We start from the raw sequence: 144,179 nt of genomic DNA, 5'->3' as shown, positions 1-144,179 counted from the left end.
TAGAAAGACGTTTATTAGACCATTCAAAAGATATATAAACAGGCCTTAGGTCAGAAGTTTATATATTTATTTTTAAAGTATGTAAGTGCACTAAAATATAAACCTATACTTGTCTAAATTACAAAATAAGATTGCTTATTGAATCCTCGAGAATTAGATTTTTTTTGTAACTTACTACATAAATAATATATGACCTAACTATACTATATTTATTGATGTAATGTACGTACAAAGAGTTAAAAAAATTGTACCATTATACTCGTAAATTATTAAAGGCCAGTGTATGCACTTGCACCAACGAAAATGGAAGGTTAACCCTCCATTTTATATGGAATTTGACAGTTGACAGCCCACTAACCCGAGTAAGTGATTGGTGCAAGCGGGCCTAAAGTGCATACATACATACATCACATCATATGTGCATCATACATGTGCACAGTCAACCAATTGGAACCCTAAGCCACTGTAGAACTATGTCATAGTGACGTTATAAATAAAATTGTAAGAAATCTCTTACTGCTTGTCATTTCGACATGGTTCTAGAGTGGCCTAGGGTTCCAATTGGTTGACTATACAAATGTAGGTGACGATGCATGCGCTTATTAAGCTAAGGGTTAGGGCCCATTTAGATGGTACGAGAACTCGCATACGAGTTTTATTACATTGCGGTATTTGATGGCTGTGCAAAATTGTTTGTAACCTGAACATCCCGCAATGTAACCAAAATCGCATGCGAGTTTGCACGCCGTCTAAATCAGGCCTTACTCTGTCACTTCTGGAGTATTTGGTATAACAGTATAATAGTATGTGGCGAATCGCCACGCATCCAGATATGCCTCGAAGAGAGTTAGTTATGTTGCCAAGATGGCGAGAGGTTCTGAGAGAGAGAACTTTGATTTCGCTAGATTACTTAATATTTTGTCTTAAGTTGTGGAAAATGTAATAATTACCGAACATTTATGTAAACGTATTTGTGTAATGCAAGAAATGCAAAGTGTTGTTGAACTTCATCGTGTTTCATTTATGACATGGAAGTGAAACCCTAAACTGGTGACAGTAGGAGGATGCATCTATGTATCTTGTTATTTGTTTTATACCAAATAAATATTTTTTCTTTCTTTCTTTTCTTTCTTTCTTTCTAGAACAATTATGTAAAGTAGAAAAAATATAAGATAAAACCAATCTGCTTAGAGTGCTTAGCCTATAAGCCGATATTCTAAGCAAGTTTTTTCTAATAGGTCTAAGCCCAAGAAAGCATAAACAAACCGAAACGAGTGTTTAAGGCAATAATGAAAAGCCGGGGTCTAAACAAAAATATTTGTGTTTTCTGGCCCCGAAATTCTTAAATACAAACGGTTCTGTATCTGTACCAGTATAATCAGACCTTTGTTACTTATGTGATAACAAAACATGAAATTTTGAATGATTCACGGTTTTTTTCATTAGACTTATATTGACCGATATTTTATAGACCGTGATTACCATTTTGATTTTTGTCTAGCTCCCGATATTTCGACGCAGTTGCATGCATCATGATCACGGAAAACTGACGAAGGCGGGTGGATGTCTAAGGTGCGTAGACAGCGCTGCGCGCGATCTACCCTCCTTCGCGCGAATCACGGTCTACATCCCGGTCAATATAAGTCTAATGAAAATATGAATACAAAATACACACATTTATTCAGCAAGCAGACCACAAGAGCTCTGTTACTCGTCAATAGGTACAATAAATGAAATTTATATACGTTTAAACATTCATATAAACCTAAATACTTACAACATCACATGTTTTTAATTTTGCCCGGCGGTAGATAATTGTATCTGTCAGTTCAGTAGTCAGAGCTGACATAATATACCCGATTATCGTCTCCAGTGTGCATAGCCGAATACACAAACGATCACGAAACGCTCACGATAATATCTCTTTCGTACCTATCTATCTCTATCGGTCTTGCGTATTGGCGCGACAGAGCCAGATTACCTTTCTGCGGCGTTTCGATTTCGTTTCGCGTCGCAGAAATGCCATTCGGCTATGGGGCCTGACATATTATAAAAGATCCAATCGAGCCGTCGCAGTCCGAACTCTTCAAGCGTTTGGAATGAGTCCCTGAATGTTTTCCTTTCATTATCTTTGTTTCTCGCAAACATCTTATTCTTGTGTCGACAATTTTTTGTCACACCCGAATTTCCCCGATCCTTAGCGAAATGAGTTGGTTCGAATTATAATTTAAAATAAGGAATTTTCAAAGGAAAATAATGAGCATGGTATTAAAGAGCGGTGAGAATGGGCTTTAATATTACATCAGAAATAAATAATATTGACATTAAAAGACGCCGTCGTACGTATTGGTACGTCAATCCATTTTGTATACCAAATATACAGCAATACATATGTATAATTATCATCCAGGACCACCAAGTTGAATTCCTAAAATGTTGGATTTGCAAAAAGTTGAATTTGCAGGATGTTGAATGTTAAAATGTTGAATTCGCATTCTGTTGAGTTCTTTTTATGTCCAAATTGCATAAAGTTGAATTTGCAGCTTGTTGAATCCTAAAATGTTGAATTTGCAGAAAGTTGATTTTGCGGTATGGTGAACCCTAAAATGTTGAATTTCCATGAGATTGAATTTGCGGTAGGTACCTACAGGGTTTAGCAAAGGTCCCGAGTGATACTTTAACAGCTGATAGGGTTACTAATGACCCTAAGTGCGATACAAGTGAAAAAATTTCGTAGTTCGAAAAAAAATGAGTTTCGATTTTTTTCGCTTAAATAGCAATCAGGGTATTGACCTTGTCGGCTGTTGAAGTAGGGTGCATTGGGGTAATTCCGAACGTCGTCTAATTTCGAAAGTCACATAAAAATCACCATTATTTCCATCATATTAAAATTCCCCTTTCGAAATTACCCGAGCATTTCTGTATGTCGAAATTATCTCAATGCACCCTATTGACTTTTGTTACATGCTATATAGTTTCAGGGCATATTTAAACCTTTTTATTTATTTATTTAAACTTTATTGCACAATACAGAAGTATAAATGGCGACCTTAATGCTTTGAGACATTCTCTACCAGTCAACCAATGGGCTATACCAGAAAAATTAAGTAGGTCTTTAGTGTTAAACGGTAAGTATTTGGTTTATTTGGTAATTTTTATATGATTTCTTCAAAGAATCGCGGACTCTTTTAATCCTAATAGCCTGATTAGGAGAAAGGAACTGTCCCAAGATTTGTTTTCCATTCCGTTTACCATTTTTTCATAGCTAATGTAATGGGATGGACAATCCCAAAAATGTCTGGAAATCTTGGGACAATTTTTTTCTCCTATTAGGACCAAAAAAAAAGTACCCATGTTAAAAAAAGATTCCAGGAATATAAACTTGACTTCCTAAAATGTTGAAATCCCGAAATGTTGAAAGTATACATTTTGAGAATTCAACTTTTTAATATTTCAACGTTATAAGAATTCAACTTGGTGGTCCTGGAGGACTGTTCGACTGACAGCTTTCAGTTGTTTAATTTATAGATTGAAGTGAAAACATAATATGAAATAAAATACCTACTAAAACTATAAATTCCAAAGTGTTTTTTTTATTACCTATTATAAATGGGCATGGGACTTAATTTATGGCCACAGACTAGCCGAGGCGAAGACGTGGCCTACGATGGAGCGAGTTCGCTCATTGTTGGTGCCTGTCCATCCTTTGGTCAAATTAACTATTATTGCCTGTAATTTTTTATCAGGCACTATCAAGTTATTCGGAAAGTCGCGGTGTAAAACTGAGTAAAACAATAAACCACGATGACTTAAGACGCTACAGGAGCGAAAATGATAAAATGAAAAGGAGACCCCTTTCAATTTGGGCATTCTAGTTTAATACACTATTGTTATTAACTAGATTTATCGAAAAAAAAAAACCATTAAGAACAACTCAGTTAAAAGATATTGCGAAAAAATCTTTCAAATCGAGGTTCCGCTCTCGACTGTTTCCTCCTTCAAAACTTAATCAATAGGAACGAAATTTGAGAATCTGAATAATAATGAAATAATCTGTGTCGGACCGTTTATTTCTTTGGGTAATTGTTACCAATCTTGAGTATCACACCTTTGTATCACACCATAATGAAAAAGACCGTTTTTGGAAATTTTTGATTGACTCTAGCGTCTTTAAAAACAAAAATATCAAAAAAAAATCATTGTTCTATCTTCAAAAACCAGGAAGGAAACAGTCTAGAGCGTTTGTATGGAGAATTTACCCCTCCTGTATCGTCTTAACTTACGTTAATCGCTCTCCACACGAAGGCGCTTTAGCGACCGAAGGTTTTTGAATTTCGAATGTCGTTTTCAAATGGCGAGATGCTTTTCTTGAAAAAGTACGGCTAGTAATTATTTTTTCTACTCCCGTACTGTTATTCGTGAGTTACAAGGTCGTGCATAGAACTTAAAAACCCTACATAAAAGATGTCAGGACAAGTGTATCTAGTCTATACCCTGAAAACATTTAGTAGCAGTAGCACGATATAGCTGTTACAGTTCAGTAAATACATTGCTACCAACTTAACAAACCAATTCGCAGAGTCGAGACTCCTTCGTTTTCTGCTGCGTTCATTGGCGACGCGTCGAATCGCATTCAAATGTATGAGAACTCGATTCAACTCGGCTCGATTCGTCTTAGTGGCCAAGCTTCAAAGAACCATACCATAGACAGTTTTATTTTCATGTTTGCACTCAAACTGCATATTCAAAATGGTAGGCGGTCCACTAGATAACTAAAGATGACTGAAAGTAGGTATTTGTTGATTTATAATTTTCTTCCAAAATAAGTGCTTGGTCGTAGAAAAAGTATTGTATGCAACGGTGTTTAACTGAGTCAAAAAATGCTCGTGGCGTCTTTATTAACAATTTTCGGCTTCGCCTCAAATTGTTACCCACGCCACTCACCTTTTTTGACCTCTTTTAACCACCAGTTGCATAAAATACTATTAAATCTACTCAACCACTTGTTTTCGATTTTGTTAGTAGAATTTAAATCGTTAGTAGTGGAGATATTATTGAGCGAAATTCATAAATTGAATGGTCGACATTCAAACATCGGCTCCCTGAGCTCAAAATTTCCCATTAAACATAAAGCTGTCTAAACACTGATTGGTCGAGGCGATTTACCTATCCGCGATAACGGCCGCTGCGCCGTAAATACGCTTATCTATTGACATACAAACGACAGCGGGCCTAGCCAAGATGACAATCATTACAAGAACGAAACGCTCTGGATTTGTATCACTCTTCCATAATTATTTTGTGGGACAGTGACTATGCGATATAACAATATTGTTTCGTACACATTTTTAAAGTCACTGCGACGTATTTTATTGCGTTCGATCTGTGGTCTGTTACACCACAGTGACAAATTGTCGCCCGACAGTGGCACTTCGTCGTTCATTGCCTGTTCACAAAGGAAATATTGGACTTCCGGTTCGAACGCGTTCTTAGCGGTATCGTGTCTTGAATAATTTCTCCTTCTTTTGCTCATTACATACATACATATACATATAATCACGGATGTGTCCCATGAAGGGGTAGGCAGAGCACATGAAACTACTCATTTCAGTGCCACTCTTGGCAAATAAGGGGTTGAAAGAAACTGTGACATTGCAGTGACAGGTTGCCAGCCTCTCGCCTACGCCACAATTTAACCCATATCCCACAGTCGCCTTCTACGACACCCATGGGAAGAAAGGGGGTGGTGAAATTCTTAACCCGTCACCACACAGGCAGGCAGGCTTTGCTCATTAATGTTGTTTAAAGTGTAATATCGATAACTTATTATGCAGTAAACTAATGTTATAGTGAGAAGCTGATGAAGAATTAATCTCGAAACGCGTTTACCCACTTCTTTCTGTTTCTTCTTTTGTCGTCAACGGCCGATAGTCCACGTGCCCTTGTAAAATCTAGCTATCAATTTACAAGTGCCAACTACCGAACAATGTCGTACGTACCGTACCAAAATCAATAACAATTTGCTTATATTACCTTGACACTGGCAAAATAGTCCCACCAATGGACTGAGGCCATTTAATTTTAAAAATTCAATTCAAAGTAAATATTGACAATGAATAACAATCGACCCAGAGAAGCACATAATTGTCAGTGTCACTGTGTGAAATAGGTATGAGTGATTTTTAAAAGGTGACGTGAGAGTTTCATTTGCTATGAAGCGTTTAAAGATTGACATATTGGCTACGCGGCTTGCATCCGTAAATACGTTTATCTATCGACGTTTCGGACGAATGACAGGAATGTATGGCGTTCTGCTGAAATGATGGCTCGGTTTATGTTTGGTGTTCGATTAACTTTGCAAAGTTATTGGTTTTGTGTTTTAAGAGTTGTGGGAATTGGGCAGTGGATTTGAATTGACGGCCTCCCCAAACCTTTTGATGCAGAATCGGCTTTCGCCAAAAATCGCTCGTTGGTATGAACATGCGTACGGATGCGTTCAGCGACGTCAACGCGTAAGCGTCTTCCTTCTAACAAGCGATTTTTGGTCGGCTAGCGGATTCCGCGTCGATAGTTTTAGGGAAACCCTAACCCCCTTATTCATAAACGTACTCTAAAGTTGTCAAGCCGATAAAGTTCGTTTGTCCCTTTCCGACGTATTGGTGTGATAGAAAGGGACAAACGAACTTTATCGCCTTGATAACTTTAGTGTACGTTTATGAATAAGGGATTTGAGCTTAGGTCCATTGGCTTAACAGGCAGGATACTAGGCCAATCCTAACCAATAATAATCAATTATAAATATGAGTTTGTCAGTAACATAATAAAAAGATAGAAAAGTCTTGGCAAAGAGTACCTTTCGGCGTAGAAACTCTTGGTGGGCCATTTTTTTCAAAGTTGTACACCCCACTTTTTTTATAACATGGGTATTTTTTACGCGATTCATACTCGGAATCGAGAGATCCTTCGATCCTGATAGGAGAAAAAAATGACCCAAGATTTCCATTCGTTTTTCAGACCTTCCATTCCGTTACCGCCATACAAAATGTATGAAAAAATGGTAACGGAATGGGAAAAAAACCTAGGGACACTTTTTTTCTCCTGTGAGGATTGAAAGAGCTCGCGATTCTGAGTGTAAATCACATAAAAATTTCCAAACCCAAAAAAAAGTGGGGTGAGCAACTTTGAAAAAAATGGCCCCTGGCCCAGCGCGAACAAGTTTTTCACTTTTTTTTTAAATGACATACATCTATTACCAATAGCTACGCTAACTTTATTTACATAATTATATAAGAAACTAAGACTAAACTTAAAAGCTAGCTAATGTCTTGTTTTTGTATAACAACTTGTTCACTGAAATCGAGAAGCGTTTGTTTGAGGTAACTGGTGACCGAAGAGCTGGCGATTTCTTCGCACAACGTACATGCGTTGCGATACAGCGAGGAAATATCGCCAGTATCCTTGATACAATGCCTCAAGGGCCTATTTTAGACATTAGCTAGCTTTTAAGTTTAGTCTTAGTTTATTATATAATTATGTAAATATATTCATGTAAATAAAAAATGATGGTTTGTCAGCCATTACGTTTACTTTTTTAGGTACCTACCTTTTGAATCAATCACTGATTGCTTACGCAATAAGACTAGCAAAGTCGTTTTAAAACACTAGATGGCGTTGTCATGAGGCCGAAGAAACCAGCCAATAACTCGTTTCCTCGGAACTGAAACACTAAGTTGGGTACACTAAATCAAAGACTTAGTTTGTTTAGCGCTCCACCTAAGCCTTCAATATATTGCCTATACAAACTTTGCGGCCCTAAAGTTAGCAACATTGAGAGGTTAAGTGTTAGTTACCTTTAAACGACCGAAAAATTGACGATGTTTAAATAAGGGTACGTACCTAAGTAGGTAGGTAGGTAGGTGGTTAAGTAACCACTACTTATCCCTTAAGCCTCCGACACACATATCTGTTTTGCTTTTTCTTCCAAATGTGGGAATATTTGTTCTTTTTCTAATCAGAATCATGAGCTCTTTCGATTCCGCAGGAGAAAAAAAAATGTTTCAATTTTTTTTTTCCCACTGAGTAACAATTTCTCATACAACTTGTTTGATCGTAACTCAGAAGAAGGCAAAAAATGTATGGAAATTAATTTTAGCACATTTTTCTCCTAGTAGAATCTAAAGAGCTCATGGTTTTAAGTAGACAAAAGTGCGAAATTTCCAGAAACAAAAAAAGTGAAATATATAACAAAATAAAAATATGCCCATCTACATAGGCACGCGTTTTGAGACCGCGGCGTGAGCGGGGCCACGCACTGTAACCCTTTAGTAAGCTGAATTTACACGTGCAGGTTATTGCTGCAAGTTTGGAAACAAAGGTATATTCAAGAAAGAGATGCAGGTATTTGCCACTCACTCTTACCCATAGTTGCGTCTTAAAACTTTCAGGTAGGTTATAAATATTCAATTTAATAGTGGAGTGTTCCGATATTTGCTCCTTAATAATATCTGTTTCGTAGCTATCTATCTCTATCGCTCTTGGGTATTAGCGCGACAGAGCCAGACTGCATTTCTGTCGGCGTCTGGCGCTATTGCCATTCGGCTACACCGGCTACAGTCAACGAATTGAAACCCTAGGCCACTATGCAACCAGTTCAAAATGACAAGCAGTAAGAGATTTCTTACAACATGATTTATAACGTCACTATGACATAGTTCTACAGTGACCTAGGGTTCCAATTGGTTGACTGTACATGATAGCGACTGGTACAGTTTGTCTCATCACCCTAACAGATATCTAGGTATCGATAAACCTGCTCTAGTTATAGCCTATCCAATTATTTCAACATCAGCTTCAATTCAAAACGAAACTTAATTGGAATCCACTAAAGTATTCCAAATTAATGCTTTTGAAGTACCGATCCAAAAGATAATCTCTATTGACTTTTAGAATAGTGACGGGCATTAAAATTTTAAGATCTCTTATTGGAAAGCTTTTGCATAATGATGAATGTTTTATGGTTAAGAGCAATTTAAAGTTGGAATTTAATTGGTTATGAATTATAAGTGTAACAGTCGGATTTGGATCAGAGCGGCAATATTATAGCGCGATATTTTACTGATGACTGCATTTACTTATTCTTTACTAGCGTTTGCCCGCGGCTTCGAAAATTGCGGAGTGCTACATACAAACCACCTCCTATTTTAGGGAATTTGGGGGTCAGAAAGGGACAAAAAGTAGCCTATGTCACTCTCCATCCCTTCAACTATCACCACTTAAAAAATCACGTCAATTCCTCGCTCCGTTTTTCCGTAAAAGGCGGACAAACAAACCGACACACACACCTTCCCATTTATAATAATTATTAAGTATGGATTTATTATTGCTTAATACGTTCACTGCGGGGTCTTTAGATCTGTTACGAAGTATGGTTCATTACGAGTTACGTTAATTGCCGCAGCGAAGGTGTTAAATTAACATTAACAACCGAGCTAAACATGCCAATCGTACAGGAGGGTATGAACATGATAAACACACTTATATAAAAGTGGTGGAAACATTTTAAAGTAATAATCACAAATGGCTCGAACTTGGAGTCGTGAGTTGGAGTCGCGACAGAGCATGGCTGCGTGCCACAGGGATGGTGAATAGAGCCTGTCGGCGAGAACGGAGTTCTAAACCGGGTAATTTGCTTGTGTCCAAATGTTCTCAGCCGATTCTGGTCAAATTTTTGGGTCATGATAAAAAAAAATGTTTTTTTTTTTCGCAAATTGTCACAAAGGACTGTGATAATCTCTAGGAGATGTTCTTCGCTTTTACACTTTCTAATCATATCGAGGTTTACCTATATCTAAGTCATTAGAATTTACAAATAAATAGTGATCAGAACTACGAGTATTCACCACAATCTCATAATATGAGTCCATGATCATCATATTATGACCACAGAAATGGACAGATATGTAGTTCCGACGAAATTATACAGCATGCTGCATGTATCTGAACGAAAAGCCATCACTTAAACCCGTTAACATTTAGATCATACTAGAGTAATTTCTGCTATGGGACTAAGACTGAAATCGCGAATATAAATTGGCTATTTCTTAAATAGCCAATTTATTTTTTGAGCATTCAGGGTTGGTTCCTTTAGTAAAAGTCGCTCAGTACGAGTATGATCTAAACGTTAACGGTTTTAAGTGTTGGCTTTTCGTTCAGATACATTCTGTATAGATTCCGATCTTTTTAATGTGCCTATGAAACCCTAATAAACAGTCAAACTATGATACCTCGATAATGAAAGACTTAAATCACAAATGTTCTTAATACCAAATGTTACAAAAATAATGTAATTACCGAAATAAAGCCCACATGCGAAAACATTGGTCAGTTATTAAATCATGTTATAATGTTGCGATAAATGGGACAGTACGCAATACGGCTAAATCGGCCGTGTGCCCCAGAAATAGGGATGTACCCGCAAAATCCGCATACTCAACATTTCACCATTCTTTTACTTCTTTATGAGTATTTCACCATTCTTTTACTTCAATAGACGGAAAGGAATTTGACTAATATCAATTTTTAGAGTTTCGTACCTCAAAATGAAAAACAGAGTCCTTATAAATAGTATCACTTAGTAGCCAATTATCTCCGAAACTGTTGAACCGATTAACTTGAAAAGTACACATAGGTAATTAAATGTGAACTTGTCACCCAAAGACTGACATGTAACTTGAATTAATATTTTTTTATTTATCATAGGGGTCACTTTTGAAAAAGAGTAAAATATTGTTTATTTTTATAGTTTAAGGAATATTTCACTTTTTTAAGTTCTCGCGTTGTACCTACACATTTTTAAAGACACGCGAAATCAGATAGAATAACATTTTTACCTTTTATCCAACGTTTCGGCGGTAGCACTAGCTATGGTTGCGGAAGACTGACGTCCCAGCGAAGGAGTTTGTTTAGGGTTGGAGTGAGTTTTTAACCCCCGACGCAAAAACGACGGGGTGCTATAAGTTTGACGTGTCTGTCTGTGTGTATGTCTGTCTGTCTGTCTGTCTGTTTGTCTGTCTGTCTGTATGTGTGTCTGTCTGTGGCATCGTAGCTCCCGAACGGATGAACCGAGTTGGATTTAGTTTTTTTTGTCTGAAAGCTGAATAAGTCGTGAGTGTTCTTAGCCATGTTTCATGAAAATCGGTCTACTATGTCGCGGTCGGGGGTTTTTTTGGATTGTTTAATTAGTACCTACTTATTTAATAATATATGGGTCTCTATTGGTTCCCATAATTTTTTTAGTCCGATTTTTACAATCCATAACGTTGTTAGTCATAATTTTTAATAGTCATATTATCATTAGTCATAAAGTTGAATGTCAGAAATTGGAGGTCAGATTTTTGCAAGTCATCATTATTGTTAGTCATAAACATTGTTTGGCATAATAATCAAATTGCATTTTGTATTATGGACATAATGTTGAAAGCAATAAACATGTTTGTCATAATTGTCGTAAAGTATATTTTCGCAAGTAATAATGATTACTGTCCACATTAACTTTAATCATAACATTCAATGGGATCTATATTATTTTTCATTATAAGGAACACAAGGTAACTAACGAACCTACCCGAGAAATGAAAATTTTCTCGTTGGGCTCACTGATTTTCCCGCCATTTCGTCTTTTACATGTTATGTGTTTAATTTTTTCATGTCGCTTTTAAGAATATTAGGCCCCGCCAGCGATTCGACGGAGCCCCGCTATGCTATGCTATGCTATGCGGGGCTCCTATTTCTGCTCTGAATGACACAAGGTAACTAACGAACCTACCCGAGAAATGAAAATTTTCTCGTTGGGCTCACTGATTTTCCCGCCATTTCGTCTTTTACATGTTATGTGTTTTATTTTTTCATGTTGCTTTTAAAAGTATTAGGCCCCGCCAGCGATTCGACGGAGCCTCGCTATGCGGGACTCCTATTTTTGCTCTGAATGACACAAGGTAACTAGCGAACCTAGCTGAGAAATGAGGATTAAAATACTCAATGAGCTCACTGATTTTCCCGCCATTTCTTCCTTTGCATGCTGATTTTTGTAGTATTCGGCTTCGTCAACGAGTAGAAGGGGGGCAGGGGTCCTATTTCCGTTCTAATGGACGCGAGGTAAATGCGGACTACCAATAAAGTCATAAGGTATAATGTATCGATTGTCCACATTTTCGTTAGTCATAATTTGGTTTTTCTCAAAAACGCGTAACTTTTCAGGATTGCCATAAAACAAACCTAATCTAACCTATCTATAGGTGACCCTAATGAAACCGTTTCAGAATTATGACTAATAATAATCTGGCTAACAAAGGGATCCGTTTTAAATGTTATATTCATCAACTTTCTTGATTCTAAGATTATAGTATTCTATAATATGGGTTGTTAACGTTAGAACTATTAAACGTTATTCGTAACAAAGATTATGACTTATGAGGTTTATGCCTTAAAACTGTATGCAGAACAATCAGTAGGGCTTCAAAAAATATGCCTAGTAATATTTCTGGATAATTATTGTTATGCCTTTCAATTTTATACTCATCAACTTTATGACTTTTAAGGTTATGGCATCCAATATTATGGGTTGTTAATGTTAGTACCATTAAGCATTATTCGTAACAAAAATTATGACTAGTGATGTTTATGACCACAAAATATATGAATAACAACTTATGACTAACGAAATTCTGACCAAAAAGTTTATGGGAAAGAAAGGGGTCCCATAATATATATATCTATCTATCTATTCAAGTATTTTTACTGGCCTAACGTAGCTGTGTTATCCGGTTTTTTTTCGTATGACTATGGTTCATATGACCTATATTCATTCATAACATTTTCCCATCCCTATCCGCGATATTGTGACGATATTGGCGCGATAAAACAATTTTATTGCCCCGCAAGCAATAACATGTAACAACCGTAGGGAAGGGAATTAAGGGCATGATTGTTGTGTTATTTAAGGGGGTTTTTATATCGATGATTAAAGTGCGTCCACGATATTGTGCGAGACCCATACCATTAAAAAAGGAAAAAAACACAAATACATCAAATTCAATTGGCAGCAATTTTGATGGCAAAGGGTAAGAAAATTCTAAAAAATTTAGAAAATAAAAATAAATGGGCCATTTTTTTTTTTTTTCAAAGTTGTCCACCCCACTTTTTTGGTAACATGGGTATTTTTTACGCGATTCATACTCAGAATCGCGAGGTCTTCTGAGATTAGGAATAAAAAATGTCCCAAGATTTCCATTCATTTTTCAAACCTTCCATTCCGTTACCGCCATACAAAATGTATGAAAAATGGTTACGGAATGGGAAAAAAACCTTGGGACACTTTTTTTCCTATTAGCATTGAAAAAGCTCGCGATTCTGAGTGGAAACCACATAAACATTTCCAAATCCAAAAAAAAGTGGGGTTGAACTTTGAAAAAAGAAAACAGGCCTAAATTCGCGCATTAACAAAGTAAGTTTTAGAATTTGACTATGATCACATACGACGGAAATAATGGTGATTTTTACCTGACTTGAAATTTTAAAAATTCATTATTTACATGAACATATTTATATAATGATATAAGAAACTAAGACTGAACTTAAAAGCTAGCTAATGTCTAAAATAGGCCCTTGAGGCATTGTACTTCGAAATTAGACTACGTTCGAAATTATCCCAATGTATCCTACGTAATACCACGTAATACTTTTGAGTATAAAGTATCTACATAGTCACATTATAAGCTATATAACATAAAGAATTTTAAACTCAGAGGCAAGGAATATAATAATAAAGGAAGAAATATCTCACTTAATATTTGATACAACTCTGTAAACATCTTCGCGAATTTATTAAATATTTAATACAGTTTCAGCTACGGATACTGAAATGTGTGTATAATTAAAAAAGTAGTAAAATTCAGATTTTATGTAATTCTTTGCCTCTGATTCTATAATGTGTACCTATTAAGACTTGAAATACAAAAGGAAATCCTAAACATAATTATAAATTCAAGTGACTGTATATACTTGTTTATCATATACTTATAACTAAGTAGGTAGTCATTTATTTGTTAATTTAACTTAAAGAACATAAAATAATAAAACTAAAACTATAGGTAGGTAGTTAAGAAAAAATATAACAAAAAATAGTACATTACGGCACAAGTGCAGAAAAAAAAATCGAAACGAGTGGCGATAAATTAAAGCACGACCGAATGGAGTGTTTTGAATCGTCACAAGTGTATCGTACGACATTTTACAGTATCATTTCAATTTTGGACATAGTTGCGTAATAATAATGTGGTCATTACCTAACGAGTGCGATCATATTATAGTGCCATAATATGTGAGTACTGTAAAATAGAATTATCCCATAGTGAACAATGATAAAAACCTGAGGAAAATCTCCAAAACTGATAAAACAAAAGAAACCTTTTTTCGCAAAATCATAACACTCTTTAGACCGGAATTTACGTAATTTTTAACTGCCGCCTCAAATCTCTCAAAAGAAGGTGGTTCTCTATTCGTTTGTATTTTTTTTTAATGTTTGTTCCTCGATATCTCCGTCGTTACTAGACCGATTTTGAATTTTTTTTTTTGATTGAATGTATAATGCATAAAGATTGGTCCCATTTTTCTCAGAACCCAGTTCTGATGATGGGATCCTGGAGAAATCGAGGGAACTCCTCAAATCTGAAAGGCATACATATGGAGATTTTTATGTTTTTAAAGGAACAGCATGCATTTACGTACGGAACAGTGACATTTAGTGCAGTGGAACTGCTGATGATGGTCAGAACGGAACTCCTCAAATCTGAACGGCACGCTTATAGTGACTTTGGTATTTTTATAAGAACAGCATGCACTTACGTCCAGAACAGTGACATTTGGTGCAGTGGAACTCCCGATGATGGTCAGAACGGAACTCCTCAAATCTGAACGGCACGCTTATAGTGACTTTGGTATTTTTATAAGAACAGCATGCACTGACGTCCAGAATAGTGACATTTGGTGCAGTGGAACTGCAGATGATGGTCAGAACCGAACTCCACAAATCTGAACGGCACACTTATAGTGACTTTGGTATTTTTATAAGAACAGCGTGCATTTAAGTTCAGAACAGTAACATTTATTTAGTTATATTTGTTAAGCATATTGACTTTTCATGTCAAATTTTGTCAAGCTTCGATTTCTTATAATCGGATTCATGAGGAATTGAGGAAACTCCTCAAACCTTAACGGTACCTATACGTATATTGATTTTTGTTGCCATCAAATAATTAAAGCATTAAAAGCAGTTTAAAAAAATACCTTCACATTTCTACATAATCCAACATTCGCAAAAAGCTTTCACCAAAACCCCAAAGGCTACGGTTTTTTTTTTTCTTAAAAATTATACACGTGCGAAAAGGAAATTCGTAACTCGTGTCGATTTAAAACACTCCCTTCGGTCGTGTTTTAATTTATCGCCACTCGTTTCGAACTTCCTTTTTTACGCACTTGTATCGTAATGTACTATTATGTAGAAACATCTCAAAAAGCTTGCTTTTGTACGTAAAAAATATCGTTCGATTCACCCATTTCAGAACTACGATACCGCAGATAGACGCACAGTAGACACAGTAGATAGAGATAGTGTCACAGAGTACTCAACTGTGTATCACAGTACCTACTGTGTAGCATAGTATTTAGGGCCCCCTGTCACTAAGCGTCTCGCGATCATTGTCAGAATGAAGCCATATTTTATATCGCGAAATTGGAAAACGGTTTAAACGTATGCGGTTGATATACATTCCGGTTGGTTATTACGTTCCTTCTTCTAATAATACATTTAAAAGAAAAAAAAATACGGACTGCATTAAGTTATTTTTGATTCGTATAATAATTCTTGGCAGAAGTCACGTTTGGCACTTTAGGCAGAATATGCTTTGGCATAAACTATTTCGCAGATTTTTATAATACCGAATGGTATATTGCCATAATGTTTATTAGCATAATATAATCTTCTAGTCGAATAGTACTTTCGCAGATAATGTTTGTGCCGAATATATTGGCGACATAGTTGTCCTTCTCCTTTTAATTTGGTTTTTGATAGCCAGTCCGACTTATTAGGGAAGCAAGATAGCTAACACTCCTCCTCGTTTCGCTCGTCGTCGTACCTAACGGTGGCTCTGGGATAGTATTTCCTTTTTGATAGCGTGTCAGATTCTTGCTCTTGTAATAGTATGCTATTATGATTGTTATGGTACCTACATAAAATTATGCTTAATCAAATTCGACCAATGTAATGTTCTGCTGAACAATATCCTGCCAAGTGTGTCGTATGCGTGGTAGTAATAATACCAACTATTTTTTCTGCAAAATTAACATTCGACCAAAAGTGTTTCTGCGAAACACGTTATGCGAAGTTCTGACTTAAATTATTCTGCCAGATAAGGGTAACCCAGATGATATTTATTAACATTTTGTTTCTGTATTTATCCTTGTATTATGTAGCAGGATTGTATTTCACCACCCTTTGGATTGTATTTTTCTCCCGTAGGTGTCGTAGAAGTCGACGGTGGGTTATGGGTTCGATTGTGGTGCTGGGTGCTTTTAATCCCTTAAAGTAAGAGTGGCACTGAAATCTGAAATTGAACAGTTTCAGGTGCTCTGCCTACCCTTTTCGGGATTATAGGTGTTTTTACTGGCATACAGACTCGAAAAAAAGTAAATTGGGAGTAAATTTTAATTAAAACACAAGATAGAAGGCAAATCGCACTAACAATTCTCCCCATGCACCGTTAAATTCCTTTTACTAACGTTATTAGCAATAACAAAAAGGGACCCGCAATAACAGTTTTAATTGCGTTAAAAATAACCTAGAAACTCGTATCTTTTCACTCCATTACGTTTACTGTTATGATTATAACACTACAAACTTATCTTTGCCGGTGGCGAAATATAGAAACTAACTCCTTGTATTGAGTTTTTAGCTGGGGAGTTTATTGAAAAACCTTAAATTTTTTGACCAAAGCATGAAACTTGGCACAGTTGTTCCTTATATCAAAATAAGCCGATTAAGATCGGGAGCCTTCGGGAGCCTCCCCCCTGGGGCCCGGGAGGGGGGGTCAAAGTTCCGCTTCACCCGGCTTGGTTTGAAAAATTCTAACTTACCCCGTTTAGTTAATAGGTCATGTTTGGTATCGTTTTCGAGTAAATCAATAACGTAGAATTCGTTTTCAGTACTAAAATTATCATTTAATGGTAAATAAAATAAAAAAAATTAAAAAATTTGAAATTTTCATCCATGATTTACAAATTCAAGTCATCATAAATGACAAACTGTTTGCTTTTTCTATAAATAAAAAATATGACATGATAGCCTATTTAATATAGATTATAAAAAATATAACTTTTATCCACCTTTACTAACGTTAAGTTCCACAAAAAAATTACTTTAAGACGCGCGGCGTCGGTACGCCGCGAGCGTAATTTTAAAATGCCTTTATTTTAGAAACTCTATTAGACCCCGTTTAGCTATTAGGTCATGTTTGATATCGTTTTCGAGTAAACCAATAACGTAGAATTCATTTTTGGTACTAAAATTATAATTTAATGGTAAGTAAAATTAAAAAAAATTAAAAAATTTGAAATTTTCATCCATGATTTACAAATTCAAGTCATCATAAATGACAAACTGTTTGCTTTTTCAATAAATAAAAAATATGATAAGAAAGCCTATTTAATATAGATTATAAAAAATATAACTTTTATTCACCTTCACAAACGTTAAGTTCCACTAAAAAATTACTTTAAGACGCGCGGCGTCGGGACGCCGCGAGCGTAATTTTAAAATACCTCTATTTTAAAAACTCTATTAGACCCGGTTTAGCTATTAGGTCATGTTTGATATAGTTTTCGAGTAAATTAATAACAAAGAATTTATTTTTGGTACTACAATTATAATTTAATTGTAAATAAATTAAAAAAAAATCATCTATAATTTGCAAATTCAAGTCAACAAAAATGTCAACCGTTTGCTTTTTCTCTTATGTCACCAAACACCCAGACAAGTTTGGTGGAAACTTCCTTCACGAACTGCTTGGTGTCTGATGACCATGGTCCAAATGTTTCAAATGCAATTGCCGCAAATATGTAGTTGTTTTTTAAAAATGCATATTTGCGCGTTTAAACTGGGCGTTTTGCAGCAGCAGTATCTGGTTTCTGGGCCGAGCGTTAGACGTTGGACGGAGCCAAGGTATCCACACAGGTCACGCCCCACGCCAAGGGTCGTCCCAGAAACCAAGGCAAAAGCAAGCAACCATCAGGCCGCTTTCCGTCTGCTGCTGACAAGCCGACAGGTTCGAGGGTTGTCGGCATGTTCGCTGTGCCGAGAGCCTTGCGGATTAAATCGTTAAGTGCAGTGTGTCACAAAATTCGGCCAGCAATAGACTGGCAGTGGAGTCCGTGGTGTCCTAATGCGTCGGCAGCAAGGGTGTGGTTGGCATGTCTTTAGCCCCAGTCTTAGACAAATGGCAGTATATGATGAAGTAAGGCAGCCTCGGAAGGAGGTATGTTCTCCAAGTGTCGATCTTTTCTAGTAAAGAGGTTCTTCCGGCACTCATTCACTGTTGCGTAAGGACCCTTGATCTGAAACAATATGTGCATTGTCATTTTATTTAAACAGATTCTGCAACTATCAAATTACAACATTTTGGTGGATCACCTTCACTATTACACACTTACCTATCATACAAGATAATTACAAACTTTAGTAGAATCTGATTAGCCTATCTATGATATTGCTCCATCTCGTAATAGTTTGAAGCCTTGGGTGGCCATGTTTCTCCCTTGTTGATCGTTTCAAGCTGCGTTTATCGTACCTGTCCCATACTATGTCTAATCTAGAAACGTTTTCTTTTGGCTTTGAAGCTTAGCCAGGCCACTCAAGGTGTCAAACTATTACAAGATGGAGCAATATCAGAGGCAAATCAGATTCTACTAAAGTTTGTAATAATTTTCTATGATACGTAACGTAAGTGGGTAATACTGAAGGTTACGTGATCCACCAAAAAGTTGTAATTTGATAGTTGTAGACTCTAAAATGATAATGCACATATTGTTTCAGACCAAGTCGTTGCGCAACGGTGAATGAGTGGTCGAAGTACCTACCTCTTTAGGTACCAGAAAAGATCGACAATTGGAGAACATACCTCCTTCAGAGGCTGCCTTGGATCAGCATATACTGCGCACAGTGTACCAGGGGCCCATTTCTCGAAGCTACAAGTTACAATTTACAAGTGGTTGTTAATGTCTAATATGACAAGACAAGGAAAGAGACTTCCGCTTGTAACTTGTAACTTTCAGTTTTGAGAAACGGGACTCAGGGCGTTCTTGTTTGGAGTCAGGCGTTGGCGTTGGTGCCACACCAAAATTTGCCAAGTCCGTCTTCTTGGGGATGGAAGGAAGAAGGAGACGAATGGGTACCACACTGGTCAGACAACACTGAAGTGGCCAGTATATGCTTAGAAGTTACAAGATGTAAATGTAAATCAGGTTGCAAAAACCGATGCAACTGCATAAAGAGGGTAGAGCCTTTTTTATGCAGTTCCATATGTACCCAGCTATGTTTTTGTGAAGGGAATGTATAGTATGAGTATGAGTATGAGTAATCTGTCAATTAGGACACCACAGACTAAACTATAAGTGCTAACTTTTCAGTGTTGGATACTCTATGGCAGTTCCGACTCAATTATAATAAGCTCATTATAATTGACTTTAGTTAACTATAATAATTTCAAAAATAGAACTTGATACAATTTCTATACTAATTTGCGATACCTGGCAAATTTTCCTGCATCTGAAACACATTTTTTTTTATCTGTCGCGTTATCGGCCAATCAGAGACGGTTATTACAAACAATTGGTTGCTAGAGTTTTGAGTTTTGTTCTATATCCCGGTCAATATAAGTCTAATTGGTTGCTAGGTAATTCGATGTTGATACAACGGTGAACGACTCTATTGACATTAATTTTAACTTGCATGAATGGTGATATTTCCGTCCATTGATGATGAAGATGATGACTCGTAGAAAAAGTATTGTATACAATAGTGATATAATTAAGCTTTTCACTCTCGTACCGTACTACACATGGTACTCGACTGAAAAGTTTTGTATTATATCACGATTGTATAAAATACTGTTATATAAATTTCTTTCAGGATTCACTACAATGAATAAATAACAGGTACAGTCGGTCTTTAGATCGTGTGGTCCGACCCGAGTGTTGCCGTTGTCGACACGTCAATAATAATGAATCTTTTTCTATTTATGCATTAACACACCTCTGACACTGGCGATCAAATATATGAAAGAGGCGCGTTCCCCGCAGACAGTCTAAGCTCGCGTAGGTGAACGCGTACTATCCTTTGTGAATAGGCTTTAATATCATATTTTTATATTTATAGAAAAAGCAAACCGTTTGACATTTATCGTGACTTGAATTTGCAACTCACAGAAAATTTTTATTTTTTATTTTTATTTCATTTAACATTAAATGGTCATTTTAGTACCAAAACAAAATTCTACGTTATTAATTTACTCGAAAACGATACTAAATATGACCTAATAGCTAAACGGGTTCTAATAGAGTTTTTTTAAAATAAAGGTATGTTAAAATTACGCTCGCGGCGTCCCGACGCCGCGCGGCTTAAAGTTTTTTTTATGAAACTTAACGTTAGTAAAGGTGGGTAAAAGTTATATTATTCATAATCTATATTAAATAGGCTTTCATATCATATTTTTTATTTGTAGAAAAAGCAAACAGTTTGACATTTATAATGACTTGAATTTGTAAATCGTAGATGAAAATTTCAAACTTTTAATTTTTTTTTATTTTATTTACCATTAAATTATAATTTTCGTACCAAAAATGAATTCTACGTTATTGATTTACTCGAAAACGATACCAAACATGACCTATGAACTAAACGGGCTATGTTAGAATTTTTCAAAGCAAGCCGGGTGAAGCGGTACTTTGACCCCCCCTCCCGAGCCCCAGGGGGGAGGCTCCCGAAGGCTCCCGATCTTAATCGGCTTATTTTGATATAAGGAACAACTGTGCCAAGTTTCATGCTTTGGTCAAGAAAAAGAAGGTTTGGCCTCTTTTTGTCGATAAACATCCCCACTATTTTCGAACATCTAGAATGGAGAGGGCGATATTTGACCGCATTGGTAAGTTGGTAATAATATATTCCTTTAGGACTGTCCGCCATTTTTCCCGATGATCTTTTATTTTTTTGCGTTTTGTTATTAGTAGTTAATTAGTGTTGGATTTAGTAGGTATTATTGTGGTGCAATTTTTAGGATTATTTGTAGCATTTGGAAAAATACAGATGTAATGTGATTAAGGTATAGAAATAAATATTTTGGGTGGTAAGTATTTAGTTACACATCAGTATCACCATGACAATTTGTTATAATATGATGTATTAAAAAAATAATAATTATAGAAATTTGAGTAGTTTCATGTGCTCTGCCTACCCCTTCATGGGATACAGGCGTGATTGTATGTATGTATGTATGTATGTAATAATTATAAAACATATAAGGTTTTATATTAGGTTATTTATTATATTAGGTTTTTTTTAATAATATGTTTATATGTTTTTATATTGTTTTGTAAATGTTTTTATATTTTCTTTTTATATACATATTGTAAAATACCTAGCCTAAGAATGAAAATAAATACTGAGAATAAAACATATTAGATAACTAATTGCCTAGAGTCAAGAAGGGCTTAATTTAAATGTTAGCAAGCTATAAAGTTGTATCTTAGTTTCAATCCCACTTACAGGATAGTAATGGGATGACCTATGAATAATTATTTTACAAATAATTGATTGTAATTATTGATTTATTAAAAACAACTTGTATTTTCATATCCCATGGGCATTGTATTTCCGTATACTGCGTATCCGAACGTGCTAGCCAGTTGTCTATGGTTTGTAAAATTGTTTCTTATTTGCGTCGAAGTGTTTACGTTACACAAACTTTTTAAGAAAAAACTGTTCCAAAGTGAGTTTTATTTTGTGAAAAGTGCTGTGTATTGATGTTTTCGCAAAGTTGTGAGTGTTTAATTGGTCGATAGTGCGTGTTAAAGGTGATGAGTGAATAAAGTGCGGACGAAGCAAACACACGTAAGTAGTTTTTATTATCTTATTTGCGACAGTTTTCCTACGCAAATCAATGTGCTACGTTTAAATCTCACAAACAACTTAATCCGCATGTCTTCCTTCCAAATAATTCAAGGTTTCGAGCTGCTAGAACATTAAATTATGAGGTTATCTTTTCATGTCAAAACACTCGCAGCCAACTTCACTCTAAACCTGTTCATGAATGAACTTTTACGCTCGGTCATTGAACCTAACGCAATTATTACTTTTTTAACCGTTCCAAAAGTTGGAGCAACAAAAAAAAACCACCCAGGGGGCCTATTCTGATCCCCAAAAACTCACTGGCGACGGGAATGCACTTTATTTCTGGCCACCCTGTATAAACGACCGGTCTGGCTCAGTCTGTAGTGACTCTGCCTGCTGAGCCGCGGTCTTGGGTTCAAATTAAGGGCATTTATTTGTGTGATGAGCACAGATATTTGTTCCTGAGTCATGGATGTTTTCTATGTATATAAGTATGTATTTATCTATTTAAGCGTTTCTACCAATTGTTGCTTATCACCCATAGTCCAAGCTTTGCTTAGTTTGGGGCTAAGTTGATCGGTGTAAGGTGTCCCCGATATTTATTTATTAAATAAACATTACAATTGTAAACAACCTGTATTATATACAACACCTATACAAAACTAAAATATAACTAATTAAAATTACTTAAAAATAAACTTACAATAAATAAAAATAATAACAGTCAAATAATAAGTAATATACATACTAAAAAGAGGAAAAAAAAGTCATAGAAAGAAAACCCCGTCCAGCGACTCCTCGTGCGGCATCGACCCCAGGATGCTGGCCGCATTACCTCTCTCTGAATTGCCAGCGATATATACGCTGGGAGAGGTAAGCGCCAGCCCTTGGGTCGCTGGATGCGTCTATCAGCATCGCACCCATGAAAGATCTATATCTCTGATATTGAGGCTTATAATTATATTTAAACAATTTTGAAGTTAAAATAGTAGTTTAGACCACTGTCTACATAATTAGGCGAAACGCTATTACCTATAAACTATCGTCAAGTAAAATAAAATGTTCATGTTTAAACAATGCGACCATATCTTGTCTGGTTGGTCCCATGCCAACGTCGCTATCTCCCCGATCGGTCCTGAACTAATGAAGACAGGGGAAGCATTTCCTTCCACATTTGTAGCCTTTTTTAGTAAAGTCCATTTTACATGCAGTTTGCTTCAATAAAACTGGATAAAGATATTAAAGATAACGTTTTAAAATTTTTGATAGTGATATGATAAATCACTAAATTACTGCACACCTTGAGTTGACGAAACCCCGCAACGCGGGGCTTCTGCTTCTCATCAGTTTGTCCTTCGAGCTTCTGAATTATCCTAAGGTCGACAATTACCAAGACGCTCAACGCATTATACCCAAACCAAAACTATAACAACTGGACCGCCCGGCGAGTAAACCCTTAATTTGGCAGAAAATGATCACGGTCGTGAGTTCAAGCCTTCCGCTCCCAATTACCTTTAGTTCAAATTTACCTTCGTCACCCCCGTCCGAGCTGTGAACTACGTTCCTATCGATCCCTTGTTCTTGCAGTACTTCTTCACCACAGTGGCTACCTCTCAAGTTCTTTCACTATACAAGCTATTCGTCTCTGGAATGCACTTTCCCTGATTGTAAGAGAAGCCCCAAGTACGTCAATTTTCAAACGCATGCTGCACCAGCATCTGATTGATCTGATCTGTTGAGTGCGGCACAAGTTAATTAGTTCTCCTTCGCCCATATGCATAATGTCTATAGTATATTATTTGTATTTTATATCAACACTTTTTCACCAACATAGCCACTGATACTACACGGAATTTAAACTCCTCTGTAGTTAAGGCAGGTCTCTACTTGGACAATTACAATGTTAAGAAATGCAGCATGGAATTATATTTCCAATTTACTGACCCCGAAGAGATTATTAAAACTTTCAAGTCCTTAAAAGTTAAAAACAGTGAGGACATTTGGGGGATATCTGTGAAAGTCGTGTATTCAATTATTGACGTCGTGGCACCTTATCTAGCCGATGTGTTTAACGCTTGTGTTAGGGAATGTGTGTTTCCCAATCTGATGAAGTATAGTAAGGTTATTCCTCTGTTTAAATCAGGCAGCAAGGATGACCTTGGAAATTTTAGACCAATTTCCATACTTCCCGTTCTCAGCAAAGTGTTTGAGAAAATTATATTGAACCAGTTGCTTCGACATTTTAACACGAATGGATTACTTCAGCATCAGCAATTTGGTTTTACACGAGGTCGTTCGACGACAGATGCTGCCTCTGTGCTAATCAAGCACATATACGATGCCTGGGAACTCTCGTTAGATGCTATCGGTATTTTCTGCGATCTCTCCAAAGCTTTCGATTGTGTGGAGCACGACACACTACTACACAAGCTGAAGCACTACGGTCTATCCTCTAAAGCTTTACAGCTTGTTGAATCTTACTTAAACGAAAGAACCCAGAAAGTGGTTGTAAATGGTACTGAATCTAACGGTACAACTGTAAAGCTTGGAGTACCACAGGGTTCTATTCTGGGACCTTTTCTTTTCCTTGTGTATATAAATGATTTGCCATGTCTTGTAAAGAACAAATGTGAGATAGTCTTATTTGCTGATGATACTTCACTAATTTTCAAAGTTGATAGGCAACTGAGTGACTATAGCCATGTGAATGAAACTTTGAAGGAGGTACTAGAATGGTTTACAGCAAATAACTTGCTCCTTAATGCCAAGAAGACGAAATGTGTTAAATTCTCTTTACCCAATGTAAGGAAGACAGATACTACCATCACGCTGAATGGCGAAAACCTGGACTTTGTCGAGAATACGCTCTTTCTTGGTCTTACTTTAGATTGCAATCTGCAATGGGGTCCTCATATATCTGCCCTAGCAAAAAGGTTGAGCTCTGCCGCGTATGCCGTAAGGAGAATTAGGCAATTAACTGATGTGGAGACAGCTCGCCTAGTTTATTTCAGTTACTTTCATAGTGTTATGTCTTACGGCATATTGGCCTGGGGAAAAGCAGCAGATATTCAAACCATCTTCGTTCTCCAGAAACGGGCAATACGATCTATCTACAACATGGCGTCACGTGACTCACTGAAGGAACGCTTTAAGGAGATAGACATCCTTACAGTAGCTTCACAATACATACTAGATGTGATAATGTATACTCATAAGAATATAGAGTCCTTTAAGAAACTGTCAGATATTCATAGTTATAATACACGGAACAAACATAAGCTAGCGGTTTCCAAGTTTCGTCTACAGAAAGTGAAGAAATCGTTCCTGGGAAACTGTGTAACATTTTATAATAAGGTACCCTTAGAGGCATGGGATCTGCCCTTTACTTCATTCAAGAAGTACATAAAAAGTGCACTTCTCAAAAAGGGGTACTACAAAATTGATGATTACCTGGGAGATACTACACCATGGCCGACTATCCAGGCTCAAAATCTGTCATAGTTTTGCTAGCAGTGTCCCGGGGAGACATTGTGTCATGCTTAAGGCGCTGTTGCTACTGGCTGTTTAAATTATTGATCCTTATTATTGTATAATTATAATTTGGTATATATATATATTGACTTGTTGAGTACATACTAGTTATGTATTCTGTAGAATTAGTTGGAGATTGCTAGCTTAACAGTCTCTTGACGTGAAATTTGTATTTCATACGCATTTTTTTTTTCTATTTCTAGTTCTTTTGACACTTGGAGAACCTTTACACCTCCAAATTTTTATTTTTTATTATATCCCATTAATTGTAATTGACTGTGGGGACCTTTTACATCTCCCAAGATCTTGTTTTCAATTAAGTCAATTTAAACTATGTAACATACAAGCACGGAATGTTGTGTCTTACATCTAGGTATACCGTATTCACTTATTATTGGAATATTTAATACAGCCCGGACAGCTTGAACATGTCATGCTCGCTAAAAAGTCTTTGCTTACGGTGACGTCGTTGATCGGGTCGCCACCTTCCCGAATGAAGGTTGAGGGAGGCGATGGCTGAGATGCGCGCCATATTCGTGAACGGGTGCTGTTTGTGAAGACCGGTCTGTTTCAGCTAATAGGGGCTATGCTATTCTATGTAACATTAATTTTGAATGAGATTACGTTGAGGCACTCTGTTCGGTCCTTGTTTGTTTATTTTTCTTTCTGACTCTTGGAGACCATATACATCTCCAAGGAAAAAAGTAGATTAAGTATACATATATTTTTTTTTCCTTTGCTTAAGACAACAAGAGTCTTTTACAACTCTAAAGTTATTTTAGTTATTCGGTTTTTTTCTTCATGTATAATTTTTTTAGATGTACTTTGACACTTAGAGACTCTATACATCTCTAAAATCTCTTATTAATAATCATAATAGCTTTGTACTTTGTATAATTTCTTGTGTTAATATTTTTTTTTTATGAATACTTTTGCTTATTAAATTGTATCTTGTTTTTTTTTTTAATGCATGTTAAATATAAGATGTAATGTTTTGAAAAGAAGTGGCCCGCCGAGTTTCTTGCCGGTCCCATAGTGGATACCCTCCTCCAACTGAGGGGGGACTGAAATCTTCTCGAGGCTGAGGCGTAGGGTTAGAGCCGGCGTAGTTTTGTTTGACGTTCATAAGCGCATTGTAATATGCCTACTTGGAAAATAAATATTTCATTTCATTTCATTTCATTTCATTGTGTATAAGTATAAATGTTAACTATAAAACTCCCGTGAGACTCATACATATTTAAAAATATTTTAAGCGGGTTACTCACGTATTAAGTCGATATAGCGTTCGACATGTTTCGGTTCAATTTCGAGAACCTTTCTCAAGAGTAGCGACCCCGCCTTTATATGTCGAGAGCGCGACGCATACCGAATTGAACCGAAACATGTCGAACGCTATATCGACTTAATACGTGAGTAACCCGCTTAAAATATTTTTAAATAAGTATAAATGTGTAATGAAATTAACGTATTATATTGACTGTAGAGGTAAATAATATTGTTAATAGTTGTGGCCAGTAAATTGCTTAAAGTTGTAATGCTTTCTAAATTATTTTTCTCACTGCAGGTACCCACATTCGCGAAATTCTGTTTTGCCCTACGGTTGTCTGGTAGAGAATTCATTAAGGCATTAAAGTCCGCAATTTGTACTCTTTTCAATTGTGCAATAAACTTTAAATAAAATAAATAAGTATCTTCGGCGCTCGATAGTTCCCATATGATTCTGATTCGGAAAAAACATCAAATATTTTATATTTTATGTTGTGTAGGTAAATTACATATTTAATGATATTGAGATTCATATTATCTTTTTCTTCTGTGACAATTTGATATGTTTTCTCTGAAGAAGAACGACGTATTATTAAGCAATAATATAATTTATTGAAATTATTTTCCATAGAGTACCTAGTCTGTTCATATTCTTTGATGAATACTTTTGCATGTTAAATTGTATCTTGTTATTTAATGCATGTTAGTTATAAGATGTAATGTTTTGAAAAGAAGTTGCCCGCCGAGTTTCTTGCCGGTCCCATAGTGGATACCCCCCTCCCAACTGAGGGGGGACTGAAATCTTCTCGAGGCTGAGGCGTAGGGTTAGAGCCGGCGTAGCTTTATTTGACGTTCATATGCGCATTGTAATATGCCTACTTGAAAAATAAATATTTCATTTTCATATAAAAAGAGGGTTTTGAGGGTTTTGATGAATTTTGATTCATGTTGAACATTGTCCAATTAAGGGTTAAAAGAACGCGATATAATTTCCCTGGCACTATAAACCAAGCAGACAGGTCATTAGACTGATACCATCTGGTATCTGGTGGCACGTAGCCATGTTTTTAACTCAATTTCCGAACCGCAATGATCTTGGCAAGGTCTTGCACGGTGTAGTTTTAGTCTAATTTAATAAGACGCAAATGGTTTGAGGGTGTAACTGAAAATGTATAAGGGTATTATCAAATATATTTTTTGGATACTATGCGTAGTGAAAGCTGTTAACATGCAAAATTAACTCAATATCAGTATTTTGACGACAATTTAGCACACAATTTCAATAAATATTACTTTTTAACCCCCGACGCAAAAACGAAGGGGTGTTATAAGTTTGACGTGTCTGTCTGTGTGTATGTGTATGTCTGTCTGTCTGTCTGTTTGTCTGTCTGTTTGTGTGTGTGTCTGTCTGTGGCATCGTAGCGCTCGAACGGATGAACCGATTTTGATTTAGTTTTTTTTATCTGCAAGCTGAGTTAGTCGGGAGTGTTCTTAGCCATGTTTCATGAAAATCGGTCCACTAGGTCGCGGTCGGGGGTTTTTTCAAAATTTTAATTTTGTGGTTAGGTTATATGCTAATTGCATAAACTATAAGCAATAAGCTACATTTAGAACATGAAAAAATTAGTTTTCAGACAATATTTATTCTTAATTATCGTTACAAAACTGACATTGAGTTATTTTTTGTTAACAACTGTCACTAATTTTGGGTTCCAATTTCTGAAAATGCCCTTCGGCAAAGATGTCAGTGTGACAGATGTCTTATCCACGTGGTTAAGTGATAAAATTGGAAGCATACTAGACCTGCATATAATTATGTAGAGGTATTTTGTACTTTCCATTTCGGATTTTACATTGTTGAGTTAACATTCTGAGTATACCTGGACCAGGATATAGCAAAACGCAATAACGGATATTGTCCAGTTAACGTGTTATGGACTTTGAGAGCAGAATGTTATTCCAAACGAGAGCGCAGGTGACAATACTGAAAATACATTTAGCCTTTTTAACCCCCGGCGCAAAAACGACGGGGTGTTATAAGTTTGACGTGTCTGTCTGTCTGTCTGTTGTCTGTCTGTCTGTCTGTCTGTATGTCTGTCTGTCTGTGTGTGTTAACGCCCTGACTGGCAACACTCCGGTCACCCCGCTGATCCAATGAGCAGCGGCCAGAGCCTCGACCTGCCGGACCAATAGGAATGAAGACTGAAGCGCCGCGGTTTCCCCCGTCGCGACACTATAAAAGCACGGTGCGCGGTACCAGCTTCCCTTTTTTACTAATATCAAAACTTTCTCTGTCACGTGTCCGAGATAAAAATCTGTACTTAAAGATCCATTAAAAGAAATGGTAATATTTTATACCTGTTTTATTTAAAGCAATTGAGTTCCGGCTCAAACAGTGTGTGTGTCTGTCTGTGTCATCGTAGCTCCCGAACGGATGAACCGATTTAGATTTAGTTTTTTTGTCTGAAAGCTGAGTTAGTAGGGAGTGTTCTTAGCCATGTTTCATGAAAATCGGTCTACTATGTCGCGGTCGGAGGTTTTTCAAAATTTTAATTTTGTGGTTAGGTTATTATTATGTACTATGAGAATTATATTGTACCTAACATTAACAAAATAGCACCAGAAAATCCAACTATCATGTTCCTTGCTTTATCATGGCTTTTTGCCACGGCTGATGGGAGACTGAGTTCCACTATCTTGCCATCTCGGCACTAGTATTGACGAAAGTGTCAGTCATCTAACCTTCCTGCGCACACTTTTCTGGCTAAGCCTCCATCATTTTTATCCAGCGGGCTGATTTTTGAGTCTCACGCGTTAGAATTCAGAAAATTGTCACCGTGAGCGAGATTCAAAAATCACCCTCCAGCCCCTCTAGCACAACTTGCACTGTCGCGCGCGAGTCCATACTTGAAGTCGCGTTTGATGTATGGACTCGCGCGCGACAAGGCAAGTTGTGCAGGCGCCGTAGCCGAGTGGCATTTTTACAATGCGAAACGAAAACGAAACGCCGCGAAAGGTAGTCTGGCTCTGTCGCGCCAATACGCAAGAGCGATAGAGATAGATATCTACGAGCGTTTCGTCAGCGTTTCATGAGCGTTTGTGCATTCGGCTAAGTACTCTGTACCAGTGTACCTATCCAAGCAAACGCAAGAGGCTTCAAAAACGAAGCGCTTCAAGAAAAGAGTTGTCTCATTCACTTCTGATATGCAAAAAGGCTTCAAAACCTTTTTATGGAGCTGTGATTTGGGCTCATCAGAATCCTGGTTAGCCTCAAAACTGGATTCGTCAACACGCGAGAGCTTGCAAGTAGACTCGGAGTTGTTGATCGAGTTCGCCGGCAAACAACCCGCAACAAATTACGGCGCCATATTTGTACAATGTACAACTTTGACTAAGGTGCGCTCAGCGGTTGCTTTTCAACTGATGAACTTTCTCATATTACACGTCACATTTAAATAAGTCCGAAATTCGTTTTGGATAACTGGATCAAATTTACACCGAATTTTACAAACGAAACTAGATCACATTAAACTCGAGTATTCTGCCAATATTTTAATTTGTTCGTCCAATATTCCGCCAGCCATCCTATAAGACAGAGAAAATAAGCATTTCAGGAAAAAACACCCTTGTGGGTAATGGCAAAAAAAGGGCTGTTTCATAGATTTCGACTGTCTGCCCTTGATATTTTGTACGGGGTAGTATTTTTTGCGATCATTAAATAATGGCCACAGCATCTGTAGTAGATGATTGTTGCAGCACTTTTAGGTTTATGGGAAGTAATATTCTGTGGTTTATGGGTTCCCACAACGTTTTCGATGGCTATACAGCCCTATATTAGCTATATAAATATGATTACCTTTTTAATTTTTGTCGAGCTCTCGATATTTCAACGCAGTTGCATGCATCATGGTCACGGAAAACTGAAGAAGGCGGGTGGATGTCAAAGTTGCGTAGACAGCGCGTCATCTACCCTCCTTCGCGCGCGTCGGCTGTATTCTCTTTCAGCGTTACCACTGGTCGCATTCACACTCGATGGTCTGTCCAAACACACTACACTCACAGTGTCACTACGATTACGTGTACGTTGTAAGTTTGTTCAAAAATCAAAAAGGTCATCATCAGGCCTTGTACCGTCTCAGATCTAGGGACAGCGGCGCTTGTGGCTATATAACCCGATTCGTGATCGGCATAACCTACCACATCTGTCACAAATAAAACTAGAATTAGTCTCTATCTCTACACGAGCGCGATCCTCGTTATGCCTTATTGCGCGTTTTCAGGCTAAGCTTTGACACCAGGACCTGTCATGGGTTTCACGACCTCTTAAAAGGCTGGCCCTCCACTTGACGCGGTTTACTGCTAGGTCTTCCCACGAGTTAAATTCTATGTTAAAAGCTACCATATTGCGCTTTACACAGTCCTTAAAGCGGAGGAATGGGCGTCCTACATTGCGCTTGCCTGATGCGATTTGGCACAGCATAGTCCGTACGTAACTAACCATCCTGTATAAACAAAGTCTACACCATCACATTTCAGCCAACCTTTACGTTTGATAGTGGAGTCAATTTAAGTTGGCAACTAATTTATACAACTTCGCGTTCACAATGAACGAGTGTCCCAATAACTGTGAATAATTGCTAATTCAACTTTTGCTTCTTGACAAACTAATTCGCGGGTGCTAGGAACAGTTACTTAGCCGCTAGTTACTTAGAAATGGTTAAAATTGATGACACACAAGAAAAATATGATGGTAAGTATTGTAACGTGAGAATTAACGTAGGAACCATTAATGTGGGGTGAGTAGGGTTCGCGGGAGAAGGTGGATATGCATCCTAAATTTTTTTGCTGTTACTTTAATTTTAGCGATAAGACCGCCTGTTGTCACCTGCTTCTTAATATATTTTGTTTTGTAATCTCATTGTCAATAAGTGGTGTACAATAAAGTATATATTATTGTTATTATTTATTTTCTGGTTCAGGAAACTCTTATAGTAATGAATGTAATTATAGTTTTAGACATATTCCTTCTTGTTCTGGTAATATACAGTAGGAACATACACACATAAAAATCTACCTAATCTACAGAAACAAATAGGCTACGAAGACTGCTTGTCAACAGGCGAAGCCACCGTCGAAGCATTTAAAAACTCATTATTGTGATAACAGTTTTGGCTATTCGAACTTTGCAAAATTAACATGCACGATACCGCAAAGATAACAAACATACTTTATAAAAGGTTCAATATTTTGGTCATATAATATGTATAAAACCATAGATAACCCTGTCAAACCCTGTGATATTTGGTATCATAGCTAGACCTAAACAAAAACACAACATTTTTTACACGCCGCGGCCGCTCCGTTGTCGATACATTTTTTTCGAAGTGTCCTCATGTTTGACTGTATCGCTGCAAAATCGCAGCCTGGCAAAAAAAGAGAAGTAGAAATTAACAGGAGCACCACTGTACCGTCTGTCTAGATTTAAGATTCAAACACAATGAAATTTTGTTATTGAATAAATATGTTGCCTGTGTGGTGACGGGATAAGAATTTCACCACCCCCTTTTTTCCCATGGGTGTCGTAGAAGGCGACTGTGGGATATGGGTTAAATTGTGGCGTAGGCGAGAGGCTGGCAACCTGTCACTGCAATGTCACAATTTCGTTTTCTTTCAACCCCTTATTTGCCAAGAGTGGCACTGAAGCTTTAGTAGTTTCATGAGCTCTGCCTACCCCTTTATGGGATACAGGCGTGATTGTATGTATGTATGTATGTATGATGATGATGATGATATGTCTACTGTTTTGCAAATGGCAACCATTTGTATGAGTACAGCAATGAAGCGTTGCTATGTGAAAAAAAAATTGTTCCATTTTTTTTTTTTGATAGGTACAGTTTCCAATGATCAGTCAAACAATGTTGCATTTATCGAATTTCGGCTACTACGAAATTAAGTCAGATATGATATTGTATAGAGTCATAAAATAATGAGTTTACCAAAATATACATGAAATTTTGAACTGCTAGGATAAATCCAGATCCTGCCAGTCAATTTGCAATTCATCTAAGTACCTACTACTTTGACTAATTAGGGATACCTACTTCAAGTTTTTATACTAGTCTGTAATATTAGGTAAGGTAGGTTTGACGACCGGTCTGGCTCAGTTGGTAGTGACCCTGCCTGCTAAGCCGCGGTCCTGGGTTCGAATCCCGGTATGGGCATTTATTTGTGTGATGACCACAGATATTTTTTTGTTCACTGAGTCATGGATTTTTTCTATGTATATAAGTATGTATTTATCTATTTAAGTATGTATATCGTCGCTTAGCACCCATAGTACAAGCTTTGCTTAGTTTGGGGCTAAGTTGATCTGTGTAAGGTGTCCCCATATTTATTTTTTGTTTATTTTATATTTAAAGGAAAATATGGAAAAAATTACGTTTCCAGCGAGACGCTTCCGCTTGTTAAAAATTTATTTAATAAGGGGTAATTTGAAACTGTACGGTGTGAACTACAGCCACAGATATCAGGTCTGTCGCGTGCTATCGGACCGAACACCTTTTTCTCTTTGCGGCGGTTCGGACTGCCAGAGATAAAATCATATGTCAGGATTCGGTGGAACATGGCTACATTCTATCTGACATTATACATACAAAACAAAGAAATTTGATTAAAAATACACAAATATGTTTAAATCACTTATATTTTTAAATTTTAAGAAATAACCTTTTGAATTAGTTATTATTCTGTCTAGGTATAATCAGGAATCTAAAAAAATGGGCGCCTACTTTTTGAACAAAACGGGGTTTGGGTGATAAGAATTCTTCAGATTTTGAGAGACGATTAATAGTGATTGGTAGTGTAAATATTAAGTGTAGAAATAATTAAATACAAGACGAAGCAAGATAATGTAACGCAATAATTTCCAAAAGAAAAACTAGTACCGACGTCATTTAAAAAGTTTCTAAAATACTTAATTAGGTCATTAACTGGAGCGTGACAACGCGGGTGTACCTTTAGTACCTACGTATATAGATTATCGCTATTTCTGAACTAATGTATACCAAAATTTTACAGTAATAATTACGAATTTAATCAATCGCTGATGAAAAGGCCGGAAACATAATGCGGGTGCGTTTAAATATATCACATCAGCCCCAAAATACTGTTAAGTTCATTTGTAAAACAAAACTTACAGTGTACACAGCCAATTACAATGATTATTCTGCAAGTTACAATCTTTTTAGTAATTTGGACTTCGAAATGTGCAGCAGGACCAAATATCTTAGATAAAATCATTCCGGAAGATGCATTACTAAATTTCACTGACCTATCCAAGAAATATGGACATACAGCTGAAGAACACAACGTTGTGACCGAAGACGGATACATATTGAAGCTTTTTCATATACCTGGAGAAAGTAAAAAGCCGATATTCATCATGCATGGACTAGGAGATTCTGCTGATTCCTACGTATTGAGAGGTCATAAATCTTTAGCCGTAACCTTAGCCAATGCAGGATATGATGTCTGGCTTGGAAATAATAGAGGCAACAAATACTCTCGAAGACATTCAAACCTTAACCCAGATAAAGATAACAAGTTTTGGCAGTTCAGTTTTCATGAAATCGGCATTTATGATTTACCGGCAATGATAGACTTCGTTTTGGGCAAAACTAAATCTGATAAAGTAGATGTTATAGCGCATTCTCAAGGAACTACGGCATTTTTTGCTTTACTGGCAACGAAGACGGTATACAATGACAAGATTAATGTCCTAGCAGCACTTGGTCCAGTGGCCTTTTTGGGTAATTTATCTCCGCCTATATCAACTATTGCAATAACAGGACCAGTGATCAACCAAGTTTTGATAAACATGAATGTAGAAGAGATAGCAGCTAACGAAACTGCTGCTCGGGAATTGCAAACCAGACTTTGTTCATTGGGATTCATTGGAGGTAATTTCTGCCGCTTCGGTCTTATATTTCCTCTATTTGGATTCGATCCCGAAGGTCTTGAAGCAGAATTTGCACCAATCGCTTTAGCTCATTTTCCAGCTGGTCTTTCCAGGAAAAGTTTAGTGCATTACGATCAATTATTTTACAGTAAAAGATTCTCCAGCTTTGACTTTGGGCCTTCGATGAATTTGAAAATATACAAATCATTTGGTCCACCGGATTATGATTTAAATAAAGTGACAACAAGAATAGCTTTATACCTAGGGAGGAATGATCCATTTGCAAAGATAAAAGATGCAGAACTGCTAAAGGAGATACTACCTAATGTAGTTGAGTTTAAAATTATTGATTCGAACAAATGGACTCATGTTGACTTCGCTTGGGCTAACGATATGGACAAGTATTTATTTCCTCTGATTTTTGATATTTTGAAAAAGTTCGATTAATCCGGAATAAAATAAAAACACAGAAAGTAATAATATGCACAAAAGTAAATAACATATGGACATAAATTCTGACCATGCAACGAAAAAGTGCTTTATGCCAAGAACCTACGGTCTTGGAAAATCTATCTGGATGTCTATATAGGTAGGTACAATAAATGTAATTGAAAAAATAGAAAACTTGTCACTACAATTTGTTTTTGTGTTTTATTTTATTTTGTTATTATAAGCACTTTATACACTTGAAATTGTGACTCATTGTTTTAGTTTTGGACTAGGTGGTTGTAAAATATTATTTTTTACACTGAACTGACGATTCGATCCATATATCGTATCCAGATGTACTATTTGATTTGTCTTAAGGTTCGAATCGGGTTTTCAAGCGTAAATATAAATGTCATAGTGTAGTTTCTCTCCACGCTGGCTCTTCATCCTGATTTTGACGAAGTCGTATCCCAGGCCTCCTTCGGTGATGTTGGCAGATGCAGTTGTGTGTGTCTTATCGTAGGCCAAGATGCCCTGAAATGCAAAAAATAGTGACGGGTTAAGAATTTCATCACTTCTCCTCTCGTGGGTGTCGTATGGGTCGAATGTGGGATATGGGTTCGATAGAGGTGTAGTAAGCGATAGGCTGACAATCTGTGACTGCAAATCACATATTCGTCTTTTTCCACTTGCTCACAACCTGTCTTACACTAGTACTTAATACTTTAGAAATAATCTTAATCACCATTTGAGTTAATTTTTTTTTTGACAACTTAAAGAAAATGGGCCCTGGAAGAAAAGTGCCTTTAATGTTTAGTTAGATTCTTGGAATAATTAGACATAGACATAGACATAGACATTCTTTATTGGTAATGAAAATTAGAGGTCATAACTTTTACCATATTAGATTATTGCACATATTTATGTAATTACATCTATACACATTATCTACATTTTATACATTTGTTCAATAACTATACATTTTTATTTTTATATAGCCTGCGATTCTTTACATATAACATTATTATTTATTATCATTAATATTTGATTATTATTAAATTGGATTATTCATATACATTGTTAGTATTATCTTTATATTCCATGAATTCTTTATGACTGTAGAAACATTTTTCTATGAGCCATTTTTAGGGTTCCGTAGTCAACTAGGAACCCTTATAGTTTCGCCATGTCTGTCTGTCCGTCCGTCCGTCCGTCCGTCCGTCCGTCCGTCCGCGGATAATCTCAGTAACCGTTAGCACTAGAAAGCTGAAATTTGGTACCAATATGTACATCAATCACGCCAACAAAGTGCAAAAATAAAAAATGGAAAAAAATGTTTTATTAGGGTACCCCCCCTACATGTAAAGTGGGGGATGATATTTTTTTCATTCCAACCCCAACGTGTGATATATTGTTGGATAGGTATTTAAAAATGAATAAGGGTTTACTAAGATCGTTTTTTGATAATATTAATATTTTCGGAAATAATTGCTCCTAAAGGAAAAAAAAGTGCGTCCCCCCCCCTCTAACTTTTGAACCATATGTTTAAAAATATGAAAAAAATCACAAAAGTAGAACTTTATAAATACTTTCTAGGAAAATTGTTTTGAACTTGATAGGTTCAGTAGTTTTTGAGAAAAATACGAAAAACTACGGAACCCTACACTGAGCGTGGCCCGACACGCTCTTGGCCGGTTTTTTTTAAGTTGTGCCTAAAACTTGGGAAACTAATAGTCTCTATTATAAACTTTGGCAATTTGTTATACACAATAGGTGCCGTAATGTGTAACGACTTTCCGGCCTTTTTGAGAGTGTGAGGGATCGTCTTTATTTTGTATGCGTTTCGAGTGACCCGGGCATTTCCTTCTCCTCGTTTTCTATACACTTCTAGATTCTCCCTCGCATAGACTGCGGCCTGAAAAATTAGTAGTGATGGTAATGTTAATATACCTAGTTTTATGAAGTAGGGCTTGGCGCTGTCGTCTTGCTTGGCGCGGGCCAAAGTGCGCACAGCGCGCTTCTGCAAGCGGAACACGCGTTCCCACTCAGCAGCTCGGCCCCAGAACTCCAGGCCGTATTGTATGACGGCTTGTATGCTTGCGTAATAGCACGCCCTCACTGCCTGACACTGCAAGGTCTGGCTTAGCCTTGCCAGCGCAAAGCAAGCCTTGCTCAGCTTGCCGCATACCACACTGACCTGCGATTCCCACGTGAGGCTTTGGTCAAGCTGGAAGCCCAGAAAAGTGGCAGTTGACACTTGTTGAATTTTTATGCCTTGATGGATTATATTGAGTGGACTGCGATTTCTTCCTGATAAGTCAAACTGCATAAATTGGGTCTTAGTTAGGTTTAGTAGTAGGCCATTCAGTCGGCACCAATCTAAAATTTGTTGTGCAGTTGTGTTTAGTTTAGATTCTAGCTCTTCCAAGTTCTCGGCAGTGACAACGGCCGCCACATCATCTGCATACATAAATACTTCTCCAACCTTTGCTGTGTTTGGGAGATCGTTAAGCATGAGTGAAAAAGCTAGATTAGACAAAGATGAGCCTTGAGGAACGCCTATTTCTGTGGCCAGGCCATCCGATTTTATATTGCCTCTTTGACCCACCACATATTGCCGTCTTTCGCGCAGGAAGTCCATCATGAAATTTAAAGTCTGTCCTCGCATGCCGTAGTGATGCATTTTTTGTGATATTACGTCATGGTCTACCACATCGAAGGCTTTTGAGAGGTCGCAGAAGAGTACTGCGACTTCCTTTTTTTCTTCTCGAGCGGTTACCGGTTAGTATACGACGTATCACTTCGCGAGCCATCATTGTGGTAGACCTTCCTGCACTCCCTCGGGTGTGTTTTAATTTATCGCCACTCGTTTCGAACTTCCTTTTTTACGCACTTGTATCGTACGACGTTTTTCAGTACAGGTGGCTCTCCGAAATTTCGGCCTGACAAAATATGACACACTTCTCGCACTAGTGCGTAAAAAAAACACCATCTGTACTGAAATAGTACATTTCGTTATAAGACTTATAATTGCGAGAAGTATGTCATTACTTCACGAGTCCCGAGACATTCTCAAGACGAGTGAAGAATGACATTCTCACACGTGTGACGAACGACGTTTTTAACACAGTTGCGAAAAAACACTACTACAACTAAATAAAACAATCCGAACTCTCAATTTTCGCATTGACATTGACGCATTATTTGACAATTCAAAGGTGTACTTTTGAAGCTTTTAAACTTGCGTGCGTAATTTCGATTTTGCTATTCATCTAACACAATTTATTTCATTGGGTGCCATAAAAACATAAACATTTACGATTTGGGACGATTGTTTAATGTATACTTATATTTTAATTCAAGCGACCCATTTATGCCTCGATATATTGCAAATAACATTAAATAATTATGACAAATCGCGTAACATATTAAAGTTTTTGAACGTGCTTGCAAGAGACAACACTAATTTGACAGAAGACGCGTTTCGTTCCATTCTGTTTACATGACTCATTGTGACCTATTTTTTCAAACTATAAACCATTCTATATATTATGTTTAATATGACTAAAAGTAAACAATAACATAGGAAATATCAATGTTTTAAATATTAATGCCTTAATAGTATGTTTAAGTATAGTTTTATTCCGTCTTTGTAAACTAGACTTATATTAAAACAACTCTGTAAGTAGTCGTAAAATAGAACGCATACTTTTTACGTACTAGTGCGTAAAAACCAACTTCTCGCACGCTAAACAGCCAAAAACGGGCACTTTTTGAGCAACTGTATTAAATAAGTTTTTTCGTTTCATTTGTTTCTTTAAAATCGCTGTCAATAGAAATTGTCAGCAATGTAAACAAACCATTATACTCGTATAAAATATCAATATTTTAGCACAATTTTATTATTTTGAAGGTTGAGGATCATAATGTGAGATGAATTGATTAAATAACACATGGATTTAGTCAGTATCTGATGAGTTAGAATGGAAATTAAAGACATTTTGACTACAAGGTTTGTTTACATTGTTCACAAATTCTATTGACGGCGACTTTAAGTATAATGAACTAACATATACGCCTGTACCGCTGTAATAGCAAAGGTACCTACGGGTTCGAGTTTTCATAGCTAGATAACGATGGAGCATTTCTTTACATGTTATATTTTTTATAAACTTCACACACAAGTTTACAGTATTTCTCCAAAGCACTTACCTATGTGATACTTATTTTCTACTTTTTGGAGACAATCGTGTGATTCTACTTTTAGGCTTAAAGGAGGAGAAGAAATAATAGTGTGGTGGTTGAACTATTAAAGCAATAAAATGTATAAGTACGTTTGTGTGAAGAAAAAACATCAATATTTAAATAAGATAATAACACTTTCACCTTGATGTTAATAACTTGGTGGTTCAAAGTCCTAAGGACAAAGCTCAGTATAAGAAAACAATACGATAATTAATAGAGTATACCTACAAAGTACTTAAATAGTTAGTAATAATATTTGTGTACATCCATCCATTTATAGTAAGGTTAATTGGAAGAAATCCCTCTAAGGGATAAGTTTGTATTTGTACTTCACATCTCAATGTATGTTATTTTTAATGTGTTTTTGTACAATAAAGAACTATTACTACTACTACTACTACTGCTACTTATATACTTTCCATTCATTACTTCAAATATTTCTGACAGATAATTAATTTATAGCACATTGAGGTAGGGCCCTGAATTTTATGCGTTACTCCTTGCGTTATTCCGGCATTTGCCATGGGAGCCTGGGGTCCGCTTTGACATTGTATATAATACACAAATTATACTCATCATCATCATAAGGCCACGTACATCTTGACAGATGATTTAAACAGCGTCGAGAAACAACTCCTCTCGTGACTGTATAGGTCGACCTATCCGGGAGCGACATGCACGTTTGCATTTCTTACTTTTAAATTGAGACCCAATCGCCGAGGAGATAGTATCGCGATTGTGTTTTCTTGCACGCTTTACGGCTAATTCTTGAAACCAGGTGTTGTCATGGGTTTCTCTACCTTTTGAGAAGATACTTCTCCACTCATTGCGGTTCGATGCAAGTTAGTCCCACGTGTTACAGTCGATGCCGAACGCAACCAAGTCACGCTTTACGCAGTCCTTAAATGGTAATATGGGTCGACCTACGTTACGCTTCTCAAATGAGACTTGGCTTAGCATCTTTGTGCCGCCTGCGTGGCAGCCGGAACAGCCTTCTGGCCGTCTTAGCTGATCGCTGGGATAGTCAGCTCCTCATACACTGGACTAGAATGCACTCGGTGGTGGCCACCTACACATATAACTGAGTGTATGTGGCTGTTACCAAGGCACTTCAATTAGAATTATAATTAGAATAAGTTTTTAAAAATGTATTTGCTCACTGTATGGACTTTGGTCTGAAATAAAGATATTTTATTTTATTTTTTATTTTTATTTTTATAGTCTGCCTGGGCAAACGAGTGCTGCTCATGCGGTGCACGAGCCCTAACCACATATTATACTACATTCACAGAAATTCATAGATTTTATTTTATTTTTATTTTATTTTATTTATTTGCACATCCTACTAACGTCTCCAGAATTAACCTGTGTAGTGTACAGGTTGATATTCCGGTAAATTCAACAAAAAACGAAACTAACCTACCTAATACTATAATGAATGTGATGCGAAGGGATGAGAGTCGTGAGTGTCGTGGCAAGAAAGGTATTGCGAATGAATGTGAAAGTAAGTAACGGGAGAAGAAAACCGAGGAAATGTGAATGGAATGTGTGAGAGATGACATGAAACGAAAGCAAGATAACGAGATGATGTGCGACACAGATTTAACCCTTAAATGCATGGTGATGTACGAGTATATTATGCATCATATATTTGATGGCCTATGACTCAATATGTAGCTATCCAAAATCACATTTATAGCTTAATTATTATTCAGTATTCTTAGTATTTATTTTCATTCTCTAGGCTACTAGGTTTTTTACAATATGTATATAAAAATAAAATATAAAAACATTTACAAAACAATATATAGACATATTATAAAAAACCTAGCCTAGGGTGCCGCCAGCAGCGGGGCAGGGCCCAAGTTATTCAGTATTTATTATGGTTGTCTATTGTTTGCCCGACAGTCATTTAACATAATATTCATTTGCCCGAATCTAACTTGCCTGAATTTCATTTGCCCGAATGATTTGTTTACCATAAAAATCATATGACATACTCGTTGTTTATCCGAATATTACCTTCCATAATCATACAATGCCATACTATTTGTTAGCCATATTATTAAGTGCAATAATATGGTTTCATAGAATATTCAAACGCCATAAGCAATTATTGCCATATTAATTGTTGCCCATATTATTACCTAACCTAACCTACTTTCTGATAGCAGTTTCATTTTCCAGGGGTCACAGTTCTAACCTAACCTAACCTCCTTTTCCAGCAGTTTCATTCTCCAGGGGGTCACAGTTCTAACCTAACCTAACCTACTTTCTGATAGCAGTTTCATTTTCCAGGGGGTCGCAGTTCTAACCTAACCTAACCTACTGTCTGATAGTATTTTCATTTTCCGGGGGGTCACAGTTCTAACCTAACCTAACCTACTTTTCAAAGCAGTTTCCTTTTCCAGAGGTTCACAGTTCTAACCTAACCTAACCTACTTTCTGATAGCAGTTTCATTTTCCAGGGGGTCACAGTTCTAACCTAACCTAACCTACTTTCTGATAGCAGTTTCATTCTCTAGTCCTTCTAGTACCTATTATAGTAGTTTTCGATTCTGCCAAAGCACATTATGGAAATTGACTTTTCTGGACGCTAATTTGTATGACAAATGATGGTATGGAATGTGGTAATTACGGATTTCGATGATTCTGACAAATGACATTATGGAAACTGACTTTATGGGAAACAAAGTTTCTGGCACTAGATTAATATAGTAAACAATGATTATGGCATAAGATGTTATGAGAAACAATATTATGATTGTTGAATAGGATGGCAAATAAAATTATGGCAAATGAAATTCTGGCAAATGGGGGTATCCCATTTATTATTATTAAATAAATAATTAAATAAATTAAATAATATAATGATTTACTATTAATTATTTAAGGATAAAGATGAAATGGCGGAAAAGTGTGAAAAAACAGGATGATGCCGATCTTTAGTACAGTGAAACCTGGATAAGTGAGACTTCAAGGGACGACAAAATTTATCTCACTTAAAGAGGTATTCCACTTATTCAGGGTCTCAGTTAGATGGGTATAATACAAAGTTTGTCTCACTTACAGAGGGTATCACTAATAGAGGCCAGAATAGTGGATGTGTCAGTTATAGAGGTGATAAGGTGTTTTTCATAAATAGTTATTATTAGTTGCATGCTAAAAGAAAAGGTAAATAAGCCTTTAAATAATATATAAGACATGTCATATGTCATTGTGTCATAGAAATTTTATATTATGAAAGTTATATTTTATATTTTATTTTATAATTTTTATTATTATTTTTTTTTTTTTTATTTATTTATTGTTCAGAACACATACAGTCATATATCAAATAACATAGGTAGCAAACATATATAAGGTATAAAAGACCTGGAGGTTCATAAATGTTTTTAAAAGTAGGGTATACATCAAAAACATGCAAATGCGTCTTTGCGAGGAGAAAAACATATGATAAATTTACTTTAACAACAAAAGTTTAGATCTAATAAGTCCTTTTAAAGCTGGAAGTGAATGCATAAATGGATCGATGTCATAGAAATATTCATTGTAATTTTTAGATACACGTTTGAAAAAAGTATGCCTAGAATAATTAGTACGTGCGAAACTCACATAAAACAAATTTCGAGGACGTAAGGAACGATGCGGTACATTAAACATAATATTTTGTAGTAGATTTGGGCTATTAATTTAATTTTTTAAGATTTTAAATAAAAACATTGTGTCTATAAAAAGTCTTCTATTACAAAGAGAAATTATGTTGAAATGCTTAGCCGACCTGGCTGATGACTCAAATAAAGTGCCGGTTCTGTAACAGAGTGCTCGTAAGAAAACATTTTGTATTCTTTCTAGGCGATTAATATGGATATGGTATTGAGGAGACCAGATCACAGACCCAAATTCCAGAATACTCCTGACATATGAATTAAATAGTATTTTAAGGGTGCAGGGGCGCCTGAAGGGTTTACTCATTCTTAGTATCATACCTAAATTTTTGTAGGCTCGGTTACAAATGTTGTCAATATGAATATTAAAATTAAGCTGTGTGTCCATAGTAATACCTAAATCTCTAATAGAACTAACTCTAGTTATCTTCTTTCCATTTATTAAATAATTAAAATTTATTATATTTTGTTTTCGGGAGAAAGTAATCACAAAACACTTGTCTAAGTTTAGGTATAGATGATTATTGCTACAATATTCATAAAAACTGTCAAGATCATGTTGTAAGACATGACAATCCGCTTCAGAAGATATAGCTTTAAAAATCTTTGTATCATCAGCATAAACAAGGTGTTCCGAATTTCTGAAGCAGGTTGCCATGTCATTAACATATAAAATAAAAAGAAGAGGACCAAGATGAGATCCTTGTGGCACCCCTGAGGGCACTGGCAGAAAACGAGATGTATAACCCTTCAGTGCCACAGCCTGGCTTCGGTTCCTAAGATAAGATTGAATCCACCTGAGGAGGTCACCGTGAATACCGAGCCTCCGGAGCTTCTCAATTAACTTAAAATGGTTAATTTTATCGAAACATTTCGAGAAGTCGGTATACACGGCGTCCACCTGCCAGCCGGATGAGATTTTATTTAAAATAAAATCAGAGAAGTTGAGAAGGTTTGTATCAACACTGCGGCCACGACAGAAGCCGTGCTGATGTTCTGAAATATGCTGATAAATAGTTGCAGTTATTTCTGTGGTGACAATTTTTTCGAAAACTTTACCAAATATATTTAATTTGCTAATTGGTCTGTAATTAGTGACTAATTTAGAGTCGCCACTCTTATGTATCGGGGTTATTAAAGCCTTTTTCCATAACTCGGGAAAGGTTCCTGACGAAATAGATTTTTGAAAAATTTTTGTAATGGGTACAGTAAGTTCTTTAGCACATGTTTTAATAAAGAGGGGATGAATAAAATCAGTACCGCTACCTTTTTTAACGTTTACTCCGTTCAATTGCTTAAAAACCAAATCTTCTGTAATATCAATAGAGCATAGATCAATTAGGCTATCAGTGGAACATTGCGACAGTGGCGCTCCTTGCCCATCACTAGGAGAGGGGACGAACACAGAATTGAAATAATCATTGAAAAGATTACTCATGGCTACCCCATCACTAGTAGTTACCCCATTAAATGACACTTGATCGGGTATAATATTAACAGGAAATTTAGATTTAATAAATGACCAAAAATAATTTGGTGATTTATATATTATGTCTTCGGTCAGTGAGATATAATTCTTGTAACATTCGGCTGCTAGTTTATGTTCCCTTTTTCTCAAAAATACAAACTCTGCCCTATCTAAAGGGTTATTATAAGTTTTCCATCGTTTGTGTACTAATAACTTTTGATTGCGAACTTTGATTAAACTGCGTGAAAACCATGGAGGATAACTACGTTACTATGTTACAAATCGAAATTTTAGTTTTAATTACTTAAAAGAAAACCCTTAAACTCACCTAAACACAAAGAATCAATCGCGTAAAGAGTTATTAAAAATATGGAAATAGATTTTCAATAAAGTCCAAGTTACAGAGGTCATAGACTGACTGTATCTCAGATACAGAGGTAAATTTCTATAAAATTCTTAACAAACAATTAAGTGAATATACATTTCAAATATAGTCTCAGTAACAGAGGTAAAATACACGCTCTGTCTCACTAATAGAGGGAAATGTGACTAAAAAATCGAAAAGGCTATCTCAGTTATAGAGGTCTGTTTTGTCTCACTAACAACAGAGGTAAATCGGTGCGAAAGTGTCGGGACCGCACCTTGGGTCCCAGCTAAAGAGGTTTCTCACTTATCCAGGTCCCACTTAACCAGGTTTCACTGTATGTGATTTAGGCAGATTTTTTCGGAGTTAGTAATTAGTTTATGTTTAAACATTTGATCATGGGGGTTTCACAAATAGTGTACCTACCTTTCTAATAGTAGTAAAACTTTACAAATAAAACTTACCAATAACTATATATTTATATAAATAAGTTTTAGCCTATTTAAGTTCTAACACTGATTTAGTATTAAAATCGGTATTCAATATTTTTTTTATTTTTTTTCCAAGAGTCAGAAAACCATTGTCTATCACATATCTCGTTAAAAGAAAAATTCATGCATTTAAGGGTTAAGGAAGAGGAAGACATATGACTGGGATAAAGGCAGGCTAATGATGATGATTAATTTACCTGAATGGTCCGCATTTCACCAGGCACAACAGGCATTTTATAATACATAACTTCCACCCTTTTTTGGAACAATTTCCACGAATATTCTGCTTGCTCTTGATGCACCAATGGCCTCATGACACTTGTACCACAAAACATATGGTTACATTCTACCAACACTATGGTTATTAATAAAAATAGCGCGAACAGTTTCATTATGAGTTTTTTACTCTGCTCGAAGCAAGATTCGAAATATTAATGAGAATAATGAGAGTAGTCAGGGCAATAATAATATTTTTTTGCTTATATTCGTTACTGATAATGATGACCGCTATTTAGTTTTGTTATTGTAAGTGATTTACTAATTTCATGATAAGTTTGTTGTCATTCACTTAGGACATCAGGGTGCGTAAGTTATGCAATAAAAAAAAATAACTTTTTAGTCAACGTGCCAATTGTCAAGTGAAGGAAAGATGAAGCGTTCTGTTATCGCGAGCATTTTATCAACTTGGCTAGGCCATTTTTCGACGACTGTATTTTGACTGTGTGTCGACAGAATCCACACAGAATCCCTAGCCCAAATAATCAAAACCAAGTGCGGGTAGTTCGAAAAACTCGCGCGGCTGTCAGAAGGTGTTGACACGTGTTGATGTCATTTCAAGCCAGTCTTCTCCGAGATCACGGGGACAAATCCGTCCCTGAAACGTTGGTCAGTTTAATATGTAGTCATACGCGTTTAAAAATAATTATGTGACTGTATTTTGATTTGTATTTACATTTACAAATCCCAAATTTAGTATTTAAAATATGTAAAAACAATGGATCTTTAGATATAATATTGGATGGTATAGAATGGTAATTACTCCAAACGACTGCCTGCATAAATAATTGTGAATAATTTAAATGTGATCATCTGTTCAGGGTCTTTTAGCTATGTAGGTTAAAAGTTATTTTTAAGTTTGTTTTTGCGAAAACACTAATGCAAATAAAATCAGCTTCATGTCAAATTAAATCACGACAGACAGACGCGCTTCGATTTTTTACAGGCCGGCTGGGCGTTTGTTTGTAAGCAAAGTTTTAAAATAATCGACCAGGAGCATGTATTTCCAATTTTCACGCTTATTGTAGGGTTCCGTAAAGACTCGTCCGTTAAAAAACAAGATTCTATTTCAAAAACTGCTTAATATCATGGTCCCTAATGTTTTCTTTTAAAGTGTTTATTTGACTTGCTTTAGGCCGTTTTCACATTATCCGATCCGATATCGGATGTCGGAAGGATTTCAATGGAAAAAATCCAAGATGGCGCCTTTAATGTATGGGATGTCGGTCCGACATCCGATATCGGATCGGATAATGTGAAAACGCACTTATCCCCCGATTTTTCCTCTTTTTTACTTGCTGACCTTGCTGTAGGAGAACTCAACCTATTTTGTCATAATGTACGACCTTGTTTTTATAAAAAAATTATAAATTATATCAAAGCTTCCTAGCTCACTTGCTAGAATCGTCCCACAATAAGTCTGCATAGATTTGAATAGCCCCGCCTCTACAAGGGTTAACTAAACGTCATAAATTCATCAAAGTTTGACTGTCAGGCTGAGAAAACCGATGCCAGATTATCATATATTACATATATCAGGGCAAAAGGTTGCGAACAGACAGATCTGATACAGGAGGGGTCAATTCTCCATACAAACGCTCTCGACTATTTCCTCCCTGGTTTGAAGATAGAGCAATGACTTTTTCAACACAAATTGTTATTATTTTTATCTGTGTCGGACCGTTTTGATTTTTTTGATATTCTTATTTTTAAAGACGCTAGAGCCCATCAAAATTTTCCAAAAACGGCCTTATTGATTATGGCGCAAAAAAAGGTATGGTATTCAAAATTGGTAACAATTAGCCAAGAAAACTAAACGGTCCGACACAGATTATTTCATTGTTATTCAGATTCTCAAATTTTGTTACTTTTGATTAAGTTTTGAAGGAGGAAACAGTCGAGAGCGGAACCTCGATATTAAAGATTTTTTCAATATCTTTTAACCGAGTTGTTCTGAATGGACAATTTTATTTCGATAAATCTAGTTAATAACACTAGTACAATAAACTAAAATTCCCAAATTGAAAAGGGGGCTCCTTTCCATTTGAGCATTTTTGCTCCTGTAGCGTCTTAAGGGTTCGTAGGGGGCTACGGAACTCGATGCGTCTGATGACGTCGTTTGATTCCTTGACATATCACCTCGCCTGCCTTAGGCCTAGGTCGCATATCTCACATATATCACTAATTATCATACTTATACATATGTTACGTAAGTCCAAACCAGTTGGCAAGGCCGGCTCGCGTTTCCGATACTGTTTTAAAACGGAATATTGTCTGTTTATGTTTACTTTTATGGTACAACCTTATTAAAAGAAGAACAAACTTTTTTATACATATGTAAGGTACCGGCGCCTATCCCATCGTTATTTTTCTCGTGTTTAATATATTTAAATCTGCAGTTTTGTTCATGGTAGGTACCTACTAACGAACGTAGATACGTCCAAAAAGCTGCTGAACTGATTAGTTAAAGGGTGCTTGGTCCCTTTCTCACATATACATAAGTCAACATGACAGATAAGGACAAGCGATTCTTGGCTAATTCAGGTTTTTAAAGCGTTAATGAAAAGCGCCATTAGTAGTTGATAAGATATTATTATGTATGAACACTAGAATAAGTCTTTCTATATAATTTACGGTATTAACTTTGAAAATGAGTGCTTCATTTCGCCGTTAAACGTAAGTTTGGCGAAAAAATTAGAAACTGTAATCTTTGTTTTCAATAAATTAAAAAATATATGGGATATGGGTTAAATTGTGGCGTAGGCGAGAGGCTGGCAACCTGTCACTGCAATGTCACAATTTTGATTTCTTTCAACCCCTTTTTGCCAAGAATGGCACTGAAACTTGAGTAGTTCATGTGCTCTGCCTACCCCTTTATGGGATACAGGCGTGATTATATGTATGTATGTAAAAAAAAATGTCATTTACACCAGAGATTATGGATTTAGTGATTTTTGTTGATATATGTGGTTTGTGTTTACACTTACAAAAGTATGAAATTTTGAAAGTGGGAAAACTTAAAAACCGGGCAGACAAATCGTCGCTTAGGTAAGCTATTACCGTTGCCCATGGACAGCCAGCAACTTTCAACTCCAAGATGGGATTACGATCTTTATACGAATGTTTTATGATCTTTTCAGTACTTTAGTAAAGATTAAACGGATATTACTTTATTATCTTCATCTTCATTTTAAAATAATAATAATATTATATTAATTATAAAATTGTTAAATAGTTTTTATTTTTATCTGTGGAATATAATTGCTTATAATGCCATTTGCATAATGGCGGGTTCGTGATCCTTCATTAGGTATCTAATTTAGAATAAGATAATAATAGCCAATGGAGCAGACTTTACTCGGCTAGAGACACAGTTTTTTAAGGGTCCCCCCACATCTAGCGTCTCCCGAGCGTCGCGTCGGGCCAACTGCATGGAAAAAGACGCCGCGTCGACGCGGCGTTAGGCTTTGCCCATACAGTTGGCCCGACGCGACGCTCGCCAGACGCTAGATGTGGGGGGACCCTAATAGCCTTTCCATGCCTGATATGTATGCCGTCGGTCCTGCCTGCGTTGGGCCTGGGTTGAAATCACGGTAAGGGCATTTAATTGTAGGATAAACTGACACTGTTGAGTTATGGACGTTTTCTATTTATGTATGTCGCAGCCGGATCATATTATCCGCCGTATTACATTGTAAGGAGTTAGTTCATAAGTAAGTAATAATGCAACCTTGCTATTTGTACTACTATAAATTAGGTGTTTATTAAATAAAACCTTAGTCATTATTCCGCATTCACTGTGTTTAATTGTACGCCCAACTTCCCGCACCACATGGCGACCCTGCCACGTGAGGTGTCGGGTTCGCGCGCCGCCGCGTGTGCAGAACTGCATTAAAGGACGTGATCCGACACACTCGTATATCGCAATTTTATTTAAAGCTACAAATATGTGCAATTCAAGAGTAGAGAAAGAAAATGTCTTTATTAGCCAAAACGCCGCAGGAAGATCCGCCAACGACGCTCCATTCCACGAGATGAAATATCACTTGTCATCGATCAGTATTGTCATGATAGTGATTTGCTCATTTTTGGGCATCGGAATACTCTACAGCTGCTATAAACTGTACAAGAAGTGCCATGACAGATGGTCAAGAGATTTGATTGTTCAATACAATCTTCGTCGATTTTTTAATCGCGATCTGCGTGAGGCTCACTGTCATCAGTGCGGACCAGCTCGAGGTGTCTCCTACACAGCGGATACAGCAAACGAGTGACCCGGTACATCCAGCATCAGGACGACGAGTGCCCCAGGTCACCCCAGCGACCACAGCGTGTACGGTAAAGTGCGCGTATTCGGAAAAGTGCAGTGAAATTTAGTGCGTGCATATAAAATCGGAACTAAGGTAAAAGTGCGTAATGTTACGTTTATTATACATAGAACTCCATTTTCTTTAATTTTAGGGTTTAAATAAGTACCTATTGTAAGATAACTGCATATGCTATTCTGACATGTCAAGTGACTTACAAGAAATATTTAACGAATTGAAAAGCATAAAAGATTATCTAGTTAAACTTAGTTATGATAGACGGACATCCGAAGTCCTTAACTTAAAGCTAGAGGAAGCATTTAAAGCTTTGTGAAGTAATAAAGAAGGAAATAAATGACAAATTAATAACGGGACAAAGGTTATTAGATATTGAAACTTTTTGCGAGCATATTAGAAATTTGTATAAACAAATAGAGGATTTTTGTCAGAAAACCTATACAAGTTCAAAAGCTATATCTAAGGAAAAATTAAAAATGGACGAGTTTAGTTTGAAAATAGCGCTATCATTAATACCATCAATGACAGATGATGAAGTTGCCATAAATCAATTAATAGACTCCATTGAGTACTACGATTCTACTTTAAAAAGTGACGGAAAGCTACAGCTTATAAATTTTGTCTTAAAAAATAGGCTTACGCAGGTAGCAAAATTGAAATTAAGCTCGTCCTACACTACTGTTCAAGCTTTAGTGGCCGACATGAAAAAGCTATTGTTGCCTAAGAAATCAGCCACTGCTATTCAAAATAAATTACAGACGCTGAGACAAGGAGATCTTTCGATTGACGACTTTGGTCAAAAATTGTCAAAAATGTTTGTCGATCTCACGATCGCGCAATCAGACGGAGACTCAAAATCATTTAATATATTAAAAGGATTAAATGAAAAGCAGGCAATAAAACGATTTGCCGACGGATTGCGCAATCGTCGAGTGAGTACTATTATTGCGGCTCGTGACTACGCGTCTTTAAAGGATGCTATACAGGGTGCGAAGGATGAGGAGACGCACTCAAATAATACGACAGGTGAAGTATACGCCTTCAATAATCAACGTAAAAATACTTATTTCAGTAGAGGCTACAGTCGAGGGCGAGGCTCTTCTTACAGAGGACAACTGCACTACCCTACTACTGGTGCGAGGACGCAGTACAGTCCCTCAGGTGCTTGGACTCAACACCACCCAGCCCAAACATCAGGAGGATACAACAGAGGCAGAGGAGCTGGCAGAGGAGGCTACCAGTTCCAACTTTCCAAGGCGGTCATCGAGGCCGAAACATATAGGGGAACCGAGGTAAGTCAAACACTTTTCATGGAAACAATGGATATCGCAACGAACGCATTTTTGTGAACGAAACTCATAAAAATATTGAGCCGAATCAGTTTTTTCGTGAATAAGGAATTTATATTTGCATGTGAAAATACTTGCACAATTTATTTTAAAGTGAAAAATAAAATTCCAATATGGTTATGTGACACTGGCGCATCATTATGTGCTTTGAAATTAGCGACGGCTTTGAAATTAGATATACCGATTTATAAAGACGACTTAATTATTAATGGAATCGGTGGAACAAAACAAGCAATCGGATATGCTTACATTGAATTGTGTGAACGTGACTACATATTTCAACATAAGTTTTATATTTTTCAAGATTTACCTATCAAATGGGACGGAATTATAGGCTATGATTTTCTTAAAAAATATCAGTCTAACTTAGATCTACAGAGAATGGAATTGAGATTAGTAGTACCAAGTAATAATGATATAGTACGCATACCTTTGCAAGATGTTCAAACACATTTCATTCTCCCCCCCAGGACTGAATCATTACATTTTCTTACGACTGACTTACAGGAAGATTGCGTAATATGTTCATCAGAACTACAGGACGGTATATTTTTGGCAAGTTCAATTGTTAGGCCTTTTAATGGAAAATTACCTGTAAAAATTCTAAACACAACAGAAAAGGAGATTAAATTAGATGAAATACGACTAGTTATACATAAAGCGAGTGATTATGATATTTGCTGTTTTGACAATTGTGACTCAAAAAATGTAGATCGCGTAAAGGAATTGTTTTCTCATTTAAATTTACAAAATCTTAATAAAGAAGAGCAAATCTCCATAGAAAACTTATGTGCAAAATTTTCCGATATTTTTTATTTGCCCGGGGATAAGTTAACAACAACAGATATTTACAATCACTCAATAACATTGAAAGACAATATTAGCCCTATATATACAAAGCCCTACAGGTTGCCTCATGCCCAGAAGTCAATTATAAATACCCAGTTAGACAATATGCTCAAGGAAGGTATAATAGAGAAGTGCTCAAGTGAGTGGTCTAGCCCACTTCTATTAGTTCCTAAAAAGAAAGACAAAAATGGTGAGAAAAAATGGCGTATCGTTATTGATTACCGTAAACTAAATAATTGCATTCAAGATGATAAATTTCCACTTCCTAATATTACTGAAATTATTGACTCTGGGATACCCCCATTTGCCAGAATTTCATTTGCCATAATTTTATTTGCCATCCTATTCAACAATCATAATATTGTTTCTCATAACATCTTATGCCATAATCATTGTTTACTATATTAATCTAGTGCCAGAAACTTTGTTTCCCATAAAGTCAGTTTCCATAATGTCATTTGTCAGAATCATCGAAATCCGTAATTATCACATTCCATACCATCATTTGTCATACAAATTAGCGTCCAGAAAAGTCAATTTCCATAATGTGCTTTGGCAGAATCGAAAACTACTATAATAGGTACTAGAAGGACTAGAGAATGAAACTGCTATCAGAAAGTAGGTTAGGTTAGGTTAGAACTGTGACTCCCTGGAAAATGAAACTGCTATCAGAAAGTAGGTTAGGTTAGGTTAGAACTGTGAACCTCTGGAAAAGGAAACTGCTTGAAAAGTAGGTTAGGTTAGGTTAGAACTGTGACCCCCCGGAAAATGAAAATACTATCAGACAGTAGGTTAGGTTAGAACTGCGACCCCTGGAAAATGAAACTGCTATCAGAAAGTAGGTTAGGTTAGGTTAGAACTGTGACCCCCTGGAGAATGAAACTGCTGGAAAAGTAGGTTAGGTTAGGTTAGAACTGTGACCCCTGGAAAATGAAACTGCTATCAGAAAGTAGGTTAGGTTAAGTAATAATATGGGCAACAATTAATATGGCAATAATTGCTTATGGCGTTTGAATATTCTATGAAACCATATTATTGCACTTAATAATATGGCTAACAAATAGTATGGCATTGTATGATTATGGAAGGTAATATTCGGATAAACAACGAGTATGTCATATGATTTTTATGGTAAACAAATCATTCGGGCAAATGAAATTCAGGCAAGTTAGATTCGGGCAAACGAATATTATGTTAAATGACTGTCGGGCAAACAATAGACAACCATTGACTCTTTATCTGGTTGCGTATATTTCACACATTTAGATTTAGCAAACGGATATTATCAGTGTAACTTAGACGAAAATAGCCGAAACTATACAGCTTTCAATTCAGGTCAGTACCGCATGACTCGCATGCCCCAAGGGTTAAAAACATCCCCCAATTCTTTTTCTAGAATGATGAATATAGCTATGTCGGGCTTAACCTATGACAAATGCTTAATTTATTTAGACGACTTGATAGTTTTTGGGAAAAATCTAGATAACCATAATTTAAATTTAATGGATGTCTTTAAAAGACTACGAAAAGTCAACCTTAAGCTAAATCCGAGTAAGTGCAATTTCTTGAAGAAAGAAATATTATACTTAGGACACGTAGTGTCATCTGACGGTATATTACCTGATCCAGAAAAGATAAGTGCAATTAAAAATTATCCAACGCCAACGAACTCTGACCAAGTGAAAAGATTTGTAGCATTCGCTAATTATTATCGTAAGTTTATCCGTAATTTTGCACAAATAGCTTTGCCATTAAATCATTTATCTGGCAAAAATGTAGAATTTAATTGGGATGTTAACTGTCAAAAATCTTTTGAAAACTTAAAACAAGCTATAACAACCGCGCCCGTCTTACAATACCCAGATTTTTCAGAGAAAAATACGTTTATTCTCCAAACTGATGCGTCAGGGTACGCGCTTGGTTCTACTTTAAGTAATTTTGACAATAGGCCAGTAGCATTTGCCAGTAGAACCTTAAATAAAGCCGAAAAACGCTACCCTACTGTGGAAAAGGAATTGCTAGGAATATTGTGGAGCATTAAGCATTTCAGACCTTATTTATATGGGCGTAAGTTCATAATTAGGACGGATCATAAACCATTGGTTTCAAAGAAAAGTGAGGAAGTCGCTCGAGTGTTTGTTAACAATTTTATTCTTAGATATGGTATTCCGAAACGAATTGCAACCGACAAAGGCACAGAGTTCCTGTCAGCTACTTTCAAAGAGGTAAGTAAACTTTTAAATATAACCCAACTAAACTCTACAGCCTACCACCATCAGAGCATTGGAGCGCTGGAAAACACACACAAGCACCTGGCTGCTTTCTTACGCATACAATCGGAGCAGCATCCACAAACGTGGAGGACTTGGCTGCCTTATTGGAGTTTTTCTTTTAATACCACTGTCCACACTGAAACTCAATATACCCCATTTGAACTTGTATACGGTAGAAAATGTTCACTTCCTAGTAATTTAACAGGTGATATTGTAGAACCTTTATATAATCATGAAAGTTACTCCAAAGAATTAAAATATAGACTTCAAGTATCTCAAAAGGAGGCTAGAAATAACTTGATAAAATCTAAAATTAAAAGGAAAGAAAAATATGACAGTAACAAGAAACCTGTAATGTACATATAAGCCCGATGATTTAATTTTAGTAAAAAATGAAGTAGGTAATAAGATAGAAAGTATATACATGGGCCCATATAAAGTATTGAGAGATCTTTCACCTAATGTAGAAATAGAAATTAATGGAAAACCATTGTTAGTACATAAAAATAGAACTAAGTTTTATTTTACTCCAATATAAAAAAACCGGCCAAGAGCGTGTCGGGCCACGCTCAGTGTAGGGTTCCGTAGTTTTTCGTATTTTTCTCAAAACCTACTGAACCTATCAAGTTCAAAACAATTTTCCTAGAAATTCTTTATAAAGTTCTACTTTTGTGATTTTTTTCATATTTTTTAAACATATGGTTCAAAAGTTAGAGGGGGGGGGACGCACTTTTTTTTTCCTTTATCAGCGATTATTTCTGAAAATATTAATATTATCAAAAAACGATCTTAGTAAACCCTTATTCATTTTTAAATACCTATCCAACAATATATCACACGTTGGGGTTGGAATGAAAAAAAATATCAGCCCCCACTTTACATGTAGGGGGGGTACCCTAATAAAACATTTTTTTCCATTTTTTATTTTTGCAATTTGTTGGCGTGATTGATATACATATTGGTACCAAATTTCAGCTTTCTAGTGCTTACGGTTACTGAGATTATCCGCGGACGGACGGACGGACGGACGGACGGACGGACGGACGGACGGACGGACGGACGGACGGACGGACGGACGGACGGACGGACGGACGGACGGACAGACAGACATGGCGAAACTATAAGGGTTCCTAGTTGACTACGGAACCCTAAAAAAAAAGAAGTATTGTTATCTTCTTCTTTTTTTTTACTTTTCCGTGGGAGATGTAAGGAGTTAGTTCATAAGTAAGTAATAATGCAACCTTGCTATTTGTACTACTATAAATTAGGTGTTTATTAAATAAAACCTTAGTCATTATTCCGCATTCACTGTGTTTAATTGTACGCCCAACTTCCCGCACCACAACATTACGGCCAGCCGTTATCAAAAACAAGACCGTTTTGAAATGCGGCGGCTCAAACTCATTCTATCATCAGATCAGGGTACGTAGCCAAATGCACAAATGCTCACGATAATATCTGTTTCGTAGCTAAATATAAATAAAAAAATATTATAGGACATTCTTACACAGATAGACTGAGGCCCACGGTAAGCTCAAGAAGGCTTGTGTTGTGGGTACTCAGACAACGATATATACAGTATGTAAACTAACGAAAACCATTTACTGTAACCCGTAAATGTCCAGGTGATACTGAGAAACTTTTACTATGGGATCAACCCCGAAATCACGAAAATATCTTCTGACAGTTTCGTAGGTAGTTTTATTTTATAGTATGTATTTCCTATGGGAGAGTAAATTTTTATTTCGCGTTTTGGGTGTTGGTCCCATTGTAAAAGTTGCTCTGTGTAACTTAAATATTAACAGGCTTCAGTAAATGGTTTTCGTTGGTTTACATACTGTATAATATAAATAAATACTTTATATACATAGAGAACATCCATGACTCAGGAACAAATATCTGTGTTCATCACACAAATAAATGCCCTTTCCGGGATTCGAACCCGGGACCGCGGCTTAGCAGGCAGGGTCACTACCGTCACTACCAACTACGCCAGACCGGTCGCCAAAACGGTCAAACGGTCGGTAGCTATCTATCTGTATCGCTCTTGCGTATTGCCGCGACAGAGCCAGACTTCATTTCTATCGGCGTTTGATGATTGCCATTCTGCTACGCCGGCAGGTTATCCATACTAATATTATAAATGGGAAAGTGTGTGTCTGTTTGTCCGTCTTTCACGGCAAAACGGAGCGACGAATTGACGTCATTTTTTAAGTGGAGATAGTTGAAGGGATGGAGAGGAACATAGGCTACTTTTTGTCTCTTTCTGACTCGAGCGAAGCCGCGGGAAAAAGCTAGTAATATATAATAATATTTGTCTTAGTAGACACCAAACGCATTACATTTTTACCACGTATACCAGGTATACCAAGTTTCAAATTATAATCCGTGGTAAAAACTTAATGAGTACAATGCGACATGTTTATTTCATTCTAGTTTTATGATAATATTCAAATTAAATTAGTAGTTAGTATTCCTATTCGTGCGCATCTCATCGTTTTAATATTACGTGTTTTTCCGTACATATGTTGGTTAAATATTTTTCCATAATATTCTCGTAGCATTTTATTAATTTGGTACTTTGTTTTGAATGCGTTCTTCCTGGTATGGTTCTGGTTGGCCTTGCGGATCGAGTTCGTCGACTGTCAGTAATTTTCGGCTAAAGGTGAAAGTCGCAGGGAAGTATCATCTACAAGTATAAAAGTAGTTCCGTTTTAGGTATTAAGAATTTTATTTCCCAGTTTCGCACATTCCTACGTGAAAATTAAAGACAAAATACTTACGTGAAATAGTACATTACGATACAAATGCGAAAAAGTATAAAACGAGTGCTGGAGTTACACGACCAAAGGTAGTGAAGGAAATCGACACGAGCTACGAATTATGTGTGTACACGTGCATTGTACCTACGCTGATTTTCAGTACATAATATGGCCCTTTGAAGGTTTGTCCGGGCAAGTCAAGAAATATACCACTTTGCGAACTCTTGTGGGAAAAAAGAACACCATGTGAACTGAAAAGAATAACCGAGTAAGAGATGCAACCGATGTTTAATAGAGGTCAAACAAGGCGAGTATTTTAAACTGGATGGGTGATTGTGTGAATTGAATTGTTAGGTAAGTTAGTGGCAATGTAAATAAAGCAGTTTAAAAGTAGGTACCATACTTTTTACGTGCATGTGTCACTATAAAAGTCCGAAGTAAGGTAAAACCTAAGTTTTACCGGGAAGTCCTAGGTTTTACCAATGATCTTACCACGGCGACCGGTAAATGTTGTATCACTTCTGCAAATAGTCAACGTATGTCCGTTTGATTCCTAACTGCCGCGAAAATAAAGGATCACAGCACTATAGCAGTGTAATAGTATTTTATGCAACAGGCGTTTAAAGGAGGTCAAAAAAGGCGTGGGTAACAATTTGAGGCGAAGCCGAAAATTGTTATTAAGACGCCACGAGTATTTTTTGACTCAGTTGAACACCGTTGCATACAATACTTTTTCTACGACCATGCACTTAGTTTTTAATAGTTTTCTTGAATAACTTTCGTGAAATCCACACTGTTTCCTGTATTTTGACGCAAAGGTTTGCACTATCAGCTCAGCTGTCCAAAGCCTTCCCGCGCACGCGCGCAGTATATCGTTATAAAAATACGTTGCCATGGTTACAGAGCCAAACAATGCGTTTTCAGTTTTTTCGATACTGCGCGCATGCGCGGAAAGCCGGCGGACGCTGGCTTTGGGGAATGGACTTTTATGTAGGGTTTTAAAGATCTATGCACGACCCTGTAAATAATGAATAACAGTTCGGGAGTAGAAAAAACGTTTTTCGATACACGTTTTTCGTAGAACTTCCCCAAAAGCACGTTCGTTGACGACTTGATGGTGACCGGCGAACGATCATTTAGTGCTGTCGCACAAATAGGTACGGATGATCAATAGAAAGAGGAAATTACGAAACGATAAGAAGCGTCAAGGATGGCGTTATTGGCTATAGCCACTGCTATCCTACTATCCCATCTATGTCCTATAGGATCTGCCAATTGACCCTAGACGCCGACAGAAACGCAGTCTGACTCTGTCGCTCCAATAAGGAAGATTGATAACGATAATATCGTTATCGTTTGTGCGCTTGGCTTCGTACCGTATACTTGCTGTAAAACAATATTTAACAGAAGCGTGGGAACATGTATTTACAATGACAGGAAGATACCTAATGTTTATAATTTACTTAATATAAAAAACAGCATTACATCATTTATTTTTTTATATAAATAAATAAATAAATATTATAGGACATTCTTACACAGATTGACTGAGGCCCACGGTAAGCTCAAGAAGGCTTGTGCTGTGGGTACTCAGACAACGATATATATAATATATAAATACTTATATACATAGAAAACATCCATGACTCAGGAACAAATATCTGTGCTCATCACACTAATAAATGCCCTTACCGGGATTCGAACCCGGGATTCATTACGGACTGCGCCAGACCGGTCGTCAAAATAAAGTCATTATATAAAGTTCATTAGGCAGGCCTACGCAGTAAATGTTGCATAAAAGCCGAACTTAAGACTATAAGACATTTTTACCAGAAAACGTATTAGCAATGTAATAAAATATAACCGGCGTACCGATATAAATATTTTTACAATTTAAATGAACAAGAAACTATGTAGAAGTTATCTTCCTAGTAAATAATACGTTAATAAATAAATAAAAATATGACACTAATGAACGGAAATATTAGTGGCATAATGTTTTTTGCGTCTAAAAAACTGCAAATGCCATGGTTTGTTTACTTTGTATTTTACCCTAGATGTTTCCTATCTAAGCATAAATATAATAATTATATTTTCATACCATCAAATCGTAACCTTGCAATCCGTTTTTTTGTTATAAACTGATATTTATTTAATGCTAATTGAAAAAAACATAAATTACACTTGAACACAATACTTAGGTACTAAGAATTAAATTATATTGTCGGACTTGACCAGTCATCCTTTATATTAATCTCAAGGTGCTAATTATTACAAACAACCTGTCGTCTGTAAATACATCACTTTATTATTGATTTCTTCTGTAAAGCGAGACAATGGATAATTTGAATGGGAAGTCGGACTTTATCAAGGCTTCCATACGGAATCATAGCAAGACATATAAATAAGAATAGGGAAGTAAAACCAGTTTCATTATGTTCTGTATCACGTCGGATGTAGCACGAATCAACTTAATAATTATGCTTAAAATAATATATTTCACAGACGGTTAAACATGACGCTACGTGTTATGTTAATAGTGATCGCAGTGAACAGTGTTGTATCTAACGCACTATTCATACCAAGATCTTTGCCTGAAGACGCACTTCTTAACTTTACTGGACTTAGTGAAAAATATGGACATAAAGCTGAAGAATATAGTGTTGTAACTGAAGACGGTTATATTCTGACACTGTTTCATATACCAGGAACGAGGAAACCACCGGTTTTACTGTTACACGGCATACATGATACAGCAGACACTTTTATTTTAAGAGGAAAAAAATCTTTAGCAATCACGTTAGCGAATAACGGTTACGATGTTTGGGCAGGAAATACTAGAGGAAATAAATACGGCAGGCGACATATCAAACTTAATCCAGATACAGACCCGGCGTTCTGGAACTATTCATTCCATGAACATGGAGTACATGATCTTGCTGCTATAACTGACTTTATTTTAAACGCAACGGGAGAACAGAGTTTACAAAGCATCGGACACTCAGAAGGAACGACGGATCATTTTGTATTAGCATCGCAAAAGCCTGAATACAATAACAAATTTAAACTCTTCATAGCACTAGCTCCTGTAGCTTTCCTAAGCAATTTAATATCTCCCGTGTCTGCAGTAACTGAATTGGGTCCTTTGTTAAATCAAGTATTACTTTCCTTGAAAATCGAAGAATTGATCTCTGAGAAGGGAATCGAGAAAAATATCTTGCAACTGATCTGCAATAAGGAAGACATCGGTTACGAGTTGTGTTTTAAAGGAGTTATATTGCAAGGCGCAGGTTATGATCCTAAAGGTATCGAGCCGAAGTTTTTTCCGACTATTTTAGGACATTATCCCGCTGCAGGTTCAAGGAAAAGTTTGCTACATTATGATCAAGTAGCTCTAAGCAAACGCTTCGCCCTTTTTGACTATGGTCCTGAAGAGAATAAGAAACGTTATGGATTCATAGTGCCTCCTGATTATAATCTTCGGCAGGTTATTATGAAAACAGCTCTTATAGTCGGGAAAAATGACAACTTGTCCAGAGTTCGAGACGTGGAATATTTACGCTTCCTTCTTCCGAATATTGTGGAGTATCATTTGATGAGGCAAAAAAGGTGGAACCATTTAGATTTTGTTTGGGGTAATGATCTGCCGGAGACCTTGTTTCCTCAAATATTATCGTTATTAGAGAAATATAGGTGAAAGAGGAGCAAAACTTTTGGAAGTTCTACTGAAAGAAATTCCACAGCTTAAGAAGACGACGACTATTGATTTTTAAGAGTGATTAGCCAAATCACTTTAAAGAAAGAACTTTGAAAATTATTGATCGTAAAGTGAAATGATTTTCGAATACTATCGTGTGATTGAGGAACTAATTCGGGACAATACATCAGTGGCCATAGTTAAATGGGGTACAAGTCTCGCACTGTAACTGTAACTGTGTGTAGGAGCATAAGTATAATGTAGAACTAAAGATATGTCCATAGGCATTTTGCGCAGATTTTTAATGTGTTGTCGATTTTTTACAGACAGTTTTTATGTGATATAATTTAGTAAGTGTTTTTAACTTATAAATGCGGATAAACTCAAACGTAAAATATGTGTTACGAATATCAATGTAGTGGTTAAATGACATAGTTTAGTGACAAAAAGTGAGTGTAACATAGTTAAAATCCGTATCATTAGCTTTTTTTGTAGGTTTTGTTATAGTTTCACGACCGCCATTTTTGCATGCATTTTTAGTATAGTGTATTAAATTAAAATAAATCACAAAGTACTGTTTGAAGTCAGACTAGTAGCTTAGTGCTGTAGTATTGCGGCGTAATCGAATGTAATGATGCTATACTTATCTCAAAAATCCGGGAATAAACATTGATTGTAGATTTAAAAAAAAATGTATGTCAGCATTGCAGCGAAGAAGGTAAGGTATGCGTAACGTATTATTAAATTAGCAAAATATCAAATTTCATTTTGATACTTAGGATCACTAAGAAAATCGGTCGATATAAAATTATATGATGACATTTTATACGATATTCAATGTTAACTTGCGACGTTAGTAGAAAGAAATCTTGCAATCCTTAAGTCTTGCAATCCAACTTTCCTAATGGTCCTACATATTCTATTCGTCTCGAACTACCTTACCACTTTAGGAATATGTGGTAGTATCAATAATACACGCTGTATAATGAAATTCAATTTATATTTCCATCTGTAAACCTTATTCATTAGCTTGATTAGCACATATGTTGCTGTTTTAACATGTATCACGGAAACAAACAAGTTATAAAAATCAGTGTCAATGCCAAGCGTCTCTTAAAATGAAACATTTATGGATGACATGGAAATTATACATGTTTTTTTGACTACACAGCACAGAGAACTAGACAACATCAGAGACAGGTATAAAAAAACCGGCCAAGAGCGTGTCGGGCCACGCTCAGTGTAGGGTTCCGTAGTTTTCCGTATTTTTCTCAAAAACTACTGAACCTATCAAGTTTAAAACAATTTTCCTAGAAAGTCTTTATAAAGTTCTACTTTTGTGATTTTTTCATATTTTTTAATCATATGGTTCAAAAGTTAGAGGGGGGGACGCACTTTTTTTCCTTTAGGAGCGATTATTTCCGAAAATATAAATATTACCAAAAAACGATCTTAGCAAACCCTTATTCATTTTTAAATACCTATCCAACAATGTATCATACGTTAAGGTTGGAATGAAAAAAAAAATTCAGCCCCCACTTTACATGTAGGGGGGGTACCCTAATAAAACATTTTTTTCCATTTTTTATTTTTGCACTTTGTCGACGTGATTCATATACATATTGGTACCAAATTTCAGCTTTCTAGTGCTAACGGTTACTGAGATTATCCGCGGACGGACGGACGGACAGACAAACATGGCGAAACTATAAGGGTTCCTAGTTGACTACGGAACCCTAAAAAACTATCAATCGATTTTACCTATGCTTTGTTCTTGTAAACTTATAATATTGAATGTAGCGAGTTACCTTATTTAACCTTACCTTTTTATCCATCAGCGAAACCGTCTGCGAGCGGTACTGCAACTTTTTAAAAAAAGGAAAAATGGAAAACTGCACTGCTCCGACAAGACTTGAATCTGTGACCTTTTGGAAGTCAGAAGTTTTTTTTTTGTCATTAGGCAGGCCTCATATGTCCGGAAATATATATGTACCTATAACTAAAATGATGTAATAACTAGATGACCTGCACGGGAAGCATAGTCGCGCGATAGACGATAAAATATCATGCGATAGGGACGGCCTGCTATTTTATCGTCTATCGCGCGACCATGCTTCCCGTGCTGAAATGTCTAGATCGGTTATAATAACCTTGGTCAAAGAACTAGACTAAGTCATGGTCACAGACCACTTTCCTTGTTTATAAGACGACTACCGGTTACCACATAAAAATTACAGAATATAAAATGTCTCAAAAAAAGGCGCGAAATTCAAATTATCTATGGGACGAGAAATATAAAATTTGCCGTCTTTTTAACCCCCGACGCTAAAACGACGGGGTGTTATAAATTTGACGTGTCTGTCTGTCTGTCTGTCTGTCTGTCTGTCTGTCTGTCTGTCTGTCTGTCTGTCTGTCTGTTTGACTGTCTGTCTGTCTGTCTGTCTGTTTGTCTGTCTGTCTGTGTGTGTGTCTGTCTGTGGCATCGTAGCTTCCGAACGGATGAACTGATTTCGATTTAGTTTTTTTTGTTTGAAAGCCGAGTTAGTCGGGAGTGTTCTTAGCCATGTTTCATGAAAATCGGTCCACTATGTCGCGGTCGGGGGTTTTTTCAAAATTTTAATTTTGTGGTTATTAGTGACAAGATTTACTTGATGTTTGTTGAAGTTTTACAGCAGGGGTAACCAATTAGTTTCATTGGGGGTCTTTGAAAGAGTAAGATATGGGTATAGGGATCTGTTCCAGAACGCAGCACAGCAAAAAGCGACATATTGAATAATTTTACTAGAAAACAAATATTATCAATTATTTATTCTCACTAATAAAATCACGTATGAGCCTGTGAGGGTTTATACTTTTTCTATCATACGTGTTGTCTCATTTTCTCGCACATATATTATGATAAGAAAGAGGTTACATGACGATGTTGCCACTTTTTAATACATTCTTTTTGTATAGCTATATTACGGACTCCTACAATTCCAAAAGTTTTAAACATACTTAATATATTATATTTCTTACAGGTATAATATATCTTAGACTACCTATAGATTAGAGATGGGCCGAATATTCGGTAAATATTGTCAATGTTCGTATTCGGCCGAATAGTTCGGTTAGATTGCCGAATATTTACCGAATAAACAAAGTAAACAAAATAGCGTAAGTTGTTTCGTAATTCATCGGATACTGACATCCTATTTCAGCATTCTAAGGAACTACCAAAGGGAGTTAAAATTGCGTTGAAATATAAATACAATAATTTTGTAAAAAAGTAAAAATAACGTAGCTTAAGAAAACAAAACAAAAATTTTCTTATGCAAGAAAATTTTGAGCCGTAGTAAGATAAATATGCCTATTACCAATCATCGAAAATTCGAAAAGTTATTAACTCTAAGCTAGGATTTAAAATATGGCGCAACCGAATATTCGGCCGAATGTTCGGTTCGGTAACAGATTAACCGAATGTTCGGCCGAATATTCGTATTCGGCAAAGTCCGTATTCGGCCCATCTCTACTATAGATATTTGAAAAGTGTAGCAACCGGAGCGATTCCATGTGATGGATTTTGTTTCCAAGTGAAGACAGAGTGGAGGTGCTATGTAAGGAAGCCGAGTGTATTAATGGTCACCTGTGATCACGGCAAGCAGGAAAAGAAGTTGCAAATATTATACCATTTAAGCCTATTAATATCAATAACATCGACCTGTAGGCCTTAAATTGAAGGTGTTCCTGCCCAAGTAACATTTTAGTGCTATAATTTTGGTTTTCGACGCCAAAAGCTACTATAGATGTCGTATAAAGGTTTTCGGCGTGACCGCCTGTCGTATAAAAGCCTCCAGTAACACCTTTTAGCTCTATAAGCTTATACCGCTAAAAGGTGTTATTAGGAAGTGATGTAAACGTTTATATCGCCATTTTATAGAGCCGCTATAGGTCTGGTCTATAACAGGATCAAATATGACTACTATAGATCTATATTATTGTATAATAGTGTTAGGAATCACTGCTATGCAATCAATTTGCGCTATTAAGGTTCCCGACAAGCCGCTATAGTTGTTGCGTTATAGAGCTAAAAGGTGTTATTAGGAAGTGATGTAAACGTTTATATCACCATTTTATAGAGCCGCTATAGGCCTGGTCTATAACAGGATCAAATATGACTACTATAGAACAATATTATTATATAATGGTGTTAGAAATCACTGTTATGCAATCAATTTGCGCTATTAAGGTTCCCGACAAGCCGCTATAGTTGTTGCGTTATACAGCTAAAAGGTGTTATTAGGAAGTGATGTAAACGTTTATATCACCATTTTATAGAGCCGCTATAGGCCTGGTGTATAACAGGATCAAATATGACTACTATATAACAATATTATTATATAATGGTGTTAGAAATCACTGTTATGCAATCAATTTGCGCTATTAAGGTTCCCGACAAGCCGCTATAGTTGTTGCGTTATACAGCTAAAAGGTGTTATTAGGAAGTGATGTAAACGTTTATATCACCATTTTATAGAGCCGCTATAGGCCTGGTGTATAACAGGATCAAATATGACTACTATAGAACAATATTATTATATAATGGTGTTAGAAATCACTGTTATGCAATCAATTAGCGCTATTAAGGTTCCCGACAAGCCGCTATAGTTGTTGTGTTATACAGCTAAAAGGTGTTATTAGGAAGTGATGTAGACGTTTATATCACCATTTTATAGAGCTGCTATAGGCCTGGTCTATAACAGGATCAAATAACCTACTTAAGAACAATATTATTGTATAATAGTGTTAGGAATCACTGTTATGCTATCAATTTGCGCTATTAAGGTTCCCAACAAGCCACTTATAGTATTTTTAGTAGTCGTATTTTAACAGAAATTAAAACCTAACTATACCACTATTTTGGGATATAGTGGCTTTGGAAAACACTGCTACAGTATTTAACACTGTAGTAGTGATATGAATACCATTATAGAGCTATTTTGCTGTATAATGAAGTTTTCAGGATACGTTTATATAGCTTTGAAAAGCGTTAATAGTCGTTTTCTAATGCCTTTTATATCTCATCGCCGTATACGTCACAATGACTCTTTTATATCACAGAACTGTGGAATAATGGTTTCGGTATCTCTTTTAAAACACAATAGCGTTATAGCTGAGTTTACTATATGTTTTATAAAAAAAAAACTGTTTAGAAGATCTTTCTATAGTAAAACATTGAAAACAAGTATTGTTTTCTATATAAAGAACTTATAAGTTAAACTGGATCATAGTTAAAGTCTCATGCAACCCTAATTGAATCCACAATGGCAGGCTTATGGCAGTGAATGCGTATGATAAGTGACATAGTCGAACTATAAAAGCGTATATTTTACTTCTTGGATCCATAGTAGAAACTATGGTGCCAATAATTTTATTGTATTAAATTATATTTATTTATTTTATTCAAAACAGGTATAAATCGAGGGCGCACTTAAAATACTCCATTAAACTAATATTCTTTTAACGGTAAAATTTCCATCGCATACCTTTTTGCAGTAATGATGGAATAATACGAAATCCAAGTTATTTTGATTGACACTAGACTTCACAAGTTCACACGCCACTTTTCATAAAGTTCCTCGTTTAGAACAGTTTTTGTTAAATATTACACACATTAAATTATTTTAGAAATTTCATTCATTCGCATTAAAAGGGACGGCAACTGCTATTACAGAACAAAAAACCTGTATAATGGAATCTCAAATGCTACTATAGCATAAATTGATACTATAATAGCGTTACTGTGTCCCCTATGTCAACAAATTAGCACAATAGTCATCATCACATCACCATTATAGACCTTAAACGTCACGGATGATACTGCTATAGCCCTATTATATCACTAAATGGCTGCATAATTGCGCCAAATCGGCTCTACAGTACCAATATAGACTATTTATAGGACCATTTAATGTGATTTAATTTGGTGCTCTCGACCACTATAGGACCAGAAATTGTTACTTGGACTATACAGGGTCAAAGGTCAAAGGGGAAAAGGTGATTTATCGAAAAGGTGAAGTAAAGGGAAAAAATGTTATTATCTTATGATGTTGTACAAATCGATGCTCTTATTCATTTTGAACCATAGTCTCTTGTCAAAAAATGGTACAATCAGTAGTAAAACATGAGTTACACGACCAAGGCCGCAAAAATATATTATCTGACACGATTGGTAGATCTGTACGAGCGTGTCACATATTTTGAGGCATTCGAAATAGTACATTACGATACAAGTGCGTAAAAAAGAAAGTTCGAAACAAGTGGCGATAAATTAAAACACGACCGACCGAATCGACACGAGTTACGAATTTCCTCTTCGCACGTGTGTCGTACGACGTTTTTCAGTACAGATGAGCCTCCGAAGTTTCGACCTAGCATATAATAAACCACTTCTCGCACTAGTGCGTAAAAAAACACCATCTGTACTTACTGAAAAGTCGGTCCTTGAGTCTTCTCAGAGACCACGGGGACAACGCCGTCTCTGAAACGTTGGAGGTCAGTTTAATATGTAGTCATACGCGATTAAGTCCCGATTTTAAAAATAATTATGTGTAATAATCGTGAATGAAGCACTTCTTACCCATCAAAACAAAAATACTGTTAGTGCAGACATTGATTCTACCCATAATTGACTACGGCGATGTGTGTTATCCCGACTTAACTGTAGAGCTCTTGAACAAGTTAGATCGTTTACTTAACAACTGCATTCGTTTCATTTTCTGTCTTCGTAAATACGACCATGTATCATCTTTCCGTGTTAAACTTGGCTGGTTCCCTATACGTGTACGTCGCAACATTCGCATGCTCTGCACGCTCTTTTCTATCATTAAAGATCCTCAATCTCCAGAATATCTTAAATCCTTCTTCAACTACTACGGTGTTTCTCGGATTCGCCAACTGCGCTCTTCTGGCAACCTTTCCTTGTCAATACCATCTCACCGAACAGGTTTTATGTCCAATTCTTTCTCCGTTCAGGTGTCTCGTCTTTGGAATAGTCTCCCAGTCAAACTTAGACAATGTCCGAATAGATTTGCATTTAAAAAATCCCTGATTAAGTACTTTGCTGGTAGAATGACAAATCCTTAGTATTTCATTTTTGTAAGTTTCATCTGATGTCATATGTATGTATGTATTTTTTTATGTATTTAAATATATTGTATGTATGTATATTATTATCTGTGTGTAAGTATGTTTATTCTTTTATATATTACATATAGGTTAGCTTAATAATATTGTGCAAATAACTTAACTATTTTGTTCTTAATATAATTTAATGTTGCACCGCCTACAATTTCTCTGTTTTGCCCGAAGGTTGACTGGTAGAGAATGCCTTATAGCATTAAGTCCGCCTTGTGTACAATTGTATTTTCTTTGTGCAATAAAGATTAAATAAATAAATAAATAAATGTTTAAATCAGTGTGATTCGAAAAGGATGGTATTGAGGATTTATTTGATGTTATTTCTGGTGACTGTAGTACACCCTTGGTTAACAGTTTTATGTTTTGACCGCATTGTAATTACTTATCGTTAGACGTATTCAATGCAAACTACTACTAACATAATCTATTGTAATTTTACGGTTGAATTTACGTGTTTAAAATACTCACACGACAAATTTCAGAGAGCCTAACACGTGAATAAAAATATAAAATTTGCAATTATTTTGAATTTAAATACAAAAAAAAATTAAATGATAACTAAAATAATATTTAAAAAAAAAAAGTCACAAATTAATTAATTACATATGTAAATTATTTAAAGAGGTGGTATTGGTCGATATGTACCTTTCCACAAAACCTCGTATCTCAGTATCGACTCAGTGTTCAAATACGAGGTATCTAAAACTTGTTAATTTTGGTTGTTACAAGAAAATGACAAATAAAAGTCAGCTAAGGTCGAGAATACGAAGGTGTCTTAAAATATTGTCTATATAATTTAAGTGCTTAGGTATTTTAAGTTTCATTAATATTTATTTCATGCATTACGATAGACTGCACCTTTTTCTAAAATCATGTGTTTTAAAAAGTGTATTAAAATATGAAACTCACTTTAGCGTACATAGTAGTGGCTATTTTAGTACCGTCAAATTGTATACGTACAACTTTGCCTGAAGATGCACGGCTCAATTTTACTCAACTCGGTGCGAAATATGGGCATTCAGTTGAAGAACATGAAGTGATAACTGAAGATGGGTATATTTTAACAATATTCCATGTTAAAGGAAGAAGGAAAACCCCAGTGTTGCTGCTTCATGGAGTTGCAGACACTGCCGATTGCTACATATTGAGAGGAAAGATATCAATGGTAATATCATTGGCAAATGCAGGTTATGACGTCTGGGCAGGCAATGTCAGAGGAAACAAGTATTGCCGGAGACACCTCAAACTGAATCCAGATAAAGACAAAAAATTCTGGGACTTTACGTTCCATGACACAGGCATTTATGACGTCCCGGCTATGATCGACTACATTCTTAAAACGACTGGAGAAAAGAAGCTGCAGACAATTGGACATTCGCAAGGAACTACTGTACAATTTGTGTTATTGTCTAAAAGACCTGAATATAACGAGAAGATAAAGCTTTTCATCGGAATGGCACCAGTAACGTTCTTAACAGATTTGATAGAACCATTATCAACTATTGCTAGTATAGCTCCAATGCTGCGTGGACTTATAGAATCTTTAGGCATGGAAGAAACCTTCCCTGATAACTCTTTCATGACCAAATTTGTAAGAGCTATCTGCAGTCAAGATTTCCTCAGCTACGAATTATGCTTCCTATGGACAAGCTTTTACTTCGTCGGATTCGATATCAAGCGCTTCGATAAAGAATTCGGTAAAATCGTCGTTGGACACTACCCGAATCATACTTCACGGAAAAATCTAGAACATTCTATACAGCTATTTCTTAGTAAGAGATTTTGTGAATTCGACTATGGTCCGGCGGAAAATTTGAAACGTTACGGCTATATAGTTCCACCAGACTATAATTTGAGAAAAGTGAAAGCAAAAGTGGCATTGTTAGTTGGTGAAAATGATCCGTTATCCAGGATAAAAGATGTAGCGATTATGAGATCACTTTTACCGAATGTAGTTAAGTATCATGTAATGGAAGATAGGATTTGGAATCATGTTGATTTTACTTGGGCCAATGATTTGCCTGTTACTTTGTATCCAATTTTATTTCAACTATTGGATAAATATGACTAAGAAGATTTATTAATTTGCCACATATGCTAAAAATTAAATAAAGTGAATAAAAAACATTTTGGGAAGGGTCACGTCGGTATGGACTACTGGTTAAGTTCCAGAATAGAAAATATTTGATACATTTTTATAACAACCTGTCAGTGTCGCGAGTTGGAAACACTCAGTGAGTGTCATTGTCATAAAAAGAACGCATGCTGTTGGTTATTGAATAAATATAAGCACAATTTTACAGTTTTATTGTTTCAAAATGCAAAAGAATTTGCTTGTGGTGACACTAATGACGCTGACTGTACAAAATACCAAGACTTTCCCAAAATAGTTATTTTTAAATAACGGAAATATATGCAAAATGTGTTATAATCATGCATTCTTATTAAATTAGGCCTTCACATTTACCTTCGTCGTGCTTATAGGTTATTTATTTTAAACTTGTCGTGTTGATGACGATGTTTCTGCTTTATTATATTTTTATGAATTTTAACATAGGTAAAACTATACGAAAATTACGATAATTCTCTTAAGGCCCACTTGCACCAATCACTTAACTCAGGGTTAGTGGGCTGTCATCAGTCAAATTCCATATAAAATGGCGGGTTAACCCTCCATTTTCGTTGGTGCAAGTGACCCTAAGTGTTTTATATTGTTGTGTTGTATTACCTATATTTTCAAAATAAGGGAAATAATATGTATAAACATCGCACTTTGACACGACGACATAAAATTTTAAATATGAAATAGTAATTACAAGCATAAAAGCAATATTTTCCAGACCTGTCCAAAATTATGACTTAATAATAAAAAAAAAATTAACTGTATAAACAAATAATTCGTTATCTGTGACATACCTATCAACAAAACTTAAATTATAGCGTGGCTATTTATTAATCTTTGAACAAAATGACAATATAATAGATAATAAGTATTCAAATTATGCAGTAATGTGCCAGTATTCTTCAAGTAACAACAAGCATGTAAGATGTAAGATCAATGACCTATTGCATAATTGCAGAGTTGATCTCAAGTTCGAAGTCTGTAGCTATAATAGGCCTACCAAGGTTACAATAAACGCACTATAAAAACCACGTTATCAACTTATGTAATCATTTAACACAATGCCACGCATCACAGTTGGCGACTGACGCACGGAATATTGAAACAAAAAAGAATATAGAAGTACTTTTTGGAGAAGGTGATTGCATTTTTTAAGTAAAAATGAGGAGGTAAAATGTACCTACTTCCATCGACAGTCGTTTTGACTTTAGAAAATAACGGTAAATAAAGCAACTCAAAAGAGAATAATGAAAATGAGGAGGCTGTGTATCTTATACTTTTGTGTATTGACAAAAGCAACCACTTTATTTCCGTCAGAAATATCTGAAGACGCAAATTTAAATTTCACTGGTCTGGCAAAGAAATATGGGCACCCTGCCGAAGAATATGAAGTGGTCACTGAAGATGGATATATCCTTACTTTATTCCATATTCCTGGGAAAAAGTCAACTCCTCTGCTTCTCATGCACGGGACAGGAGATCACGCTGACAGTTTCTTATTAAGAGGAAAAGCATCTCTTGTAATCACATTAGCAGAAGCTAATTATGACATTTGGGTTGGAAATTTGAGAGGAAACAAATACGCTCGGAGACATGTTAACTTAAACCCAGATGAAGATCCCGAGTTTTGGGATTTCAGTTTCCATGAAACCGGACTTTATGACCTACCAGCGACTATCGATTATGTTTTAAATGCAACAGGAAAAGAAAACTTGAAACTAATAGGTCACTCACAGGGAACCACGATTAACTTCGTGCTTTTATCTTCAAAACCGGAATACAATGATAAGATTAAACTGCTAATAGCATTGGCTCCAGTCGCTTTTTTGAACAACCTAACACCACCAGTGTCAACTCTTATAGAAGCAGGACCACTAATCGACGAATTTTCTAGAAATCTAGGAATAGAAGAGATTCCTAGTAAAAAAATACCAGTGCCAAAGTTCAACAATTTAAAATGTAGAGGAGGATCAAAGGACCACATACTGTGCATATTTTTAGGAGTGTTTTATTCAATTTTCTTTGATCCCAAGACGATTGAGCCTGAGTTTTTCCAAATTCTTACAGGGCATTACCCTGGCAACACTTCACGGAAAACCCTTGTTCACTATAACCAAATAGCATTGCGGAAAATTTTTTCATGTTTTGATTACGGTGTTGAAGAAAACATTAAGCGTTACGGAGGGGAATTGCCTACTGAGTATGATTTGAAAAAAGTGACAGTTAAAACTGCATTACTGGTCGGAAGAGCAGATCGCCTAGCAACAGTACAGAACGCAGAGCTACTACGGAAATTGCTTCCTAATGTTGTTTTGTTCCACATAATGAAACCCAAAACGTGGAATCATATCGATTTTATTTGGAGAAACGACATGAATGTGTATCTGTTTCCTACTATATTAACGCTACTAGAAAAGTATGACTGAACGGGTATTAGAAACATCAGTGGAAATTCACTAATTGTAAGTAAGTACCTGATTTTTTTGAGGTCAAAAGCTGAATTTAGTCTTGCACGCAATGGACTGTGGATAAGTGCAAGCTCATATTGCGGGGCGGGGCGGGCCGCTTGCATGTCAAACGAAGCTCATATCAGTGTCCTAAGTCGACGCTGCATAGGGTGGACGCACGTTCCCCCCCCGCGCGCTACACGCCCTACCGAACGCTCTTCTGCGATACAAAACTCCGCAGAAATGTAGTCTGGCTCTGTCGTGCCATTACGCAAGAGCGATAGAGATAATAGAGATAGCTATGACAGAGATATTGTCGTGAGCGTTTGTGCGTTCGACTACGCACACAGGCCTTAGACTTCGGTTGTCCTAACTCGCCGCAAACGTTTGTATGATGTTGCCTGACGAATGCCAATGTTGGCAAAGTCCGTGATACTTTAAAACCATGTTATTTATTTAATGGTATGCTATCAATCATCAACATTCATGTTCAACTACAATGCATTTACAATTTGTAATGATTTGATATATTGTTAAATTAAATGATCATTTAAATTTTTCTTTTAATTGTTAGTAAGTCCCCTCCTAACCTAAAAACATTGAAGTATAATGTACTACGTGTAGTAGTAATAGCTCAATGCCTAAAAAAGATAAAAAATATTCTACCCATATAAAGCATGTCCAGAAATCTATATCTACGCGCCATATTGCGGAATTTCTTTAAAACTGTTTTCTTCATACTATTCTGAACTGCCACTTCATACATCAGAAATACGAGTACAGTCCGCAGCGTGTGATCATGACATCATGAGGTCAAAGGGTAACGTCGCAAGAAACAAGTTTGTTTAACTACCTACGTTAATCGTTAAGTAGGTAAGTAATAATAGATCAGAGTTCACTTCATTGACACCTGATGAGTGATTTTTATATCATATTGGTGGCAAACAAGTACACGGCCTTAATGGTAAGCAGCCATCGTAATCTATGCAATGTACAACATCTGTGATTCCAATGGTGTTAGGAATTTGTGAATTGCCGACCCTTTCAATACCTGTACTGTACCTACACTTTTTTGGGCCAGTGTGCGTAGCCGAATGCACAAACGCTCACGATAATATCTCTTTCGTAGCTATCTATCTCTGTCTATCTTGCGTATTGGCGTGACAGAGCCAGACTACATTTCTGCGGCGTTTCGGTGGCGTTTCACGTCGCAGAAATGCTATTCGGCTACGGGGCCTGGACATAGCTCAATACACAGCTGGAGCGTTTATGGTAAAAATCTGCTTAACTGCACAGAGCGTGACCGTTTATTTAAAGATTCTAGGGTTTGAGGATACCCTCAATAACCTGAAAATACCCTGCGGATGACGAGAGGTGCGGAAATAGAAAGTAGCCGTCGGCATCATGTCAAACAAACCTCGGAAAATAGTCAAATGTACAAGCGGTAGAACATTAATGATTCATAGTATTGCATTATTTATTAAACACAGTTTTCGTAATGCCGGATTACGAGAAGTACCTAATGCTTTCTCAACTGAAGAAGAAGAATGCTGCATGTCTAAGACAAACAATACATACAATAACCCATTATTCATAAATCTTTACTAAAGTTAATTAAGCCACTTGTTTGTCTCTAACCGACATCTTGGCATGATGGAAAGGGACAAACGATTTTTATCGGGTTGTTAACTTCAAGAAAATTTATAAGGGGGGTTAGCCTACCTCTGAACTTAAAAGCTACATACCTACTTTTAAATTTGCATAATAATTTGTTATTTTAAATGGACGATATTTATTTCAAATATTTTTACTTCGATCAAATGTTAAACAGAATAAACCTTGTAATTAAATACCAGGTAGTCATTACTTTATAAAGGTTACGTCAATACGTAAACAAAATAAAATTATATAATTCTCTAGTATGCCTAACCCATTGTAGTTTTATACATTACTTGTCAACTAGCAGGTGTAGTCAAAGAAAATAGTAAAATAATTGTGTATGTAATTTAAATATGAAGACAATCATCAGGAGTCTTACGTTTAGCCTCATCCTTGCAAAAATTTGCATCCCTACTAACGCCATTCTACGCAATTCTTTACCAGAAGATGGAAAACTAAATTTTACACAACTTGGTGTAAAATACGGATATCCAGTCGAAGAACATGACGTCATCACTGAAGATGGATACATATTGACGATGTTTCACATAAAGGGAAAAAGAAAACAACCCGTTTTTATATTCCATGGGATCGCTGATTCTGCCGATATATTTATCATTCGAGGAAAAACGTCTTTGGTGATAGTTTTAGCAAATGCAGGGTACGACGTTTGGGTGGGGAATGCAAGGGGAAACAAATATGGCCGACGACATGTAAAATTAGACGCTGATAAACACCTTGATTTTTGGAACTTCAGTTTTCACGAAATTGGTGTTTACGATCTACCTGCTATGATAGACTATATTCTACAACACACTGGAGAGAAAAAGCTGCAAACTATTGGACACTCACAAGGAACCACTACACACTACGTCCTGTTGTCGCAGCGGCCAGAATACAATAAGAAGATTGAATTATTTATTGCCTTAGCCCCTGTGGCATTTTTGGCAGACATAAGCCCACCAGTGTCGACCATTGCACAATTTGGACCTATGCTATCAGAAGCTTTCAAATCTATAGGCGTTGAACACGTTTTTCCTGAAAAATCACCCGTGACCAACTTTTTGAGATTCGTCTGCAGTCAAGACATATTAAGTTATGAAATATGCTTTCTGTTATCTGGCTTTTATTTGGTTGGATTTGATACAAAACGTTTTGAACCGGAGTTCTTGAAAGTGTTTATAGGACACTATCCTGGAGGAACTTCAAGGAAGAATTTAATGCATGTTAATCAGCTTGTGTTCAACAAAAGGTTTTGTGAATTTGACTATGGACCTAAAGGGAACTTAGACCACTATACTTACCTTGTGCCTCCGGACTATAACTTGTATAAAGTCACTGCAAAAGTTGCATTGTTCGTTGGTGAAAATGATGCTCTATCTAAGGTAAAAGACGTGGAAATACAACGAATGATGTTACCTAATATAGTGTATTACCATATCATGGAAGACAAAACTTGGAATCATATAGATTTTACTGTGGGCAATGATATGAACGTTACACTGTTTCCATATATATTTAAATTATTAGAGAAATACAAGTGAATTAATGGGAAAATTAAAAGCTGTGGTATTATTTTGAATTTTAACTTGGTTTGAAAGCATATCTTACCTAATATGTAAATCCTAAATACGTAGGTTTTTAATTAGTTTCAGTATTTTTAGGGTTATTAGTAACTTTTTTGATCATCCTACTTGCGTTATCCCCGCTCTTTGGCACGGCTAATGGAAACGTAGGGTCCGCTTTGACAATTAATCCCAAGATTAAGGCGTGCGTATTAGTTTTACAAGAGCCACTGCCATCTGACCTTCCAATCCGAAGGCTAATTAATAACTAGGTGTTATCCCATTAAGTCCAATATAGTCCGGTTTCCTCACGATGTTTTCCGTCACTGAAAAGGTTATATATTATATTGTATTTTAAAAATAATCATGCAGATTTTGTTTCTACAAGTAGTCCTTGATTGTCAATCTTTTCATTGACGTGTGCCATATAGTATCGAGTAAGTTATTGTAAAGGCTTATTTACAATACCTAATAATACATCATTATTAATATAATATACCTGCGGCGTATTTTATTGTTTGCCTTAATTTTATATTATGTAATGAATAAGAAAGAAACTGCAATATTTAATTTAAAGTATTTTGACTCTGTCAATTAAATATTGCAATTATGAGTAAATAACAAAAGAATATCTCTTGTATTTTCACCCAAAGTTTTCATAATTTTGCATTAATTTACATTATTTGCATTAATTATTTTAAATAACAGAATATAGGTATTGTTTATAATTTATTATAAACAAAAACTCAACAGTTTAAAAATACGTATTAAAGAACGAATATAAAACAGGGACCGGCCCGCTATCCCTTATACGGGGTTTTGTATGGGTATTTCGTTAGGCTTAACTTACCCTACCCTTCTGACGCGATACCCTTTCATTTTGCTTTTAAAGCCCTAACGAAAGCGCTTACCTAAAATAGCCCAATACCCTTTCAAAACCCTTATCATCGGCTCAGCCTAACGCCATAAGGGTAAGCCTTATATTGGGTTTTATTTGCTTTCCCTTATAGCATATCGTGCGAGTTTAAATCCTGTACCTCGCTCATAAAGCACACATTACTCCGAACGAAATAACATACGATCGTTGCCTACAGCGGCACTGTGTGTGATATTTGCGCGTTTCTGTTTGATGAAAGCGGCTGTAGATAAAATAAGGTTCAATTTTCAATACCAAATACTTATAGTTATGATAGGCTCCTGCTTTGCTCAGGTGTAACACAGGCAAACGCTGCTTTTTAGGGTTCCGTAGTCAACTAGGAACCCTTATAGTTTCGCCATGTCTGTCTGTCCGTCCGTCCGTCCGTCCGTCCGTCCGTCCGTCCGTCCGTCCGTCCGTCCGTCCGTCCGTCCGTCCGTCCGCGGATAATTTCAGTAACCGTTAGCACTAGAAAGCTGAAATTTGGTCCCAATATGTATATCAATCACGCCAACAGAGTGCAAAAATAAAACATGGAAAAAAATGTTTTATTAGGGTACCCCCCCTACATGTAAAGTGGGGGCTGATAATATTTTTCATTCCAACCCCAACGTGTGATATATTGTTGGATAGGTATTTAAGAATGAATAAAGGGTTTACTAAGATTGCTTTTTGATAATATTAATATTTCCGGAAATAATCGCTCCTAAAGGAAAAAAAGTGCGTCCCCCCCCCCCCTCTAACTTTTGAACCACAAGTTTAAAAAATATGAAAAAAATCACAAAAGTAGAACTTTATAAAGACTTTCTAGGAAAATTGTTTTGAACTTGATAGGTTCAGTAGTTTTTGAGAAAAATATGGAAAACTTCGGAACCCTACACTGAGCGTGGCCCGACACGCTCTTGGCCGGTTTTTTTTATCGGACTTGTCTTGATGAGTACCCGAAGTCTAGCTGATGCTGAACCCTGGCTGCACCTAGGGGAACTCGGGTTTAGTGTAATACAGGCAAACGCTGTTTTCGTCATCGGACTTGTCTTGATGAGTACTCGAGTGAACAGTACCCGAAGTCCAGCTGATGCTGAACCCTGGCTGTACCTAGGGGAACTCGGGTTTAGTGTAACACAGGCAAACGCTGGTTTCGTCATCGGACTTGTCTTAATGAGTACTCGAGTGAGCAGTACCCGAAGTCCAGCTGATGCTGAACCCTGGCTGCACCTAGGGGAACTCGGGTTTAGTGTAACACAGGCGAACGCTGTTTTCGTCATCGGACTTGTCTTGATGAGTACTCGAGTGAGCAGTACCCGAAGTCCAGTTGATGCTGAACCCTGGCTGCACCTAGGGGAACTCGGGTTTAGTGTAACACAGGCAAACGCTGTTTTCGTCATCGGACTTGTCTTGATGAGTACTCGAGTGAGCAATACCCAAAGTCCAGCTGATGCTGAACCCTGGCTGCACCTAGGGGAACTCGGGTTTAGTGTAACACAGGCAAACGCTGTTTTCGTCATCGGACTTGTCTTGATGACTACTCGAGTGAGCAATACCCAAAGTCCAGCTGATGCTGAACCCTGGCTGCACCTAGGGGAACTCGGGTTTAGTGTAACACAGGCAAACGCTGTTTTCGTCATCGGACTTGTCTTGATGAGTACTCGAGTGAGCAGTACCCGAAATCCAGCTGATGCTGAACCCTGGCTGCATCTAGGGGAACTCGGGTTTAGTGTAACACAGGCAAACGCTGGTTTCATCATCGGACTTGTCTTGATGAGTACTCGAGTGAGCAGTACCCGAAGTCCAGCTGATGCTGAACCCTGGCTGCATCTAGGGGAACTCGGGCTTAGTGTAACACAGGCAAACGCTGTTTTCGTCATCGGACTGGTCTTGATGAGTACTCGAGTGAGCAGTATCCAAAGTCCAGCTGATGCTGAACCCTGGCTGCACCTAGGGGAACACGGGTTTAGTGTAACACAGGCAAACGCTGTTTTCGTCATCGGACTTGTCTTGATGAGTACTCGAGTGAGCAATACCCAAAGTCCAGCTGATGCTGAACCCTGGCTGCACCTAGGGGAACTCGGGTTTAGTGTAACACAGGCAAACGCTGTTTTCGTCATCGGACTTGTCTTGATGAGTACTCGAGTGAGCAGTACCCGAAGTCCAGCTGATGCTGAACCCTGGCTGCATCTAGGGGAACTCGGGTTTAGTGTAACACAGGCGAACGCTGTTTTCGTCATCAGACTTGTCTTGATGAGTACTCGAGTGAGCAGTACCCGAAATCCAGCTGATGCTGAACCCTGGCTGCACCTAGAAGAACTCGGGTTTAGTGTAACCCAGGCAAACGCTGTTTTCGTCATCGGACTTGTCTTCATGAGTACTCGAGCAAGCAGTACCCAAAGTCCAGCTGTTGCTGAACTCTGGCTGCACCTAGGGGAACTCGGGTTTAGTGTAACACAGGCAAACGCTGTTTTCGTCATCGGACTTGTCTTGATGAGTACTCGAGTGAGCAGTACCCGAAGTGTAGCTGATGCTGAACTCTGTTTGCACCTAGGGGAACTCGGGTTTAGTGTAACACAGGCAAACGCTGTTCTCGTCATTGGACTTGTCTTAATGAGTATTTGGGTGAGCTGTACCCGAGATAGAGCTGATGCTGAAACCTGGCTGTATCTAGGGGAACTCGGGTTTGGTGTAACATAGGCAAACTCTGTTTGCGTCATCGGACTTGTCTTGACGAGGACTTGGGTGCGCAATAGCCAAGACAGCGCTGTAGCTGAGCCCTGGCGGTATTTAGGGCAACTCTGGTTTCGGTGCATTATATTATAGAAATATTTCATGCAATGTCAAGTTAGGCATAAAACATAATATTAACTGAACAAAAATCCTACCAGAAGTGAATATTAACATCAAGTAGTTAGAACAAATTTATTAATTTGCCATACATAAAACACTTTATTTACGTCTAAAAAAATACGTATGTATATCCATTTGAATATCAAAATTAAGTACAGTCGATTTCACTAATAGTAACACAGGGAATAAAGAGAATACTGGAGTTCCAAGCGTCCATAGACTGCGGTAACTATTTACTATCAGACGGGCTGTACTGTATGCTTGATTGCCACCAGAAAAGTATTTCTGTTTCAAACGATCTTCATAGAATTCACAACAATCAACAGAAATAGTTTGACAGATTCTATGGTACTACTCAACTCAATCAAGTACCAGTCATAAAGACGAGTCTAAGATATTTCACACGAAACATACTATGAACAGAAAACAGTGTTTATTTATATTGCACCGAACCAGAGTTCCCCTAGGTACCACCAGGTCTCAGCTACAGCACTGGCTTGGGTACTGCGCACCCAAGTCCTCATAAAGGCAGGGCCTATAACAAAAACCGGGTTTGTCTATGTTGCACCAAACCTAAGTTCCCCTAGGTACAGCCAGAGTTCAATATCAGCTTTACCAGTACTCATCAAGACAAGTCCGATGACAAAAACAGCGTTTACCTATGTTGCACGAAACCCGAGTTCCCCTAGGAATAGCCAGGGTTCAGCATCAGCTCTACCTTGGTTACTGCTCACTCAAGTACTTATCAAAACAAGTCCGATGACGAAAACAGCGCTTGCCTATGTTACACCAAACCCGCGTTCCCCTGGGAAAAGCCAGGGTTCAGCATCAGCTCTACCTTGGTTACTGCTCACTCAAGTACTCATCAAGACAAGTCCGATGACGAAAACAGCGCTTGCCTATGTTACTCCAAACCCGCGTTCCCCTAGGAATAGCCAGGGTTCAGCATCAGCTCTACCTTGGTTACTGCTCACACAAGTACTCACCAAGACAAGTCCGGTGAAGAAAACAGCGCTTGCCTATGTTACTCCAAACCCGCGTTCCCCTGGGAAAAGCCAGGGTTCAGCATCAGCTCTACCTTGGTTACTGCTCACTCAAGTACTCATCAAGACAAGTCCGATGACGAAAACAGCGTTTGCGTATGTTGCACGAAACTCGAGTTCCCCTAGGAATAGCCAGGGTTCAGCATCAGCTCTACCTTGGTTACTGCTCACTCAAGTACTCATCAAGACAAGTCCGATGACGAAAACAGCGCTTGCCTATGTTACTCCAAACCCGCGTTCCCCTAGGAATGGCCAGGGTTCAGCATCAGCTCTACCTTGGTTACTGCTCACACAAGTACTCACCAAGACAAGTCCGGTGAAGAAAACAGCGCTTGCCTATGTTACTCCAAACCCGCGTTCCCCTGGGAAAAGCCAGGGTTCAGCATCAGCTCTACCTTGGTTACTGCTCACTCAAGTACTCATCAAGACAAGTCCGATGACGAAAACAGCGTTTGCGTATGTTGCACGAAACTCGAGTTCCCCTAGGAATAGCCAGGGTTCAGCATCAGCTCTACCTTGGTTACTGCTCACTCAAGTACTCATCAAGACAAGTCCGATGACGAAAACAGCGCTTGCCTATGTTACTCCAAACCCGCGTTCCCCTAGGAATAGCCAGGGTTCAGCATCAGCTCTACCTTGGTTACTGCTCACACAAGTACTCACCAAGACAAGTCCGGTGAAGAAAACAGCGCTTGCTTATGTTACTCCAAACCCGCGTTCCCCTGGGAAAAGCCAGGGTTCAGCATCAGCTCTACCTTGGTTACTGCTCACTCAAGTACTCATCAAGACAAGTCCGATGACGAAAACAGCGCTTGCCTATGTTACTCCAAACCCGCGTTCCCCTGGGAAAAGCCAGGGTTCAGCATCAGCTCTACCTTGGTTACTGCTCACTCAAGTACTCATCAAGATAAGTCCGATGACGAAAACAGCGTTTGCCTATGTTGCACGAAACTCGAGTTCCCTTAGGAATAGCCAGGGTTCAGCATCAGCTCTACCTTGGTTACTGCTCACACAAGTACTCATCAAGACAAGTCCGATGACGAAAACAGCGCTTGCCTATGTTACTCCAAACCCGCGTTCCCCTGGGAAAAGCCAGGGTTCAGCATCAGCTCTACCTTGGTTACTGCTCACTCAAGTACTCATCAAGATAAGTCCGATGACGAAAACAGCGTTTGCCTATGTTGCACGAAACCCGAGTTCCCCTAGGAATAGCCAGGGTTCAGCATCAGCTCTACCTTGGTTACTGCTCACTCAAGTACTCATCAAAACAAGTCCGATGACGAAAACAGCGCTTGCCTATGTTAAACCAAACCCGCGTTCCCCTGGGAAAAGCCAGGGTTCAGCATCAGCTCTATCTTAGGAACTGCTCACCCAATTAACTCATCAAGGCGAGTTGGATGACGAAAACGGCTTGTTTTTATGTTGGCAATTAACGTTTTCAATGTGTAATGTTAATGGTTAATTGTATTGATTTTCGGCCAACACTGTATATTTACATGCATATATACATGCACGTATATTTGCATACATACATACCTACATACATTCATACATACCTACATACATTCATACGTACGAACATACATACTGATCTATGGGCGACGATGATCATTTACCATCAGGCGATCCATCAGTCCCTTGTCTCCCAGTTCATTAAAAATAATTTCTAGCCGTGTTCTACTTTTATCCAACGAAAACATGTTTCGTTGCAAAATTAAAAATGGGGCGCATAGTGCGGAGTGGCAACAGCGCATTTTCCTTCCTGTTCTTACAATAGCTTAGATTCATAATCCTGTCTCTTTTACGCAAGGCTCGACTACGCTTTAACAAAAGGGAAAGCCTTATAAATAGCGCTTAAAATAAGGGTAACCCTTATTAAAGGATTGCAAGCCGTATCGGATAGCGCTAAGCCAATGCACAGGGCTAGCTTTATTGTTTTGCTTAGTTTTTTGTAAGGGCTAGTCAAATGAATGGGCTTGCAGTTCGAAAGGGAGAGTCTCTCGATTGGGTCGTCCTTACGTTAGGGATTCCCAATGAAAGGCTTGTAGCGCGGAAGGGGTTGTCCGGTCCCTGATATAAAATATTTCTAAAATGTGGTTTTCCATCAGAACTAGTCCTTAGGGTCATTGAGCAGACCGTCATGAAACAAATCAAGTAGTTGGAAGTTTAGAGAGTAAGAATACGTAGGAAAATACATCAATATAATAATCGACAATATGCTTCGTGTATCGACAAAGCCGAAGGTTTCATAGTCAAGGTTGGATTTCATGTCTATTGTATATAATTTCAGATGTCGTCTAAATCCTCTTTTAGTTGCCTACATAATTTACTTAGAACATACAATGTTAAAAAATCAAGTAACTAATTAAAAAAAAATTAAATGACGCAAATATTTTTTCTAATCTTCGTGAGCATTTGTCTCCCAACATACTCTTTACTACGAAATACTTTACCTGAAGATGGAAGACTTAATTTTACGGCCCTCGGTGCCAAATATGGACATCCAGTTGAAGAACACGAAGTAACTACTGAAGACGGCTACATATTGACCTTCTTTCATATTAAAGGGAAAATAAAACCGCCTGTTTTTATTATCCATGGAATCGCTGATACGGCAGACACTTTTATTATTAGAGGAAAGACATCATTAGTAATAGCATTAGCAGATGCAGGTCATGACGTCTGGTTAGCGAATTACAGAGGAAATAAATACGGCCGACGTCATCTTAAGCTGAATCCAGACAAAGACTTGAAATTCTGGGACTTTAGTCTTCACGAAGTTGGTTACTACGATCTTCCAGCTATGATAGATTACATTCTGCAACATACTGGAGAAAAGAAGATACAAACAATTGGACATTCGCAAGGAGTAACGACACAGTTCGTGCTTTTGTCAAAAAGACCAGAATATAATGAGAAGATTGAAATTATGGTTGGATTAGCACCAGTGGCTTTTTTGAGTGATGTGAGATTCCCAGTGTCTCTCATTGCGCAATTTGGACCTATGCTTGGTGAAGTTTTTAAAGCTATAGGTGTAGAAGAAACGTTTCCGGAGAAATCATCAACGACTGCATTAGTAAGATTCATTTGTAGTCAAGATGTGTTCAGCTACGAAATGTGCTTTCTATTATTTGGCTTCCATTTCGTTGGGTTTGATACAAAGCGCTTTGAACCGAGTTTTTTAAAGGTTCTTATGGGGCACTACCCAGGAGGAACATCGAGAAAAAATTTCATGCATGTCAACCAGTTAGTCTTAAGTAAAAGATTTTGTGAATTTGACTACGGCCCTAAAGGCAACCTAGAACATTACGGTTATATAGTACCGCCCGATTATAATTTACATAAAGTGACTACAAAAGTTGCGTTGTTCGTTGGGGAAAACGATGTATTATGTACAATAAAAGATGTAGATATGCTACGTACCAACTTACCTAATGTAGTACACTACCATGTTATGGAAGATAAAGTCTGGAATCATATAGATTTTACTTTAGGTAATGATATGAATGTAACACTGTTTCCGCATATATTTAAATTGTTGAATAAATTAAATAAATGATTGTACTTTGGTATTATTTCTCTACTCGTCGACTGTAATCTGTCCATTAGGACACCACAGACTAAACTATAAGTGCTAACGTTTCAGTGTTGGATACTCTATGGCAGTTCCGACTCAACTATAATAATATATGTAATCTCATTATAGTTGACTTTAAGTTAACTGTAATAATTTCAAAAATAGAACATCATACAATTTCTATACTAATTTGCGATACCTGGCAAATTTTTCTGTATCTGAAATATATTTTTTTTTATTTGTCGCGTTATCGGCCAATCAGAGACGGGTATTACAAACAATTGGTTGCTAGGTAAAATGAAAATGAAAATGAAATATTTATTTTTCAAGTAGGCATATTACAATGCGCATATGAACGTCAAATAAAGCTACGCCGGCTCTAACCCTACGCCTCAGCCTCGAGAAGATTTCAGTCCCCCCTCAGTTGGGTGGGGGGTATCCACTATGGGACCGGCAAGAAACTCGGCGGGCAACTTCTTTTCAAAACATTACATCTTATAATTAACATGCATTAAATAACAAGATACAATTTAACATGCAAAAGTATTCATCAAAGAATATGAACAGACTAGGTACTCTATGGAAATTAATTTCAATAAATTATATTATTGCTTAATAATACGTCGTTCTTCTTCAGAGAAAACATATCAAATTGTCACAGAAGAAAAAGATAATATGAATCTCAATATCATTAAATATGTAATTTACCTACACAACATAAAATATAAAATATTTGATGTGCTTTCTTATCTGAACTGTGTCCTCTATACATAATACAATTATTTTAATTGCTATTCGTTTTTTGTAGTTTCTGGTAATTCGATGTTGATACAAAGATGAACGACGCTATTAACATTAATTTTAACTTGCATGAATGATGATATTTCCGTCCATTGATGATGAAGATGATGACTCTTAGAAAAAGTATTGTATACAATAGTGATATAACTAAGCTTTTCACTCTCGTACCGTACTATTAGGCCACTCAGCAAGCTTCGTGGCCTAAACATGGTACTCGACTGAAAAGCTTTGTATTATATCACGATTGTATAAAATACTATTATTTACTCTTAAGTCATGGGATTCTATAAAATAATATTCCATATATAGGTACCATATACAGTAAATTGTAATTATACCAGGTTATCTAGAACTTTCATACTTTTTACATCACAATTTTACTTTTGGATCCTTAGTCGGCAGTGACCCGCCTGCTACGCCGCGGTCCCGGGTTCGAATCCCGGTAAGGGCATTTATTTGTATGATGAGCACTGTATATATTTGTTCCTGAGTCATGGATGTTTTCTATGTATTATGTATAAACCGGGACAATAATGGAAAATACTAAATAATACATTAATTAAATTACTTTTAATTACTTAAAACAAAACCATGCACATTGGGTAAAAACAGTCTAAGGGCCGGTTGCACCAAATGCAAACCGTCTATCACCGTTAAAGCATGCGTAAAATTTTATCGTATGGGAAGTTCCATAGACCTCTGCTGCGTGACGATGTCTGTCAAATGTGGTTGATGCAATTTGGCCCTAAGTCATTTCAATCAACCAATCATTATTTATTTGCAATAAAACATAACTAAATGCATGCAAATACAATTATAAAATGTCACAAGAAAATCAACAGAATATAATAAAACAAACACAACAGTTATTATAAATTAAATAAATTTAATTAGCATTCAAATGAAACAGGTTTGCAGAATTTTTATTAATTATATTATATAATTTCGTTTAAATAGTTTTTATACATACATCTAAAATAAAAGATCATAATACTACCAAATCCTTTTTGAAGTTGAACTTCTATTGCGACTTCTAATTAACAGCGTTAAACGTTTAAGAGGATACGGTAGCGAAAATGCTAAAATGGAAAGGAGCCCCCCTTTCAACTTGGGAATTTAAGTTAAATATACAAGTGTTATCAACTAGATTTATCGAAAAAAAATGTCCATTAAGAACAACTCAGTCAAAATATATTTCAAAAAATCTTTTAAATTGATCCGTTCCGCTCTCGACTCTTTCCTCCTTCAAAACTTAATCAATCGGAAGGAAATTTGAGAATCTGAATAACAATGAAATAATCTATGTCGGACCGTTTAGCTTTTTAGGTTGATTGTTACCAATCTTGAGTATCACACCTTTTTTTGCGCCACAATGAAAAAGGCCGTTTTTGGAAATTTTTGATTGGCTCTAGAGTCTTTAAAAAGCAGAATATCAAAAAAATCAAAACGGTCCGACACAGACAAAAATAATAACAATCTGTGTTGAAAAAATCATTGCTCTATCTTCAAAAACCAGGGAGGAAATAGTCGAGAGCGTTTGTATGGAGAATTGACCCCTACCGTATCGTCTTAACACTCAGTGTTGCCAACTCGAATTTCGAAAAACAACACATTAGGAAGTTTCACTTCTTCCCCGCGGAGGGACTCCACGCACTATTATTTTTTATTAAAATCCCATTTTCAACATTAATTATTTAAATACAGGTTTTCGAAACTTGTTTTTCAAGTTCCTCGTCATTGCTTATCACTGCATTTTGCAAATCTTATCATTTTTTATTGTTTACTTATTTAGGGACTTTACACAATGTTTCTTAAAAATGTTTCATATATTACTCTATTGAAAATCTTGCATGTCATTTGCCCATATAAAATCAACATGATTCCATAGCATAGGTTCCATTACATAATATTTGGGCTCAATAGGTAACATTGTTCTTAAAATATCTACATCTTTTAATCTGGATAGATTATCGTTCCCACTAGCAATCAAAGAGATCTTTGTAGTAACTTTACTCAAATCATAGTTCGGTGGAATTAGACTTCGGTACACTCTGATATTTCTTACAGTGCCATAATCATATTGAGCAAATCTTTTCTCAGTAGAAAGTTGAGCGAAATGCACGAAAGTTTTTCTACTAGTAGAAGTTGGCGAGTATCCCATTACAACTTCCCAAAACTCAGGTTCAACCCTTACAGGATCGAAACCGATAATTGGCGAAGAGAAGAGTACATAACAGACATCGTACGCTATTAAGCCCTGACTGCATAATAACCGAGTGAGTTCAGTAGCTGCAGAACGATCTTGGGCTAACTCATCTACCCCTGATCTTTCCAAAAACTTGTTTATGACCGGCCATGCCTTCGCCATTTTTGAAACTGGTGGGATTAGGTTGCTAAGGAATGCAATAGGTGCCAGAGCGATGAATCCTTTGATCTTTTTGTTATATTCAGGCCTTGTTGACAAAAGGACAAAATGTATCGCAGTCCCTTGAGAATGCCCTATTGTCCTTATGCTTTTATCACCTGTAGATTCTATGACAAAGTCAACTAAAGCAGCCAAATCGTAGTAACCAGCTTCATGGAAACTGAAGTCCCAGAACTTTGGTCCTGCATCAGGATCTAAATATTTATGTCTCCGGCCATATTTATTGCCCCTTGTATTTCCAACCCACACGTCATAACCTTTATTAGCCAAGGTAATTATTAACGATAAATTTCCTCTTATAATGAATGTGTCAGCAGAATCAAATAGTCCATGCATTAGGAGAACAGGCCCTTTTGTCTTTCCAGGGATGTGGAATAAAGTTAAAATATATCCGTCTTCAGTGACCACGTCGTGTTCTTCGACAGAATGGCCATATTTAAATCCAAGTTCAGTAAAATTCAATGCGGCGTCTCCAGATGTTGATTTCTCTGATAAAACTGAAGACGAAACTGATACGATGGTTAGAAACATTACCACAGACAACATGGTATTTATAGTTGTTTTGACAAGGCTAAAATATAATCCTACTCACAGTACTTTAATGAAGCTTTATTAGTCAAATATTTGATATAGGTAAGTAAAACACACAACACGAAGGCTCAGTGTACGTTTCTACTATAAAGCAAATCATGCCTAATTTGTAACTCCACTTAATAATTCAAAGGAAATAAAAGTAAATGACAAAAGATAACAAGTGTTCAAAACACTTCATTCAACCCGTTGATGAACTGAGTAGGTACCTAATGTAAAACGAATAGTTTCTTTTAGTTTTAAAAATACTTTTTATTCGACTGTTTACACATTTAATGGTGAGTAATTAAACTCTAAAAAAAATCTTGGAAATAACATAATAAGTACTTACAGATTTCTTAACATAGGCTATTTGCATATCGCTCCTAAGCATATTATAGAGAACTTATAGATGTAGATAAATTATAATAATTTGAAATCTCCGGTGATATGAAATAATTACAGTCGCAAACAAACCGCCGTAGGCACATCTAATGAAAACATAACATTCATGTCTATGCGAAATCGCACGGACAATATTTGACATGGTTGATATGGACTTTTGATTTAATACGTTATCGTAATATAAACACTGCCTGTATTTTTTACTTCACGGCGTTGCAAGTGTTGCAACGGAAATAAACAATAAGATTAATTAAGAGACGGTAGGGGTACGATAGCTTCAAGTACTCATCAAATTCAACCCAGTTTGTTTGTTGTTCACTCAAACTCAAACTCTTCTAAAGACGAAAATATATATGGGTACAAGTATTTATCCATATCATTAGCCCATACAAAATCCAGGTGGTTCCACAGTGCTGGCTCCATCAAATGATATTTAGGATCTCCGGGAAGTAATGACCTTAGAATATCTACATCCTTCACTCTCGACAGTGCATCATTTTGTCCAACAACCAAAGTAACTTTTGTTGTGATTTCCCCCAAATTGTAACTAGGAGCTCGCAAAAGTTTGTAACGTCGAAAATTTTCTGAAGGACCATATTCGTAGTTAGCGAACCTTCTACCAAGAGCAACTTGGTCAAAATGCACAAGACTTTTCCGACTAGTAGCTGCCGGGTAGTGGCCTGTGATAACTTCCCAAAAATCGGACTCTATTCTTTTAGGATCAAAACCAGCAAATGGTGAAACGGCGAGAATGTAGCAGAGAGCGTAGCTGATAATTCCTTGGCTGCATATCAGTTCTATGAGTTCCCTAGCTGCAGAATGATCTCGTAGCAACTCTTCTATTCCTAATGATTTCAGAAATGCGTTTATCACTGGTCCTACCTTAGTTACAGTTGATACAGGAGGGATCACGTTATTTAGGAACGCGACTGGAGCTAAAGCAATGAATCCTTTGATTTTCTCGTTGTATTCCGGTCTAGTTGATAGTAAAACGAAATGTGCTGTTGTTCCTTGTGAATGTCCTATCGTTCTTATGCTCTCCTCACCAGTTGATTCAAGAACATAATCAACAGTTGCGGTAAGATCATAGAAACCAGCTTCATGAAAACTGAAGTCCCAAAACTCTTTGTCAGTATCAGGGTTGAGGTATTTATGTCTCCGACCATACTTGTTGCCTCTTGTATTTCCAGCCCACACATCATATCCTTTATCAGCTAACGTGATGACTAAAGAAAGGTTCCCTCTTATGATGAAAGTGTCAGCAGAGTCTGCAATGCCATGCATTAAGAGAACAGGCCCTTCTATCTCTCCAGGAATATGGAATAAAGTTAAAATGTAACCATCTTCAGTTACCACATCATATTCTTCTACGGGATGTCCATATTTTGCACCAAGCTCAGTGAAATTCAATTTAGCATCTTCAGGTCGTGTTTGTAAAGCAAGTGAAACCGGTAAAGTAATTAGTAAAATGACTTTTATTGTTATAGCACTCATTTTAAATGAAGCGTAGAATGTTTATAGGCGCAGTGCGAAGGAGTATTCCGATTAATGCAGTTTGTTATCGTGCATTACCTTTATAGAACGTGAGTGTGACGGAAATTATAGTGACGTTGCTTCACATATGATAACGGTTAAGCCGTTAGTATTGACAATACCTGCATTTTAGCTAATTTTACTAAATTTTTATTTTTAAATAATGCAACGAATGAATCGGGATATAGCTACCAGGGTCGGATGTTACGTTTGATGTTTACATGGTTTAATTTAAAAGTAATATTTTTACTCCCATATTTCATGGAATCTTTTTCCTAAATATTCTGATAATAATGCTATGTTTTGTACAGTCAAGAACACAGCTGTGAACACCTTAATGTTCCGGCAATAAAAGTTCTGTATTCATATTTTTGGCACTTTGTATTAACAGCGATGTTGTTGACTGTACCTATATTTTCTATATGTTACGTTACGTCAATTTAAATTGTATTTCTCAATAATATTTAGCGAACATAGTATGCTTCCATCATCATTGGCCACGACATCTTAGCACATGATTGTTCCAGTGATTTTATTGTGTGGTGCTGGTACATCGTCTTAATTTGGAAATATTTCATGTGTTACAGATTACAGAACATCCCAGTTGAAAAATACTATAAGTTTTCCATCTTTTAAAGAATTTCAGTTGCATATGAATTTATTATGACATACCGTTTGGGAATACCTCCCTTTATTCAAACAATCTCACGTACGACCGACATTTCAAAATGGCCACGTTTTAACCTAATACAAATTCTTTCGAATTGACGACGTGCAAAGGCATATTTCATAAGCTGGAAAATATGTAGCGTATGTGCGGAGAAATGACTATGAACATTTTGTAACGGACGTTGTAGTTTTATCAGAGAATAGTTTTGTGCCAGGCTGAAAGAACAATTCGGTTTTTGGGATATTAAATTGGTGTGACTTTTTCATATGGCGTGTATGTATATTGTATATGGCAACTTTATTTCGATAGGTACCATGTTCTTTGATTTCATGGCAATTGGAAAAGTAGCGAAGAAACCAAACTTGAAGTGATTCTATCTTTGGTTGTGTGTCTTAATTGCAATATTCGCAGTAGTATTTTACCTACGTTTTAGTATTTAGAATACCTTAATGTAAATGAAAATGTATGAGTTGCCAGTTTGATTTTTTACAGTTAGGTACTTGTATATTGGTGTGATGATAGTTATTTGTTTTACAAGGGGGCAAAGTAGTTGTTTAACCGCACGTGCCAATATTGATACCCGAGCAAGTGAAAGATTCCAATATTGAACCGCGATCGTAGCGAGTGGTTCAAAAAATGGAATCTTGAGCGTTGCGAGGGTTTCAAGGCACGAAGGTGAAAAAAATGTTGTGTTTCACTCGGTGGCAAAGTTTATATGCAGCACTCTAGATTCCACTTTTTGAACCACTCGCAACATTGGAATCTTTCGAGTGCTCTGGGGGGTTACCATGACGTACTAAAGACGTTCAGTTTAGGTTGAGAGAAAGGGACACAGCTATAGCAGTTACATAGCTCCGTCCCTCTCTCTCAACCTAAACTGAACGTCTTTAGTACGTCATGGTAACCCCCTGTTAGCAGTATTGGCACGTGCGGTTGAACAACTACTTTGCCCCCTTGTAAAACAAGTGACTATTTTTGGTACGTACGTAATCCAAAATCAATTTTCAGTTCCAAATTCAAATAAGTACAAAGCAAATACTAAGCAACTCTTTGAATAGAAAGCCTATCACATAAGGGCAGAAGCACCTATCGAATATATTCATAATAAATACCCTATATGAAACAATAGCCTTTTCCAAATCACACAAGCCTTCGGAAGCTCACACTCACCGTATAAGATGTCAGAATGGAGGGCTCTTCAAAGAATGCGTCAAAGTAACTCGCCGGATGTGTCAATTTGCCGTCATCTTGAAATCGGAACTTGTTCCTTTTTGTTTAACTTGACCTAGAAGGGAGGGTTAAAAGAACAAAGACTGTAGGTATTAGGTAAATTATATACCTTTATACAGAGTGTAACAAAAATGGTGGTGATCCGTTTAAGGGCGTACTCAGTATCGTATTCTTATCAGGAAAAAGTAGAAGAAAATTTTTTTTCGCTAAAAAAATTTTCACTTTTGTATGAGCCGGGCCGCGCAAATCGGTCGAATCTCCATACAAAGATAAAAAAAAATTTTGCGAAAAAATTTTTTTATCCTACTTTTTCCTGATGAGAATACGATACTGAATACGCCCTTAAACGGATCACCACCATTTTTGTTACACCCTGTATGTACAAGCATATACAGTGAGCTGCAAAGTTGTATGTAGAAATTATGAATGAATTCATTGATAAATTTTTGTTCTGTGGATAAATTGCACCACTGCATTTTTGCAGCTGATAGTACATAAGAAAATATCCTTATGTTTTATGGCGGTTTCTATAGGAGGTATTTTTTTGAATTTCATTAATCTTTCAATAAAAAGGAGTGTACAAGTTTCTAATGGGTTAGCAACGCACATGTGACACTCGTGGCACTTTATTCCTTTAATCTTGACTGTTTTCAAGAATAAATTATTCTATTCTATTCTACTCCTTGAGTTGTAAGCGTTCACAGGTTACGGTGATCGCTTTCCACCATGCGGACCATATGTTTGTTTGCCACCGACGTATAAGGTGACGGACCCAATCATGGACAGTTTAAGAAAAAAATTCGCCTGTTTTTGATATTTCACTGATAAATGTAAAAATTCTACCGCCAAGCGTGTTAAATCTTGAATGTCCTATCCTTCTTCTACATTTCAAGCGTATTGCAGAATAGATACTCCTATTGGTTTCTTCATAGTTAACAAATTAAAACTAGGTGTTTTTTCTCCAATTATGGACGGCAGTTCTCCAGTAATGGATCCCCCATTATGGACAGTGAAATAAGTTTAAAATTTTACTTTTAAAGCCAACTGATACGCAATGAGTCAATTTTATACACCATAAATACAATTAGTTTGGGTTATTTTAACATAGGATTGTTTCTTGTAAATTTTGGTTTTGTAAATTGTTCCTTGTCCATCATAGGAGGTAGGCAGTTTTTCGGGTCCAGTAATGGACACTCGCAAAATAACGTCATTTCTTTATATTTTTGGAGCAACAAACTAGTATGTTTTATACCTTATCTCATGCTTAATGCAGTAAGTAAAACGCATTCAAGATTACACCGTGCGTTATTTTTTTATTATTTTATACATGAACTCATCTCTCTTAGCATCATTACTAAGAATTCGTCTTGATATTTTTTTCAGTAAACTGGTGAATTTTATCTTGTCTCCAAATCCTTCAGAAATAACCGAATTAATTGAAACTTCAAAATTAAACAGTTCTACAACTCTAGTTTATGGTACATAGCGGTCAGTTTTTAGAAACTTATTTTAGATACTTATTTTTAAGGATTTGTGTTTTTTTGTCCATAATGGCATCACCGTCCATTATGGGGTATTTTACCTTAGTAGCAGTCCAGAGATCGGATATTTAATGCGTCATCTCATACTAAAAGTCATTAAAATGACGTAAGTCACTAAGAATGTCGCAAATTCGTCGGATCTCTGCTTATACTTATAATTAACTTTTACACTGTCTTATTAGCGAGTTTAGCGACATTTCAGCTACTGTTACCATACACGAGGTTAAAAATTTAAAATTATTTAGGTACAATCATTATGTTATACAACATTGCGTTCAATATTCTGTTAGGCGCTTAATACAATAAACAACAAAATATTATATTTCAGTGGAGTTAAGGAATTCAGCCGACGTATTATGCTTCCAATTTTATCACTTATCCACGTCGATAAAGTAGCCGTCACGCTTTGGCAAGTAAGTATGTCAGTGTGACTGTGAGAGCGACAGATGGCGGATGTCTTATCCACGTGGATTTATAAAATTGGAAGCCCGGCGTACCATGCTTCCAATTTTATCACTTATCCACGTGGATAAGACATCTGTCACTCTCACACTGACATACTTGCCAAAGCGTGATAGAAGTCTTATCCACGTGGATAAGTGATAAAATTAGAAGCATGATACGCCGGCTGATACGCCGGCAGCTCTGTACTTAGGGGGAAAGGGGGGTAACTTGGTGAAATACTGGGCTTTTCCCAGGCCTCAGAGGTCACGTAGTATACTACCTATAGGTAAAACTGCAATAATAAACCTTGCTAAACAATATTTTTTTCCCCTCACTAGCTCGGAAACACGTGTTTAGATTAGATTACTGCTGAGAGCACGACCTGTGGTACGTGCAGTCCAATACGCCGTGCTCTCAGCAGGATAGGACATGGAACTAACAGTTATCAATCTATTTAAATATTTTAATAGTGACAATAGTGTTTTATAGACATTACAGTAATTAATTTAGATTGTATACTGTGTGCTGTGAAGTAATGAGTAATTTGAGTGCAATGTCGCTGGCGGACCTTGTGGCCGGGAGGGGCTACGTTAAGGCCAAAATTTCAAGAACTTGTAACTCAGTGAAGATAACTGATTCAAATGAGATGTTACTAAATCAAAAAACTAGATTATTAGAAGCATTCAAAGAATATGAAGATTACAACATAAACATACTAAAGTTAGAATCTAATGACACTGAACCTATTGAGGAATATGAAAATAAATACTTAAATGCATTAACAATTATTGACGAAGAAATCAACAGACGCAATGCCCACTCTCCCTCCACGAGGCCCGAACAGGTGGTAAAATTGCACCAGCCTATCAAGTTACCACCCATAGACATACCTTGCTTTAGTGGTAAGTTCTCAGAGTTTATACCATTTATAAATTTATTTAATTCCCTAATTGACAAAAATGATGCACTTGACAGTGTACATAAACTGTATTATTTGCGATCACACCTAAAGGGTGAACCCTTAGACATAATAAAGAACCTGCCGCTAACTAATACTAGTTATAATGAAGCATTAACAATATTAAATGAAAGATATAACAACAAACTAAAAATCATAAATGAACATATTTGTGTATTGCTTGACCTCAAGCCATTAGTAAAATCAACATCAAGCAGCCTAAGAGAGTTTGTCTCATCTATTAAACAGCAACTAGCAGCTCTAGCCAATCTAGAACCCTCAGTCAAATATTGGGATGCTATAATATTATGTGTACTCTCCCGAAAACTAGATGCCTACACAGCCAGAGCATATCACATGGAGCGGGACGCTGGCACAGACCCAACAATGGAAGGCTTCCTTGACTACCTAGAGAGGCGTGCACTGGCCTTAGAAAATGCTGAACCAGGGACATCGGGACAACCTCGCTACTTGCCTGCTAATAAGACTGTACTAATAGCAACTGAAAAAACGCTGCAGTGTGATTTATGTAAGTCTGCACATAAATTATTTAATTGCAAGGCATTTAAATTACTTACAGTCAATGAAAGAATTAAGTTCGTAAATTCTCAACCCCATTTATGCACGATATGCCTAAATTCACATAAGGGGAAGTGTAGGTTTAAATTCAAGTGCGCTCAATGCAAGCTGGAGCACAATACTCTACTGCATAGTGATGCTACTCAGGCATTTGCATCTCCTGCTACCTTAACAGCAAGGAATATTACTGATGATGAGAATGATGTGCTTCTTCCCACAGCAATAGTAAAGCTTATAGGTAGAGATGGTAAAGAGCTGCATGTGAAGGCGCTCTTAGACCCGTGTTCACAAATGAATTTTATTTCAGATAGGGCTCTACAGTTGTTGAATCTCACTCCCAATCTTACAAATAAAGGCATAACTGGGATAAAAAATATGAAAAGTGAAGTAAAGTATAGTGTACCTGTAGAAATAAAATCTAGAATAACAGATTACAGTGTAATAGCAAACTGTCAGGTTGTAGAGGAAATTACTTGCATGTTACCACAAAACAAATTTGAACTGAGTGACATTTACATTCCTCCTGGAATGCAGTTAGCGGATGAAACATTTAACATCCCAAGTCAAATCGACTTACTAATAGGAGCACAAATCATGTTTCAGGCATTGATACTAACGGGTCCAGCATACCAGCCATCGAGTCACCAGCAGGCGACTGGCAGCGAACAGGGGAAGAATGCAGCTCGATCGCAGTTTGAGCTGTCAACCCAGCCCACCATAGTTAACACCCAATTTGGTCACATTATCGGAGGTGGCCTACCACATCTACTTAGCATGCAATAAGGTAGTATGCAACAAGGTTGTTTTAAAGTGCACTAATTGTGACACTGAACTTTCTGATGCCTTGTCAAAATTTTGGCAAACTGAGAATGTTCCTCAAATTTTCAATGAAAAGTTCTCAGAGCATGAACTATGTGAGGATATATTTCAAAAAACTATTCAACTGAAAAACAATCAATTTCAAGTTGCACTTCCACTGAAACTGCCTCTTGACGTAATCAAGGATGAATTGGGTGACTCATTTCATTTTGCATTAAAAAGATTTAATAATCTTGAGAAGAAATTTGATCAAAATCCTGAATTCTTTGCTGAATATAAGAAATTCATTCATGAATACTTGTCTTTGAACCATGGGCACTATATAGACATAGAATTGTATGATCTGAATAAAGATGCAGTCTATTTCTTAGCACATCATGGAATTATTAAGGAAAGTAAGACCACACATCTCCGTACTGTGTTTGACGGATCTATGAAAACAAATAAAAAGGTATCGCTCAATGATTTTTTACTAAACGGAGCCACGGTTCAAAGAGAATTATTCGATATTATTCTTCTGTTTCGTTTTGGTGACCATACATTCACAACTGACATCAAACGTATGTTCAGAAATATACGTGTATGCAAGGAGCACACATCATTACAAAATATACTTTGGAGGGATTCTCCCAAAGAGAACATCAAATGCATAAGGTTGGATACAGTAAGCTATGGTCTAAAAAGTAGTAATTTTTTAGCAACCCGTTGTCTTGATGAGCTTGCTACTAGATACACAAATGATCTGCCATTAGCATCATTTATTATTAAAAATATGACTTATGTAGACGATGTACTTTACTCTGACAATGATTTAGAGAAGGTTCTTGAGGCTAAGACACAATTACGAAAGCTGTTGAGCTTAGGCAGTTTTGAAACACATAAGTGGTCGTCAAACAATGCTATAATGCTGGCTGACATACCTTCCACTGAACAACACTTTGATGAGTTAGAGTTGCAAAATGATGATTGTAGTTTAAAGGCACTAGGCCTCAATGTAGTGATTAAAGAGGATAAATTTAAAATGTCATGCCCTGAGCCTTTCAATCCTAATAAACTCACAAAGAGGGACATTCTCAGCTATATTAGTAAAATTTATGACCCCATGGGTTTTGTAAGTCCCATCATAGTAAAGGCTAAAGCCATCATGCAGAAGATATGGTTATCAGGCACAGATTGGAATGAGGTACCCCCTCAGGATATAACAAGTGAATGGATCGAGTTTGCATCTAGCTTAGCGGTAATGGAGCCGATTTATATAAACAGAAACATTCATGTGGATCATACAGACACTGTGCAAATCATAGGATTTTCAGATGCCTCCAGTTCAACTGCCTATGGCTGCTGTGTCTACCTGCGCGTCACTGACTGTAAAGGTAAAACTATAATGCATTTGCTCTGCTCTAAGTCCCGAATCAATTCGATTAGCAAGAGTAATACCGTCCCGAGACTTGAACTGGAAGCTGCATTACTCCTATCAAAGCTTGTTGCACAGGTGTATCGCACTCTTAAAGTAAAACTTAACATCAATAATGTTTACCTGTTCGCTGACTCACAAATTTGTCTTGCTTGGCTAAACACACAATTGACAAGACTGCAAGCTTACGTAGCCAACCGAGTCAAGATAATAAAGGAGCTAACAGGTGAGTTCGTCTGGCTTTACGTGAACACCAAAGACAATCCGAGTGATCTTATCAGTCGCGGTGTCAGTCCGCAAGATCTTGCAGCATGTAAAATGTGGTTTTTTGGACCTGAGTTTTTGCATGACAGTGAGTATACATTTAAGTGTATTTTAAATATACCAAACGACCTGCCTGAAGTTAAACCTGCACCAATGCTTGCCAGTCATGTGACTTCTGCTGAGAAAAGTGTGCCGGACAACATCTTCGAGAGATTGCGCAAGTATTCTAGCATCCACAAAATGACTAGGGTTCTGGCATATGTTTAAAGATTTTGTAATAATATTAAAACTGAAAAGCCAAGGCTTCATACAGATTTCTTGTCAAGCAACGAACTACATCAAGCTCTTATGCTTATAATTAAATATGAGCAATCTAACCAATTTAAGGATGAGATACATTCATTACATAAAGGCCAATCTGTGAAAGGAAAGTTAATCTCATTGAATCCATTTATTGACAAAACAGGGCTGCTGCGAGTTGGTGGCAGATTACATCACTCTAACATCCCATATTTACAAAAACACCCAATCATTCTACCAAAGAACTCTATAATAACTAAACTTATCATAACTAGTGAGCATTTGAAATTATTGCATAAAGGTCCTACACTGGTGCTTACCAATTTGAGTCAGCGATACTGGATCATAAATGGATTGAATGAAGTGAAAAAGATCACTCAAAAATGTATAACCTGTTTTAAGCAAAAGGCTATAGCTGCCAAACAACTGATGGGTTCCTTGCCGGCCGAGAGGGTAACTGCAACCACTCGTGCATTTATTAAAGTAGGAATGGATTTTGCAGGACCAATCAATGTTAAATTATCACGTATACGAAGATCTGTTGTTGGTAAAGGCTACATATGTGTTTTTGTATGTATGACAACTAAAGCGCTACATCTTGAGCTAGCCTCTGACCTCACAACAGATACATTTCTAGCATGCTTGAAACGTTTTATATCAAGGCGTGGTATACCAAGCGATATCTATTCTGACAATGCCAGTACGTTTAAATCTGCAAGGAACCATCTAATTGAACTGTATAAACTGCATTCTGACAAAGCCCATCAAGAGTTGGTACATAATTATACTGCCTCTAAAGGTATAAATTTCCATAACATTCCGTGTTACTCCCCAAACTACGGGGGCCTTTGGGAATCAAGTGTATCTCTTACCAAATACCATTTAAAAAGAGTATTACAAAAAAATGTATTAACCTATGAACAATTGAATAGCTTGATAGTGGAAATAGAAGCTATCTGTAATTCTAGACCCCTTATACCTATATCATCAGATATTAATGACTATTGTTATTTAACACCTGGACATTTCATTATAGGAACTGCCTTAACAATGTATCCTGAAACAGATGTACTTAATATACCACAAAATAGAATAAAATTTTGGCAACAATGTATTCAGTTAAAACAATCTTTTTGGAAAATGTGGTACAAACAGTATCTTAACACCTTACAAAACAGACCTAAATGGTATCAAACTAATAAAAATATTGATAAAGGAGATCTTGTAATCTTAAGAGAAGATAATTGTCCGCCTATGTCATGGCCCTTGGCCAGAGTTACCAAAACCTTTCCGGGGCATGATGGTTTAGTGAGAGCAGTTGAAGTTCGTATGGTTAATGGTAAAACACATACTCGCTCTATCACTAAAGTAAGCCTGCTCCCTTTAAATGATAATTAAATAATTATAATGTTCTATAAGCTAATTTGCAATACTACTGTATTCATTACTGTATCCTACTATGCCTTGTATTCAAATTAAATAATTATTGTCATTGACTTTGTTCAATACTTACTTATACTTAAGGAATAAAATTGGGATAAATACTCCAAATGATGATTGTTTTCAAAATAATTGTTTAAGTTATTATTAATAAGTGTAATTTCAACATTTGCCTGGCCGCGGAACATGTTGACGGTATTGCCAACATAAAAGTGTTATTCTGATTTGTTATCTGTAGTATAAATGTAGCCAAGGATTGGTTACCCTTTATTATTATCTGTGTCTTTCTCTTCTCCAACTATGGCCGCCATGAGCGGGTGCTATTTTATATTGTAATTGTGAAAGTACAATAAACCAGTGAAAATAACCAGCCTCCTTTTTAATGATACAGTCCAACTAAGTAATAAACTCAACACTACCTGTGGAACTACTGGAAGCAGTGATAAACGCATCTTTTGCGTTGTAGTTTCCTCGCTATAGTGAGGGGAAAAGTTTTGTGTTACACTCGGGTGCAAATGTATTTTACTTCTCGTGTGTTAAAAAACTCGCAAGTTCAGGATTCTATTCTCGAACCACTCGCTTCGCTCGTGGTTCAACTATAGAATCCTTTCACTTGCTCGTTTTTCAATTCCACACTCGGTGTTAAAATACAACTTTGCCCCCTTGTATAACAAATAACTATTAACCCCCGACGCAAAAACGACAGGGTGTTATAATTTTGACGTGTCTGTCTATCTCTCTGTCTAATTGTGTGTCTGTCTGTGGCATCGTAGCTCCCGAATGGATGAACCGGTTTAGATTTGTTTTTTTTTGTCTGAAAGCTGAGTTAGTCAGGAGTGTTCTTAGCCATGTTTCATGAAAATCGGTCTACTACGTCGTGGTCGGGGGTTTTTTCAAAATTTTAATTTTGTGGTTATAAAAACTTAACCACTCAAAACATTAGCTAATCTAATTTTCCCGCCATTTGCAATTAAATTTGAAACAGCGCCAATAAAGAACAGAGGCTGATAAAAGTTAATCATTATTACAAAATTCCAATTATCATAAAAGCGTTGGACACCCCAGAACCTCTACCAAGAGATTTTGTCGTTTAAGCCTGGCATCCACTATGGCGAAATCGAGCTGCGTCGAATCGAGCATATTTTGAAAAGAAGTTGCCCGCCGAGTTTCTTGCCGGTCCCATAGTGGATACCCCCCTCCCAACTGAGGGGGGACTAGGGAATGCAATTACCGGTCGTTTTTCAAAACCGGTAATTTACCGACATAGCGTAAGCAAAACCGGTAAACCGGTAATTTCCCGGTTTTTATTTTATTTCATGAAAAATCAATATTTTCCGTCAAAATCGATACTTAAGTAGTTTTTTAGTAGTGTTCATTAAACTACCACTTTCAAAAGACAAATATTAATAATGAAATCTTGAAAAAAGCAGGTTTTAGGTCTTTGTTACAAAAAATAAATATATTTTAGATGCTAAATGTTACAGTTAGCAATCATCTTCGATAAAATCAACTAAGACACTAGAAATTATAACAGGTTATTAAAATATCACGTATTTGTAATTGTGTAAAGGACAACTACAGGACCTAATAAGGGTCCCAAGCCAGAAAAGTGCTATTACACAGCAGGTTATGTCACATCCTGGACTGGCAGATCCCGCAAAAACAGGCAAGTTTCGTCAAGGGCAAAGGTGGGAACAGATCCTAAATGTACGTCTATTGAGAGAGATGGCTTACGAATTCAGTACTTCGATGATCCTCTGCTTCATCGACTATAGCAAAGCCTTTGACTGCATCGTTTTGACATCAAGCATAATTGGTAGCCATAGCTGGGCACCGTTAATCAAATAGTTAACTTCGATAATCGCTAATCCGTTACTATAAAAGTTAACTTCGTTAATCGTTAAAGCGATACATTTCAACAAATTTAACGGAAGTTAAAGTTAATCGATAATCCGTTAATCGCTATAAAAAAACTCTACTCAACTATTTAGTCTTTGCGTAAGTTTAAAATGTTAATAAATATCAGTCTTTGGACTTATATCGACGTTGGTTCGGTAAATTCTAGGTTTTATATGTTTTATTGGGTCAATCATGCGGTCGTAGTCATGGTGCGTAGGTTCCTCGGATTGATACACCTCTAATCGAAGTTGTGATCCACGGTAACTTGGTAGATAGCACGGCCCGCCGAATTCTGCACTGGTCTGGCTTGATACGTCGGTTGCGCGATTTGTGTGTCATGCCTGATGAGCCGGAAAACTACCCCTTGTACCTCTCAGACTCACCAAATCGAAAAAGCTCGTTCATGCCATTGGTCGCAAGGTTTATAATCATCTTCCGAGTGAGGTCGTCGGGGCTCCTAAATAGTGCGTCAGTGTTTAAAATTAAATTGAAAAACTGGCTTATCGAGCAGGCCTTCTATAACTACAATGAGTTATTTATAATAAGATAATTTTATTGTACTTTCATTATACTGTTGTATTTTATATTAATTCAGGGAGCGTACTTTTCGTGCCGATGACATCAATTTGACGTCACGCTCCATATAGGGTGATCACAAATTGTTTTATTGTAAATTATTAATCATTAGTCATCAATCATTTTAAGTTATGAATTTCTTTGCATGGTAATGAATGCAAGAAGGATGGTGTGCTTTACGTTAGAGATAAATTCTCTTTTCTACGTATTTATTGTAATGTGTTGTTAATAAATACTATTTAATTAAATTTATTTATAAAAACAAATCAAATAATTTTATTCACGTTTCACATTTCAAGTAGGTATTATTTATGCCACATGTAAATGGACTACTGTATTTGAAGTAATTTGTACACGATTAAAATGATTGACGACTAATGATTAATAATTTACAATAAAACTATTTGGGATCACCCTATACGGAGCGTGACGTCAGATTAATGTCATCGGCATGAAAAGTACGCTCCCTGTATATTATTGTACAGAAGTGTAAATGTGATTTGACATGTAATATGATTTTACCAATAAATATGATTATGATTATGATTTACATTCTATTTCGCAGTTAGTGATCCAAAGCCACCAATTTGTCTGTAGAATGTGAATTTACGTGAAAATCCTATGTTTCGCCTTACTCCGGGCTTTTACAGTAGCGGTCAGAGCAAGTTTTACTCGGCGCGTGCGGAACTGGATTAACGATTAACGGACTCGAAGAAATTTAACGGAAGTTAACGAATCCGTTAACATTTTTTAAAGTTAACTTAAAAGTTAATCCGTTAACCAAAATGTTAACTTCGTTAATTAACGATTAACGGATTAACGAGTTAATGCCCAGCTATGTTGGTAGCTTTCATTGAAACTCCGTTGAAAAAGGAAACTGAATCGTTAGAGTAACTTCAAGCCCTTTTACTTTTTTAAAAGGTGTCGATAAGGTTGCCCGTCAGCTGCCTACGGTTAAAATATTATCAGGAGAACCTGCGGAAGCTGGGAGGGAGGAATCATCATTGGTGGACACCAAAATAACGAACCTTAGATACTTAGATAGGCAAATAACACCAATTTTCTAACCGCAATGAAGCGGAAATGGTTGATATCACTGGTAAAATGGAACGCATCAGTCTGGAAACGGATCTCAAGATTAACCACAGTAAAAACCAAGCTCATGGTGGTGGATTGTGGTAGGTAGATACAACACACAGGTGCTCTTAGGCCAGTAACAGTAGATGACTTCATATACTTCGGCGCAAACATCGACAATCCCGGTTCCTCTAAAAATAAATCAGAATAAGCATAGGAATGGCCAAAAGAGACCCAGCTACAAGGATTATTTCCATAATTCTTGGTTCCTAAGAACCGCATGTCTGTAGAAAAACCAAAACTGGAGCTGAGACTTGAAGTCTGAAAAAGGCTGCAACCGCATTGACGCTTTCGAGATGTGGTGCTAGATGAAGATTTTGCAAATACCCTGGATTGACGGAAGGCAACAAATGTGTCTTACGCGAATTGAAAATCAACACCAGGTTATCAACCATCTGTTTACGTAGAATATTGGAGTTTTTGGAGGGGAAAAGGCCACAACCTTGAGCAACTGGCAAGGTTGATCGCTAACGATCCAGAGGTCGCAGTCCAACAAGATGGACAGATGAGATCCCTTCCACCCTCTACACCCAACTTCAGAACCGGAACAGAAAGTCAGAATAAAATTGATTCTATTGGGACTTCACCAATGAAGCCAGCCTCAACCAGCAATCAACCTCAGCAATGAAGATACCAATGAAAGGAGGAGGGAGTCTTATCTTTAAAGCTAATCAAATATTTATATAACAATGAGTGAATTAATGGAGGATAATCATTCGGGGTCTGGAATTTATGAAACCAACTGTGGACATTCCACACTTGTTGGTTTTATAGAAATCAGATTTTTTTATCTTGGAACCGACAATGCAGGCACGGACTCTAGCCGCCGCGAGCACTCATGCCTGATGATGGGTCTCCAACTCTCCATATGACATGAAACATGTCGCCAGACATAGGAACGTTTATGAAACGACAACCATTCATCCCTCTCGCACGTGGGTAAGATAATTATAACAGACATGCTTTCAATACTACAATATAGCATAGAAATGACACAAAAAAGAAACATTTTCGTGGAGAAAACGAATTCTTGCTAAATAAAGTGTCTACCAGAAGTATCTATAAGTGTTTATTTAAGAAGAAATGGCGACAGAAGTGCTTTTTGTAGTAATTTTTAAGTAAATTTAAATTTCGGTAAAAAACCGGTTTTGGAGTATAATTACCGGTAATTTACCGAACCTAAATTGGGCAAAATTACCGGGAAACCGGTAAACCGGTTTACCGGTTTGCATTCCCTAGGGGGGACTGAAATCTTCTCGAGGCCGCGTAGGGTTAGAGCCGGCGTAGCTTTATTTGACGTTCATATGCGCATTGTAATATGCCTACTTGAAAAATTAATATTTCATTTCGAGTTCTCATACATTTAAAAAAAAATGCGATTCGACGCGGCTCTATTCCGCCTTAGTGCGTTTTCACATTATCCGATCCGATATCGGATGTCCCACGGGAAATGACATTTATTGTACGCAAAAACAATAGGGTGTTATAAGATTGACGTGTCTGTCTGTCTGTGTGTGTGTGTGTGTTTCTATCTGTGGCCTCGTAGCTCCTGAACGGATGAACTGATTCAGAGTTAGTTTTTTTTTGTTTAAAAGCTAAATTCAGCTTCAGGAGTGTTCTTAGTCATGTCTCGTGAAAATCGATCCACTCTGTCGGGAGTTTTTTCAAAATTTTAATTTCGTGGTTAGATTATTACTTAAGGTATTCTACCTATGTGCACTGTTGAGTGCATACGTTACACAGAGGGTTATTTTAAGAACTATACCGCCGTCCCTGAAACGTTGTAGGTCAGTTTAAAATGTGAATTGTAATTACGCAATTGGAATTATTATACCTAAGTATTATGTGTAACAATCGTAAATAGTTATTTGTTATACAAGGGGGCAAAGTTGTATTTTAACGCCGAGTGTGGGATTGAAAAACGAGCAAGTGAAAGGATCCTATAGTTGAACCACGAGCGAAGCGAGTGGTTCGAGAATAGAATCCTGAACTTGCGAGTTTTTTAACACACGAGAAGTAAAATACATTTGCACCCGAGTGTAACACAAAACTTTTCCCCTCACTATAGCGAGGAAACTACAACGCGAAAAATGCGTTTATCACTGCTTCCAGTAGTTCCATAGGTGGTAAATCATCTTTATTACTAGATTCACCTACTTTTATCAATTTTAAAGCAGTTAATTTGACTTCATTCAAGGTCAAATTACTTTACCCACTAGTGGATAAAATGCGTTATTACCCGCTGGTATTAAAGGACAAAACACGTGTTTCCGAGCTAGTGAGGGGAAAAGTAGTTTTCCCCTCTACCTCGGAAACACGTGTTTTGTCCTTTAATACCAGTGAGTAAAAACGCATTTTATCCACTAGTGAGTAAAGTAATTTGGCCTTGAATAAAGTCAAATTAACTGCTTTAAAATTGATAAAAGTAGTTTAATCTAGTATTAAAGATGATTTACCACCTGTGAAACTACTGGAAGCAGTGATAAACGCAGTTTTTGCGTTGTAGTTTCCTCGCTATAGTGAGGGGAAAAGTTTTGTGTTACACTCGGGTGCAAATGTATTTTACTTCTCGTGTGTTAAAAAACTCGCAAGTTCAGGATTCTATTCTCGAACCACTCGCTTCGCTCGTGATTCAACTATAGAATCCTTTCACTTGCTCGTTTTTCAATTCCACACTCGGCGTTAAAATACAACTTTGCCCCCTTGTCAAATAACTATTTTCTACTCGTCAACTTTAATCTGTCAATTAGGATACCACAGAATAAACTTTAAGTGCTGACTTTTCAGTGTTAGATAGTCTTTGACACTTAGTCAACTATAATATTTCATTACAGTTCATTTTTAGTTAACTGTAATAATTTCGAAAATAGAACTTCATACAAGTTCTTTACTAATTTGCCTGGCAAATTTTTCTGCATCTGAAACACGTTTCTTTTTATCTATCGCGTTATGGACCAATCAGACGGTTATTACAAACAATTGGTTGCCAGGTAATTCGATGTCTCTCGTACCGTACCTACTATTAGGTAACATGGTACTCGACTGAAAAGCTTTGTATTATATCACGATTGTATAAAATACTATTACAGATAATATTCTGCCCAGTAGGTACCACTTAATCAAAGCACTCCAATTCACTACAACTTTAATTAAACAGAAACATAGTACAGATCAGCCAGATCATTAATAAAGACAGTGCAACAATTTATTAGCCTTCATACCCTCGTCACTGTTAATTTACCCCAGTATATGAACATCTCAGACTTTAGAAACACAGATTCAATACAATCATTGTAATGGTGGCCGATTCTAATTTTCTAGCAATTTTGTTGCAGCATTTTCTGCATTGCTTATTTGGTTATAGTATGTAAAAAAAAAACCGCCTATTTCTATTGACAAACTACGAGTGTCAGAGTACAGTGCGAAAAAAAAACAAGTAGAAAAAATGAGGGCGCCACTTTCTTCGTAATGTCACATTTTGACGTAAAGTGCGTAAACATGGCAACACTTTCGTATGGTAATTAATTGGCTAAATATTATCTAATTTCTACTATTCTACTATTGTCGAAATTATTAAGTGAGATACGTTTGTTTGAGATGTAGAAGAAATACTTAACTAACGAATAGGTAGGTAAATGATGTGATTCTCATGTTATGTCGCACTACTCGCTGTGTAAAGTTTGTTAAGAAATAGAAATTTCCGTCACTAGAAAATAGCGGCAAATTAAAAAAAAAAGGAGACGTGAACGTTTATTGTCCCATAAAAAATTTGGATTTCGCTCTTTTTCCTAGTAAGGTACAGCGGGGCAAATCTCGACTGGGGGGGCAAATGTAACTGGTCCATTTTTTCCATGTTTTAGGTACAATGTTTGCATTATTAAATAGAGTGTCCACCGGTTATACAGAGTGGGGCCTGTAACAAAGGCGAAGAATTGAACTCTAGGCTATTCTCCTTATACTGATCAACATTTGTTCGGCGACTTTTAAAAATAACTTGTATTTTGATTTTTATCACCCTTGAAAGTTTTTTCTAAGAGGTAATGTATTGCGAATTCTGTTAAGTCTTAAGTGTGACAGACAACGTCAATGACAACAATAATGGCGTACATTGAAGCTAATATTTATTTTGTATGAAAAATTAAAAATTTAAAGACTTCATAATTTTTAAAAGTCACTGAACAAATGTTGATCAGTATAAGGAGAATAGCCTACAGTTCAATTCTTCGCCTTTGTTACAGGCCTCACTCTGTATATGGTAGGCTTGTTCACTGGATACATGTAGAACTCAACATTATAGTGTAATAAGGGAAAAAATGGATCAGTTACAATTGCCCCCAGTCGAGATTTGCCCCGCTGTACCTTAACAGAATTTTTTGCCTGTTTAATTATACCTATGCGAAGTAAAGCCTGCAAAGACATTTATTTGTAGACATATTAAATTGAGTGTTTAATTAACAAGTTTGGCAAGTAAACGTTCAGTGATTTCCTCGCAGGTGCTCTGGAGCGGGTTTTATTCAATTTTTTACGTGACTTCCGCCGCGCACCTCCGCTTCCGGTCGGTATTACTGGACTCTTACAGAACGGGCGCACCACAACTTGAAACTATGCCATTAGTTTTTGGCCCTTCAGAATACGGACTCTATACGCTAGATAGTAAGCATTGTATCAAGTTTTTGGTTGTTGTAAAAGTTACCGTTAGGGGGCGTTGTTCACTTTCTGGTGGAGGCTCTGCTCGTCAAAAAAATCAATTTGATTATATTTATCTTGCGACTGATTGACTTGCACTGTCACATAACATTGTGAAAATAAATCTGTGCGCCACTTTTTCGTTATTTTTAATGTAAAATACTTAAACTTGGAAATATTTTTATTTGCTTTGTTTTCCATTTATTTTTTATAATTGTATGTAACACTATTATAAAATTCGTGGCAGCGCCTGAACTAAATTTTTCAAGTACTTATTATTTTTCTGTTACTGAAAGCTGTTGAAAACGAAAGGTTGTTGTAAGCTTGTGGCAGTAGTTCTCGGTAACTTTGTCTAAGTATAGGTATTGCGTTTATTTCAGTTAATATTTTTTATATAGTAGTTTCTGCACAACATGAAACATAAAATATATTTTCTAAAAATATTTTGGTAACTATGTTAACACATCTAAAATATTTAGTGCGTATGTATATGTATGTACCGTTTTACATGTCCTCCTGCCTCAAGTGATTGCTTCAAAACTGTACCATTATACGTTTAGGTACACCGCATGCGAAAACGATTTTCTTCGACTGAAATAGGCAGTGGATGGGTCAGTGAGCTTTGCGAGCCGGAGGAAACCAAATTACACGTTCAAACATGGGCTGGCCTGGGACAATGCAGGCGGTAACACTGTATGGAAGTTAAAACCGAAATATATATAGTATGAATTTTCTGAGGTGAACTTTTCGGTTTTGCCCTAATCTGTTAAACAAAGGCCTTTGTTTCTATTATTCGCGGTGGTTAGCTCCCGTTTCCACAGCACGTGCTAAAGTCTCAGTGTAGTTAAAAAGCAACTATCATGATAGCAATATGGTTCAAATTTATTAAACAGTTTGCAGTGTGCAGGTAACTTTTTTTGAAGATGACAAAACGTGTTATCTCCGAAAGGGCTTTTTATGGATTTGAACTTTATTGCTATCATGATAGTTGCTTTTTAACTACACTGAGACTATACCACGTGCCGTTTAAACGGGAGCTAACCGCAGCGAATAATAGAAACAAAGGCCTTTGTTTAACAGATTAGGGCAAAAGCGAAAAGTGCATCTCAGAAAATTCATACTATAAGTAGTAGTGTGACTAGTTTAAAATAGCACAGGTTAAAATATTTTAAATAAAAGATAATTTAACTCGTGTCAATTATTATGGAAATTCTTAAAATTATATTTTTTTCACTATATCGGTCTGACCTAGCGGTCTAGCAGAACTTCCTTGCGCGGATGTTCATACATCTAGCAAGACTTCAAATACATATACAATACCTACCTACATTCAACGCATATTTTCATGACAAAACTTTCACATAATAAACAACACGCCAATAAATCTTCGACGTCAAGGGCTGAATTTACAAATTCCTTTTTAAGTTAGATGTGTATTTTCACAGACTTAAGGTATATTTCGGACTCCGACTACCATTTAAGGAATATTGTGGAGGAGTAGGCCAAGACCCACAAAGGCCACAAAGGATTGTAGCGCCAACGGAAATAAGTAGTAAGTATTAAACCGGCATTACTGCAGCAAAGAAGATATCCGGAGTGCTAACAATACTACTGCAGTAATATAGCGGTGCAATATTGCTTTGTATTCTGGAGCAATATATATAGTAGGTATAAAAACGACATTTCTACCGCATAATTCAGAATTTGAGCTGCCCTGCTCGAGCTTTTGACAATCTTTGGCAGCAATGCATAAGCAGGTATGTGGCTGCTTAAGTTTTAGCGAAGCGTATGTTGTTTGATACCAACGTATCATACCTACAAACAAAAAACAATGTTGTTGGCAGTAAAGCCACGCTACGCTGCAATACCCCAGCATCAGCAAGTCAAAAACTGCAGTCTCAACCCGAACGGTTCCTTTAGCCGTTAGAAGTATAATTTACGTAGCCATAGCAGCCGCATATATCACGTCAACGCGGTTCATGCTCGGTATGTTTCACAATTTAACTTATGTATCTACTAAAGTAATGAATGTGGCATGGTATATGTAGATAGGTCGAATGTACATAAACACCCTGTTTGTCAGAAGATGTATCGTGTGAAATCCATTAAATGTCTGTATATTCTGTCCACAAAAGACAGACATACAGACAAAATCTGTCAAAAATGGCGAGAAATACAAAATTATTTTCGAATGTGATGCAAAAAAGGCGTCATCTTCAGTTCCATTTTATTTAGCTAACATGTTTCTAGTAAGTAATGGGTACCTACGTAATTTTATTACATTAATTTGAATCGTTTAGCGCATACGACTAAGACATCGCCACCTCTTTTAGATTTGAAGATTCGGTTTACTGACGATTCGCCAAAAAACGTTTCCCAAAGTTTCACATCCCAAACTATTATTCCCAAATTATCATTTCCCAAATAAACGTTTGGCAAAACAACTTATCGCAAATTGACATTTAGCAAAACTTTTTTTGGCAAGTATTTGTTTCCCAAAATATTTACTTGGCCAAATTTCATTTTACCAAATATTATTTAGTCAAAGGTATTGTTAGGCAAAATTTCCATTTCCCAATATATTGTAATTAAATGGCGCACTAGAAAATTGTTTGTTGATTTTATACTTTGTGTCCAAGATTTGTGTGAAATAATGTGTATGTCGTACTTTTTTCCTCCTGCTGCAAATGTCAAGGATGACATTTTCACTTACATCTCCGGATACATTTTATTAAAAAGAAACCTTAATTTATGTTTTCAAGACCATTATGTTCTATTAATTTTTAAGTACTTTAAAAAGCCATTTCCAGTTTGCTCACTGTCAACCTAACACGCTCCTCCTCGCTTCGCTCGTCGTCGCACCTAAACTGACCCTGTCGCACACGAGTTTTCTGTTACAATACTAATAAAATGATTACATTACATTTATGCCTTGTAATATTTATTGTCAAACGTGGTTTTGCATGGTGTAATTTGTAGAAACATTTTTTGACAAAAAAGTGGTTGACAAAATAATTTTGTCCAGTAATTAATTTGACAAAAATAAAGTTGAGCAAACTTTTCTTGTCCAACTGAAGCCTTGGGAATAAAACTGAAATTATCATTTGACAATTTTAAGTTAAATTTGGCAAAAAAATCTTCGGTAAATTAAATTAATCCCGTAGAAATGAAAATGCAAATGCCTAAATAATTTCGAAATTTGCGATGTGAAATTTTGACCAAACATGTTTTTGGGATATAAGTTTTGCCATTAAAAACGTTTGCGAAATAAAGTTTTGTCTAAATAAAATTTGACTAAGTAAAATTGTGCCAAATGATAATTTGACCAAACAAATTCATTGCGAAACATACCTTTGCCAAACAATACTTTGGAAAATGAAACTATTGCGAAATGATTATTGGGAAATGAAATTTGACGAAACGTTTTTTGGCGAAACGGCAGGACACCCCTAGATAATAATATAGAAATACTTTTTTAGTTACCTGAATTTTCGTAAATAGGCTTGTAATATCTTTGAGATTTTTTGGTAGTTTTTACTTTTTGTCTGTTTTCTTTATAGAATCTGGCTAAGTGATGAGAACCAAGCTTGAGGCCCAGTTCGAATATATTTAATCGCCGCCTCAGTTTCTTATCGCTCAATATAATTTGTTTCCAAGTTTTCATCACTTTAGTAGCAGTTCTTAATGATGCATCATCTAAATATCTGAAATGTTAAGTGATATTTTAAGTCACGAAATACCTAACTAAATAAAAATATAGCTTAATCGTAACCACACAACACAAACTCAACAACTTTTAATGCCACTTTGAATGTCTTTTTTTTGTAACAGAAAATAAAAAATGAGTACCCTACACATGACTTTTTGGAACTTACGAAAATATTTTCCATGACAACTCTAATGGCAAGGACGTTATTGCATCTTTCCGTGTTTCACAAAATCCTTTTGAACCAAATACAAAAATACTGTTGGTATACATGACGTTTCTTGTTTCTTTTCATTAGAAAGTAAGAGGGTAGTGGTTCATCTACTTACTGTAGAAACAATTTGCTAACAAAAATACCCAGTTTGCAATGCCATCTACAGTTTACTCGCGGAACTAAACTGAATAAAGTGTGAACAATAACTTTCAAGTCTTTCCGCATGTGCTGCCATCCAGTTCTTGCGAAGTAGGCAGTATTGCCGTCCTGATACTGAGAGATTACAAAATTCTATCTGTTTAATAATTTGAAAAATAACAAGGAAATAGATTCGTCTAAAATATGCGTCAATAAAGTTTAAATGAGTTTAGAAATTTTTTGGAAGAAATTTTTAAACAAACCTGGCAACATTAAAAATCAACAAGCAAGCGGGTCGGGGCTCCGGAGCGGCCGACTGTTTGACTTTCTTTCGTCGGTGTTTTTGCCTCACGTGTATTCCTTCATAATATATTTGCCCTTTTAATTATTATTTGTGTCATATTGATTGTTATGTATTAATACCAGCCCTTGGTGATACGACCTTTCACCGCTTTAATTGCTTAGTTGCAAAAATGTCTAGTGTTACGAAGTGACAGATGTTTTGAGTGCAGAATCTCGTCATTTTTTACTTTAATACGTAGTTAAATTATAACACCGACCCCTTGTTGTTCTAAAAGAACTGCGAGCCATGGAATCCGACCCTCAGGAGACGGGTAAGTAATGTATTTTCAACTAAAATTCATTTAAAAAATCTCAATTGGACTTGACGTTCAAGCATATTACCCGCCAAAATCCAGAAGCCCCGCATGTAATTGTGACTTGGCATGATTTTGAATGCGCATTCTCTAGTTGTCTTTTGTTTCACTTAAGTATTCTTTGACTAATGTGATAAATTGGGAGATTCATTATTGAAATCCTCTAATTTTTAACAAAAACATTCGAATTTCGTTTTACCTCGCCCATTTTTCTCTGTCATTCGGTCCATATTATTTAGCCGGGTTATAATCCAAACATCAATATTGTTAGCTAACATAGGTTACAAGTGCACTCATATCTAATCTTTCATTGTTTATGAAAACAATGCAACAACAGGGCTTTCATTAAATTATAACGAGTACAATGCGTATATCTTAGTTCAAGAGTACTATCATTCATTTTGATAAATATGAGATGATTTTTCTAAAGTTTAGAGTTAACCTAAAATATTTTAATTTCTCATGACATGTTCCTACAAGTAATGTTTTTTATGATGAGGTCCTTGGGTTTTATACGTTGTAAACAGGTTTTTATGTAAATTAGAACCTATAATTATGTAACAATTGGTTTGGAAAGATTTTTCATACTAGATTCATATTAGAGAACTGCCGCGATCATTCTGTAGCCGTTATGCATGAATTGTTATTTTCAAAAACAAAATAAATTCTACTTTAGATTATTTGGACATTCATAGCTAACTATCAGTACTAATGCTTTATTTTAATTATGAACAAAATTGAATTCTATTTGAAATTATAATAAGAATTAATTAAAAGAAAATGAAAAAATTTACACCTGTGGCAGAACTAGAACCTGCAACTTGGATTGCTGGTCCAGCCACTCTGTCGCAGATGTGTGTCCTGCAGGAGGTGTGAATTTTTATTTTAATTTTTTTTAAATATAGTATACCTTTTAGACATTCCTGATTGATGAAAAAATAAAATAGAAAAAGCCGGCAACACACTTTCTATTTTTTTATACTATATCGGTGGCTAACAAGCATATGGTCCGCCTGATGGAAAGCAGTCACCGTAACCTGACGCCTGCAACTCAAAGAGTGTCACATGCGCGTTGCCACCCCATTAGAAACTTGTACATTCCCTTTTGCTGTGTTAAGTAAAAGTTCAAAGGCCTTCCGTCACCAGCACACCGCACCCTTGTTGAGCTCTGGCAGCCTTACTCACCGGCAGGAACACAACACTATGAGTAGGGTCTAGTACTATTTGGCTGCACTTCTGGTGTTTTGGGTGTCCATTTGCAGCAGTGAATGCTTACCATCAGGCTACCTGTCTGCGTGTTTGCCTCCTATCCCATAAAAAAAAAATAGACAAAACTATTTTTCCTTATGTCCAACAGCATTTCTGTATGATGATTGATGATCCTTATGAGGTTATTGTGTATTGTCTTCAGAATCCCAAAGCCTGAACGGTGGAGTGAAGACAAACGGGAACACATCACAGCCGCTGTTCCCGGAGAGCCCGGTGTACGAGCCGGAGGAGGATGCTGTCTTGGGAAAGGATGAAGTATGTTATTTTTAAATTTTAAGACTTGATATTTCATCAGCAGGGCTCGGTAAATGCCCGTTGTATAAAATTTTACTCTGGCCTGTACCACATCTCGAACACTGGTGATCAAATGTATGAAAGAGGCGCGTTCCTAGCACAAATTCTAAGCTCGTGTAGGTGAACGCGTACCATGCTTGTATGGGTGAGATATGACAGATCGACAGTTCGCGTTTTTAACAGACGGTAACTGTGAGGTAACCGAGAGGGGATGGGCGGCACTTTCAGCGGGGAGCGGGAGTGGCCATACTGTACGATAGTACTCTTTATTATACTGTGTCTGTACAGTCGCCTAAGGCGTAAAATACACACGGGCGGCGAGGGTCGTGGGGCGTGGAACGGACGCCTGCGCCGCGTCGCTTGAGTGTAATTTAAAAATCGTCTCCTCAGTACATTTTGTATAGGAAAGACGTAAGACGCGCCGCCTGTGTGTGGGTTGCGCTTATAAGAGCTCTAGACTGTAGTGTTTGTGTGTGACTATAGTTAATCCATTTTTTTTTATATTTCAGACATCCGTCATTCTTCTTGATGATAGCAAAGAAGAAGTACAACCTGAAGCCCAAGGTAATACATTACCTTAAGATATACGGGCGGATTTGTATTTTGTTGTCGGTTTTACTCTTTATTTTTCCAAATGTGGGAATTTTTGTATTTTTTCTGCTCAGAATCATGAGCTCTTTGGATTGCGCATGAAAATAAAAATGTCTTACATTTTTATTTCCACTGAGTTACAATTTCTCATAGAATCTGTTTGATCGTAACTCAGAGGAAAGTAAACAATTGTATGAAAATTTTGGGACATTTTTTGTCTCCTCTTAGAATTGAAAGAGCTCGTGATTCTGAAAAAAAAAAGTGAAATCGACAACAAAATAAAAATATACCTCCAGATTACCAAGTGTAATTTGTAAATCAGAAATACCAATACAAGTTTAGAATTTGTTTGTGTGCGTTTAAAGTTATCATTTAAATTTGAGGGTGGAAGGTTAAATAATTTATCAATTTTTTTTTTCAGATGACAAACCAACGTTGCAGTTCAAGAGGAAACTCACAGATGAAGCAGAAGACAGCAGCGCTAAAATACAAAAGCTTGATAACACTGAATCCATAATCAACACGCAAAACCTCGACGAAGAAGTGTCCGAAATCATCAGCGCAGCTAAAAACGAAGATATCCTTCCTTCCCGAGTACGGACTCCTGTTCGATCCAGTCCTAGACTCAAAAGGAGCAATAGCGCTGACATTACTAAACCTAAAACACCAAGGACTCCTAAAAGTCGCCCGGCAAGTGTTGATATCACTAAAGAAAGAAAGACCCCAAAGAAATTGAAACTTGACGAAAAAGTTGAAGAGCGTCCAAGCATTGATCCTAGCAAAGAACTTACTAAAGTCCCTGAAACTATCGCTGAAGAAAGCGGATCTGAAATGAATGATTCTCAAAATTTCCACCTAGTCCTATCCCCAACTACCGACGATGATGCATTAACTAAAACTATTACTAACAATTACAGCAGTGATCCTGTCATCGTCAAAGATAGGCAAGAGACCATAAGCCCAGGGAAAATCATTGAAACTCGAAGCGAAGGTTACAACTACTCCGACCAAACTAATTCTCAACCGAAAAGATTGGATTTTAACAAAGGAAAAACCACTGATCAAGAAAGCACTGACAGCGTTGAATCTATACCCAGTCCTGATCATTTGCCAACTGTTGCTTCGAAGTTAATCTCTAAATTATCGAATGGAAATTCATCAACACCAACTGAATTGTCTTCAGGGAAAAGGACAGATGATAGCGACAGTACTCCGGATATGTTGAAGCTAACTAATAATTTAAAACGTGGTAAAAATGAATCTTTTCGTGTTAGCAATAACACAACTCCATCGACTATTTCGCCGCTTCAAAACGGGCATGGGAGATCGGATAATTTATCCGAAACACAGCCGCAACCTATGTTCGATGTCATCGTAAATTATAATGAAGACGGCGAGTTCCAATCACTGTATGTCGTTAAAACTGATAATGATTTAGGTTTGGATATGTATCGCGAATACCAAAGATTTTCTAAACGCTTCACAATCGATCCGTACTTAGGCGATGTGTCTGTCAGTACTTCACCCTCAAGCGTTACTAGCACGGGAATGATTAATCTACCTATTAACAGGACGTCTTTCGCGTCAACAATCAGTTCTACTTCAAGTTCGAGTAATAGAACCACTGACGGAGCATTCGTAGTTCCTCAACCACCAAGAAAATCAGTTGTGAACCCTTCAAGCTCTGTGAAAGGCTTTGATGCTGTAATGAAGAAAGTACATGACGTCTTCGCTCACGCTAAAGAAGCTTTCGAAGGCTACCGTTCATGTAGTGATGATAAAATCTCAGTTGGTGTCCAAACTACCCCGTCTAGCGATTCACTGAGCAATGGAAACTTATCTCCGGAGGAGTCCTGCAAAACTGACAAAGCAACACCAAAGAGTTCTCTAAAGAAAACGAGAGTCAGAGGACGACGGAATCTCTCAAGCAAAACTAAAAGGAATATCTTACCGACTCAAGCCGAAGAGCCGGAATATATGCACGGGATGAATTCTCCTGAAATGGTGCCAACAAATGGTGATACTGAAAAGATTTTGAAGTCTCCTAAATCTGAGAAACCACTATCGTTAGTTGCAACTCCGAAGTCTGTGTCAAAGCTGAAACAGAAACGCAGACCAACTTCTCCAAGGCCTGCTACGCCGGTTGAAAAGTCTTTGGTTAAGACGGAGTACCCAGGTTATGCTCTGGATACTGTAGTCTTAGCAAAGTGGGTGGATAAACGGTACTATTCGGGTAAAGTACTTGAGATAACGGAGCCTAACAAATACTTGATCAAGTTTGACGATGGTCAGTCAAAGGTTTTGCTGGATGATTTTATAATATTTGGTGATACGAAGACACTGCCGTTGCATGGTCAGTCGGTGTATGCTATGGTTGATGAGGAGCAGAACTATGAGCCGGGTTTGGTGCTTGGTATTGAAGAAAATGATAGCGGTACTGTCACTTATAGGTGCACTACTGATGGGTACGTTTTTTATTCGATTCTTTATTTGTTTTATGTCATGGTTGTATTGCGCTTGTATAAGAACTAGTGAAATCAGTGTCTCGACTGCCCCTCTTCATTTTGAACCTTCATTTTAATATTTCAGATTCAGAAATACACACTATGATAATTAACTCTATAGATTAATTTCAAATGTTTAGATAAGTATAGATAGTTTTTAGATAGCTCGTTCTATTTTAGTAATCTACAGTACCTGCCGGTGCTGCTAGTTTGATGGTAATAACGTTTGTTGCGTAAACTGGAGACCCGGGTTCGAATCTCGGTTCGGCTACCGGTGGAAGGCGAGAGGCTGGCAACCTGTCACTTCAATGTCACAATTTCGTTTTCTTTCACTCCCATAATGGCCATAATTGCCAAGAGAGACTAAAACTTGAGTAGTTTCATGTACGCCTAGACGCCTACCCTTTTACGAGATACAGGCGAAGTCGTTAATGATATATCGTTTTACATTCCAGCGACACAGTGGTAATGGTGACAGCGAGCGAGCTATATCTAACAGAGGACCAAGCGAGGTCGCTCAAGGAGTCGTCTCGCCCGCGCTCGCCCACGTCGCCCGCCACGCCGCGCCGGCGACACCACAGGGAACTCGATCTGGATAATATCATACATGTATGCTACAACTATATAATCTAAACATCCATTCTAATATTATAAAGGGGAAAGTGTGTGTGTGTATCTCCACTTAAAAAATCACGACAATTCGTCGCTCCGTTTTGCCCGGAAAGACGGACAAACATATTATATATTTTATATTTTGAAATTGAAATTGAAATTCTTTATTCATATTTTTGTTAATAATACAAATTTAGCTTAAAACTAGGTTATTTATTATAGATTAGGCACATACAATTGTACACTAGAATACAATAGATAATTAAAATAAAGTACAGTAAAGTAGTATATAGTAATATAGTATAGTATGGATTTTAATAAAAATTTTCTTATTTCCAGGGCCCTAGAAGTGCACGGTCGCGGGACAAAGGCAACTCCAGTGCGAAGAAACGCGTGGCGTCACCGAAAAGTCCGAAGGCGTCCACATCAGGTATAAAGCATTCACAAGTAATATTTTTTTTAGGGTTCCGTAATCAACTAGGACCCCTTATAGTTTCGCCATGTCTGTCTATCTGTCCGTCCGTCCGCGGATAATCTCAGTAACCGTTAGCACAAGAAAGCTGAGGTACCAATATGTATATCAGGCACTGGTCCCACCGCGAGCTAGTAAGCTATGAGCTATCGGCTGTAAAAACGAACAAAAGATCATCACTCCCGTGTAAATAAAAGAGACACGGCGATGTTTATAGTTACTCGCCCAGCGGTGAGCTATCAAAATAGCCGTGTCTCTTTTGTTTGCACGGGGATGCTTATCTTTTCGTTTTTATAGCCGATAGCTCATAGCTTACTAGCTCGCAGTGGGACCAGTGCCTCAATCACGCCAACAAAGTGGTAAAATAAAAAGTGGATTTTTTTATTAGGGAGTGATTTATTTTTAGGAAAATTATTTTGAACTTTTTCAAAAACTGTTTAACCCATCGTTAAACAGTTTTTGAAAAAATGTCTGAAACTACGGAACGGCCGGTTGGCCGGTTGGCCGGTTTTTTTATCTTCAAAACTATGGGCAACTTTGTATGGCGCCTAGTGCAAAATTAGACATGGGAATTAAGGTCAATGAGTATTTATGTGTATTCCTTTTCGTTCCATGAGCACGAAGGAGAATGCAATTGGAAAATTTAGATTTTATCATTTCCCTGAAAATGTTTTAAAAAAAAAATATAGGACATTCTTACACAGATTGACTGAGGCCCACGGTAAGCTCAAGAAGGCTTGTGTTGTGGGTACTCAGACAACGATATATATAATATATAAATACTTATATACATAGAAAACATCCATGACTCAGGAACAAATATCTGTGCTCATCACACAAATAAATGCCCTTACCGGGATTCGAACCCGGGACCGCGGCGTAGCAGGCAGGTTCACTACCGACTGCGCCAGACCGGTCGTTTTCGACATTATAATATCTTTTAAAGGAATTGCCGTTCGCGCATCGCAATCATTTTACAAATCGAAGCAACCTTCTTAATTAAAATTGATTCTCAACTTATAGGTACGTTGCATCTATCGCATGAAACCTCGTATCTTCGATGCTTGAACCGAACAATGAAACTCACAAGTCTACAGAATGCTTAAGATCTTCCAGCCGTAACTATAACTTCAATATTTATTTTACAGGAGTAAAAACCAAGAGCACACCAGTCAGTCGCAAGCGACTAGCGAGTGAAAGCAGCGAAATGAGCGAAAGCAGTAACTCAGCACCACCGGTCAGATTAGAAGAGGTAGCGGGCGTGGAACCAGAAGTACAGCGGACACCGAGGAAGATAGACGGTGTTAAAGGTAAAATACTGTTTTAATTATGTTATTAATGTGCTGTGATAGACTACTCAGGCACAGCCTATAAATAAATAAATCTTTGACGACCGGTCTGGCGCAGTCGGTAGTGACCCTGCCTGCTACGCCGCGGTCCCGGGTTCGAATCCCGGTAAGGGCATTTATTTGTGTGATGAGCACAGATATTTGTTCCTGAGTCATGGATGTTTTCTATGTATATAAGTATTTATATATTATATATATCGTTGTCTGAGTACCCACAACACAAGCCTTCTTGAGCTTACCGTGGGCCTCAGTCAATCTGTGTAAGAATGTCCTATAATATTTATTTAAATATTGGGGACATCTTATACAGATCAACTTAGCCCCAAACCCCCCAAACTAAGCAAAGCTTGTACTATGGGTGCTAAGCGAAGATATACATTATATAGACTAAATAGATAAATACATTTATTACTTAAATAGATAAATACATACTTATATACATAGAAAACATCCATGACTCAGGAACAAATATTTCTCATCACACAAATAAATGCCCTTACCGGAATTCGAACCCAGGACTTAGCAGGCAGGGTCACTACCGACTGAGCCAGACCGGTCGTCAGTCCGGAAATGAACGAAAACAGTAACTCGGTGCCACCGGTCAGATTAGAAGTAGATGGTGTTGAAATTTATAGTTTGTACTTTTGGCTGTTGAAAAAAGTGTAAACAAACTGGAGCTGTCAAATTTGAGGGTTGTTTATTAGGTAACGTTTGGTTCCTGATTTTTTTTCTTATTTAAAAATAATTGAGCTCATTACTATTTTCCATTTCATTCCACTAACATGTAATTTCGATGAAGGTATGATGGTGTTAAAGGTAAAATACTGTTTCAGAAATGTTATTAATATGCTGTGATATTTAGGGCCAGTTGCATCAACCACATTTGACAGACACATCATCGTCTCGCTGCAGACGTCTATGGAACTTCCCATACAACAAAATTTTACGAACGCTTTAACGGTGACAGGCGGTTTGATGCAGCCGGCCCAGCCTATGCCTCTTATAAGACAATGAATGTAATGAAATGAGCGAAAGTAGTAACAGCGCCACCGATCAGATTAGAAGATAGCGATCGTGGAACCTGAAGTGCAATAAAGGACGCCACGAAAAATAGACGGTGTGAAAGGTAAAGGGACTAAAGGGGCATTTGAAGACAAAGTCGCTTTTACGAACATACTTTTGCCTTGTACGGCAACACACTTGTACGACAGCTACTTATATCCAATGATCGGGGATTTGGATGCCACACGGGGTGAATGACCTCAAACATTATGCTAGTATGGATATGCCGATGCCGCGGGATTCCAAGCTTTAATGTGGTTAGAAAAAGGACAGTTTTTTATCATAATTGTTTTAATATGTTTCTAATCGACATCCCGCAGTGTGGTATCCAAATCCCCGATCACTGCTTATATCAAACAAATCCGTAAAGCTCGAGAAAAAGGGCCATTTTTTTCAACATTGTCCACCCCACTTTTTATGTATCATGGGATTCATGGGTATTTTTTTAACCCCCGACACAAAAACGATGGGGTGTTATAAGTTTGACGTGTCTGTCTGTCTGTCTGTTTGTCTGTCTGTCTGTGTGTGTGTCTGTCTGTGGCATCGTAGCTCCCGAACGGATGAACCGATTTAGATTTAGTTTTTTTTGTCTGAAAGCTGAGTTAGTCGGGAGTGTTCTTAGCCATGTTTCATGAAAATCGGTCCACTATGTCACGGTCGGGGGTTTTTTCAAAATTTTAATGTTGTGGTTAGGTTAGTACGCTATTCATACTCAGAATCGCGAGCTCTTTCGATCCTGATGGGAGAAAAAAAATTTCCCAAGGATTTTTTTCCCGTTCCATTTTTTCATACACTTTTTTTCTCCTATTAGGATTGAAAGAGCTCGCGATTCTGAGTGAAAATCACATAAAAAATTCCAAAACCAAAAAAAGTGGGGTGGACAACTTTGAAAAAAAATGAGCCAAATACTGCCAATTTGTTAACCAAGTCATGAAAGGTTGTCAGACACAACTTCGCTTTCTTAGCGTCTTCAGAAGTATTAGAAGAATTGCATGCCGTAAGCGACATTCTCGTGGTATGCCCCTAAAATACAATACAAATAATTGACATAATCTTCATTAAGACTTCTCATAAAACCCAACAATACATAACCTAACCACAAAATTAAAATTTTGAAAAAACCCCCGACCGCGACATACCTGACCGATTTTCAGGAAACGTGGCTCACTCCCGACTAACTCAGCTTTCAAACAAAAAAAAACTTCATCGAAATCGGTTCATCCGTTCGGGAGCTACGATGCCACAGACATACACATCAAACTTATGAGCGACAGAAAAAACAACAGGCGTAGGCTAGGGTGTCCCTTATTTTACGATTTACAGAAATTAGTAACGCATACCCCCTAAATGGGCTCGTTTTACCCCAACACACCCTCAAAATAAATTTCAGCTCATCCCTATAACTGGAACCCGTGCCGACTTTCATGCAATTTCCCATACATTGTATGAAAATCCAAAAAATAAATTTTTAATTTTCATTTTTTTTTTGACATTTACCGAGTATAGTACTGCCGTATCTATAAACAATATTTCACATAAACATCTCGATGCGAACAAAAAAACAATGCGAAATAAATAAAAATATCAACCTAGTGTCTTAAGCAAATTTCTCCATAGTAATTTGTATGGGAACTTCAGGTGCAAGTCGGCACGGGTTCCTCTTACAGGAATGAACTGAAATTTTTTATCATGGTATTTTGGGGTAATATGATCATATTAAGAGGGTATGCGTTGTTAATTTTTCGAAAGATTAAAATAAGGGACACCCTAGCGTAGGCAGTCTGATAGCTAAAAAGATATCGCCGCTAAGTGTTACTATTACTACTCTGGCTCAAGAGATAATTCTGCAGATATTTTAGGGTTCCGTAACAAAAAGGTACAAACGGAACCCTTGTGGTGCGACTCTTTCCGTCTCTGTCTGTTTTTTAACCCCCGACGCAAAAACGACGAAAGTTTGACATGTCTGTCTGTCTGTCTGTGGCACCGTAGCTCCCGAACGGGTGAACCGATTTCGATTTAGTTTTTTTGTTTGAAAGCTGAGTTAGTCGGGAGTGTTCTTAGCCATGTTTCATGAAAATCGGTCCACTATGTCGCGGTCGGGGGTTTTTTCAAAATTTTAATTTTGTGGTTATTAAAATTTTAATTTTGTGGTTTGGTTATATTAGGTACAATCCCGAAGACAAGAAATAAAGCAAACTGATGCCTAATTCTAAGAAATCATTGCTGTACTGTAAAACTACTGCAAAACTGTACTTTTTAATCTGTGTTTTATCCACAGCGGGTCCTCTACAACTAAAAGGCGCGGCCAAACAAAACATCGGCAAGAAGAACTCAAAACTAACCAAATTTGAGAACGACGAAGACACGGTATCGACGCTCGGCCCAATCCCAGGACCGGACAGCAAACTGTTCGCGGGGCTGCATTTCTTGCTCACTTGCACTGAGCCGCCGAAAAAACTCAAGTCTGACAAGGTAAATTACCTAATAATAGCTAACTATCATGAAGTTTCTATAAATCTAAATATATAAAAGAAGAAACTAACTGACTGACTGACATATCAATATCAACGCACAGTCGAAACCGCTGGTCTAAGAGATTCCAAATTTCGCACGTAGGTTCCTTATAAGGTGTAGATAATTCGCGAATTTCTGTTTGGCCCTATGGTTGACTGGTAGAGAATGCCTTAAGGCATTAAGTCCGCCATTTGTACTTTTTTTTTCAATTGTGCAATAAAGTTTAAATAAATAATAAATAAATAGATGAGTACTAAGAAAGGATTTATCAAAATTCACCTCCTAAGGGGGTGAAATGGGGTCCAAAGTTTGTATGGGAAAACAAGGTTAGATTAGTATTTACGCGGGCGAAGCCGCGGGGAAAAGCTAGTACAGGAATAAAAGTTAAGATAGCGTTAATTATATGAAGCTTAATAGTGTCAGAGTTATGCAATGTTAGACTTTACGTGGTAGACATGTCAGTGGCGAGAAAGTGAGATGTTGAAACCCCCGACGCAAAAACGAAGGGGTGTTATAAGTTTGACGTGTCTGTCTGTCTGTTCGTCTGTCTGTCTGTGTGTGTGTCTGTCTGTGGCATCGTAGCTCCCGAACGGATGAACCGATTTAAATGTAGTTTTTTTTGTCTGAAAGCTGAGTTAGTCGGGAGTGTTCTTAGCCATGTTTTTTAAACATTTATTGCCTATAGACTATACATGTGGCTTTCCGTTACACAAGAGACCTTATGCTTCAAGTGCAAGGACAATTTCATTTAATTTCATTTATTTGCCATAAGTTGTATGTTTACATAAGATGGTACATTTTTAATAAGTTTCATTTTATTTTAAAATCAGAAAGTACACTTTAAGACTATATGGACAGAGCTCGATAAGATATTTTTTTAGACGATTGAAGAATTTAGTGGGTGAAAGAGACTTTATTTCTATCGGTAAGGCATTGTAAACCCCTGCCGCTACCTGCCTGTGGCATCTCATGAACAATGCTGATTTTCTCACAGGAGCCTGGATATCATGGGCAAATATCTTGTTGAGCCTTTTGTTATTAAAGTTTGTTTTCGGCATTTAATCTGAGATTTCATCAAAAATTCGTCCTTGATGTCCATGATGTACCAAAGAGGCTCTTTGAGCTTGGAATGTCACACAAGACAAACAGTTTATGTTAAAATAGGTAAAGCATAACATTTTTTTATTGCAGTGTCAAGACACGCGGCATTACTCGTCAGAAGAAGATGGCGAGACGACAGCAGGCACTGACTGTGAAGATCTAGAGTTCTCCGACCGACCCTTCAATAAAGAGAGGCTGAAAGAACAATTAGAAGCAGGTGGAGGCATTGTTTACAGGTGAGTTCCTTAACCTTTGTCTCTGGCGACTTGGTGAAGACATACTGACGACACAGTGACGACTTACTAGCGACGTTGTCGCGACATACTGGGGATTGTGTGGTGACATAGCTTCAGTATCAAGGCACTTAGTGTTACTGAAGACGGCGAGACGACAGCGGGCACCGAGTGCAGAGATCTTGAATTTTCAGACCAACTCTTCAATAAAGAACAATTAGAAGCTGGCGGCGGCATTGTTTACAGGTAAGTGACTCAGTGGGGACACACGAGCGACGCAGGTGCGACATACAGGCGATGCGTTGGCGACTTGTCGGTATACTTACAATAAAACAACAATATCTATATAAATTAAACATCACAAATATGACTTCAAATAACCTGTTTTATTAGTATAAAATTTTAGCAATCCTGTTACTTTTCATTACCAACCATTTAGGTCTAACAATTTAAATACATGATCAAACAAATATCTATCTGCTTCGCTACTCCACAAGAAATCAACGTGGTTCCATTTCTTCTTACTTATTGCTTGATTATAAACTACATTAGGCAAAACTTTTACAAGGCGTTGTACGTCGACCACTGTTGCTACCTGATCATTTTCACCATATATTATAGCGGTTTTCACATTTACTTTATTCAAATCATATTCAGGAGGCGATGCTTTACCATAAATGCGTAAATTCTTCGCTGATCCGTAATCGAATTGAGAAAATTTACCACTGAAATATATCTGTGTATAATGTTCTAAGTCCTTTCGTGAAATGCCTGCCGGGTATTGCGTAAAAATAACTGAAATAAAGTCTAATTCTATACCATCAGGATTGTAACCACCGATCAAACCTAAAGGCATGACTGAACAGATATTCTGTCCTAACACTCCTTGAGTGCAAAGCAGTTCTATAAGCTTCTTTTCTGCATTATGGTCAGCAAATATCTCGTTTATCCGTAGAGCTTTTAACATTGAAAACACAACTGGTCCGGCGTTCACAGCTAAAGATAGAACTGGTCCTGTATTACCCAAAAATGCTACGGGGGCAAGAGCTATTGCCAATTCTATTTTCTTATTGTATTCCGGTCTTAAAGAAGATAATACGAAGAAAGAGGTAGTTCCTTGCGAATGAGCAATAGCTAAGAGTTTACTCTTCTTAGTTTCTTTTAAAACTCGATCGATCATTGCCGGCCAGTCGTAGTAACCCATTTCGTGAAAGCTGAAATCCCAGAAACTCTCATCGACTTCCGGGTTGAAATGGACATGTCTCCTTCCATATCGGTTGCCTCGTACATTCCCGGCCCATACATCGTAGCCCTTACGCGCTAGAGCTATACCTAAAGACTTGTTGCCTCTGAGTACCCAAGTATTTGATGTATCGCCAATTCCGTGTACTAAGAGTATTGGCTTCTTTCTCCCTGGTATGTGGAACAGTGTCAATATGTATCCATCTTCGGTTACTATATTAAATTCTTCAGCATATATACCACATTCGCGTGACAGTTCCGTGAAATTCATTCGTCCTTTAGGAACACTATTTCCATTGAGTGTTTCATATGAACTTGAAGCGCATAATGAATTTAATAGAAGAACAATAATTACTTTTTTTATGTTCATTTTCACAGCCCACGTGAAACAAAACTTTCCTATTAATGCAAATTGTTGCCGTGTTTTTAATTTATTGGCAATAATTTATTATGGCTTCCTTGATTATCACGAAATATCTTCATAATATTTTAACAAACCTACCCCAATATTTTAAATATTTACGATTTATTTATTCGAAACGGTATACTTGTATACTACAACATAAAATGTATAACCTATCCTGTACATGTCACTAGATTTAGGCACTGGTCCCACCGCGCGCTGGTAAACTATGAGCTATCGGCTATAAAAACTAACAAAAGATAATCACTCCCGTGTAAAAAAAGAGACACGGCGTTGCTTATAGTTACTCGCCCAGCGATGAACTATCAATATCGCCGTCTGTTTTATTTACACGGGAGTGCTTATCTTTTATTCGTATTTATAGCCGATAGCTCATAGCATACTAGCTCGCCAGGTGGGACCAGTGCCTTATTGTAGATAGCCGGTCATTATAAATTCATCATCATTAAATATTTTTTAGCCATTGCTTATACCTTGTACTTTTGGCACTTGAAAAAAGTGTAAACAAACCGGAGCCGTCAAATTTGACAGATCAAGGGATAGTGAACCTTTTAAGGCCAGAAACCTTTTCCTGTAAAATTTAGCTTAAAACCAATATTTCGTAAGTCATAATTATTCGTTGGTAAAATTCGGGAGAAAAGGGGGAATGGTATTTTATTTTTTACATTTTCCTTCATAATTCTTTTTATTTTCCACTACAATAAAATTATAAAAAATAGTTTTGATATGTACAATTTGAGCTCTTTCTAACGATACCCCACTTGACCTAGTAACTTGACATTTACAGTTTGCCCCCTTCCATTTTGGCCATTTTCTATAATTAATATAATTAATAGTTTCAGCTTGTAGAGGTTTAAAATGTTCATAACTGTTCCAAATTTCAAATCGATAGCGTAAGTAGTTCTCAAGATACTTAGAAATGTGACAGACATACAGACGGACAGAGCGTCGCCATAAGAGTTCCTTTTGTACCTTTTTGGTACGGAACCCTAAAAAACATAAATATAACAATCATCAACACAAATATCGAACTCGGAACAGATGATGATGATGATGATTGATAACAAGCAATGGCAAATGTCAGACAGATAAAATTAAAAATCGCGTAAGGTGAACCTTTATATTTTAGTAGAGTTAGTGCGTTTTCACATTATCCGATCCGATATCGGATGTAGGACCGATATCCCATACATTACAGGCGCCATCTTGGATTTTTCCATCGAAATCCTTCCGACATCCGATATCGGATCGGATAATGTGAAACCGGAGTTACACCCAGATTAAAATGCAACCATGAGTTTTAAACCTCTGCAATATTAGGTACTTTTTGGTTGATGATTCCCTGAAGAAAATAATAATATTCATTAAATGTAATGACGATATGTTTGTATTCGTGAAGGTGTATACGTTTCGTCAAATTAAACGAAATTACATATTAGTGGAATGAAATAGAAAATAGTAGTGAGTTCAATTATTTTTAAATAGAGAAAAAATATCAGGAACCAAACGTTACCTAATAAACAACCCTCAAATTTGACAGCTCAGGTTTGTTTACACTTTTTTCAAGTGCCAAAAGTACAAGGTATAGTTATAATATGATTCAAATTGTCGATATACAACAAAACATGTTAGCTATGATAGTTATGAATAGCCGATAGCTCATAGCTTACTAGCTCGCGGTGGGACCGGTGCCTTATTGTAGATAACCGGTCATTATAAATTCATCATTATTAAATATTTTTTAGCCATTGCGTAATTATAATAGATCTAATTGTCGATATACAACAAAACATGCGTAATGATAGTAATGAAAAAGACAATTATCATCCCCATATCGCTCTAAGCAAAATTAATTAACCATAAAATTACTCAGACATCAATGAATTATTTTTGGGCTGTATTTTTCGTCTACAATGAATATTGCTATTCACAAGTGTATAAAACAAAAATTAAAATTTTGAAAAACCCCGACATAGTGGACCGATTTTCATGAAACATGGCTAAGAACACTCCCGACTAACTCAGCTTTCAAACAAAAAAACTAAAACTAGACAGACACAACACACACAGACAGACTCGTCAAACTTATAACACCCCGTCGTTTTTGCGTCGGGGATTAAAAATAGATAGATACAATTACCAATTAAATAGATAGTTTTGTTTTAACCAACCGTATGTATGTAAATTGCACGTATAGCTCGTGTTGTATGTATGTAAATTGTAATACATTACATACAATTTACTCTGGTATCCCATAGAGGTAGTCAAAGCACATGAACCTACCCAAGTTTATATAAAGGACTTATGCGCCAATAGCGTCTGTAGCCCTAACGGCCCAGCCACGACATTGGTCTAAGCGCGACAGCGGTGAGCGGCAGCCATACGTGCGAATGAAAAGTCCCATCGCTGTGTCTCGCTCCAATGTATGGCCGCCGCTCACCGCTGCCGCGCTTAGACCAATGTCGTGGCTGGGCCGTTAAGAACAAATCATTGTGAGATTTGTGAGCTTAAATCATTAATCTCACAAATCTCAGTCATTATCAAATGACTTAAGACGATACAGGAATTACAGGAGGGGTCATTTTCCATACAAACGCTCTCGACTATTTCCTCCCTGGTTTTTGAAGATAGAGCAATGGTTTTTTCAACACAGATTATTATTATTTTTGATTGATTTTTTTGATATTCTTCTTTTAAAGACGCTAAAGCCCATCAAAAATGTCCAAAAACGGCCTTATTGATTAGTGCGCAAAAAAGGTGGTGGTATTCAAAATCGGTAACAATTAGCCAAAAAGACTAAACGGTCCGACACAGATAATTTCATTGTTATTCAGATTCTCAAATTTCGTTACGATTGATTAAGCTTTGAAGGAGGAAGCATGGCTGAGAACACTACTAATTCAGGTTTCAAGCAAAAAAAAAACGAAGTCTACGAGTAAATCGGTTTAGTCGTTCGAAGACTGCGATGCCACAGACAGGCACAAACTTATAACACCCCGTTGTTTGCTTTTTTTAAATATGAATAGGTAGACGTTTGACCACGATCACACCTGATGGTAAGTGATGATGCGGTCTACGGTGGAGCACGCTTACCTATGAGATACCTATTTACTCTTGCTTTAAAGAGACCTGGATTGTACTCATGTGGAAACACAGACTCAGGCAAATATTTATGCAGCCTTCTTTTTGTGCGGATGTTACTACCGGTGACTACTTTTTTAATTACATTTTTTAACCTTACTCTCTTTTCAGCCACTTCGACGACGTGCCAAAAGCCAAGTACAGCGTGACGAAACTGATCGCGCCCCGTCCCTGTCTCACTGCCAAGTACATCCAGTCTTTGGCGGCGGATATCCGGTCCGTGACCCATCAGTGGGTCATCCTGTGCTGCACTAACAATAAACTGCTAGACACAGATGCGTATGCGCTGCCGGCCGGCTGGTCCATAACCAAGCAGGCGTTTGTCAACTGGGTATGTGTTTAAAACTGACCAATATCTATAGACATTAGCATGAAAGTGACCATTTTGTGTTCCTATTTGTAAGTGCGATAGAGACGGCCCGTTTTATCATTTATCGCGCGACCATCCTTGCCTGCCTGCAAACCAGTTTTTTCTCTACTAATTATATGATAAGTATCCTAAAGTTGCTATTACTTAGGTAAGATAACGAGCGAAGCGAGGAAAAATGTGATGCCAGGTTAGATACTTTTTATGAGATAATGGACAAACGAACAGAAAGGTCGCCAGGTGTCTATTGTCGGCAGTAATCACTTACCAGCACTGCTACTATACTGAAGATCACTTACCACACTGGCTCACATAAAGCTACACTAAAATTCATATATGAGCGGGCATAAAGTCACTAAAAGCGACGACGGGCGAAGTGAAGAGACTGACTAATAATCTACGTTGTCTATTTCATTTATAAGTTCTGTCTTGCAGTCGTCAATTGTTTTTCATGGAACTGCCATAACTTATTTTGCTTACGGTTCCAGGTACCATCATCAGGCCGCCGCAACACCCAATTCTTCAAAGACAAAGTTATCCTCCTCTGCGGAGACCAGGACACATTCGTAAAATTCTGGGAACGAGTGTGCACCCTAGTCGGAGCCACCACACGCGTCGTCAACGAGGAGGACCTAAACATGTCGGGTGCCCTCGCTTTAGTCACCGAATGGGACTGTCCCCACGAAGTCCAAAACAAAGCGAATCAGGACAATATCCCACTAGTTTCAACGACTTGGGTAGTCCAATGCCTTATTGAGGCGAAAGTTATCGCCCCGACCAGCCACGACAAATTCTCGTTTATGTACACGGAGCCAGAATGATCCTGGGACTTTAAGAAGATACTCATTATACGTGAAATTTGACACTTTAGTGAGTGGCGACAAAGACGCTGTGTAGGTTAAGTGATGTGAATAAATTGGGGTGGATTCATGATTTCTGATAACTTGTGATATGACTTGTCTCAGTGGCATGCAAGATTCTAAAATGGTTTTTTATTATATAGAATTGTTTAAGTTCTATTGTCGAATTTTAAGAGAGTTGTGCCTGCTCGTTCACTGAAAAGAACTCTCCCAACTAGTACGATCTCCGAAGTGTACTAGTTCGTTCTTTTAGGACATTTACTTACTTACTGCTTACTGCTAGCCTTTCTCCGCAGACGTTTAGTCTGGTTGCCTTTGGCATAGGCCTCTCCCATATTTCTCCATGTTTCTCTGTCTAGAGCTTGTCTTCTCCACAAGGCTCCAGCTACCTTTCTGAATTCATTTTCCCATCTCATTTTTTGTCCGCCATCCTTCCTTTTGCCATCTCTTGGGTACCATGATGTTATGTCCTTAGACCATTTTTCTCTTTTATCTCGGAGCATGTGGCCAGTCCATTTCCATTTTAATTGCTTCATTGTCTGATTTACGTCAGTTATCTTTGTTCTTTTTCTAATGGTATCCAACTTTATTCTATCTTTAAGTTTTATATGCAACATGCTTCTTTCCATGCTATTTTGGCAAACTTGGAGAGCTCGCCTTTCCTTGTCCGTTAGGGCCCAAGTTTGGCATCCATACGTGAGACAGGGAAGGATACATGTGTTAAATACTTTGGACTTAAGGTTTGTAGGTATTTGGTTGTTTTTCATGATTTCTCGTAGTGACCAATATCTTTTCCATGAGTTCCCGATTCTAGTGTCTACTTCTTGTTGCATCAAATTTTGAGGTGATATTACTTGCCCGAGATATGTGTATTGTTCTACATATTCAATGAGGTTGTTGTCTATGAGTATCTCTTCTTTTCCACTGTTCGTCATTATTTTTGTTTTTTCGGACATTTAGTACAGTAGTACACCGAGAGAGCGAGAGACAAATTGTGCATATGGCGTACAGTAACGCTTGCTCGTACTAGCCGAGAGCTGATCGACCGTTTTCGCGCGCTCTCGGTCCGAGTCAGTCAGTTCTAGTTCGGTTGCGGTCGGGTCACACGGATCGCTTTGCTGTCATTGTCACTTGTCGGCTCTTCGCCATTTCGCTCCCATTTTATTGCGCGTGGGTGTGTACTAAATGTACTAGAGAGCAGAATCATTTGGGAGTAGTTCGGTCTAGTACATTATACTGTGCTAGTACAGTGCAGGGAATCGTGTCTTTTGTACTATTAGTAGCTGTACCGCACACGCCTAGAAGAGAGTACCTAAAATATCGCGGACGACCGTTGATTCCACGACAATATTTCAAAATCATTTGTCATACAGCTTTGGAGTCTCCAGCGTCCTTAAGCAATGGTAACCGCTTACTGCCAAGCGAATCTTAGCTTGGCAGTAAGCGGTTACCATTGCTTATGGACCTTGGTGACCAACTCACCAACAATCGATGGCAACAAGGCATTTTTTTGCGTCGCCATCTATGTGTGGTGTAGTGTATGCGCGTTCTTAGGCGGTCGTATTTTAATGTATAGGATGAACTTATTATATTTAATCCATGGTAACATTCAAAGTAACTATAAAACATACTTGTATGGGTGGCATATCACAAGTTATCAAAAATAATGTATACCTCAAATACTTCTCTCAGTGTTAAGTGGCGAATGTGATAAGTGATAAGTTAAGGCACAATAAAGTGAGTGATTAAGTGAACTGTACTTTACGTGGATTGATGTTAGACTACTATTAATAGGGAGATAGTTTCTGTCAAAGTCTGTACTTGAAATTCAAGGTCTATTGTAAATTGTATTACCTGCAGTACTTTGAAGCATTTTCTTTGTAATAAAACAAAATAGGCTAATTTACGATAAATAATGTTATTCGATTCAAAGATGTTTGCGCTCCTTTGACAATGGTCCCACCAATATTATAGCGAGTAAGCGATGTTCTATCGGCGATAGAAAAGAACGAAAGATAGTCATCCCGTGTAAATAAAAGAGACGCGACGATATCGCGAACGAGGCATAGTTCGTTGCCGAGCGATGAACTATTTTTTTATACCACGTCGGTGGCAAACAGGTATACGGTCCGCCCGATGGAAAGCGGTCACCGTAGCCTGCAACTCAAGGGGTGTCATGCGCGTTGCCGACCCTTTAGAAACTTGTACACTCCTTTTTTGAAGAACCCTGTAGTTCATCAGGAATACCTCGGCAGGGAGCTAATTCCACAGCCGGAGCGCCCGCGGGGGGAAATTCCTCTGAAACCGCACGGTACGCGACTATTTAGGTTGCAAGGTGTGTGGATGAGCGCCCTGTCGATGGCGAGCGGTGCGATGATGACTATAACTCGAACGATGAATGGGTTGCTCTGTTTTTAGGGTTCCGTAGTCAACTAGGAACCTTTATAGTTTCGCCATGTCTGTCTTTCCGTCCGTCCGCGGATAATCTCAGTGACCGTTAGCACTAGAAAGCTGAAATTTGGTACGAATATGTATATCGATCACGCCGACAAAGTGGTAAAATAAAATGTTTTGTTAGGGTACCCCCCCTACATTTGTTTATTTGTTTATGTAAAGTGGGGGCTGATTTTTTTTTCATTCCAACCCCAACTTGTAATATATTGTTGGATAGGTATTTAAAAATGAATAAGGGTTTACTAAAATCGTTTTTTGATAATATTAATATTTTCGAAAATAATCGCTCCTAAAGGAAAAAATGTGTGTGTCCCCCCCCTCTAACTTTTGAACCATATGTTTAAAAAATATGAAAAAAGTAGACCTTTATAAATACTTTCTAGGAAAATTATTTTGAACTTGATAGGTTCAGTAGTTTTTGAGAAAAATACGTAAAACTACGGAACCCTACACTGAGCGTGGCCCGACACGCTCTTGGCCGGTTTTATTTACATGGGAGCGACTATTTTTTTTTCGTTTCTGTCGACGATAGCTTATCGCTTACCCCCTTTTTGGCTGGACCAGAGCCTTCAATGGTATAAAAAGTCTTTGTAAACATCTTTTATGACTTTTATGAGTAACTAGCTGATTTTTGATAAAATACCTTATTTGTATAATCAAAAAATGTTGATTATTTATGAAGTCGAATTGAGGGAAGACATGGAAAGATTCGCACGCACCCAGCAGGCCTTCGTGGCTTAGGCACTGGTCCCACCGCGAGCTAGTAAGCTATGAGCTATTGGCTACAAAAGCGAACAAAAGATAAGCACTCCCGTGCAAAGCGATATTGATAGCTCACTGCTGGGCGATGAACATCGCCGTGTCTCTTTTATTTACGCGGGAGTGATTATCTTTTGTTCGTTTTTATAGCCGATAGCTCATAGTTTACTAGCTCGCGATGGAACCAATGCCTAAGTGTGTCAGTGACTGCCCCGGCTAAGCAGTAAGTCGCAGGTTCGAGTCCTGGTGATGTGCATTTTTCCATTTATCCTTTAATTTAAAAATATAAAATCGAAAAAGCCAAATGTATACGTTTTGGAAACAATATTAAACTACAGGAATTTTATTTACTAATATTTTATATGTTTAATAAAATTTTACCCAATGACTTAAAATAGTACTGAATGTGAATTTGGTATTAATGTTCCGTAGGAATTGTAGAATAAGAAATTTAATTTGACCTCAATAGTTATAAAATTTGGTTTTTGGATCTCGGTTTTTGTTGCATTTGTTTTGTTATTGTTGTTTTGTTAGAAATGACAAAAAACACGTTCCTTCTTCTTTTTTGTGGACATTAAAATTGATATGTTTGGTATCGAAGAAAATTAAGTTTTGTAATAAGATTATGATTCTTAGTCCACTATTTTGGAATTCCTTTAATTATTATGTTATCAGTATTTTTTTGATCTTTTTTGTACATAAAATATAAAACTGGCTAATTACATGTAGTAAATTAATTTTAATATGATTACAGTCTTCAAAAATTGTAATAAAATCAAAAATATCACTTACCCATATATGCCTAGAACTAGTTGTTATTCTGAACCTTAAGTCGATTGCAGGAAAGTTAATTTTCAATGGGCCTAAAAATACCCACTAGGCTTTTATGTGTATGTGAGACTTTTATGAACTTATTATAAATCCTACATCTTAAACAATTTAACACTGCAATTATGTTGAAATTGCTTTGCTTCTTCTTTTCTTATGCGCACTGCCAAGGAGTGGAATTCCTTGCCGGCGGCTATATTTCCGAGCTCATATAACCCGGCAACCTTCAAATCAAGAGTGAACAGGCATCTTCTGGGCGAGCTCACTCCATCGTAGGCCACGTCTTTGCCTTTGGCTAGTCTGTGGTCAAGAGTAAGCCCATTTATAATAATAATAAAAAAAAAAAACGTTAATTAAGTTATGAAGTAAATGTTCTAAACAATAAATAATTTGTATTGAATTTATTACTCAAAGGACTAGGATAAAAAAAGTTATATTTCTACTGTTTTCTGCCAACCTGTATGTGATGCCACAGTTGCTGCAAACGGATTTAACCCTTCGTCTGTTTGTGTCAAAATATTGACATAAAAAAATTAACTTTGATATAGATTTTTTAAGTCCATTGCCTTCTGTTAGGATCCTTATCAAACACAGACGCAAGGGATAATAGCGCCACCTGGCGTAATCAATTGTCAGTTTGATTCCTCGTTATGCGACTCGATGTAAAATCGAATTATAAATTGCAGCAGACGGTCATAATAGCGCCACCTGGCGTAATAAATTGTCAGTTTGATTCCTCATTATGCGACTCAATGTAAAATCGATAAATCTATGATTTTGATTCAATGTACCTACTTGATTTAATTTAGTTTGTTTTAGACACAGATGTCATATATACCATAGATCAAGCAAACGTATCTACTTAGCGTGTCAAATGAACTCAGTGAAATCCACTGAGTTGTCCGTCTTTACTCGCAGCTTGCAGCTTTCGGGCGTCAATTTTTGTAAGTTGAAGTCAACCAAAACATAAAAAATGCCTCGTTACGTGATATTCAATTGCAACAACACAAAAATTATGAACAATCAAGAGCCTGAGACATATTTAAAATTACAGGCAAGAATCAACTTCAGTACAAAATTTGACACGCTCGGCCCCTATACAAATATATGAATTTGTTTCTTCTATCTAAATTAAGTTCTGTGGTTTTAGAGGCTGATTATGATTTATTTATGCAAAATGTACACAATATCAAACTTTACCGTCAAAATACCCAAGTTCCTATATTTAGGACATATTCAGTTTGATTAAATTCAAATCATATTGAATTGGAACAAAGTTGGATTTGGTTTGTTTCATTCCATTTTTTTTTTGTAATCTGAGCCTTAGGAGGTTTAAATGAAATAGTTTAAAGAAGTAGAGGTTTTATAGAAATAGATAATCCTTTTATTTATACATTGATTACTCATAGTCCGTGTCTTAACATAAGATAAAGTAAATGGAAAATATAAACTGTTACCAAGTGAAAATGAAATGTTTGCACAATGCAATGTTCAAAATTTCAATGTGGTCTGATAAACCTGCCGGCGTATCATGCTGCCAATTTTATCACTTATCCACGTGGATAAGACATCTGTCACTCTCACACTGACATACTTGCTAAAGCGTGACGGATGCTTTATCCACGTGGATAAGTGATAAAATTGGCAGCATGATACTCCGGCTGTATTGTTGTTATGGCGTTATAAGTATGTATTATGACAATACTTGGTAAAACAATCTTCAGTAATACCAAGGATGATTTAGGATTTATAATGTTCATACTAAGAATCGTACCTCGATTTTTTAGCGCCACCTATTAAATACTATCATAACTACACTGATGATAAACTGAAATAAATGTCATATACAAAGAAGAAATTACCAAGGCCTCCCAAGTGTCCAATGCTGGATTCGTTAAATTGGATTGGTTTATAGTTAAATAATAGTGGTGTCTACTAAAAAAAAAAAAAATAAATAATTTAATTTGGTCTTTAAAGTACACTGATGATGTCTACAACTTTTTTTTTTCAAAATGTGTATTGACGTTATATCATGATTTTAAACTTAAGAAATATGTAATTTGTTCTTATACAAAAAAAATACACGCAAAAATATTTAGGGAAAATATGATTTTGGACACTTTCAGGCTGCGAAACAGCGCCATCTAGTTTTAAGCCTAAAAGGCCCATACATTACAGGGGCTTTTTTGTGTGGGCTTTGTCAGTGCAGTATTAAATCGTTCTTGGTAATACTAACCAGAGGATTTGGTTTTGTAATGTAAGTAATCAAAAACCTATATATTATCAGGAAAAAAATACATGTGGATGAAATTGAAATTGGTATAGGTACCAGTCTAACGTATGCGGAATGAAATCTGGACAAATTTCAATGTCTTATAAAATTAATATAACATAGTTTATTTTTGATATCTTTCGTGATTTTAATTATGTATTGAATATCGATAAAGAAAAGAGTTAGTTTTCGCCAATGTGAGGCTTCTAACAGAACTTGTGATACTTTATGTCCATCGGTGTCGACAAAACCAATGTTAGCATTTTTTAAGGTCCAAATTTATCTTCCATGTGATAACTTTTTAAAGAAGCTTCGTATGCTCGACATTTTTCACATTCTTGTCCGTAGGATCATTAGTGTTCTCAAAATAATAGTTTTCTTGTCGTGAAATTCCATTTACTCGACATATTATTAGTCATTCATAAAACCAGAAATGCAAAAACAGCTGTTTTTTACATTTTTTGACTTAACGGCGTAGCAGCATTTTCAAAGTTGTTTATTTTATTTTTGAAGACTATAGGCCCAACTTTTTTTGAATGTGTATCGATACTCATGTCTTCAAGATAATTTTTATCACTTTCGCTGCCCCATTCGAATGCAGCTGTCTCGAGCTCTCTGTGAGATTTTGTGCCTTAGGGGGCCGACATTTCTTTTAATCAAATCTCTCCCAGAAAACTTGCCAATGCTGTAATGTTTTCTTGGACCACGCTTTGTTGCGGTAGTTTTTTGTAAAGAAAAAGGACGAAAAAATATTATAAATTGACTGTTAGCTTCTAACCCTTCCTACAAAACTTTCCTCGGGCTTTGCATTCGGTCACAGAAAATTGGTATGTAGAAATTATAGTTTCGCTAGGTCGTCCTTCTCGATTGACCATCATTTCGAGAAAAGGAATCCAATACTCATGAAACTTACCAGTTTAAATGACAGATATGTAAACTTTAATCTGGCATTTATACATTATTTTAGTTTATTTATTTACTTACTCTGTACAATATCAAAACTTTGTCCAGATTTCATTCCGCATACGTTAATCACACCTCGGACAATCGCGTTCAAATATATGAAAGAGGCGCGTTCCTACGCACAGTCTCAGCTCGTGTAGGTGAACGCGTACCGTGCTTGTATGAGAGATATGACAGGTCGACTGGTCGCGTTTTTGACAGCCGGTAACTGTGAGGTAACCGAGAGCGGGTGAGCTGCACTTTCAGCGGGGAGCGGGAGTGGCCATACTGTACAGTACTCTTTATTATACTGTGCCCGAATACTGTTTCCATCATATTGTTATTTCTTTACATGTCAAATATTGATAGTGAAGGAGAAATCGAAATTGGAAACAAGCTTTTGAAGTAAGAAATAGTACAGTTACTTGACGTTAGATGTCGTTAGACGCCAGGTTGAATATTATGCAAAGTTGTTTTACCATGTTCTATCTGTAATGTTAGTATAAGTAACTTTTAAATAAGAAACAGACTACTTCATTCAGATTAAATCGGACTATTAATGTGTCTATTGTGAAATAATCAATGTTAAATAAAATATGGTGTACGGCTATTGATTATATGTAATCGTAGTTGAGCCGTTTGCTCAAGTAATCTAACTTTTAGGAAAGTGTTCTGTATCTTAAGCACTTTTCTACCAATGTAACGAGGAAAGGTGCAAGAACTATGTAAATTACATAATATATTAGAAAGGTTTCTATTGGTCCCCATAAATTGTTATTGTTAGTCTACATTTTCCTTAGTCATTAAACGCGTAACTTCAGTATTGCCATAACCTCATAAGGCCCAATGTACATTACAATGTACATAGTTGTTGCAATTTAATTTGAATCTTTCATGAACCGAATAAAGTAGAATTTTCATTATTACATTGATTTTTTGAAACAAACGAAAATCTTACCAATTTATTTATAGAATAAGGTTCAAATTAACTGTGGTGAAAACTAGCTATGGTAGCTGGGGAGTTTATTGCAAAACCTTAAATTTTTTGACCAAAGCATGAAACTTGGCACAGTTGTTCCTTATATCAAAATAAGCCGATTAAGATCGGGAGCCTTCGGGAGCCTCCCCCCTGGGGCCCGGGAGGGGGGGTCAAAGTACCGCTTCACCCGGCTTGGTTTGAAAAATTCTAACTTACCCCGTTTAGTTAATAGGTCATGTTTGGTATCGTTTTCGAGTAAATCAATAACGTAGAATTAGTTTTTAGTACTAAAATTATAATTTAATGGTAAATAAAATAAAAAAAAGTAAAAAAATTGAAATTTTCATCCATGATTTACAAATTCAGGTCATCATAAATGACAAACTGTTTGCTTTTTCTATAAATAAAAAATATGACATGATAGCCTATTTAATATAGATTATAAAACATATAACTTTTATCCACCTTTACTAACGTTAAGTTCCACAAAAAAATTACTTTAAGACGCGCGGCGTCGGGACGCCGCGAGCGTAATTTTAAAATGCCTTTATTTTAGAAACTCTATTAGACCCCGTTTAGCTATTAGGTCATGTTTGATATCGTTTTCGAGTTAATCAATAACGTAGAATTCATTTTTGGTACTAAAATTATAATTTAATGGTAAGTAAAATTTAAAAAAATTAAAAAATTTGAAATTTTCATCCATGATTTACAAATTCAAGTCATCATAAATGACAAACTGTTTGCGTTTTCTAAAAATAAAAAATATGATATGAATGCCTATTTAATATAGATTATAAAAAATATAACTTTATCCACCTTCACAAACGTTAAGTTCCACAAAAAAATTACTTTACAACGCGCGGCGTCGGGACGCCGTGAGCGTAATTTTAAAATACCTCTATTTTAAAAACTCTATTAGACCCGGTTTAGCTATTAGGTCATGTTTGATATAGTTTTCGAGTAAATTAATAACAAAGAATTTATTTTTGGCACTACAATTATAATTTAATGGTAAATAAATAAAAAAAAATATTCATCTATGATTTGCAAATTCAAGTCAACAAAAATGTCAACTGTTTGCTTTTTCTTTTAATAAAAAATATGATATAAAAGCCTATGCCTATGTCACCAAACACCCAGACAAGTTTGGTGGAAACTTCCTTCACGAACTGGTTGGTGTCTGATGACCATGGTCCAAATTTTTCAAATGCAATTGCCGCAAATATGTAGTTGTCTTTTAAAAATGCATATTTGCGCGTTTAAACTGGGCGTTTTGCAGCAGCAGTCCCTGGTTTCTGGGCCGAACGTTAGACGTTGGACGGAGCCAAGGTATCCACACAGGTCACGCCCCACGCCAAGGGTCGTCCCAGAAACCAAGGCAAAAGCGAGCAACCATCAGGCCGCTTTCCGTCTGCTGCTGACAAGCCGACAGGTTCGAGGGTTGTCGGTGTGCCGAGAGCCTTGCGGATTAAATCGTTAAGTGCAGCGTGTCACAAAATTCGGCCAGCACTAGACTGGCAGTGGAGTCCGTGGTGTCCTAATGCGTCGGCAGCAAGGGTGTGGTTGGCATGTCTTTAGCCCCAGTCTTAGACAAATCAAATGGCAGTATATGATGAAGTAAGGCAGCCTCGGAAGGAGGTATGTTCTCCAAGTGTCGATCTTTTCTAGTAAAGAGGTTCTTCCGGCACTCATTCACTGCTCCGTAAGGACCTTGATCTGAAACAATATGTGCATTGTCATTTTATTTAAACAGATTCTGCAACTAATCAAATTACAACATTTTGGTGGATCACCTTCACTATTACACACTTACCTATCATACAAAATAATTACAAACTTTAGTAGAATATGATTAGCCTATCTATGATATTGCTCCATCTCGTAATAGTTTGAAGCCTTGGGTGGCCATGTTTCTCCCTTGTTGATCGTTTCAAGCTGCGTTTATCGTACCTATCCCATACTATGTCTAATCTAGAAACGTTTTCTTTTGATTTTGAAACTTAGCCAGGCCACCCAAGGTGTCAAACTATTACAAGATGGAGCAATATCAGAGGCAAATCAGATTCTACTAAAGTTTGTAATAATTTTGTATGATACGTAACGTAAGTGGGTAATACTGAAGGTTACGTGATCCACCAAAAAGTTGTAATTTGATAGTTGTAGACTCTAAAATGATAATGCACATATTGTTTCAGACCAAGTCGTTGCGTAACGGTGAATGAGTGGTCGAAGTACCTACCTCTTTAGGTACCAGAAAAGATCGACAATTGGAGAACATACCTCCTTCAGAGGCTGCCTTGCATCAGCATATACTGCGCACAGTGTACCAGGGGCCCATTTCTCGAAGCTACAAGTTACATTTTCAACTGGTTGTCCATGTCTAATATGACAAGTTGCAAAGAGACTTCCGCTTGTAACTTGTAACTTTCAGTTTTGAGAAATGGGACTCAGGGCGTTCTTGTTTGGAGTCAGGCGTTGGTGCCACACCAAAATTTGCCAAGTCCGTCTTCTTGAGGATGGAAGGAAGAAGGAGACGAATGGGTAGTGTGGTACCCATTCGTCTCCTTCTTCCTTCCATCCCAGTCAGGCAACACTGAAGTGGCCAGTATATGCTTAGAAGTTACAAGATGTAAATGTAAATCAGGTTGCAAAAACCGATGCAACTGCATAAAGAGGGTAGAGCCTTCCTTATGCAGTTCCATATGTACCCAGCTATGTCTCTGTGAAGGGAATGTATAGTATGAGTATGAGTAATCTGTTAATTAGGACACCACAGACTAAACTTAGTGCTAACTTTTCAGTGTTGGATACTCTATGGCAGTTCCGACTCAATTATAATAAGCTCATTATAATTGACATTCGTTAACTATAATAATTTCAAAAATAGAACTTCATACAATTTCTATACTAATTTGCGATACCTGGCAAATTTTCCTGCATCTGAAACACATTTTTTTTATCTGTCGCGTTATCGGCCAATCAGAGACGGTTATTACAAACAATTGGTTGATAGGTAATTCGATGTTGATACAACGGTGAACGACTCTATTGACATTAATTTTAACTTGCATGAATGGTGATATTTCCGTCCATTGATGATGAAGGTGATGACTCGTAGAAAAAGTATTGTATACAATAGTGATATAATTAAGCTTTTCACTCTCGTACCGTACTACACATAGTACTCGACTGAAAAGTTTTGTATTATATCACGATTGTATAAAATACTATTAATTAAATTTCTTACAGGATTCACTACAATGAATAAATAACAGGTACAGTCGGTCTTTAGATCGTGTGGTCCGACCTGAGTGTTGCCGTTGTCGACACCGGAGTCAATAATAATGAATCTTTTTCTATTTATGCATTAACACACCTCTGATACTGGCGATCAAATATATGAAAGTGAACGCGTACTATCCTTTGTGAATAGGCTTTAATATCATATTTTTATATTTATAGAAAAAGCAAACCGTTTGACATTTATGATGACTTGAATTTGCAACTCACAGATTTTTTTTTTATGTTTTTTTTATTTCATTTAACATTAAATGGTAATTTTAGTACCAAAACTAAATTCTACGTTATTTATTTACTCGAAAATGATACTAAACATGACCTAATAGCTAAACGGGTTCTAATAGAGTTTTTTAAAATAAAGGCATTTTAAAATTACGCTCGCGGCGTCCCGACGCCGCGCGGCTTAAAGGTTTTTTTTATGAAACTTAACGTTAGTAAAGGTGGGTAAAAGTTATATTATTCATAATCTATATTAAATAGGCTTTCATATCATATTTTTTATTTGTAGAAAAAGCTAACAGTTTGACATTTATGATGACTTGAATTTGTAAGTCATAGATGAAAATTTCAAACTTTTCATTTTTTTTATTTTATTTACCATTAAATTATAATTTTAGTACCAAAAATGAATTCTACGTTATTGATTTACTCGAAAACGATACCAAACATGACCTATGAACTAAACGGGGTATGTTAGAATTTTTCAAAGCAAGCCGGGTGAAGCGGTACTTTGACCCCCCCTCCCGAGCCCCAGGGGGGAGGCTCCCGAAGGCTCCCGATCTTAATCGGCTTATTTTGATATAAGGAACAACTGTGCCAAGTTTCATGCTTTGGTCAAGAAAAAAAAGGTTTGGCCTCTTTTTGTCGATAAACGTCCCCACTATGGTGGGCATTACGAGGATAAAATAAATCTAACCTTACCTAACCAATCTATAGATGACCTTAATGAAAACTAACCGTTGCATAATTGTGACTAATGATAATCTGATAATCATTACATTGAGACTTAAATCATTATGTCAAACAAAGGGATCCTATATTAGAAACTACCAAAATCTACAAGTGTGGTCACAAAAAGTACTGTAATAATTATCAGTAGTCACTATTTTTTTACTTTATCAAAATTATTAATATGTGGTTTACAAAACTTTTCAATTTTTCATACTTCAAGAGTGGAGGTAAGCTTTAGTGGCACCATCTATTGTTGAGATTTTACTTCTAAACTTCATTTTCGCCACTTGCATTCTTAGTGCTCTAATCTATATGTCATTTGCAAAGACGCGTACCTCGGTCCGTATTTTCATGTTACTAATAAAGGTTATATTTGTCAAATTCGCGCGCCATCGTGGCATGATCTATCCTCACTCAAATATAAGTATTCTATTTTTGGTGAAATCGCATGAACTGTAAATATGTCTAAAATAAATTGAAGTGTAAATATTAATATAAGTCCAATACTTTTATTGTGGTGTGGTGGAGTGTATATACATTTATAGCATTATTCTAAATGCTATATTTTCATCATTTCCTTGAAAGTCTGATATTTAGTTTTCTAATGTATTTTCCGATTATTTAATTGACATTGAGATATTAGTGACTGTATATGTCAAAGTAGAATAGATATATGTTTAAAACATAGTTACTATCCACTTATATGTATGTCTCCTAAAAGTGGTCATATGATGATGAT

General features: G+C 36.9%; 11 protein-coding genes across 11 annotated transcripts; 8 read left to right on the top strand and 3 right to left on the bottom strand.

Annotated features, from left to right (window-relative positions):
- The first annotated feature begins 33,329 nt into the window (after positions 1–33,329).
- Positions 33,330–35,561, top strand: LOC125234100 (lipase 1-like). Its single transcript, XM_048140284.1, has one exon. It carries the CDS (start codon positions 34,230–34,232, stop codon positions 35,415–35,417), a length of 1,188 nt encoding a protein of 395 aa, XP_047996241.1. The 5' UTR covers positions 33,330–34,229; the 3' UTR covers positions 35,418–35,561.
- Positions 35,562–35,606: 45 nt separating this feature from the next.
- On the bottom strand, positions 35,607–46,078 carry LOC125234101. Its single transcript, XM_048140285.1, has 2 exons — positions 45,833–46,078; positions 35,607–35,933 (listed from the first exon to the last, which is right to left on the bottom strand). The coding sequence occupies exons 1-2, from the start codon at positions 46,025–46,027 to the stop codon at positions 35,793–35,795; spliced, it is 336 nt and encodes a 111-aa protein (XP_047996242.1). The 5' UTR covers positions 46,028–46,078; the 3' UTR covers positions 35,607–35,792.
- Positions 46,079–59,914: 13,836 nt separating this feature from the next.
- On the top strand, positions 59,915–61,735 carry LOC125233937 (lipase 1-like). Its single transcript, XM_048140112.1, has one exon. It carries the CDS (start codon positions 59,985–59,987, stop codon positions 61,164–61,166), a length of 1,182 nt encoding a protein of 393 aa, XP_047996069.1. The 5' UTR covers positions 59,915–59,984; the 3' UTR covers positions 61,167–61,735.
- A 7,227-nt stretch (positions 61,736–68,962) lies between these two features.
- On the top strand, positions 68,963–70,776 carry LOC125234046 (lipase 1-like). Its single transcript, XM_048140225.1, has one exon. The coding sequence runs from the start codon at positions 69,244–69,246 to the stop codon at positions 70,414–70,416; it is 1,173 nt and encodes a 390-aa protein (XP_047996182.1). The 5' UTR covers positions 68,963–69,243; the 3' UTR covers positions 70,417–70,776.
- A 258-nt stretch (positions 70,777–71,034) lies between these two features.
- On the top strand, positions 71,035–73,469 carry LOC125234045 (lipase 1-like). Its single transcript, XM_048140224.1, has one exon. It carries the CDS (start codon positions 71,715–71,717, stop codon positions 72,891–72,893), a length of 1,179 nt encoding a protein of 392 aa, XP_047996181.1. The 5' UTR covers positions 71,035–71,714; the 3' UTR covers positions 72,894–73,469.
- A 1,457-nt stretch (positions 73,470–74,926) lies between these two features.
- On the top strand, positions 74,927–76,117 carry LOC125234167 (lipase 1-like). The gene is made up of 2 exons (XM_048140370.1): positions 74,927–74,951; positions 75,057–76,117. The coding sequence occupies exons 1-2, from the start codon at positions 74,927–74,929 to the stop codon at positions 76,115–76,117; spliced, it is 1,086 nt and encodes a 361-aa protein (XP_047996327.1).
- A 7,010-nt stretch (positions 76,118–83,127) lies between these two features.
- LOC125234166 (lipase 1-like) lies at positions 83,128–84,494 on the top strand. Its single transcript, XM_048140369.1, has one exon. The coding sequence runs from the start codon at positions 83,316–83,318 to the stop codon at positions 84,492–84,494; it is 1,179 nt and encodes a 392-aa protein (XP_047996326.1). The 5' UTR covers positions 83,128–83,315.
- A 2,653-nt stretch (positions 84,495–87,147) lies between these two features.
- LOC125234164 (lipase 1-like) lies at positions 87,148–88,284 on the bottom strand. Its single transcript, XM_048140368.1, has one exon. The coding sequence runs from the start codon at positions 88,282–88,284 to the stop codon at positions 87,148–87,150; it is 1,137 nt and encodes a 378-aa protein (XP_047996325.1).
- Positions 88,285–88,326: 42 nt separating this feature from the next.
- On the bottom strand, positions 88,327–90,231 carry LOC125234067 (lipase 1-like). The gene has a single exon (XM_048140254.1). The coding sequence runs from the start codon at positions 90,205–90,207 to the stop codon at positions 89,029–89,031; it is 1,179 nt and encodes a 392-aa protein (XP_047996211.1). The 5' UTR covers positions 90,208–90,231; the 3' UTR covers positions 88,327–89,028.
- Positions 90,232–94,592: 4,361 nt separating this feature from the next.
- Positions 94,593–96,428, top strand: LOC125234117. The gene is made up of 3 exons (XM_048140306.1): positions 94,593–95,033; positions 95,421–95,618; positions 96,272–96,428. The coding sequence occupies exons 1-3, from the start codon at positions 94,667–94,669 to the stop codon at positions 96,364–96,366; spliced, it is 660 nt and encodes a 219-aa protein (XP_047996263.1). The 5' UTR covers positions 94,593–94,666; the 3' UTR covers positions 96,367–96,428.
- A 16,138-nt stretch (positions 96,429–112,566) lies between these two features.
- LOC125234241 (TP53-binding protein 1-like) lies at positions 112,567–131,670 on the top strand. Its single transcript, XM_048140449.1, has 11 exons — positions 112,567–112,875; positions 114,329–114,441; positions 114,990–115,044; positions 115,493–117,536; positions 118,031–118,184; positions 118,527–118,617; positions 119,808–119,969; positions 123,349–123,542; positions 124,776–124,921; positions 129,837–130,056; positions 130,581–131,670. The coding sequence occupies exons 1-11, from the start codon at positions 112,851–112,853 to the stop codon at positions 130,911–130,913; spliced, it is 3,537 nt and encodes a 1,178-aa protein (XP_047996406.1). The 5' UTR covers positions 112,567–112,850; the 3' UTR covers positions 130,914–131,670.
- Positions 131,671–144,179: the final 12,509 nt, after the last annotated feature.

The sequence above is a fragment of the Leguminivora glycinivorella genome, chromosome 15, assembly GCF_023078275.1.
Source record: "Leguminivora glycinivorella isolate SPB_JAAS2020 chromosome 15, LegGlyc_1.1, whole genome shotgun sequence".
Taxonomy (NCBI): domain Eukaryota; kingdom Metazoa; phylum Arthropoda; class Insecta; order Lepidoptera; family Tortricidae; genus Leguminivora; species Leguminivora glycinivorella.
Note: the sequence above shows the minus strand (reverse complement) of the source record. Positions and strands in the feature narration are given on the sequence as shown.

Bases quoted from the DNA above. Each gene is read 5' to 3' on its own strand.
- LOC125233937 (XM_048140112.1), top strand. From the start codon at position 59,985: ATGACGCTACGTGTTATGTTAATAGTGATCGCAGTGAACAGTGTTGTA.
- LOC125234101 (XM_048140285.1), bottom strand. From the start codon at position 46,027: ATGAAACTGTTCGCGCTATTTTTATTAATAACCATAGTGTTGGTAGAA. The intron at 35,934-45,832 runs GTAAATTAATCA...TTTGCATTTCAG, and splicing joins GTGAAATGCGGACCATTCAG to GGCATCTTGGCCTACGATAA.
- LOC125234164 (XM_048140368.1), bottom strand. From the start codon at position 88,284: ATGTTGTCTGTGGTAATGTTTCTAACCATCGTATCAGTTTCGTCTTCA.
- LOC125234167 (XM_048140370.1), top strand. From the start codon at position 74,927: ATGAAGACAATCATCAGGAGTCTTA. The intron at 74,952-75,056 runs CGTTTAGCCTCA...TTGGTGTAAAAT, and splicing joins GACAATCATCAGGAGTCTTA to ACGGATATCCAGTCGAAGAA.
- LOC125234166 (XM_048140369.1), top strand. From the start codon at position 83,316: ATGACGCAAATATTTTTTCTAATCTTCGTGAGCATTTGTCTCCCAACA.
- LOC125234046 (XM_048140225.1), top strand. From the start codon at position 69,244: ATGAAACTCACTTTAGCGTACATAGTAGTGGCTATTTTAGTACCGTCA.
- LOC125234241 (XM_048140449.1), top strand. From the start codon at position 112,851: ATGGAATCCGACCCTCAGGAGACGG. The intron at 117,537-118,030 runs GTACGTTTTTTA...TTTACATTCCAG, and splicing joins TATAGGTGCACTACTGATGG to CGACACAGTGGTAATGGTGA. The intron at 119,970-123,348 runs GTAAAATACTGT...TTTTATCCACAG, and splicing joins GAAGATAGACGGTGTTAAAG to CGGGTCCTCTACAACTAAAA.
- LOC125234067 (XM_048140254.1), bottom strand. From the start codon at position 90,207: ATGAGTGCTATAACAATAAAAGTCATTTTACTAATTACTTTACCGGTT.
- LOC125234117 (XM_048140306.1), top strand. From the start codon at position 94,667: ATGAGTAATTTGAGTGCAATGTCGCTGGCGGACCTTGTGGCCGGGAGG. The intron at 95,034-95,420 runs GTAAGTTCTCAG...CCCGAAAACTAG, and splicing joins AGACATACCTTGCTTTAGTG to ATGCCTACACAGCCAGAGCA. The intron at 95,619-96,271 runs GTAAGTCTGCAC...ATCATGTTTCAG, and splicing joins AACGCTGCAGTGTGATTTAT to GCATTGATACTAACGGGTCC.
- LOC125234100 (XM_048140284.1), top strand. From the start codon at position 34,230: ATGATTATTCTGCAAGTTACAATCTTTTTAGTAATTTGGACTTCGAAA.
- LOC125234045 (XM_048140224.1), top strand. From the start codon at position 71,715: ATGAAAATGAGGAGGCTGTGTATCTTATACTTTTGTGTATTGACAAAA.